The sequence below is a fragment of the Pteropus medius genome, unplaced genomic scaffold, assembly GCF_902729225.1.
Source record: "Pteropus medius unplaced genomic scaffold, Ma_sr-lr_union100, whole genome shotgun sequence".
Lineage (NCBI taxonomy): Eukaryota > Metazoa > Chordata > Mammalia > Chiroptera > Pteropodidae > Pteropus > Pteropus medius.
Window position 1 is genome coordinate 11,795,813 of NW_024346062.1, and position 144,179 is coordinate 11,939,991.

A 144,179-nucleotide genomic window follows, 5' to 3' on the forward strand; every position below is an offset into this window, starting at 1 on the left:
AGTCCTCATGCCCTGGGACTAGCCCCAAAGTCCAGCCTCAGCTCTTACTCTTCCCAACCTCCCTTATTCTTTGTAAATAGATCAAACAATTTTAAATGCCTTAAATATTGACAGACCTACTCACCTGTTCTTCTTTTAAGAATAATGTTCCCTCTTGATAAATGTTCCCTTCTGATAAATTCTTGTCTGACTGTGTTTTTGACCAAATATAACTTCCTCTGGGAATCTTTCTTACTGCTCCCCAAAACTTAGATTTTCTTTATGTTCCCACCATGTGTTACACAAGGTACATTATTAGAATTTACTCATTTTACCATAGTTGTGTGCAAATTTTCCTCCCTGCTGAGCACTTTTTTTTGAGAGCAAGAATATATAATACATTTTTATATTCTTAACATTTATTATAGTGCCTGGCACACTGTGGATAATCAGTAGATTTTTTTAAGATTAAAATGAGGGAGTTAAAATAACAAAATTATGAATTCTGCCTGAAATTTCATAAAAGATGCTTTGAAGTGGGAAATAAAAATGTATATATAAATAGGGCTCTTATGAGTATTTCTAAATAGGGACTTCAAAAGAGCAACTCTAGAAACAATAGGAGTTATCATGAGGCCAAATTCAATATAGGGAGATAATATGCAGATAGAAGGAACAAGGACTCCATACAGACCCATAGGAGTTCTACTTTTTACATATTTTAGTGTAAAGGAGGAAAAAGAGTCAACCACAAAAGAGGTAAGAATGAAGCTAGGTGAGTGTCATGGAAGCCCAGTAGAGTCCTTCATGAGGGGGCAAATGGTTACCCCAATGAAATGCTGCTAAGAAGTAGAGTAAAATTACCACATAAAAGTGTCCCTTGGACTGGACAATGCAGAGGCTTTTGGTGATGTCGACAAGAGCAATTTGTTTTCAGTGGTGGGATGAAAACTAAACTAGGGTAGATTTGAGATTGAATGGAAGGTGAGGAAGTGCAGAGAGCATACACAGTTAAACCATTTGAGAAGTTTGTTTGAGAAAGGGGGGAGAGAAATGGGAAGGGGCCAGCTGAAAGAAATGTGAACCCAAGAAAAAATTGTTTTTAGGATGGACGATATGAATGATCCATTAGAGAGGGAAAGATTGAAATTGCAGAAGTTAGCTCAAAGAGAAGAGTCTATATTTGGAAGAAGATGGGATCCAGAGACCTAGTAGAGGACTTAGCTATTGTTCAGAGCAAGTTCACTCTATCCATTAAAGAGAGAGGAAGTTGGAGATGGATGTGAAAGCAAGTGGGCTCTTAGATATGGTAGCAGGAAGACAAGAGCTAATTTCACTCCAAAGCACAAAGAGTCATAATTAACACTATTTTACTTAGCTCATGCTGAAAGGATACTGTTTAAATCTGTGTCAGTAGGATAGGCTACATTTTGTAGGGGTAATAGACAATCGAAAAATCTCAATAGCTAACAATAGCAAAAGTGTGTTTCTCAGTCACACTATTGTGTATGTCACAAGTCAGCTGCAACTTGGCTCCACTTTGCTTTTTATCTGAAACTTTGCTGATTGTCATGCAGAAGGAAAGGAGACTAGGTAAACTATGCCCTTACAGCTTCTGCCTAGAAGTGAAACACCTCATTTCTGCTCATATTTAATTGGCCAAACCACATCAAAAGGCTATGCCTGCATAAAACAGGGCAAAGATGGATAACCTTCCTAGAAGACACTGGAGAGAAAGCCACAGAATATGGGTCAAGAATGATATAACCTACAACAAGTAGTATAGACATTCCATTCACATCTTTCAGTTAAAAAATCTGAGGCAAAGCTAACATCCCCAGTAGTGGATTTTTTTTTTTTTCCTATAACTACCTGTTCTCCACATCTATACTCACTAGATGAAAATGACTAAAAATGACTAGTGTGTTTTAGAACCTTCATTGGGCTATTGCTACCACCTAAACTGTTGTTTCAGCTTAACTCAAGACTTCCCTTTGGTAGGTGGTCACAAGAGGTTTCTGCCATTCACTCATTCAATAAGTACTTACTATACGCTAGTTATATCAAAGTTATTAAGATGCACACCTAAAGGACATAAAGGAAATTGTCATACTTTCCATATGATAAATGTATAAAACATAGTCTTTATGATAACATTCATGTGGCTGAATATTTCCTAGGTTTAAATAACTATAGGAAAGATTACATGTGAAACCTGGATGTTGGCTCCTAAATGAAATTATGTATACACTATATTTTACGACAATTAAATAGGTTTTCTCTTTCCCGGAGAAGGAAGAAATGCTCATGATAAATTCTATCCTTTGAAATTGTACCTGAATTGTGCCATTTTTATTCAAAACAGCATAACCAGTAGAAAAAAAAATTATCACTTTAGTAATTAATTAGATGATTGTGTAGGATGGATACATTGGGGGAAAATTGTGAGATTAAGACTTGTTCTGCTAAGGTTCAAAATGCAGACAGATAATTTTAAGTTGTAGAATTCAATGACAGAAGAAAGAAGACAAGGTTGAACTAGCTCATCTATAAATGAAGAAATATAAGGCTTCCATAAGCCTTCCATAAATTAAAACACCCTCGTTGGTAACTGACCAGCATAGCAATAAGATAGCAGAAAAATTTCTAGCACATATTGTTTACCCTTTAAACAAAGTTCTTCATGGTATTTTCCTATATTTAAGATGATTCCTGTCCAGGGCATATTGCTACTTTGTATTCCTCTTGATATTTTCATTTAAAAGAGAGCTGCTGTGCAAAATAATGTCCTTGTCTGTCCCTTCCTCACACAAACCTCCAATCAAATTTAATAAAGCTAGTTTGATACAATGCCAGCCTACACTTGGTTTACCCTTGGTCGACTTTAATAGGGTCAAAAATATTTTCGCATTGGCAGTGTACGCATTAATCATTTTTCCAGAGGATTTAGAAAATTGGAAGAGACAAGGCCAAGCAAAATTTTAAATTAATTGGGCCTACCCCAGCCTTCCAGGGTCACCTTGTGGCAGTTGTCCCACATTTTCCAGGTCACGGAGTTCCTGTGTTTCCTACAGCTGCCATGAGGAGAGATCCATGCTGTGGGCATACAAAGGTGAAAGAATTTCTCTCAGAAAGTGCGAATTTTCCTACGGCAACCACAACAATTGCCGTTTCCAGATTGTCGCCAGACACCAACCACTTAAATAATGCATGCTCGGCTGACGCCTCCACTTGTGCATTTTCTAATCGAGTAGTCAGGAAAATTTGCAAACACTCTGTCATTTACCATAAATCTGCTGCCTACTTATAACCACAGAGTAATTAATTTTAGTACTGCTCAGAATTATTAATTTCAGCCAGAAAAATCTGTTTTCACAATTGCTAGATCCCCCATTTTTTTCCTCCACCAATATTCATTGAAGCAGCTTTTTTATATGGGAAAGTTTATTCAGAGTAATGTTATTGAGGGTCTGTGTGATAGCAGTAATAGAATCTGTATTTCTGGTTCTAATCTATAATCACATGCTCACAGATGTCTGACTGACTCTCCAGATGAAGCTGGCAACACACAGTAAAGGCTTTCCTAAAAGTAGGGACACAGTAGTCCTTAGCACCTTGCCATGTGATAGGCGACCATCTCAAGGTTTGGTTCTTCTAATGCAAGGTCGCAATGGGCTGTACCCTCTGTGCAGAAAATACTTTGAGACTTTGGAGAAAATTAGCAAATATTTTTCACTTGTTTAAATGATTTTAGCATTTGACATTAAAGAGATTAAGAATCTTTAACAAGGATAAAAATAACTTGTAGTGGAATACACAATTAAGAACATCTCAGCAATCATGTGTGTATCTAACATACACAGAATGAAAATTAAGCATTAAATATGGTGCATTTTTTTTCCTGGTAAAGCTAAATTTGGCACTCTCTTATTCGATATTAGTTTCCTGGTAAAGCAGCTGCATATTATGTCACAAGACTGTCCATATTATAAATATGTAATGAGCATGAGAAAATTCGTACAGCTTTGTTTGACTAATGGCCAGATCTCCCTATTAATAATAAGAGGAACACATAGCTAGCACAAGTATTGGCACTCTAATTGCCATGGAAGATTTCGTTTCCGCTTTCCACTGCATGAGTGATCAAGAAAAAAAAATGAAGGGAAAGTAAACTAACATCTAGAGATGTAAACATGACTCACTGGGAAATCAGACATGGTTAAGTAAATTCCAGGATGTTTGTGGTTATCTGGGCCTAAACACTGCTGAGAGTTCTGACTACTCTTGTTTTTAACTGTTTTTCCTCTGGGTGGTTCTTAGTGCAAGAGCATTCTTATAAAGGACTTCAACCTTTTATAAGCAGTCTGATTATTGTACATAGCAAGGAAGAGATGTCAGTCAAAATTAATGAAATTACCTAGTAGAGTGCAAAATGCTCTCACAAGACCATGATCTAGTGAAAAACACTAATGATTTAAGAGCAGAGTTGAGAAAACCTGACACTGTTACCATCTTTGTTCTGTACCCCTTCTTTGTAACAAGTATGGTCATTCTGAGATGATGTTAAATTAAAATTTGAAATTCCTAAAAAGAGATCAAGTCACAGACACATAGAAAAGATCATAAAGGTAGGAAAAATACGTCAGAAGGAGAATTTTGTAAATAAGATAGGCTGCTTGAACTTCAGAACCACTTGAGAAACCTCGAGGCATCTGACACACACTCTCCTGGGAAGCTGAGAACAGCCTAGCACCTTATCCCTCAGTGTGTGGTCCAGGCTCAGCAGGATCTGCCTCACCTGGGAATCTGTTAGAAATGCAGATGCTGAAGCCCACCCAGACCTACTGAATCAGAATCTCATGTTAACAAGATTCAGAAGATCGTGTGCACTTTAAAGTCTGAAAAGCACTGGTCTAAAAGCTGTCTAAAAGATAAGAAAATTTCACAGATATTACACGTCATCGCAGAGAATCAGCTTTCCACCTCTCTTTCAAGCTAACTAATCTCATTCCAAGTCTACATTTCTATCCCCCGCCCCAAGTTTTTAATGCACAAAAATAATGTTGCTCTAGACATGGATACAATGAACATATCTCCAATAAACTTACTTGTATTTCACATCAAGGGTGGGCCCACTTGAAAGAAGAGAAGTATTGTATACTTAAAAGTTAAGCAAAGGAAAAGAAAAACTAACATCTCTTTAGTGCTATTAAAGTTTCTGCGTTTGTATTCATGGACTTTCTCATCTCTTCTGATCTGGCTTCTTGTTTAGAGTGGTAGACTTGGCAAACATGCCTTTAGAGCTTTAATCTTTTATCTTCTTGGTTACAGGACAAAGCCCTAAATACTACCAAACTGATGAAACGAAACCCATCTTACTTTTTTTTCAATCTTTAAATTTCCTGGGCTATGATAAAGGTTTATGGAAAAAAAAAAAAAGAAAGAAACCTTTTTTTGATGAATAATTCAGAACTGTATAAACTAATTCAGAAAAAGAACAGAATTCAACTGCCATTAATGAGTCATTACAAATTACTGACTTGTACAATAATATCAGTGGTGTTTCTGGCATAAAATATTAGGGAATTATGCCCAGGATATGGAGTTAGAATTCAAGACTTTTCAAAAGACATGATTCTTTTGCAGGAAATATTGGTTACTAAACTGAGCCACCAATGAGATATTATGTTGTTCACTATTACTCTTCTCTATTAATCACAAACATTTAACTTTAATTCACGATATTTTGTTCATAGCAGCACTATGCTGATCCTCACTGTATTTTGACAGCAAACTGAATTCTTGTTCACAAGTATAGGATTTGTTTAGCTCTAGGCATCTGTGTTTGGATTACAAGAATGCTGATTGGTTCACTGCCAGGGGCACCCAAAGGTCAAGCTGTCCTTTTAAAAATCTCTCTCTCATTCTTTCTCTCTCTCTCTCTCTCTCTCTTCCCCTCCCTCCCTCTCTCTCTCCCCCTCTATACCCACCCCCATCTTTGTCTCATTGATTAAAGTTAAAAGATAGAGGAAAAAGCAATGACCACAAATCATTTAATTCTTTTTCAAGGATATTTTTAAAAGCAGAACTCAATGTTGGTGTGAGGTCGATGTAAGTACAGATCACACTGGCATACTTCTGACAGGTGACCTGAAACCTTTCAAACTGACATCTGTCACAGAGACAGACACAAGTTTTTTAGCCCGGGAGCTTGTTTTCCTGACATTTCATTTTTCATCAGATTTTAAGAGAAAGGAAAAAAGATGAACTTGAAAAAGTCTTGCCAGGGGCAGAAAATAAGATCAGGTTTTCTGCAGCTGCCTGACTCACCTTTAAAGGTTAGAGGTCTAGCAAAAGTGAACAAAAAAGATTTTGGTTTGATGTTTTGGATAAAAAGGACATGTTATTACTTTAAATATATTTCTGAGACTTGCATAACCATTAGACAGCATTACGGGACAAATGGAATCAGAGTGAGATTACATATCCATTTTAAATCCCAATTTTAGAGTTTAGTCATGGAGTAAATCAAATCCAACCTCACCTATTCATCTGGCACAAAAATGAAATCCACAGGTGCATGAATTTTCTCATGAATTGAATAATTTCCTGCTTCTATAGTACTGAAATAGCCAGTGAAATTTAGACAAGGTACTGAAATTCTTATTTTGGACTAAAGGGATTTCTGCATTACAATAGTTACATGGTTTACCACGACCAAAGAATATTAGGAAAACATATGCTACTGAATAATAGAAAGAGAAAAGAACTTGGAGTCTGAAAATACCTGGATTATAGTCTTGGCTCTACTAAAATTGTGATCTTGGGCAAGTGACATTTCCGTTTCAGTTTTATCACCTGTAAAATGGAGAAAATTATATCTATCTTATGGAGTTCCAGTGAGGATGAAAGAGGATGAAAGTGTATTTGCAGGCTGACAAATATAAAATCATATCAGTGAGTGGAAACAGTATTGCACTCATCTTTTTTTAATTTATTTCAGTGCTTAACGCACTACTTGATATGAAATTAGTATTCAATAAGTGGTTCATGATTAGAAATGAAAGGTAATACTTTCCTTATTATCAGATAGCCATTTTTTTAACTGAGTCCAGGAAATTTTTTCTGTGAGAAACAGTATGGTTGAAGGTTGGAAAATATATTTCTACAGATTATCTTCAAATACAGATATAGGAGCAATAACTTTGGAATTCACTAAGAGACAAAGCACATGTTAGACCATATAATTTTCAAGTCCAAGGAACCAGGCACGTCAAACTTATTGGGACAAAACTGTTCAGATTTTCTAAAATAATGGCTCTCATATTGCTAACTGGCCAGTGTTCCCTTGAGTATCAAATGAGTTTTCAGCCGTAATGCTCACTGAAGTATAGAATTTAAGAAGGTACAGAATTTACTAGCTAAGTACGACAAACTAAATATCTGGCCAACTAATTGTGAAAATCAAGCATATCTTGATAAGTACACCATCAAAACAGTCTCAAAGTGCTATTTATATATCCTGCTGACAACACTTCTCCACAAAGACAGAACATTGCAGAATATGTCTTACGCATTTATGATACTTAATATTGGTGCTGCTTATTAAACTGTTCAATAAGTTAAGGGTAAAGTGTGTGACAAGGCTGAGACTCTCAGGCCTGAAAATTTGGGTCTGACATCTATTCTTATAGGTAAATTGGGGTCCAGAGCTTAAAGCTCTATTATTGATAATCCTACCTTTTAATCTCATTTTCAATTCTACTTTTTAGCACATTAATACATATAAGTAGATGAAGTAATGTATTTCATATCAGAAAAATATATAATATGTATTTCAGAATACGAAGCAATGAAATATATAGTATTTGTCTGATCCTGTTTCTCATTGCAGATATTCAGTTTCTGTTTTTCCTTTAAGTAGAATCATAATCATCATGCTACATGTTTCAATTCTTGATTTTGAAAAGAGAGTCCACAAAAATAGTAAAAATAACTTAGATCAATTCTTAAATTTATTTTTCAACCTCCTTGGGTGTCCTATGTCGCTATTTTAGAAAAGTTGTCTACTTCTTATAGTTCTCAGTTACTCTATTATTTTCCTGACAAGCCTGAGAAAAACTTTTTTTACACAAATTTTAGTTTATTTTATGAGATATGTTCTGCATACTTTGGACACTCAATAGTTGTTTTCATGATAATTATTTTAGTACTGATCATAGAAGACTGCATGAAAATGTTAATCTATACCACCTGGAACCATACAATTATAGAACCATCTGAAAAACAAATATACAAAAATTTCTTCCAGTAAACTCTGTAGTACTTTGGAGATCTTACCAGCTTTTCTTGACTTTCTAATTTATTTTTTTTTAGATTATAAATATATTGTCTTGAATCATAATCTGTTTGTATCTTTTAATATCCTTTTTTGCATTTCTTGATGTGATTTCCAATACTAGGATTTTAAAGAGACAAATACATTTTTATTATTTATGAACCTGTGTACAAGCTGAGGTGTATAATCTGTACATTTCTGCTTCCTTAACATTTACTTATTCATAATTACACAACTTTTAGGAACTAGAGTTTACAAGTGCTACTTGATTTCTAAGAACAGGCAAGACCCATTTATGAGACTTTTAAAGCCACTCTTTTTCAAAACAAAAAGTTACATTGTCCTAACATCATGTGATCTAAAGTGCCAGAGTTCAATTTCAGTTCAGAAGTACAAACCCAGAAGATATGAGTGAGTTTCCAATTTAGTGAAATATTTTAGTTTTAGTTTCTGAACTGTAGAAGAAAAATGATACAAACAAAGTAACACTTCAGAGTCTATGAACAAACAGACATTTCATCCACTGGGTGGCTTTGGACAAGCAGAAAGGGCTGTTACAGCTTTAACTTCTATCCTCTGTGCCTTTCTCCTTAAATCAAGAAAAGGGGCTCTATGGACTTGAGAACAGTCTACATCTGATTAGGGAAACAGACTGCAGCATGGCCATTAAAATCTAACCTCTCTGCCAGTCCCCTCAGTCTGTACTGTTCATGTGAAAGAAGTCTTCATCCATTGGTAAGTCTTGCAAAGAAGGAAACTGTTACCTCTATCCCTTCATTTAAGGCAATGCTGCATAAAACCTATCTTTGGCCTTCACTGTGCCTTTTCTTTGCCCCATCTTTGTACTCTGTGCCAATCTCTGACTTTGCCAAGGAAATATCCCATTTCAAATCTTTTCTTCATAAAAAAGACTTTTTTTTTTCTTTTCTGACTACTTAGCTGTATATACATGTTCATTGGAGATAACTTAGAAAATAACATCCAGAAACATATTTGCTTTCAGTCATTTTTTCCTAAGCTTATTTTAAATACACGAGGATATACAAAATATACAATTTTGTATTCAGCTTTTTTCATCATATTATAAGCATTTTCCCATTATAAAAATTATTTTTAAAGATAACTTTACTGGCTGTATAACATCCTCTTGATTTCATCTCAGTGGTGTATTTTATGTCCTTTATATTTTTATCACTGAATTTTTTAGTCATTTTAAAATATATGTCTCTATAGATTAAAAATTAATCACTTGTTTTATTCAAAAATAATTCATGGATTATTAGTTGTCTTTTAAATTACTTAAGATTTTTTTGATGTGTAGAGGTTTTTTATATTTATGTTGGCAATTATATTGATCTTTGATTTTTTTTTTATTTTCTCAGGTGCTCATTTTATTTATTTTTTTCTACTTTCGCTTTTTGCACTGCTTTTTAAGCTTGGAAGTTTTTTCCTACATAGAAAAAGATAACCTGTAATTTCTTCTCATTTTAAAAAAGTGATGTTTAATATTGATTATTGCTAATATGAGTGAAGAGTATATCGAAATTATTATACTATTCAACCTACTGTTCTAATTGTTTAAAATTTTCTGTATTAAAAAAGAAAAATAAAAACTGTCTGGTTTCTTTCCATCCTATAAAGACTTACTTTTTCTGAGTTATCTTTTCTGAGCTCTGATGGAGACAGTATTGACTTAAAGTGTTAATGAATAATAATGGCATTATGTCAGTGTTTCCCAAAGTGTAGTATCTACAAGAATCACCTAGGGTATTTGATATAAGATTTTAATTCAAAAGAGCTGGTGTGAGACTTAGGAATTTACATTTTTAACAGGCACTAGGAATGATTATTCCGAGATAGTCTACGGACCACACTGGAATTATGTGCTCCATATTTTAAAATTAGATGAGCAATTTCAACACATGGTGCTGGAACACTTGGCTATCCATATGCAAAAAAAAAAAAAAAATGAATTTCAATCCATATCTTTCACCATATATAAAAATTAACTTAAAATGGATCATATAAAAAATTAAATGGATGCCTAGACTTAAATGTAAAACCTAAAACTATAAAACTTCTAGAAGAAAACAGGAGAAAATCTTGTGGCCTTAGATTACACAAAGATTTCTTACACCAAAGGCATGATCCATTAAATGTAAAATTGATAAATCAGACCTAATCGAAATTTAAAACTTCTGCTCTTTGAAAGACACTATTATGAGGAGAGAATGAAAAGAGAAGCCACAGACTAGGAGAAAATATTTTCAAAGCACATATCTGATAAAGTACGTGCATACAGAATATATGTTATTTTTAAAAACCCTTACAACTTACTAAAAAAGTAACTCAATAAATAATGAACAAAATATCTGAACAGATACTTTACCAAAGGAGACATATGTATGGCAAGTAGTCACATGAAAAGATGTGCAACATCATTAGTCTTGAGGGAAGTGTAAATTAAAAGCCACAATGAGATACTACTATATACCTATAGAGTGGTTAAAATTTTAAAAGACAAGAATTAGCAAGGTTTGGAGGAACTGGAACTCTCATACCCTGATGATGGGGATCTAAGATGACACATTCACTTTGGAAAAGAATTTGATACTTTCTTAAAAAGTTAACACACACCTACCATATGATCCAGCTGTTTAATTTCTAGGATTTAGCCAAAAGAAATGAAAGCATATGTTTATACAAAGATTTGTACCTAAATGCTCTACTAGTTTTATTTACAATAGGCAAAAACTGGAAACAATCCAAGTGTCCATCAACAAGTGAATGAATAAACAAGTTATTGTATAAGCATACAATGGAAAACTACCCATCAGTAAAAAGGAATGAACTACTGATGTATGCAACTTGTGTGAATTTCAAAATAATTATTCTGAGTGAAATAAGGCAAATCAAAGGAGTGCATATTTTATAATTCTATTTATATAAAATTCAAAACAATGCAGATGAATCTATAGTAGAAAAAAGATCAGTGACGACATGGGAAAGGGGAGAGAGTGGAAGAAAGGAATTACAAAGGGTCATGGAGAAACCTTTGGGGATGAAGGATATTTTCAATATCTTTATCATGGTCATAGTTTCACAAGTATACAGACAATAAAAATAAAATATAAAAAATAAATTTGATTAGAGATTCTAAAAGATAGTGATCTGCCTGCTTTCCTTTCCCTCTTACCCTCTTCTGAGATAACTCAACCCCATAGGTTGACTGTTGGATCTTAGAGCAAAACCTAACAGATGAATTCCCAGAAGAAAAAGTGCAAAAGTGAAGTATAATAAATTTGTTGTGTTCTGTTTTATTTTGTTTTCTGTTGGGCCCATGAAAAATCAGTCTGCTTAGAAGGAGCTTCCTCTTTCATGGTTTGGGTTTCTAGGAAGAAAACTGGAATGGAATTTCCTTTGCAGGATTTTTAGTAGGGAGTGTCTTTGGGATCAACCCCTGTGGAAGAGAAGAAACAGTATTGAGTAGACGGAGAAGTCAAAGATTGGGTGATGCATGCCTGGAAGCTTTAGCTAAACCCACAGAATCTTTGGAGCTGAAAAGGCAGTAATATTTAGAATTAAATCCAAATAGTTGATAATCATGTGACTAAAAGTTGTACCATGTGTACTAGATAGCAATGAGTTCAGGTGAGGCTTGATCCAATGTTCAAAGAATGTCACCAATGGCCCAGTTTCTTGCTATCTGTCTGTTCTGCCTTCTGCACATTCAGCTCCATGCCCAGACTCCATTCAATGTTCTCCTTAGTCCCAGGCTTATAATATAGGAAATGAAGGTTGTGGTCACATAAATCACATTCTCCCACCAACAATTCCAATAGAAAAAAAAAAAAATTTATCCAGCAAAAGTCTCTTTATATCTCTTCAATTGAGCTATGTGCCAATATCCAAACCAATTTCCCTGGTCAGGTGACTGTACTAGACCTATTGGTACAATTGTGACACTCAGGTGGAATCAACTCCACCAAAATAGAGGAGGGGGGATTTTCACAGGGAACTGTGGGAACTTGTAATAAGAAGTAAATGAAATAGATGATAAGCCACAAGTATGACTAGTGCTCTAGTGGAAATACACAATGATTTAAAGCAAATGTGCAAGCAATGGGGGAATTTTAGAGACTAAGGTAATAAAAAGGGTAATTTTTTGAGTACAGGGGCCATTTGATAGCCACTATAATATCATCACGATTAGCCAGCTGACCCTGCTTACTCATACACAATTTGCTTTTACTTTCCCCATGAGTAAATATATCCTCATCCTTTTGAAATAAAAACGACAAGAAATGTCAAAAATGAAAAAAAAACATTTTTAAATTAAACTCTATTAAAGAAATGCTAGTTCAAAAAAGACATAATTGGGCTTTCTAAAACCTGGCAGCTCCCAAACGCCAACAAGTTTTTCTCTTCGCAAGTCTGTTCTCAGCCATTCCAAGAAAGGAACAGAGAAGAACAGAGCTATATCATTTTGATGACAACCCACTTCTAATCCACAGGATCATATGCCTTTGCGCCCTGTTCAAAGGAAACTTGGCCTAGAAAAGAATTAGTTTCATAACAAACCAGCCACTCTGAGAATAGAGGTGAGAAGAGATCGGGAAGAATCTGAGATGTGTTGAGGAGTTGGCGAGTTTTAATTGCCAGTTCATATGCAGCTTCATGATTGTGCACAATGACCGAAGGGACTTGGCTTCCGGTTTCTCGGTTAAACTCTTAATTCAGGAGTAGAAAATAACAAAATCTGGAAGGTATTTGGTCCTTCTTGAGATACAAAAAAAAAAGAGAGAGAGAGAGATTTTTTTGAGTCACTGAGGCAAATACAATCATGTCAAGGAAAATCAATTACTAGGAAAGGTCAGCATCTGCAGCATCATCTTCATTATCTTAATCTAACATTAATTAAGTGCATGGTTTACAAGACATGCCAAAGTCTCTCTTTTTACAAAGCTTGAATCGCAGTACTCAAATGCATGGTCGTATTGGCAAATGAAGTTTAGAGAGATATGAAACAGAGGAAGGTCACTATGAAGCAAAAACAACACAAAACACATTTTAATACAAATAAAAATTCCACCTAAGTCATGATCAAAATAGTACGATAGCTGATTATAAGGAGATTTAAAGATTATGATTTAAGAAGTAATGAAAGGTAAGCCAAATGTCAAAAAAACTTTGAGGAAGATCATGTTAAATAGCCAGAGAGATTACCCAGTCAATCTTCTTTCCTATGAATGTGTTTCGATGGCACTATTCTTAAGTCTCTTCTTTTACTTCTCCTCTCCCACCACTTTCTCTTAGTAGTTACCATTTCAAGCAAGTTTCACACCCAAAATTTACTGCTGTTAATGAAGCAAATGGTAGTAATGAGACTCAAGCTGGAAAAAAAAAAACAAAACTATTTAACTATCTAAATTCTAATAAAGCTTATTACAACTTAAAAACATATAGGTTAAACGTGCACAATGCTTACTTTGTCATGGCACTTTGATGAAATAAGCAAAAAAGGCATGAAAAACTAGTTGCATTCAACCAGTCCTTTCCCCTCATCACCCTGTCACCCAACAGACCACTAAATACACCAGAGAATGATTCTGGGAAACAGAAGACATGCTCCTTTGGTTCTCTTGATTTTCTCTCATTTCTGTGAATTTAATTTTCTGTGCGAGCATGTGTCTGAGCTGGGGCAGACAGATTGGTGCAGGGTTTCTTAAAAACAATTTTTTGCTCCATCAGACACAATATATTCTGCTGAAAGAGAAGAAAGCACTATACCCTAGGGGGAAAAAAGTTTCCCCAAAAGTTTGTTCCCTTAAAACTTTACAACGAAAGAAGGCATCCCTCTTGGGTGATTTAATTTAATTGTTATGTTTTTTAACTTTGTTCTGGGGAAAATTAAGCAACCATCAGCTGCACTTCATAGACAAATACCACTTTTTGGTAGATAGAACACAAAACTAGGAATCAGAAAACCAAAAAAAGAATCCTGGCACAGTGCTGGGTGATTTCATCTCCACATGCCTAAATTTCCTGTTTGCAAAATGAGATAGAGCTTCCCACTCGTCACTTCTTTCTTGGAGATGCTATGAGGACTAATAGTCTTCACTCTGATTTTTTTCTTCCAAGAAGCAGATTTTTAACGGTGCAAAAGACGCATCTTGATAAGTACGGAAAGGGCAAGGAGATATGATTCTGTGAGAGAGTCATGGATACAGAGGTAAAGCATGTTCTGTGCTCTTGAGATGCTCATAACTTAAAGGGGCATTAGACATGAAAATACATGATTAAATGCAGCAAATGTCAAGATACACATGAAACACGGAAACAGACCAAATTGAGCTGAGTTTTAAGAGATAGAAGATCCCGGAGGTTAAACTCACATACTCCAGATCCTGATTCTGAAACCAGACTTCTGGCTGAATAAATTTGGACAAGTTACTTAACTTCACAGTGCCCCAGTTTCTTTATCTGTAAGAAGGAGATAATAATAGTACCTCCCTCATAGAGGTAATATATATAGTGTTTAGAATAGACAATGCCTGGCATATAATAAGTGGTATTGCTATTGTCATTGTTAGGATGAGTAAGATTATCCAGGCAAGGAAAGGTGGGAGGGTCTCGCTCTCCAGGCAGAAGGAACAGCATGAACTACAGAGGCCAGAAACAGCACAACTGGTCTCTTGGAACTATGAGAAATGTTCTATTTCTAAAGCATAAAAGACCAGACAGATAAGGCCAATGTGAGAAGTTCATGGAGATCTTTGCCATGAGCTTGAACATTTTCTTACTTATTTAATATGGGTTGGCTTTGGACTTGCTTTGTCCCATAAAATGCAACCAAGTATACTATACCAGTTTCCAAGCCCAAACTTCAAGAGGTCCTGTGTTCTTGTTTACTCTCATGAAACCCTGCTTCCACAAGCCCACACTAACCCTCTGGAGAATAAGAGGGTACATGGCACAAGGACAACCTGTCCAGCTGAAACCATCCTAGACCAACCAGCCCCCAACTGACCTTGACAGCTGGCCGCAAAACCCCATCAAGCCCAACCAACCAGCTGAACCCAACCCGAACAGCTGACATGCAGAATCATGAATAAGTAGTTGTTTTTTATTCCATTAGGTTTTTGGAAAGAGTTGTTACAAGCCATAGCTAACTGAAACACATAGTACAGAATTTTTAAATGACTAAATTTAAATACTACACCTAACATAGTTAATATACACACGTACATGCTGATAAAAACATGACAAACGTGATAATAATGACACATTTTTATTAGTAAGGAATTGTACATTTTACAGTAAGCTTTCATATGAATGATCTCACTATTATTAAAAACAATTCTTGAAGTAATGTGAGACAGGCATTATTATTCCATTTCACACAGAGTTTTGTGACATCATAATCATGCAATGGGAAGTGAAACTAGAATATGGGACTTCTGATATACAGTAGATATTTTAACCATATCACTCTGCTTCCCCAGGAAAATAAACAAAGATGTCATTTATTTTATTCATGCATTTATTCAACAAATGCTTGAGAGTGTTTTAGGTGGGCGGCACTGTGCTGAGTATTGGGAATAGAGTGGTGAACACACCAGTCATAATTCCTGCCCTTGTGGAGTGCTAGTGAGGGATACAGGTGGGTAAATAGACAAGTACTAAACAATGTGGTGAGTGTTATGATAGCAGAAGTACAGGGTGTTCTCAGAACTTAGGAAATCAGGGGAAGCTTTCCAAAAGAAGCAACATCTAAACTGAAATCCAAAGAATGACTGGGAATTGGCCAGGGAAAGAGAGAGAGTAAAGTGATCCAAATGAGGAGGAATAGCATATGCAAAATCATGAAGGTCCTCATGGCACATTCTTGGAACTGAAAGTAATCACTCAAGTTTCTAAGCTGTTCATACATAGTATGAGTAGGGAAAGGGAGGCAACAGCAGAAATCTGACAGGATAGGAGTCACAGAATTTGGCTAGATTCTTGAAGACAATTGGAAGGCATTGAAAACATTTTAAGCAGAGTCATGACATGGTCATCTTTGCATTTTAGAATGATAATTCTGGCTAGAGTGCAGGGACAGAACTGAGAGAGTTGGAGAATGAGTAAAGGCTGGGAGACAATTTAGGAAGCTGCGGCAATAATTCAGGTAAAAGATAATTACGCTTTGAAACAGGGTGGGTGGCAATGAAGATGAAGAAATAAATAAATAAAATTAAAATATATTTAGGAGATAGAAACAAGGTATTAGTGATTATTGCCTTGAGCAAGTTAGTGAATGGTGGTGGTGGTCATCGGTTCGTTGGGTAGGGGACCCTGGAGAGGAACTGTTTGGGAGGACTAACTATCAACTTGAGTTTTAGGCATACTGAGTATGAGGTTTCTATGAGATGTCCAAAAGGAGATGTCCAGTAGGCAGCTGAGGAAAGCGGGGACAGGAAGAAGGGTGAGGGTAGTCTCTATGGTCTCTTAAAGAATTGTGAATATTTTGGCACAACTAGATTCAACTGCAGCCCAGAAAGACGGTTGAGTAGCAATGGTCCACAGGAATGAGCAACTTGAAGAGCAGCTTCTGGAGGATTTGTACACTAAGGATCAGGGCTGGGTATCTGCAATAAGTGACAGCGAGCTAGTCATTCTAAACCTTCTAATTTGGCAAATGCAGGGAATGAATGGCACACAGAGAGCTGCAGTTTTATATTCTGGTCCCTGAGAGAAGAAAGCAATCTTATTAGATTATCCCTGCCTCTCCTCACCATTTAAGTTGAGAAAATCTACAATTTATACTAACTCAGTTCATCATGAAAACATCTCTGATGTCAGCAAAAACAGATATTACTATTCTTCATCTTACAGGGGAAGGCAGTAAAACTCTTAGTAACTTGCCGGTCCCATAATTAGTCAGTAGAAGAGCTGGGATACTAGAATTTCAGGTTTCTTTTTCTAAATCCAGCATTTGTTTAATTAGGAAGGGAAAAAGAATCAAATGCACATATTAGCTAAAGGGAATTAAAAAGAAGAATTAAGGTAACTTTATAATTTCTAGTTGGGAGACTTGAATATTGGTGATGGCTCCAGCCAAAATTGAAAACTTGAGGATGGAAAAAGTTTGACTGAGAATCTGACTTCAATTTTGAACTGAAATTGCTGGGTAAAAACGACCAAGCAAAGTTTATAACTAGGACAGCTCTTGTCTTTCTGTAGCTATAAATTAAGGCCCATCCTTCAGATAAGTAGGATGGAAGCTAGAGCTTTTCAGGAAATCATGTCTTCAAACACTCCTACACATATAGTCTCTTTATTAAGGGGACAACTAAAAATGGACCATAGAGTATTCTAAGGCAATGTTCAGATTAATAAAATTAAGAAGATAAAAAAAGGATATTATTTAAGAAAGTTAACCTTGACTCTATATATGGCTCTTAAACATAAACAGAATACATTTAATTGCATTCCCAGGTTACCTACAAGGAAAAGAGCAGTATTTCTACTCACTTACCTAGAAGAAGCACATGTGTCTTAACTGATAAATGTGTTCAGATAAAAGGGCCCGAAAAGGTTGTTATTTATTAGAAAATACCATAACGAGAGTAACTCAGGCTGTATTTTTTCTTACTACTTTTCTGACATTTTCTTTGAAGGTCATCGAGATGACCAAGTGCAAAGAGTTTCACAGTATTTGGGGTTATTTATGCAACTTCTGGTAGACATACAATTTAAGCTTGACCAGTCTGATCACTCTGGAATGAGCCCTGGCCAAGTGGTAGGGATTAATCTGCCAGGAGACAGTCTTCAATAAATTATTTGGTTGGATTTTTTTTTCCCTTTCTCTGGTTTAAAACATGTTCCTCCAATAAATAATCGAGTTGTACACTGGAAAACGAAAATGACTGACCTCCTCAGAAAGTAAAAGAAAGTCTAAAAATGGAAACTGGAGAATTTTCCCTTCTAGTGTCCACTGAGTGGGAAAATGTACTTATTTATTTGAAATACCAGCAAATGGGCTCCCATGTAATGAAATATTTATTGAAATTGCTTCTTTGGCCCTCTACGGTTGCTGATAGGGTTTAACGAGTCAGGTAAGGAAGCCAGAGTGAAGGTATGTCTATTTATTTATTTATGGTCCAAGCTGCTTCAACTATAAGGCTTACACTGGGAAATCATACAGGCAGGGCCATACATGACTGACAATAACAGTTGTTTTCCATTTTCACTGAATCGTTTGCCACAGCTCAGGAAAATCAATTTTGAAGGATTTCCATATTTACTTGATTCAGTATTTAGGCCTTTACTCTGTTAAGATACATTTAAGTTAGTTTTGATTAAAGTTCACAGTGTTTAGTATTTATTGAATATTCTTTCAAAATTCTATCAATTATACCTTCATTCTCTTTTTGTTGTCTAGTTTTTGTTCATTTACCTGTTTGTTTTTCTAGTCTTTCTATACTTTGAGAATTAGTTTTATTTCAATAAATTAAGCTCAGGCCATTTTTCATTCTTTCTCACTTTGATCAAGACATGTCTATCCAAATTAAGATCATGTTTATTCAAATTATAACAATGACTCTGCAAAAATAATTTCAAAACAATTCTTAAAACAAACATCTGTATGAGCTATGCTCAGTAAGAATGAGAAGTGTCTAGCATTCTAAAATCTCATTTATACCAAATAAAGACATTTTAGGGAGAAAGTGGGCATCTCTGATCTTCAGAGAACACTGAGTGATACTGGGGCTGTGTGAATTTTTGTGAAGTTCATCACGATTTATTAAGAGAACTTGAGAAAGTCACTAACCGAAGATTGTATGATGTAGTCTCCAGCATTACTTAAAAAGCATTCCAACATGTTTACTTTTGCTATTTTGGGATTTTAAAAGCTAATAAATTAATAGAAACATAGAACTTTACAGTTTAAAGTAGTCTTAGAAACCATCTAATCAGAGCTCCTCAATTTATGAATAAGGAAACGGGGATTCAGAAACATTAAGTGAATTGAACAAAGGCGCATAAGTTGGCAGCAGAGCAGGAACTAGAATCCAGGTCTCTTGACTCCTACTTCAGTGTTTTTCAACACATCAAATAATTACACCATAATCATCACACACACACACACACACACACACACACACACACACACGGAAAACCAACTATATACATGAATCTAATAAAGTTTTGAAAGATCACAGATGATTTGAGGAAGCTGCTAACTCATGACCTCCATGTGTGTTTCAAACAGTATAATAAATGCCATGGTGTGCCATCCAGATCCACCACCCAAGACTAGGCCCTCAATCCCCCAGCTTCTCGGAGTGGTGGCAGTCAACGCTCTCAGCAGAATCTCTCTTCTAGACTTGCCTTGCCTCAAGAGAGCCCAAGTTTAAAGCCTTGCATCGAGTAACTGGGCAATACCAAGATGTAAATGTCCAGCTCAGTTACCCCACTTTGGGAGTCTCCCCATCTCCAGCGCTCCTCCTGATCTCAGCTTAGGCTTTTGTTGCCATTTCATTGCAGCTCAACTTCTCCTTCTCCCTAGTCCTGCTTCCTTCACCCCACCGCCCGACAGGTGTTGATCCTGCAAGCTCTACTCCTCCAAATTTGGCCTGCCTGAAAATCCTCATCTCAGAGTCAGCCTCCCAGAGAAACTGACCAGAGACATACAGTGTTATAGTAAGGAGGGTGGGCTCTAGAATCAGACTGCTTGGGTTTAAATCCTGGGCTACCACTTTCAAGCTGTATTGCCTTGGGCAAGTTACTCTTTAAATCTCGTTTTAATCAAGTTTTTTAAAATAAGAGTTATATTAGAACCTACCACACAGGATGGGTATGTATTACATGAGGTAATCCATGTTGAAGTCGTAGTGTAGTGCTTGGCACAGACTAATTGGCAGTATCAGTCAGGATGCTAAAGGAAACAGATGGCACATTCAAAATAAAGGACTATTTACAGGAGTGTGGGCAGAGCTAAAAGAACCAATAAGGAATGAAGAAGCATGCAGAAACTAGCAACAGTGGAAAGCCAGAACCAGCCCTAGGCCTGACAAGTAGTCAAAATAATGTTACAGATGTACAACGTGATGTATCAGCCTGGAGAGAGCATGAGCTGTGAAAGAGGCAACCTCCGACAGATGCAAAGCAGGAGAGGAACTCATCTCTGCCAGACCATGGCAAGAAGTTAGAGAATGAGGATGAATACAATGGATCCTCCCCCTCCCACCTTCTGATTTCCTGCTGGTCCATCATTGATCAAACATAACCAGAAGAAAGAATGCAAGAGATGCCAAGAGAATCAGTATGTAGAGACAAGCACTCCCACTCTCCTTCCCCTCTCCTATCCATATACCCCAAGGAATAGGGAAGGACAAAGAAAGGCAGAAATGGACCTAGAAGACAAGTTGATAACAGTTTGTCCAATTTTTGCAATTCCTGGTATACCTGTATTTTCAGTCTTGCTGTTTATATTTTAAGCTAACTGAAATTTGATTATAAGATGGAATTTAATTTAAAAAAAGAAAAAAATCAACTTATCCAATCAGTCCAACCAGCCTGTTAGCACAATATCTGGCACATAGTAGGTACTCAATCTATGTAAATTAATCAACTGAATAATTGATTTAACATAAGTTAAATTTTAAAACTTTAATAGGAAAAGTAAAGAAACCCCTTTGGAAGATATGATTTGACTGCTACATTCTCAACATATTTTCATGTTACTAAAGAATTTTAGAATTGTCAGGGGTTATATTCACTGGGTTCCTTAAAAGAAAGTTATCAAATAAATGCAAGTTTGTTATGAAGATTAAAAAATCTTAATAGCTATAAAGTCTCCATTTTACAGATGAGAAAACTGAGGCACAGAGACAGTAATTAAACAACATGCCCAAAGTCACAGTTAGTGGCAGAGGCAGGACTCAAACTTAGGCAGAAACAATGACAGCATCCACAATAAAATTAAGAACACCTATTAGTTATTGAATGCATACTCTGTGCCAGGCATTGGACTAGGTGTTTTCCCTGCATCATCTTATTTAATTATGAATTATTATGAAGGTAGTAATTTTAGCAAAATTGACAAATGAGCAAACAAGCCCAGAAATGTTAAGTAATTTGCCCAGGACCACACAGCTAATAAGGGGAAGAGGCAAGACTCAGTTCAGGTCTGCTGAATCCACAGCCTGGGCTCTTCATTACAATATTATAGAGAACTCAATAAAGAGAGATTGTCAGGCTCTGTCAGGCAAAACAGTATAAAAGTTTGATAAGAGAATAAACATCTCTTCATTCAGTAAACTTCCATTCACTTTTTATACTATGTAACTGAAAAGGCCAATAAGTTTGATTCTTTAGCTTGCACCCTGATTGTAGGCTCCCCTCTCCTTCTACGTGTTCTCCCAAGCATGACATTGTCTTCTAGCTGCCATCCCAGAAGCAGTGCCTCTATCTGAGGGACTTCAGGAAGAGTGTTTAGAGGAATTGAATGTGCTGTGCTCAGATATCCTGTCCATAACCTGTGGGAATCAGAAGAGACAAGAAGTCACAGACACAACCTCCCAGCTCTTTCACAGCAGCTGGCATCCTCTGCCCCCACCTACAAAATCCCTGAGGTCTTCCCTCTGGAGACTGTTGTTAATCTGGTCTCCCAGCCCTGGGGGATGAGAATCTGGGCCAAGGTATATGACAACATAATAGTAGAAGTCAGTAATGCAAATAATAAAAATGCACTTAAAAGGCTTCATGCCTTAGAAAGCTGCTTCACATAAATATTGCTGCATTTGGGTGCTTCCTATGAGGAGTGTTAGAAGCTGAAACTGGTTCAAAGTAATATTTGGTACTTCTGAGTTTGTGTATTTACTTTTGGCTTCATTATCATCATACAGTGTATTTCCTATAATGATTTTAAATTTATATTTGAACTTTTTCTGTTTACTTAACAAGAGACTGCTACTTTCTCAAAGTATATTTAATTCTACCAGGGTATTTTAAAGGACATTATTATCAACTTGTCACAAATATTGATAGTTCTGCCCTCAATTTAAATGGAACCACAGGCTTGGCTTAAATATGGTTACAGGACTAAGCACCTGGGATTATGAGCTTCTCCAAAATATGTACACTAATGTTTGTGTCCCCGTCCTCCAACTTCACATGTTGAAGCCCTAACCTCCAATATGATAGTATTTGGACGTGAGGCCTTTGGGAGGTAATTAGGTTTAGATGAAGTCATGAGAATGGGTCTCCCATGATGGAGTTAGTGCCCTTAAAAGAAGAGACACCAGAGAGTTTGCTCAGTCTCTCTTCACTTCCAAACAAAGAAGAATGAGCACACAGCAAGATGGCAGCTTCTGATAAGCCAGAAAGAGAGCTCTCACCTTAACCCAATTATGCTGGCACCCTGATCATGGACTTCTAGCTTTCAGAACCGTGTGAAAATAAATTTCTGATGTTTAAACCACCAGTCTGATATTTTGTTACGGCAGCCCAATTAATATTTATATAGAGAGAGATATAGACACACACTATAACATATATTATACGTAGAAATACAACATTGATAAGTTTTATATAGATAGATATTGATATTTATATCAGAAAGTAAAGAAAAAATTTTCATTTGCTTAAATATATATATTTAATATATATTTTTATATCTATACAGATAGAGAGAGATCTAGAAGTGTCATTCTAATTCCTGATGGTACTTTAGTAACAGAAATTTAAAAATAAGAAATTTTACCAAGAATATATTGTGAGTTAGGCTCTGAATTCCTTTTGCAATTTCAACAAAAAGAATAAAATACCTAGGAATAAACTTAACATATCATGTAAAGGACCTATACACTGAAAATTACAAGATATTATTAAAAGAAATTGAACACACAAAGAAATGGAAAGATATTCCATGTTCGTGGACTGAAAGAATCAACATATTTCAAATGGCCATAATACCCAAAGCAATATACAGCTCTAATACAATCTCCATCAAAATCCCAAAGTCATTTTTTAAAGAAATAGAACAAATAAATCATCAGATTTGTATGGAATCACAGAAGTTTCCAAATAGCCAAAGCAATTTGAAGAAAAAAGAACACAGCCAGAGGTATTACACTGCCAGGCTTCAAATTATACTACAAAGCAACTTTAATCAAAACAGCATGGTATTGGCAGAAAAACAGACACACAGACTAATGTAACAGAATCAAGAGCCCAAAAATATGCCACATATATATGGACAAATAATTTTCAACAGAGGAGCTAAAAATATACAATGGAGAAAAGAAAGCCTCTTCAAGAAATAGTGTTGGGAAAATTGGAAAGCCACATACAAAAGAATGAAACAAGACTGTTAATCTGTCACCATATACCAAAATGAACTCAAAATGGATCAAAGACCTAAATGTAATATGTGAAACAATAAATTGCATAGAAGAAAACATAGGTACTATATTTGGACCTTCGTTTTTAGATAGGATTTTATGAATTTTACATAGAAGACAAAGAAAATAAAAGTGAAAATAAATGAATGGGACTAAAAAGCTGCACAGCAAAAAATACCATTGACAAAGAGGCAACCAACTGAATGGGAGAAGATATTTGCAAATAATGTCTCTGATAAGAGGCTAATATCCAAAATATATAAAGAACTCATACAACTCAAGAAAAAAAAATCCAATTAAAAAGTGGCAGGAGAACCTGGATACTTCTCCCAAGAAGACATAGCAATAGCCAACAGACATAAAAAGATGCTCAACTTCACTAGCCATTAGGGAAATGCAAACCAAAACTACAATGAGATACCATCTCATACCTGTTAGAAAGGCTATAATCAACAGGACAAGTAATAACAAGTGTTGAAGAGGTTGTGGGGGGAAAGGAACCCTCATATACTGCTGATGGGAATGTAAATTAGTATAGTCACCGTGGAAAACAGTATGGAGGTTCTTTGAAAAACTAAGAATAGAATTATCATATAATCCAGCAATCCCTCTTCTGGGTATTTACCCAAAAAACCTAAAAACATTTACCTTCAAAGATTTATGCACCTCAATGGTGATAGCAGCATAATTCATAGTGGCCAACACATAGAAGCAACCGAAGTGTCCTACAATAGATGATTGGATAAAGATGTGATACTATGTACAATGATATATTTTCAGCCACAAGAAAAAATGAAATACTGCCATTTGTGACAACATGGATGGATCTTGAGATTATCATGCTAAGCAAAATAAGTCAGATAGAAAAAGTTGAGAACCAAATGATTTCACTCATATGTGGGTTATAAAACTGAAAGCAAGAAATGAACAAGACAAACAAACAAAAAGTCATAGACACAGACAACAGTTTAGTGGAAAGGTCAGGGAGGTTGATAAACGTAAAGGGGGTCGAATATATGGTAATGGAAGGAAATTTAACTTTGTGTGGTGAAGACTCAATGCAGTATACAGATGATGTATTATTGAATTATATACTTGAAACCTATATAACTTTATTAACCAATGTCACCCTAATACATTTAATAAAAAATTGATTAATTTTTTAAAAGATACTACAAAAAAAGAATTAAAGTAGAGAGTCTAATTGAAGCAAGCTCAGAAATAAAATGGACAGAGGTGGTAGAAAAGAAAACTGTCCAAAAAGCCATTGATAGTGGCCCCAAAAGGATGGCACAGGTGGTGAGGAGGAGAATGCCATTGCTTAAAGCCTCCACTCCAAAGTTGTGTAAGGTAACATGTGAGTAACAGGAGGCAGGCAGTTTGTGGAGGGGACTTCTGTGTGCTTATGGCTAAAGAAGGAAATCGAAGTTTATTTTTCATGCTCTTAGTGTGACTGTTCTACTGCTAGAATGCATGGTTGGTGTGGAGACCAGAGCCCTGAGCTCTGGTAAGTTAGGTCTATCTACTGAGCCCCTAGTAAGTTAAATGGCTCAGTTAAGAGGTATTGTTGTTACCTTCTGGAAAAATTATCAATGTTAAAAAGATAGAGAACAAACCTCCATGAGTAGTTCCCAGAAAATATTTCTACAAAACCATAGAAAATAATGAAAGGAAAAATTTTCCGAGAACAAAACAGGAGTTTCATTCAATAATTTTGGTGTTAACAATGCTTAAATAGTGAGTTTTTTTTCCAAAGCCTTTTACAAAATTAGTCAGAGATATTCACCTCAACTTTCTACATTAGCCAGGTATGAGCAAGAAAAGTGATGGTTCAAGCAAGGAAAGGCTAGAAAGAAAATCCGTGATGCATGTACTAACTCACTTAACTTTAACAGGGGCAGATACAATTTCAATCTTTAAATTTATGAAAGCTTCCCTACACTTGATCTTTGAGAGGTTTTTTTTATATTTTATCTTAAAGTTTAATATTAAAAATATCAATTCTGTCTCTACCCTATAACTCAAATTTCCGAGACAAATGCAGTCTACTGAATCCATCAAAGCTGAGGAGACTCACAGAACTGCTGATCTTTAGGGTTGCTACATAAGACTGATTGGTTGGGCCAGACTGCAGAAGATGACTTCAGATTTCTGAGTCATTGCCATTGAGTAATTCAAATACAAGGCAAAATTGAAAACTCAGACCAATATTTCTCTAATTTTTTTGCTTTAATATTTAATAAGTTTTCAATATCCAGCATATTAGATGTTTCTGGGTAACAAAGCAGTAGATTTCTACCTACATGGGCTCAAGGGATGATTTGCTAAATTCCCATGTTCATTGATATTTTCTATTGATTTCAAATAATTAGTGCAAAAGATGTGACATTTCTGAACCATAAAAATTAGAGATTGGCTTATATAATGATTTTGGAGCTTTTAATCAAGATCTGGACCCTTCCTTCTTAATGGACTTTCTTATCAAGCTAAATAGAGGATAATGAATTAGTGCCAAATTAGAAGTTTTCAATAGCACACATCAAATGCTTACTCTGTAGCAGACAGTGTTCTAAATGTTTTGCATTATAGGTCTATAAGCCCTACTTATAACTCTAAAATATAAAAACTTTTGAAAACCAGATTTTTTGTAACTCAGTTGGCAGTAAAAGTTAACCAAACTCATTGGGCAGCAAAATCTGATCTGATTTTTAGCTGCAGAGACGTTAATGTTTGATTATTAATTGGTGTCCCAGATTCCATGGGGGTTATTATATAATATATGGTATATTTCATAATATATAAATATAAATCACATGTACTATATTATCTTTCTAAAATCTAAAAAGTCATTAATTTGAAAACTCATGTGGCCTGAGGTATTTCAAATAAGAGAAGTGTTTTCTTTAAGTCTCACAACAATATTCTAAAGTAAGTGCTTTTAACTCTTCTAATTTACAGGTGAGAAAACTGACGTAAAGAGAGTATAAACATATTGTCTAACGTGACACATACAGTAAGTGGTGAATCTGAGATTTGAACCCAAGCAGTCTGGCTCCAGAACCCATGCTCTTAATTGCTATACCAGTATACCACCATAAGTGACCTGCTAATGGGGTATCTTTTCAATAATTTTTCTTGTTTTTATTATATATTATTATTTATTATATAGAGATTTGAGAGAGGGAGAGAAATATTATCTTTTGATATGATTAGCAGCATCTATCTCTTTATCAGACTGGATCCAGCTAGAAAAAGTGTCTATTTAATATGGGGAACCAGTTACAAAGACATAGGAAGAATTGAAAAGCAACAAATTAGCAAGACTCAAAAGGTTACCCTTACCTCTCGTACTGAAATAACAGATGGCAGTACCAAGGGCCAGGAGCCAAGGTCAGCAAGAGTTGTTTAACTCAGGGACTCAGGTACTGCCTTATAAAAGTAGCACTCAATAACCTGGAGATTGATGCTCAAAATGATGAGGAGAAAATATCCTGGCTTCTCTCTTTTTCCTGTACTCTAATCCTGCTTAAGTATTTCTGTTGTCCAAACCTAGCTAGAAGCCAATTAGCAATAATAGAATCTGGAAAACATCATTTTCAGGTATCAACCATCTATGCTATAGAGTGAAGCAAAATGAAAGAGCAAAAAAAATGGATCTGAGAGAACATGATCAAATTATTATTACCCATGAGGTTGAGAGTAAAATTGTTGGACAACAAATTAAGGATTAATTTGAAAAGATTTAACAAGTAATTACAGATTACTTGATTTTTCCACATTTAATTATTGAACAATTATTTATTAAGGACCTTCTATGTGCCAAGTATGATCAGTGAAGATTGTAAGCTTCTAGAGGGCATGAACCATGTTTTGCTTTATTACTTATATCTTCTTTAAAAAAAATAAAGTTCAAGCAACATAAATGAAGAGTCTTGAACTTGAATACAAAGAGCCAGTTGTACATGAGATGAGGGCTATCTTAGCAGCATGCACAAAAAAAAGACTAAGTTTTAGTTAACAGCAAGTTCTATGAGTCAACAAGACATGGTGATGCTTGGGAAAAGCTAATGAATCTTGGACAGCATTAGTTGAAGCGAAGTATTAAAATATGGTAGATGATATTCCTATTATAAATCTCCCTGGTGTAGATAGCCTGGAATGATTTTTGAAATTCCAGCCATCACTATAAGAGGCATATACATCAACTAAACGTAGAAAACTGAGATACTCAAAGCCATGTCCTATAAGCAACAACTAAAAAACCTGAGAGTCTTTATCCTGAAAAGTAAAAGAGTAAGTAGGTATATAATCACTTACTTCAAATAATTTAAGAAATGTGTACGGAAGTGTCAACTATCGCCCACCTACTTCACTTGGAAGAAATACTGCCTCTACCACAGTTCTGCATTGATGGTACCTACACAATGGCCATGCTGGATATCACACAATGCTATTCCAATCAGGAGTGAGTGGACTGGTAGTTGACATATGATTGTGACTCAAAGGAAGCCAGTCCATAAGCAAGCCACTTATGCTAGCACCTGGAGTAAAAAGGTTAGCTGGACCAGACTCTGTCTGAATGGGAATTCGTAGGGAAAAGAAGTTAGAAATAGAGGCAGAAGCTAAAAGGAAACCAGCAAATAGAGTTGGCCCATGGCAAACCAAGCCCATGTATAAAGTAAAATGATTAGCAAGCAAAATACTTTGTAAGAAGAGGAAGTTCAGCAGCAGAGAGAAGAAAACAGAGCAAGCCAGAGTGTAGCCAAGGTACTGGGGGAGAGGGAAATAGGAGAACAAGAGGGAAAGGGACAGGGGCAGGGAAATTCTGGAGAGCTGGTCTGTTCCTGCTATCTTCTCTCTTTTTTTCCCATTCCATGTAAATTCTTACAATAAACTCCCTTTTCCTTAAGGTAACACTTGTGAGTTTTTGCCCTTGCAAATAGTTAAAAACTATGACAAGTTTTGAAAACCATGACTTAAGCAGTTTTCTATAGTCTTGAGAGGTAAACATCAATTGGCAGAAGCTTCAAGAGAAACTGGTTTCTTTCTAGTAGAATATAAATGTGAACTGGCTGCCTCAAGAAACAGAGCTTTGTCTATAGGGAGAAGTACAAGCACAAACGACTGATCACATGGCAGGGGCCCAGCACACAGTGCCTACCTGAACAGCCTGTAAGGCTCTTCATGTCCTGAGACTACATTCTCTGATTCTAGGTGGAAATTTTATATCTCGAGGAAATAGAGATGGCTTTCATAATCTAAGAAAAGCATAACCTTCTAAAACAGAATTTTGTCTTTTGTTCTTCAGTTAGAATGTTTTTCTATCCAAGGCTTTGCCATCTTAAACTTCTTGTCTTTCCAATGGGAAATGGCAAGCCCAGCTACAATTTTAAGTTCAGTAAATAATGTCTTGAGTGTTTTTGGTTTTGAGAAAAGAAACAGGTCATTTTGGCACTGATTTTTTTCCATTAGTTTTTAAATTCACGTGTATTTTTCAGTAAATTTAGTTCATATGATTTTGATTTATTTACATTTAGCTTCCTAAAATGTGTGGTTAGCAATTTGATGACTATGCACCTTCTAATTAGTCTGTCTCAGAACCAGAAAGTCATGGGTTGCCAGCACGACCAAAGTGAAAACCAGCTGACACAAACTTGGATACGAATCAAAAAAGCTATAAAATTCAAGACCATTCTAAACTTGGCGGTAAAAGTTCTCTTGTTCCCAAAAGTTACAGACAAAACAAGTTCCAAGTATAAAGTATTTAACAAATTTTTCTTGCAAACATGTGGCACACAGACAAATGGCAGTAGGACAGCTGCCTCTCCCATTGCTCTGCTACCATAATTACATTGTGATCAACTTGTGTTTATGGTGGGGGGTGTTGCTTCCCATGAGGTTCTGTCTGCATTCCCAAAGAATCTAGGGCCTAGTCAAAAAAGTTGGTCAACCAGTTGTGTAGCAGAGTGTAAACCAAACCATTCACAGTAGATAGAATGTTTTTCGTTCAGAGAATTAGATAATGTTGAGTGTGGTAGGAACCTTAGAAATCATCTTGGCCAATCCTTCACTTTACTAATGTGTTTTAAATGGTTGTTTTGACATACTATGTATATAACCTTTAAAATTCAAATGACATTGGTCCAGGCATGAGCTTAATTAAAAACTCGAGGCACATATGGAGCAAAGAGAACATTTTCTAGGGAAACCTAGAGAATTGTTTTATGGTTTTTTTTTTTTTTTCCACTCACTCTTGAGATCCACAACGTGGAAATAGGTTTCCTCCTTTAAATGTGTTAGAAAAAGTGAAAACACTACCGGGGTATATAAAATGTATATTTTATATACAATTTATGTTGATAAAAATTCTAAACCTGTTTCCACATGTCTATATGTGCCAATTTTCTGCAAGCCAACATTTCATAAATCATATTCAAAACAAATACCAAAAATATATGACTTACATAATTAAACACTTATGCGTTAAATTTACACATGGGCATAATCTTTCCAATTTAAAGATATTTATCCATGCCAGGGTCTATGTATTCAGCAGTGGTTGGGGAAAAAAAACAAATCCTTAAACAAAAATCCTTTCCTTAATGAGTTCAGTGGTTAAAGATTTGAGGCCACTGCTTTTGTGTTGCCTTGGGCACCTGCTTTTTGATCTTTCTCTCTCCCAGAAGTCTCTGATTGTCTCACCCCATTTACAAGCTTTAGTATTTGCTCATTGAGTTCTTTTAACTACTAAGATTGAACATGGCCCATCAGACTTGGACAGCCATTATCCTGACCACCCATCCCCCCAAAAATCACTTTCATTATATATGTCATTCATCATCTTGAGAAATCTGGTTAGTCCTTACCATATAACAAAGAGGAAGTGTAATCTCAAAATATTCAATGGTTCTTAAGAACTTCTTTTCTGTGATTTTAAAATTTATTTCCTATTTAAAATCTTTTTCCTTAGGAAATTCCTCATTCTCCCAATATCACTGATCTTTCTCTCCCTCTATCCAAATTGTACCCTATCCTTCAAACCCCTAGTTAAATCCTATCTACTCCAGGAACCATTCCCTGATCTTCCAGTTCTCTGTGATCTGCCCCTATTTTGAACTTCTAATGTGCATACTCTGTATCAGCTGGTTTAAGCTCATGTTGTATATAAATTAGATTTACTTGAATTGTTTCATAGATTAGTCTTATCTTCCTAACTAGATTACAGACTCCTACAAGAAGAAAACTATGCTTTATACTATTTTCACATTCCTACAGTGATCAAATAGATTGCAGAACTCAAAGTAGGTGTCAAATTCATATTAGTTAATAGACTAACAAACATTACAGTTCATGTCCACTTTACAAATAATAATAAAGGATTATTTTTGCAACTAGCTAGAACAGATTCATTTTCTCTATAATTACCTTATAAAAAGTTATAAATAAATTTTGCAATAAAAATTATTCCTCCTAATAATATATTAGTTAATAAGCATATAAGGTGCTGATCTCAGCCTTCCAGGGCCACACTCTCATGAGAGAGAGAGAGACATGTCAATAAAAATTAAGATGCAATGTGAAAAATGCTCCCAAAGAGGCAAGGTCTACCACATGAAAGGCCAGAGAAAAAGAGCAATTCCCAGAGGTTTCTAATCAAACTTTACAATCTAATGATTAATGTTCCACACAACTTTCTGGATACAAATTCTGAACTAAAACTTTTTTCCCATTTGTCTTTACTATATAAAACCAGAGTACTATAAAACAATAAGATTTATTAGTTGTATTGAAGTTCATAGCAAAATAGGAAGTGGAGTTAAGAATCACTTAGAAAATAAAAAATCATAATGTAAATTATATTTGAAAAATGTAAATTTGAAAAAGTATATAATGTGAAATCATCATTAACGAAAGTATAGTTAGCTTTTTATTCAAAATAAAAGCCACATTCACCTGCAGCATCTGTCTACTTCAATTATGTTATTTACTGTGGTTTTACTCTTTCATTCCTGTGCCATTCCTTGTATGTATGCCTGGGGACTGGTATAGGTTCAGCTGGCTTTTATTCAGGCCTATCTTTTGGTAAAAATTAGGGTAAGATGGAAACACTATCTTTACTTATTTGTAATCTTAATGTTACATGATAGTGTCAAGATCTTGCTGCAGATCAGTGTACACATCAAATGTGTGTCTCAAACTCTTTGAGCTTATTGTGAATGTTCTTTTTTTACATCTCCCTTTCACATTTCGAGATTTTGTTATCCTTGTTTCTTTGTAAAAAAATATAATTAAATTTCACTTTCTTCCAGAAGCAAGTGGAATAGAGCTCTGATATAACTTGCTTTGCAACAAGTTTAGCAGATAAGTTGTGGCTGGTAGCATGGGAAAGTGGTAAGACCTACAGATCTGGGGGAAAAACTTTAGCATAGTATCTTTCATAAAGAGGGGCTCAAAGTGGATATAGGAACAAGTATGAGATCTAGAAGGAAAAAAATAGGTGTCATCTCTTCATGAGTTTTCCAAATTGTGGATAATATTTGAAGCAAAAATTATAAGGCCATCTGATGTGTTATAATTTATGTAGAGGAAATATTTAAGACACTCATATTATAAAGGAAAATAGAAGTGCCCACTAAATATCAGATAAAATAGACTTCAAAGAAAATTACCAGAAACAATGAGGGACATTATATAATGATAAAAGTGTCGATCTACCAAAAAGCTATAGTAATCCTAAATGTATATTCAACAAACAAGAGTGCTACAAAAACTGTGAAGCAAAAACTGGTAGAGCTAAAAGTAGAAGTAGACCAATCAACAAATATAGTTGGATATCCCAACACCCTAAGACAGAAAATCAACAAGGATATAGAACTCAATTGATTTAATTGATACGTATTGAATACTACCCAATAACAACTGAATACACATTCTTTTCAAGTGCCTGTAGTTTATATACCAAGATAGATCATATCCTGGCCTATAAAACAAACTTCAAGTAGAAAAGAATTAAATCATTTTTAATGTGTTCTCTCACCATAATGGACTCAAACTGGAAATCAATAAAAAAGATAACAGGAAAATCTCCAACCACTTTGAAAACTAAACAACACAGTTCCAAATAATCCATGGGTCAAAGAGAAAGTTTAATGGGAAAATTTTAATGAACTAAATGACAATGAAAATACAACATATCAATATTTGTGGGACACAGCTAAAGCAGTGCTGAGAGGGAAATTTATAGCACTAAAGTCACATATTAGAAAAGGGTAAAAGTCTCAAATAATAATCAAAGCTACCATCCCAAGAACTTAGAAAAACAGAAGAAAATAAACTCAAATCAAACAGAAGGAAGAAACATTTTTTAAAAAACAAGAGCAGGTGAATGAAATTGGAAAACAGAAAAATAAAGAAAACCAATGAAACAAAGAGCTGTTTCTCAGAAAATATCAATAAAATTGACAGCCTTCTAGCAAGACTGACAAAAAAGAAAGACACTAATTACCAATATCAAGAATGAAGACTGGGAGCAAGATGGTGTATAGCACAAAAGCTTTCTACATCTCCTCTTGTAACCACACATTAGAGGGAATCAACAAAGTAGAGGAAGCAAAGGATCAAATCACCAACATAGAGGATGAGGTAGCAAAGGACACCCAGTCAGAATGGCAACAAGAAAAAAGAATCCAAAATAATGGAGATGCTATAAGGGGCCTATGAGATAAAAAAAAAAAAGTAAACATAACAACATTCACCTTATAGGAGTATCAGAAGAAGAAGAACAGGAAGTTGGAAACCTATTTGAAAAAATAACGATGGAAAACTTCCCTAACCTGGCAAAGAAAATAGACATACAACCTCAAGAATCTCAGAGAGCCTCAGAAAAGATGAACCCAAAGAGGCCCACGCCAAGACACATCATAATTAAAATGGCAAAGGTTAAATACAAAGAGAGAATCTTAAAAGCAGCAAGAGAAAAGCAGCTAGTTACCTACAGGGGAGCACCCATAAGACTGGCAGTTGATTTCTCAAAAGAAACTTTGTAAGACAGAAGGGCTTGGCACAAAATATTCAAACTGATGAAAATCGGGGATCTACAACCAAGATTATTTATCCAGCAAAGCTGTTATTTAGAGTCAAAGGACAAATAAAGCCCTTTCCAGCCAAGAAAACAAGAAAAAGCTAAAGGAGTTCATCACCACCAAGCCAGTATTCAGGAAATGTTGGAGAGACTTCTTTAAGAAGAAAAAATATGTATCGAAAATATGAATAAAGAATGGCAATAACTACATATCTATTAATAAGTTCTTCAAATAATAAAGAATTAAATGCTCCAATCGATAAAGAGGGTGGCTGAATGGATAAGAAAATAAGACCTTTACATATGCTGCCTACAAGAGACTCGCTTCAGATTAAAAGACACACACAGACTAAAAGGAAGGGGATGGGAAAATATATTACAGGACGGACCTAGAGGATTTTGTGCTGAATGGAATAAGTCAGATAGAGAAAGACAAATGCCATATGATTTCGCATACATGTGGAAACTAAAGAACAAAATAAACAATACTAAAAAACAGAAACAAACTCATAGATACAGAGGGTTACTAAATGGGAGGAGGCTTTGGGGGGTTAGTAAAAAAGGGAAAAGAGATTAAGAAGTACAAATGGATAATTACAAAATAGTCATTGAGATATAAAGTATAGCATAAGTAACATAATATAGTCAATAATATCATAATAAATATGTAAGGGGCAGAGGGGTATAAAATTTATTGGGACCATTCTGTGAATTATATAGATCTCTAATCACTAACCAGCTGTATAACTGAAACATATATTATTGTATACAAACTATAATTGAAAAACATTGAATTGTACACTGTAAATATGAGCAACTAATTGGCTGTTTTAATAAAAAATACTGGAATAGGAGTATTCAAAAAAAAGAATGAAATGGGAATATCACTATAGACTCTGAAGACATCAAAAGGATAATAAAGAAATACTATAAACAATTTTACACACATAAATTTTGCTGCATAGTTAATCAGATCAATTCTTCAAAAAATCACAACTACAACAGCTCATCTTATAAGAAATAGATAAATTTAATAGATAATATAAACAGTCCTATAATTATTAAGGAAATTGAATTTGTAATTTAAAAAACTAACTTCACCCCACCCAGTTTTTCCAGGCCCAAATCCTTTCAATGGAGAATTCTACCAATCTTCTGAAGAACAAATACCGATTCTATGCAATCTCTTCCAGAAAATAAAGAGAAGGGAACACTTCCTGATTCATTGTATGACATTAGTATTGCCCAATACCAAAACCATGTAAAGATGACCACCAAAAACTGGAAACAACCTAAATGTCCTTCAATGGGTGAATGTTTAAACAATGTGTTACATATCTGTGTCGTGGAATACTACTCAGCAATAAAAAAAGGAACCATCTGTTGATGTAAGCAATAATTTGAATGACTCTCTAGAGAATTATACTGAGTGGGGGGAAGGGGGAAAGCCAATCACAAAAGTTTACATACCATAGGATTTTATTTATATAGTATTTTTGAAATGAAAAAATTATAGAAATGGAGAATCTTTTAGTAAAGGACAAGAAGGGAGAAGGGACAGAAAGGGGCAAAATGGCTGTAAAGGGGCAATATGAGGACTCCTCGTAGTGACAGATCTATACCTTGACTATATCAAAGTCAATATCCTGGTTGTCATACACTGTGGTTTAGTGGGATGTTACCACTAGGAGTACACAGGATCTTTCTGTACTATTTCTTACAACTGCATGTCAATCTACAATTACCTCTAAATAAAAAGTTTAATTAAAAAAAGAGCTCAGTGTAACTTCTGATATCTTTTAAAAAATAAAACACAAGGAAAGGATACATCGAAAAACCAAGAAGAAGGAAACTATGCTTCTTCCTTCAGAAGTATCTGCCAAACATCACAAAACAAGAAGGGAATTGGGAGTATTAAAGAAGTGACATTCATGAGCAATAAGTAATCTCAAACATTATATTTTGCTACATGTTAAATTTCAAAGATAGATTAATTTTATAGTGATGGAATAAATATAAAAAGTAAAGAGTATAATGAATGAGTACAGATATTTACATTGAAAAATGTATAAAAATATAAATGAATTTTGAATTTTATGTAGCCCCAAATTGAGGGTTAATTCAGGATAGCAACTGTTTTAAGTAGACGTATTTTGTTTCCATTAAATTTTACAGCAATTTAAAGTAGGAAAGATGAAAAATGAAGTAAAAATGAATTGAGTCTAATATGCCTTGCATTTCTAAAATAATGTCAGAGTTAGAGTTCAAATACTCATGATAAATACCATGTACATCACACATCATGTCTGCACTTATAAGGAATAGCTCTTTCAACTGAGGTCATATTGTACAAGACCTGCCTCAAGACAAGACCAAGTCACTACAAAAGTAGATCAGGAAATGAATAACTTTACATTGGTCCTGTTGACTAGATAGATAGATAGATAGATAGATAATAGACAGACAGACAGATGGACATTAATACTGCAAAGTTGGTTTAAATGTTTTGACTAAATTGAGTTATTGTTTTTAACTGGCCATTTTAATTCAAAATGTGAACACACTTAGTAGACTGAGAAGAGTTATGCAGAGGGCAGATACTAACTGGCTTGTTTTTTAGTGAAATGATTGAGTTAGGATTTAAGTAGCCTAATCCATTCAGTTCAAACAGTCATTCTGGTCCTGTTGTGTAGGCTATGTGTTTAGAATCATAGACATTGTATATAATGGCATTAATTTTTTAAAAAAGATAATAAATATTTCTGTTTATGCTGAGTTGTTCTCTTATTATTTATTCGTCTACTCTAAAGAAATATATTGAGCATTTATTTAGGTGTAAGGTACTTTGTTCATTATAGTAAATCTTTTCACATCCCTTAGTTTTTATTCTATAATTACATATTTGGCAAATAAAGTAGATCATGCCTTGTCTTCCTTTCCAGACTCCTCAGTACCCAGAAGTACCGTTGGTATATCATCATCACCACTAACATCACTAACATCAAACATTAATTGAGCTGCTTCTGCTTCTAGTCAGTACATGCCTCAGTTGTGGAAGCTCTAAGGTGTCAGAAATGGCCCTGCAATCACTGTTCAGGACAGGAGGAAAATGCCAAATGGATGGCATGCACTATAATGTTAGAAGAACTAAGAAGCAGGAGCAAGTACTGAGAGAACACAGCAGGGCTCTTAGTGTCCTATGTCTTTGAAGTGGATCCTGTGGTGCTCTAGCCAGATCTCCTCTTTAGGACTGATGCACTTATTTCAGGCTGTTGGGAAAATCCATATCAACTACTGCATCCCTCACTAGGGATTGCCTTCAGCTGCAGGGCACTAACCTGCCCAAAGTTATAGTCCCAATGGGCAACCTGCAGCCAGTGGCTGGCTTATTTGAGGAAACAAATATTCTGGCTCCTTTGAGTCAATTCTGAAGGGTCACCCAGACTCAGAGTGCCTGTGATGATCAGATAGAGCCTCACTCATATCTGTACAGCTATTCAGCTTCTCACTCTGCCCGGTATTGCTTTGCTTACTTCTTAGAGGCATGTTTCCCAAGACTGTTCTCCAATAAAACTTCGGCATGCAACTCCCTATCTCACAGTCTGGTTCCTGGGAACCCAATCTCTCTTCATGCTGTTCAAGTAAGAGTATGGGTATTCATGTAGTTCTAAGCTGAAATAAATCCTTGTTCAGAACACTAACGAACAGATGCTTTATCCCATCTTAAACTCCCCAAAGTTCCTGGAATAAGCAAGAGTTGTTATTTCCATCTCTCACAAATGAAGACCCTAAAGAGTAGAAAGGAAATGTCCAAGATCACACGACTAGGAAATAGTGATCCAGGACTCAAACCTTGACTGTCTCAATCTTACCCATTGCTCTTCTGCCTACATCAAAGAGTTTGAAAAGGTGGCCTGGTTTAAAACAAAACAAAACAAAAACAATAGGACATAAAAATAGGCAAGCTTGGGTTTTCCTTTCTACCAGTTATTAACCATGTGACTTTGGACAAATTACTTAGCCTTTCAGGACTTTAATTTTCTATTTGGCTCTGTGTCTATAAAATTGACATAAGAATACCTCCTTGTAGCATTATTATAAGGATTAATTGAAAAATGGAGGCACTATCTCCTATTCTCATGGAGGAGTGATGGCATATAAGATCAAAGAAGTTTATAGTATTCAGATTGTAGAGAAGTTGGAATGTTTTTCTGATCATCTCATGAAAAGGAACCTCTCCCTTTGATCATCTGTACTGAAAGTAATCTCTTATTTCTCTGGAATTCCATAGTCTGTGTTTCTTAGAAACATACATATTTTCTATACTTATAGGCCTTATTTTATATTATTAGCTTTAATTTGCCAATTAGTGTGGAATGTCCTTGAGGACCACAATGGTCCTAGACATCTATACACTCCCTTCGGACCCTAGATCAGTAAGTTTCTCAGAGTAAATGCTACATTATGTGAATGGACTTTGTTGCCATATGTTGAATAAACAGTAAGTTGTTGCATGAAATGGAGAATACATTCACCCTGAGGAGAGGCTACTCTGGAAGACATAGAAGAAGGGTAAGCAAAGGGAGCAGGGAATTGAAATATCCAACCTTCTCAATAAAAGAATGTAGACCTTTGGATGTTGGACTCTACTTGTACCAACAATCAACTAAATCACTTATTCTCATGGATAAGGGTAAGGAGTGAAGGAGGAAACAGGAAGTGTTGCTCTACTACTATTAACTCCTGGGAACTACGGAAACAAGAGGACCAAGAAGGAAGTTCCCCAACAGAACACACTTCCAAACCTTAAACTCAGTGAAGCCAGAAGTAAGGGCTTTCACTGAGATGGAGGATGGGGTAGAAATGCTGCTGTAGGAAATGTAAAAGGGAGTCAGCAAAAGAATTGTGAGCAGGCATAAAATTAGAAAGCATGACTCTGTACAGATCCAGTCAGAACAGTGTTGTGATTTTCTATAGCAACATTCACAGCCCAGCTGTGTGATGAGAGAAATAATATCGTAAAGATGACCCTGGGTGGAGAAATTCTCTTCTCTTGACTGAGTCCTTGTTCATGTTCATAGATTTAAATATATATGATAAAATATCAGCTAATTATAAATATTAGCAAATTGGATCCTAGATCTTGTCCCCCAATCAGAAAGGTGATGTAGCAAAGCCATTAAGGGAAAAGGCCCTACTGACTAATAGCTCTGGGATTAAATTCATTCCCTATTCCAATCAGCAATATGTCTTGAGAATGTTACTTAACTGTACTGTATATATACAGTAGTACATACCCCCTTAACTTGTGATAATTAAATAAGATAATGCAGAAAGCACTTAACGCAATGCCCATAAGAGATAAATAAACATTATAAGATATTAAATGGGGAGGAAAACTTGAAACACAAGAATAAGCACTACTTGTTTCAAAGGTTATGAGAATTAAATCAAAGGTCACAAAATTAGCACTTATCACAATCTATAATTAAATATAATTTACTTGTTTATTGTTTGTGCCCTTACTGAATCATAGATTTCATAAAGGCAGAGACCTTCTCTGTTTTGGCCAATCATTACCCAAATACAGTATCCAGTAAGTACATAGTAATATTAATTAATTAATCAGCTAATTAATTAAAATGAGCATAATATTAAGGTAGGATAGTGGTCACAGAAATACTTTATTAGGAACTTCACCTTGTGTATCCAGATCACTCTATCAGTCACCACACTGATTAAAAAATAACATCAGCATAAGTTTTCCACTGTCAACCAGAGCTGTCCCTTTTTCCTATTTACATTTCCCATTCTTATCCCTGATTACTCTCCATAATCACTACTTTTATTTCTCCCTACAATTTGAACTTTTTATTAAATTTTTGAATCCTCCCATAACTCACCAGTGGACACAGTAACAGGAAAAAGTGTTTATCTTTTTTTTTTTTTGAAATTGTGATTAGGGCATGTAGACCAATATTTGTTTGGGGAAGTTATCGCTATTAAAGCAAAATTCCTAAAGAGTCTTTTAATGTAAAATTGTGACGGGATACTGGATGACAGGTAGGCAAAAGTAGCTGAGATGGGAAGTTGCTACATTCTCTGCTGATTGACATGTTAGAGCCTTCGGCTTTTAGGGGCTCATTTTTTGCTTTTTGAGTACATGAGAAACAATAGAGGCTTCACAACTGCTTTTGGAATCTGTTGTTTACTGGAAAGAGTCTCTTTAATTTAACATTGGTTTGCTGCAAACAATATTTTCTCATTGCTCTTTCTATTAAATAATAGATCTTATCTAAAATTAACTAAGGCAACCCTAAAGTTTTATAATTAAAACACTAAATGACAATCTGCCATCGCCACAGCATACAGGGAACCATTCTACTGGATCTTCAAAAATAACTCTCTAATCTACACAGTTTTGAAAATATTCAGTTGGTGGAATTTAGATCACATTTGCTGTGTGTGTCTAGCTATTTTTCTTTCCAGCTTGTTCTTGAATTTACTCTTAGGATGCATCTTGATCTACAGTGTTTTCTGTTCACAAATTAAGTACTATGAATGTTAAGGATAATATTAAAGAAATCCTTTTTTAAAAAAATAAAGAAGCAATTAAAAAATAAAGAAATTTCAAAAGTGTGATTTTAAAAATTCTCTTGCCTGAACTAAATGTTTTGTTTATCTTATTAATTTTTGTAAGTCTTTGATGATATAAAAGATTCAGTAAATTCTAAACTATTGATTTACTTCACCTTCAGTCAATTTTTAAAGTATTTGGAAATTTTTATTAAACCCACATAGCCACATGAGTAATGTGATTTGACCACTGACTGATAGGAAAGGAAACAAAAGCCACCACTTCGTAGGGTCACAATCAGTGAAAACAAGGGTGTTCTCCTCAAATGAAGGCTCCCTTGAAGAATTAAGTCAATGAATCCAGTCTCACACAGCAATAGACCATTCAAAGGAAAGTTAATTCAAAGATACAGGATAAACACATATTCCTTAGAGAAACAACCATATACACAGAAAAAATTATCAGCATCAATATGTCAGTGAAAAACCACAATGTGGTCAGATCCCCAGAAAAAATTCAAGTTTGTGTTCTTTGTCGAGAAGATTCAGATTGTCAAAATGACCATGAAGGACTTGCCAAGCTAGCTTTTTTGTTTTTGAAGAACAATTATAAACTTTAAAATTGAAGCTATGATTCTGTCATTATTTCATGTCATTACAGTGCTTATTACTTATGTACTATAGATCTTGCCATAACTAAGTAAAATCATTTTCTAAGAGACTGCTAGAGTAGTATTAATTCAATTGGAGCGATAATTGACTCAGTAGAATGCTGGTGGTCTCAAAGAGTTAAAGTTACCTTCCAGTGTTATATATTTCAGAGACAGATTTTTTTTTAAGAAACCATAAATATTCTGAAAATAGTTAAGCATTCATGTAAAGTCTACTATGTACAAAGCACCATATTAGATATTTGGGGAGACATCCAGGAACATTACATTTTCAAAAGGAAAGAAATGAATACAAGTAACTTTAAAACAAGGCAGAACATAAAAATGCTATATTGAAGCTTTAAACAATGCACCATAGAACAAAACAAGAAAGATGTGTTTAGTTTCAGAGTAGTTTGGAGGTTGGGGGTGGTCTTCAGCTGGAGAAAGGGCTTATTTACTATTAGTTATTACTCTAAAGAGTTTCCTTTTTAAAAAATAAAAATGTCATCCAGAAGATATAGTGGACATGAATAAATGATCAAATACAACCAAAGCCTTAGGCAAGCAACTTTGTTTTGGCTTAGAGCCTCCGAGCTCCCAGACAGACTTGGAGCTAACCCAGACCTGCCCATCCAGTCATGGGTGGTGGTGCCTAAGTCATTGCCAATTGGGCTCAAACCAGCTTTTGGTGGACTGATCTGGATCTCCTGAGGTAGCCCCAAATTCCCACGACCAGTACTGGTAGACTCACTTATGGGTCCTCAACTCACAAGTCTCTGAGTCCATACACAGCGATTAACACTGGAGCCACACATGTGCTCTTTGTTAAGGCTGAATCCTTCACCTACCTGCATTTTGAAATATTTAGCACATTTTAAAAATGTATTTTACCCAGGATTTTTTAAATCACACAAAATTTACATGAAAAACCACTATTATAAACATTTAAGAAAAATGCAGTGTTCAAAATTTTAGTTTTGTCCCACTATCATCTCTAATTGTACTGTTATGTCCTCATTTTTCCCTTCATTTTTTCCTACAGTCATAATAGTTTGCAGAAGACTCGCTTGTGCACAAGTTTTGAAAAGAGGGTCTAAACTGAAAAAAATTGAATTTGAGAGATTCAATCACCTAAATGCCAATAAAAACCAACAACTAAATTTCAACAAAAGTCCAACAGCCTTCTACTGGTCTTTTCCTAAATGCTTAGTGTGCAGTTCTGACTGTAATCTAATAATTGCTTTTCTGATCCAAATACCAATACTTAATGTTTAGCACCAGAATGTCAAGTTAGATGGCCTGGCCACATCCTCCTAATAAGAAAAAAATGACCTAAGCATCAGCCAGGCTTTGATGAAGCAGGGAGTAAACTGAAGGGAGCCTCCTTCTGCCAACACAGCAGCAATGTGTTTTCTGTCTCAACTGAACTTCCACAAATTTGTAATTTATTTGGAAGAATATGTTGCAGATAAGCAAAAAAAAGGGCATCTGGAAACTGTCTTGCCAAATGGTAACTTTCTGGAAGGTTCCTCATTTAGAAGTAATTTCTGGAAAATTTCTTGATTAATACAAATCCGTGAACAAACTTAAAAATGATGGCTTTGTTATTGCTTTGGCACAATATGTTAACAACACTGTGAGCGCTGCCAAAACTCTGAGCATTCTTTCATGCGGATTATGGTCTTGTTTACAGATCCAGCTGTACTGAGGCCTTGTCCATGGTGGTAACCTAACAATGTTCCCAGTGGGGGTTCCCATTAGGGGAGGGGAGACTAACTGAAGTTTAGTTTGTTTAAATTGAGCAAGAATGCACAGCGGCACTCAGATCTTTGGGGAATGTGTTGGAAGCATACCCTTTCTGGGATATGTTTTCATTTATTTAAGGGGGATGTTTGCATTGCTCAAAATTGCAATACACAAACTTGCCATACAAAATACCTTCCAAATGTTTACTGTAGTCTATACAGAAGTGAGTAGAAAGCATAAATAATACTAGATTGAAGTAAAATGCTAAATAAAAGAAGTAATTTCTGGCCTCTGAAATTTGTATTAATTAAAAACTCAAACTACATTGTGTTATGTATGTTTGCATATATGTATAAAATATATATTCTCAAGTATGACCACTTAAATTGGATAGGAAAGAAACAAAACTCATTGAAGAATATAAATTTGGAATTGTGGGAAACTGGTATCCATTAATAGGATATTTATGCAAGTATTTTCTTTTTATTGGTTTTCATAGATTTGTATACATGAATTTTATTGGGATTTTATTTTACAGTTTCTAATGACAAAATCATAATTGCTTTTTTCTCAAAAGAAATAAATGTAAGAAACAATAGAATTACGTTTTCTCACTTTTGACAAAAAATTTTAACAAGATTTTAGTTGCTGCATGTTAATACCAAAAAAGAATCAGGAATATTAACTGCCTCGAGGCCAACTTTCTGACATTTATGGTCTGGAAATGAAAATAATCTTTTCAAAAGGATGTTGAAAAAAGTATTTTACTTTTTCTGCTTTCTATCCTTTCCAGAGCTAGAGAATTGGTAGTAGACCTTAGAGACCTTGGCTACCTTGCTCCCTTAGCCGAACCCTGGTTGATAAGGGTTCCTCACAGTATTTCCTCTCTGACACCAGCTGAGAAGCCACCATGATTCTGCTGTGTGAAAAATGTATCAAAGTTTAAGTTGATCTCTCAAACATCATTTAGGTCAAAATAAAATTCTTCCTGGAAGAATTCTTTCATATTTTAATCAAAAAGTGAAAATCCAGTGACTATTTTTTTAAAAGTCATGATTTTTATTTCTCAAGAAATAAATTTTAATATGTGATTGCGGTATATGACATTCCTGATGTCAGTGGGTCAATATTTTAATTAACTATAACAGGTTCTCTTGTCATGATGCAGAAATCTTACGAATACGCAAGAGAAAAGATATAAAGTTGCCTTCATATTTAGCATTCTCCCAACAAATGGCATACTGTGCAGCTCTGTTCGTGAAGATGCAGTATATTCCCCACACTGCTACCAAGCTCCAGGATCAGTGATGGACGACAGAAGGTTGATGCTATGAGCACTGGGTTACAGAGCCATCTTCCTATCAATTAGTTTTACACTCCTACATTAAAAAAAAAAAGTCTCATGTCTTAAAAAAACTTTTTTAATCAATATTAACTAGTATAAGTCAATAAAAGAAAATATAATGGCAAAGAATATAGCATCAAGCTATCTAGGGTTTTATGCAAACTCTTCTATTTATTAACCCTGTGCCTTTGGACAAGTTACATACCCTATCTGTGCCTCATTTTTCTCATCAATAAAAGCGGACTTTAAAATGATGACTTATTCATTGGATTGTTTTAAGGATTAAATGAAATAATATACGTATGGCACTGAAAAAAAGTGCCAGGAACATAGTAAGCCCTCAATAAACGCTACATGGAGAACTGGTACTGGTTGGATAGGCCATTAATCTATAGTTCTAACAATATCAAACAGCCAAATCTAGAAATATTTAGAAACTACTAAGTTATGAAAGACAGACCTAACTAAACGACTTAGAAGCAAATTTTTTGATATACTATTTTTTAAATTTCCACAGAGATAATATTGTGAGGTTAAAATAGAATAAGGAATAGATTGTGATGTATTTCTGTGGACCTGTAACTATCAATGAAGATAAGTTTAATATCCAAATATTTTTCAGAATATTATATTCAGTACATAATTGTTCTTTACTGTGAACTATTTTCTTGCCTTCAAAGTTTAGCATGTATCCTCTACTGAAAATTTTACAATACAGTATTAAATACATTCTTTTTAAGAAAACTTTTACTATCTTGAAGAAACTGCCAAATGTGTCCATACTCTGAAAACTGAGTTTCCTCAAAACGTTGTAAATTAACACCACAGATGCCCATTCTGTGCCCATTCTCCATATTTTCAGTGCTACCTTGGTTGAGACACAGCCAGTTTCCTAAACAGGAAAGTGGTGGGGAAAGATAGGGACACTTCACTGCCATCTCAGGGTTATAGAGTTAAACATAAAATTTTTCCTAATCCTGTTCATTATTCTTATTTGCTTCCAAGGACGTGGATGATATAGGGTACTAGGAAAACAATTACCTTTTCAAAAACATTTTGATGTTTATAATTTAATGACTAGAAAATAAAATCAATGTTTCAATTTTCTAGAACTGAACTATAAAACCTCTTTATTAACTCATTGGATTAAACTGGTTAATGAGCCACACAAAATATTTTAAAGTACCTGTCAGATATAGTCACATAAACTTTTAAATAATTTACTCACTTGGTCCAAACTGGCACCAATATTAGTGATGAAACTGATAAGATTGTGATATCTTCTGATGGAAGCTGAGTAATTTGGGAGCAGTAAGTTACAGTGGCATGTTGGGTATAAACGTTCCTCCTGAAATTACAAGTTCATCTTAAACACTGCCAAACCTTTCTATATAGTAATTTTGTAAGTGTTAATCAAAATCAGTTTTTTTAAAAAAATAATTCATTTTCTATGCTGTTCTTTCACTTTTATTTTCTGAGTATGGAAGTCTAATCATTGAATCTTAAGATTTCTAAGTCATTTTGGAGGAAAAAAGAAAGTATTCTTTACTATAGTAGTGAATCATTCATAGCTGAAGGTGGCCTTTGTTCTCAGTCACGGGTTAGACTGCACTTTCATAGCCTAGTGCCTTCTACCAGAGCCCCTTGATATATTCACGTAAATGATGGAAGATGCATGAGACGTGAAGGTGACATGTGCAGTCTCCAGGAGGAAACTGATGTCCTGGTTGCTTGCTAAGGAGCCATCCTGGCTTTAGCTGCACATGCAACCATCCGGCTGCCCTCCCGCTGGAAGGAAGATGTTAAGCAGCAGCTGTCAGAGGAAAGAGACAGGGAAGAGACAAAGTCTCTCCCATTCGCAGAAATAAAAATTGTTAATGAAAATTTCTAGTACCGTACGTTAATAGCTGCCTTCTCTGCAAGACTCCTGACTTACTTCCTTGAAACTTCTTTATCCTTCTGGCTTATCAGTTTTGGGGCAATGTATTACTCAGCCTCTGCTTGTGACTTGAACCAGAACAATTTGAGGTTAATTCACCTCTCCCAGCAATCATAAAAGTTTGTTTGTTCATAGATTCAACAATGAAATTATTCCTTATTAGTCCAAGTCAAAAAAAAACTGTACTTTTGTCATTTCAAAACAATTTAATTACCTTTTTCTCATGCAGTATATATGCCTCATTTGCCAAGACAAAAGAGCTATTATTCAAGATGAAAAAAATATTGCTGTAGCAAGCACAGGAACTTTTAATGTTTTCACTGTTGAACTGTCAAGATGTGAACATTCCCACCCCCTGAAAAAAAAATGAAAGTATAAAACTACAGTATAACCTTCACTTTTATAATAAGAGGTTTCTAGAAATGAGACAAAAAAAAAAAAAAACATGCATAATTTCAATGGTCATAATTTTAGTATAAAATAAAACAAGACATTTAAACCCAAGGAGGAAAAAAAAATTCTGAGAGTGGTAGAACTATCAAACTATGTGTGCAATTTCCTTGTGCTCAAATTGCATTTTCTCCCTTCAGTGTTATACGGAGCAGGGTCTTGCCCTCTAGATTAGAGACTTTTGCATTAGAGGAAACTAGGTTATGTCTTCCACTGTCAGAGACAGAAATTATGAGCCGGAGTGCATTTTAGCCAGTCACTCTGAAAAATGTTAGCCCAAGGGGGTAATAATTAGAACTGTTTTTGTCAGGTGACTGCATTTTAAGCAGTGATGTGTCTGAGAATCTAGCTGAGGGGTTTAATATAAATATAAATATTTTTTTCAGTCAGCATTGTGGCTTGATTCTTTTTTTTTTTTTTTTTTTTTTTGCTTTGCTTTTTATTTCAAAAGTAAGCACTTTTCAGGAATTATCAGCTAAAATGTCCTACAGTTTAGTATTATGGTGACCCAATAATATAACAGCCAGCACAAAATGATACTCAAGCAGCCTGAGAAGTTAATGCATAAAACTATAAACTAACTCATTATGAGACTATCATGCATTTATGGACACAAATAACTAGTGTGTATAGATTGCATATAGGAGTCTAAACATAAACATATAACAATTTTACTTCTAAAATATTTTACTTATTTAAGTAGTAATCTAATACAATTTAATATTGTAGTTGCTACAAGCATAAATAAAAATATAAGAATGTAAATTTATGGGCTTTTGGATTATTTCAAAGTGGTGTAGCATCTCAAGGGTCAACAACCCATAGCTAAGTGGATATCCTGGAAGTTCTGTTATTATTTATTAAGTTGCCCAAATCTGAATATACCCATTTTGACAAGAATGGATCATTTTAATATTTGTTCCCATTACAAAAGCATTATGGAAAGATAGGGATAAATGGAAACAATCTCCTCTCCTTTAGCTTATAAACCTTAATAAAGACTATCCTTTTCTTCTTACAATAACACTATCCTTACAAATAAATGAATCATTTTACATTATGAGCTTCTCAAAACAAAAGATTATGTTTTCTATAGGTTCTTAAAAATACCACATAGATCTTCCCATTGTAGTATAAATAATGAATAATTACAAAATAAAAACTTCTGATTCACTACTATAGTAATTTTCTGGGACAATTTTACTTCATATATCATGAAGAGATTGAAATTTAAATGTTCTATCTAAAAAAGGTTCAATTAGAAAAATCTTGTCATCATTTATTATAACCAATTATGAGTATTATGTCTTCCATAATATCAGAAACATGACATTCCAAAGAATAAGCTTATGTGGTATGGATGCATTTCTCCACTGCGTAACTCATCTCATCTTCCTCCGTAGCACCCATATTGGTATCTTCCAGTCTGAACCTTAAAGAACTGCTGACAAGACTGCTTTTAAACTACGAAGGCCAATTCTCTCCTCAAAAGGGATCTCACCTCCTTCTTTCTCCCAATATGCTCTCCGGGTATAAGAAGATGATCTCTTGTCCTCACTGTGACAAGGGAAGGACTTCAGGCTGGTGCACTAGCAACTGTGTCTTTGCTGGCCTCTGCTGATCTGCTCCCCATTATATCAAGTTAACAGACTATCCTGTGTTATCATCCAATATGCTGTGTTGTATACTACCTGGTGCTTTGGGGATTTGGAGATGGGGGAGTAATGGTGGCACCATTCTCACAGACCTTGGATCCTACTACAGTTTTCTGTAGCAAAGTCCCTCTGTAGCATTCTTGCTCTGATCCCAGGTTTCTTACATTCCACTGATTCTCTTAGTAATAGGAGATTCAAGAGCTCATGGAATCCCTAGGTACCCCCATGGGTCATAGGAAGCCAGAAGCATTATTGAGCTCTCTTGTCTAGGTGCTTCCTCCAATCATTCCTAATTTACCAATCATGTGGCACCATATTGGTATTGTACCATGATAAACGTGGAACTTAAAGAAATTTGACATTTTCCTAGAATAAATCCTTAAATACATGTAATTCCACAATTTTAGTTTTAATTTTTTCTGCTAGCCCTCACTTTACTCCAACCCAAAGGCTGTGAACTCCATGTCCTGAATTCAAGGACACTCGCATCTGACCTCGCCATTCACATTCCTTTTGTCTTCCCTCTTCTTCAATCTGTTAATTTTCTTTCCCTTCTGTCAAGAACAATCACCATGTTATATTCTCCTCCTTCCCTTCACTAACTCAATAGCGGAAAAGAAGCTTCAAGAAAATAAACCAGATTATCAAGAAGAGAAATGACAATGGGAAGTATGTTGGAGAGTATGTTGTTTCTCAGCTTTTTTCTTTTTTACTCTCTTCTGTATCTCAGGGGCAGGAAGCCTGCAAAACTATATTTCCCAGACTCCTTTGCCAGTTGGCTTTCTATTAAGTCTTGCCTGTGGGAACCACAGCAGGAAGCTGGAGAAAACAAGAAGTCATTTTTTTCCAGATTCTAATGGCAGTTTCAGCAGCAACAATAGTGACAGGTAAATGTGGATCCAAGTTGTGCTCAGGTAATTCAGTTCTATCACCAGCCACATCAGTAGCACATGAACTCTAGGTAATATCATTTTCTCCTTTGGGCTTCCAGGCCTAGGGGTGATAATGCTTTTATATAGATACTACTGTCTATGTAACCTTACCCCATCAGTGCCTCCAGCCCTTCCAATGCTTTGCAACTATATCAATTAACTCTGGTTGAAATTCCTCAAGTGGATTCTGTTTGTCTGATTAAACACTGACTTTTACCAGAAATATATTAATCATATGATCCCTATTACACTTAAAGTCTACCTATTGAAGAATTACTAGTTGCCTTTTTTTTAAAACCATTGTTGAAAATAATTTGAGGTAGACTTTTAGAGTGATATTCAGTAACCATCATGACCACCTAAAGAGTTTTACTCATACAAGGAAATAATAATTCCATCAGGGCCTAACTGGTGTCTATAGCGGAGAACCAGAAACAGTTAATTTGACTCAGTTTCTGCCATGTATTTTCATAAATTATGGGTTGCCTATACCCTTTATAAATTGTATTTGGGTTTAGGAAGGAATACCAAATACATTTCTGAAGTCTTGTTGCTTTCTCGTCTCTCTGATAATTCACCTTGCTTCTCTGACCACATATGGAAATGAGAATTACAAAATTGTGTCTCTTTCCCTCCTCCATCTAGCATCACATGTGTTGCCAGTCACTTCTAAATTTCTCTTATTTTGAACAAATTGTAGTCCAGTGTGCCCAGATGCCATTAATCACCTGCAATAAGAGGGGAATGCTGTGGTCCAAGAACTCAAAGAGCAAGTAAGGTACACACACATTCAATTACTCATCCATTTTCCTTTCAAGTCAGGAGCCTATTAAGTGGAGGAAACATACTTTTTATCTTTATATCTCTAGGCCGTTTTATCCCAAAGTCAAAACCATGTGAACAACTTTTAGGATTTTTATAGACTTAGAACCATAGAATTATAGAAGTAAAAAGAGCATTAGAAATTATATTTATAGATGATTATCTCTAACACTCATCATTCCTATCATAAATTTTTTATTTTCCCAACTGGCCTATGAACTCTTTAAGAGAAGTATCTGTGATTTTTATCTTAACATCCTCTGTGTCTAACACAGTGCCTAAAACACAGGAAACATTCTTTAAATGCTTGTTGGAAAGAAGTAGATGAATGAGTGAATGGATTAATGAATGAATGATTTCTTAAGAGGTTTAATATCTTGTCTAAGAATACTCAATTACAAGCAGCCCAGTGAGGATTAAAGAACATACAATCTTATGTTTTCTAACTCTAAGTGTAATATTCTTTTCACTGACTCTCTTCTGATTTAATATTTTTAATGTTTTCTCATAAAACAAGGTTTAGTCATTTTGCCTTGAGAGCAATGTACAGATGTGGGTGAAACAAAGACAGATGCTGTTCCACCTGTCAGACAGGAAAAGAAAGGAAAGGGCTCAGTACCTAGCACAAGGTTCAGAAGCAACAGTAAAGTCCCCATGACCAATTGAAAAGTAAAATCAGGCAAGCATGATAGGGAATTAATACTAGACACAGCTACACCACAAGCTCAATTTTCACTGTGGTCGCTCTGTGCCCATTTGTGGAAAATGTACCACATATAAATAGCTGGATGCTCTAAATTTTCACCAGAGTAGAGATAAGTTCAATGTCTGTCTACATCATCACTATTTCCCCACCAGGAACAGTACATCCCACTTATACAAACTGAAAGAGAACAAAAAACAGTAAGATATGAAGCTGCTCTTTCAGAATCCTAATGCTCTAGAAGCATCAGATTTTAATGTATAATATTTAGGAAAAATATATTCAATTGGTTGCCCTCTCAACATGTATAATTTATAAACCAAAAAAAACAAGTGAAAACGGAAAATAAGGATAAACAAATGCCCTGAAAGATAAACACTATTAAAATTCTGTTACAAAAACACTTCAGTTCCTTGGTGTTTCTTTTTTATAAATCTAACTGCAAATCACAAACCACATCATCTAAGACCCAAAACAAAATTGTATACACATACTTACGCCCAGTAATTTTGGTATAAAATTAACACACCATAATGCATCGAAGAGCCTGGTATGCCACCATTTGGCTACACATTTCAGTTTCTCCCAATATGTGATGAAGTGGAAATGTGACATTTGATATTATCACTACCAGTTAATTCTGTGAACATTTTAATATTTTTCAGACATCTCGAGATTTATATTTTTCCCTCCTCAAATGAAAGTGAGAATTTAAATACCAAGTCTTTTTTCTTTTGAAAAAATAAATGCTGTAATATACCTCCCAAGGTTAACCTGTGTCCTTGCACCTCCAATGAATCCATGGCAAGAATGTTTTTTATTGCTCTGCCATATCTAAAATTGCTTAGTCCATACTCTCGTAGACACATCATTTTTCAAACTCAAGCTTCTAAGTTTCATCAGAAAAGAGCACATTATACTAGATGCAAAGTGAATAACCACTAACTCTTGTTCTTGTGATATGTGCCATTATTCACCAAATTAGCAAACCCATATGTTTTTGGTTAAAGAAATAATCTTGCAGGAAGCACTGTTAAGATATCATAGACTTTGAATGATTCTTTGGCAAACTGCTAAGTAGTTTGTTCTGGAAACTATATCTCCATGGAGCCCTAGGCTCACCATTTGACTTGTAATGGATACAGTTCCAAACAAATAGTCTATATTCATAGCCTATGTTTTCTTATCTCCCCTTAATTCTCAGCCTGGTGTTGTCTTGCTTCTTTCTCATGACTCTAAGACATGCTAGGAGGAGAGGGTAGAAGAAGTCTATTATGGGTTGAATTTTGTTTTCCCAAAACTCTGAGGTTGGAGTCCTAACCACCAGTATGCCAGAATATGACCTTACTTAGAAACAAGGTCTTGGCAGATGATAAAGTTAAGAATTTCAGCCTTCCCACAGCCTCCACCATCACCTTGAGACTATCATCTGAGTATTAGCAAATATACATGTCTAGTCGTATCTCTCATCTTTGATCTAAATTTGTATTTCTAACTGTTTGGTCAATATTGCAAGTGATTTTCCTGCAAGTACCACGATCAAGTTTGCCCCAACCTGTTATTACATCTGAATAAATAATATCTTGTCAGTTAATAGCGTCACCATCCACCCATTCAACCAAGCTAGATGTGAATTATATTTTATGCTTCCTTTCTCGCTCAGTTTCTACATCAAGTAATTCCAGTTAAATCTACCTATGAAAATCTCTTGAATCCATCTCATCCTATTCAGTCACGCTGCTACTGCTTTGGTTCGAACTCTCATTACTTGCCCCAACTTCTCCCAGGAGTCTTGCAAAGGTTCTCTCTGCCTCCAAGCCACTCTTCATACTTTGTCCAAAGTTACCCTTCTACATGTAATCTATCTTGTCTAAACTGTAGTTATCATAAGCCACTGAGATATATTGGAAGTTTGCCGCTGGTGCATAAACTAGCTTATACTGACTTAAAACCATCAATGAATTCTATACTCCTCTATGTTTAGTCTGATTCACGTTAAGGTGTGTTGGTTTGATATCAAATTGCCATTCGAAAACATGTAAACATGTATATCATGGCATTTCAACTTAGTGAGATAGTATGGACTTTGAGAAAATTTAAAATAAAAATTAAATATTATGTATGCCATAAGGCTCTGTTCAATTGCTTCTCCTTGAAGATCATCCTAAATTCTGCCTCCTCCCTGATCTCACACTCCTTTGTCTACCTTTTCATAGAGGTTTATTTGTATCTTTTGCATATCTCCCTATCTTATAGTTATTTGTTTGTCTCTTTCCCCTCCAGTCACACATTCCAACTAAACTATAATCTGCTTAAGGTCAAGACCTGATGCACTTTGTTAGTCCTCCTAAGCACCTCACACAAAGTACAAGGCCATTATCTATGCTCAGTAAATGTGGATTGAATGAGCTCAGTCACAGAAAGTAATAAATGGATTTTTTTTTATCATAAATGCACCATCTCTCCAGAAATCCACAGAGCTCACATTTTGTGTTATGAGCTCATTTTAGAGTGATTGGATGCCTTTTATTGGCTAATGTCTGCCATGTGGTAATGTCTTCATTTGCTGAGTTGATGTTCCAAATCTTACAATTCTTAGTCATAATTATTAGTTTTTCCCCTGAATTTTGTGCTTCATTGAGGTTTTAAAGGGTAAAATTAACCTCCCAGCTTTTCCTCCATAAATTTATAATTTCATTGTGATTTCATTGCTGTATTGGCTTGCATTTCAGAGGTTTGTCCAAAGTTTAGGTGATTATGTGTCTGTTGTTTTTCTCCTCTCACAAATGCCATCATTTCCTTACAATCTAACTTGCTCAACTGTATAGCAATAGACACAGCAACATAAAGAGGAATTCTAGATATTATTTACTTAGAAAAGATCTGCCTTAAGGGGAAATGGAAATTTTTTTTTACCTGTGTTAAAATTATATCAGAATTTATGAAAATACTCATTCACCTAATATTCTTCCCTGCTTTGGCTCCTGTTTATCTGGGCATAAGTCAATACTTTCTGCAGAACACAACACTGTAAAAAGTACATTAACAAGTTCTTAAGGGATATCTTAAGCACAAAATTTGTTTAGCTATTCAACAATATGGAAATTTGATTATTTAACATGAACTGGAAATATATATAACTCAATATAACTTAAATTTCACTGAAGTTATACGTGATTATATAGATTAAGAAATGTATTTGGGGATTTATCATTTCTCAATATTGGGCAAAGCTGTCATAAACATTAGACTCATAAACTACTCTACATAATTGCTTGTAAATAGATAAATAAGTACTTTAGGTGAAAAAAAACACTCATCTAGAGGGTCAGCAAAGCTACTTCAGTCTGGATGCAAAACTAAACTTCGATGAATCACAGAACTTCTTAAGATGCTCTGGAGAAAACATTGAAATACTAATTTTTACCTTACCTCAGTTTTTCCTTTGTAAAATTAACATAAAAAACCTGCCTTGCTATCTGCTCTTGAATACCTCCAATCCCAACACCTGGACCTACCCAGCTATCACCCCTATGTGTTATCCTTTCCTCAAACCCTCAAGCCAGTTACAGCCCTATCAGAAGGAGACAAAAAACCTGGGCCAGTAACTCAGTAGCTCGGCATCAAGTAGGCCTTGTTTCATATCTAATAACCAGACTTGCTTTTTTCCTTTAATAAAAACAGCAACTCGTTCCTTGGTTTTAGTAATAGCATTCCATTGCTCTCAAGTCTCTGCTCTGATTTGTTCCCCATTAAGCTAGCTAGTTCAGTGGTTCTCAATGTTCCACAGACAAGAAGCATCAGCCATCACTTGGGAAATTATTAGAAATCCAAGTTCTTGGGCCCCAGACCCTCTCAATCAGAAACCCTGGAGGTAGAAATCAGTAATTGATGTTTTAACAAACTCTCCAGGTGATTCTGCTGAACGCTGAAGTTTGAGGACTTCCAGGCTAGTTCCTTAGCTTCAGTTCCTCCTACTTTTATGTGCTCTGCCGCTTGCTTCCAGTCCTTCCTCTCCAACAGAACAAACTTTTTTTGGAAAATAGAGGGGTAGCAGGAGAGATTTTTTACGGCAGTTTCAAGTATATGACTTTGGCAAAAAGGAATGAGGTCGAAAAAGGAATGGTAGTATGCTTTTCTGTACACTATATTGTGGAAAATCTGTAGTAAACACAGATATAATAAGTGAAAAAAAAGTCGACGAGAGGCATCAAAAATAAAATTTAAGAAATATTATTCAAAGTTAGGACTGTATTCCCCCTGACCCAGGTATTTTTAGAGGAACACCAATAAAAATGTAGTTTAGTTTTTTGGTAGCTGGGCTATGTTTGTTTGTTTAAATCAATGCCACAGAGACTGCACCATATGGAAACAAAATTAATGCTTAGGTTTTACAAAGAAGTGAGCTGCCTGGCTCAGTGTGTTACAGGATAGGAACAGCACTGACAAGCAGACAAAAATCAGTAATCTCATTTCAGCCCACTCTCCCTCTTCTGAGATATTTTTCACTCAATTATCTCCACTCCTTTCATCTTTTAGCCTCCCTTCTCCATTAGTTCCTTCTCCCTTGGTTTGTAAACCTATGAACACCAACTGCATATCTTTTTAAAATCTCTTTTAACCATGCAACCCCGTTAAGCACTACCCTTAATATGCTCTTCTATTCACATACAAATTTCTATAGAAAGAAATCACTATCAAAATCTCAATTTAGGACCTCTCGTTTAATTCCTTATAACACAGCTCCATTCCCTCCATGGAAAGAAACTTCTACCACCTTGTCGAACAATGACCCACTTATCAAATCCAATAGACAGTTTTCAGCCTTTGCTTTACTTGATCTTTCTAGAGTATAATATGTTAATCAATTCTTCCTTGAAACACTTTCTTCTCATAATTTCTATGATGCGAAACACTCTACTTCTTCCTCCCGTCTCTCTATGGCTATTTCTTTTCAGCATCCTTTTAAGCTCATCTTCTTCAGCCCTCCTTTTAAGTCTCAAGCTTAAAATGCTACACTTGTCTCTCTTCTCTTCTCACTCTGCACACTTCCCAAGCAGTGTTATCTTAATTTCCATCTTCTGTGTCCCCCCACCTAATTTGCCCACAGCATTATTCTGTCTTCAAACTCTTAAATCAAAATTTCTGGTAGATTATATTCATCTGAAAATGCCATGGGATGGTGACTCATCATCTTTCCCCCAAAGCTGCATTTGATCTACATGTTCTATGTCTCACTCTGCAAAACTAGTAACTTAGGCTTTATTTACATTTTGCCTACATTTATCCTTCTGCTTTAACTTCATATCAGTTAATAAAAATTTCATCCTCTCTATCGTCACTATTACTGCCAGTTCTGATATGCATTCTCTTGCCCGAATTTTTGCAATAGTCTCATAACTTGTGCCTGTACCCTTTACACTGTTGAAAGTGATATAATATGTAAATGACAGCAAATTCAACTGCATTAAAATTTTCAACAGTTTCCCATCAAAGACAAGATAGAATCTACTGCCTATTAAGTGCATTCAAAGTTCTTCATACTTCGGTATATTCATACTCAACGAGGCTGACTTCTACCTGACTTTGCACCATTCTTGTAGTTTCAATTATACTTCTAATTCTCTGAACATGCAATGTTCTTTCTACCTTTCATGTTTATCACCACAAAACCTTGTGTATAACTCTATTATGTCATTCACAAACTTATAATTATCTATTTCTACCTTTCTCCACAAGCAACTCCTTGATATCTAAGACTATAGCTTCATTTTTTTTAATCCCCAACAACTATCGCAATGTCTGGCATTTAGAATATAGTCAACAAATGATTATTCAATAAACTATGGTGAGTAACTGAATCAATGCCACTCACTCAGTTTAAGATTTCATACTTCTACTTGTACATGTAGAAAATATCTTATTCTCAACATTCAACTGAAATTTGTGAAGAAATTTTCTGATTCCCCAAGCAAAACTTCGGGATCCTGTCCATGTGATCATTATATACATCTCAACTATAGAAGATATCACTTTTTATTGAAATGTTTGCTTACATATTTGACTCTGTCAACAACTTAATACAGCTGAGCATAAAAAAGAAAATAAACTCATACCATTAAGAAAAAAAAAATTAAACTACATCTTAGTAAAGGGTACCAATTCCTTGTGGAAAAAAATTAAAAGTTAATCTCAAAAATTCAGAATATATATAAATACATAGTTTTGTATAGTCTATTTTATTCAATTAAGCCTTTCAACTCTATAAATGTGCAATTCAATAGCCCTTTCAAATATTGTTATTGATATACTGATGGATACAAATGGCTACTAAAATCAAGGTTCTGATGCTCAAAATGGCAAAAGAAAAGAGAACCCTAAAGAATTGACTAGTCAGCTCTTATTTCTGACTACATGTGTTCCATGTTACACAGCACAGCTGGTTGTATATATTTATTTCCAATGAACAGCTATAAAGGGAAATTATGACAATGTACCTCTCCAGCCGCTATTTCTACTTCTATGTCCTGTGGGAAGGGACAGGAAAGGAATTACAGAATATATGGTTCGGACATACTATGTATGGTTATTTCGCTTTTTATTTAATATGGAGCATAACATGTTGCCTAGTTAGTGAGTCAAGTATTTCTAAAGTGAATAAATCATTTTATAATGCCAATTGCATATTAGTAGTTCTTTATTTATTACTCTTGGCATTGATACTTTGAAAACATGATCATACAATCTGCCATTGATTGGAATTTAACTCTAGATGGCTAACTACAAAGTCTTGAAAGAGACATGGTAAAAACTTATTTAACCAGGAAAGATACAATATGTACAGCTTGTTGGCTCATGAATGATACTGTGTTGTCCCAGTCACTGTAATACCTGTCTACCTTGAAGGAGCTTACAATTTAAAAGAGAAAGTAAGTTGAGGGAGAGAACCAACTAAATAGCTCAGCCATGGTGGTCAGGGGAGGCTTCATGGCTTTGCTGCAGGACCAGTGTTGGTTCGCAAACTGGCCCCCCATGCACAGAGGGCAAGGAGAAGACTGAAGGCAGACTCCGGGCTGGTAGATCACAGGTTTGATAAGCAAAGGAACTTACTTGCAAGGCTTGTCCTGGGCTATGCAAGACGAGTAGATCTCTACACGCACCCGCCAAAACCTTAAAAATTGACATAGAGGCCTTAACTGAATATGTCAGTCACATATTAAATCCAGCACCTTACTCTCTCAAGGCTGCATCCTTGAAAATGGCTCCCACTGTGGAATAAATATGGTGCATGTATGGTGGCCGGAAAGTACATTCCAACGGTGGGACTTCCAATTGCCCAGGTAGCGCTCACGAGTTAACTAACTGCCAGGTGCTCTCCATGACCTCCTCCAACAACTTTGAGACCAAGAGACCACCTAGGAAGACCAGGTGCAGTAGGCATAAAAAAAAAATAACTAAATAAATTAAAAAACAAAGGATTGTAAGCTGACAAGTTCCTTGCAATCTGTGAGGTCAACCAAGGGTTGCCTCACCTAAAAAGAAAAAAAAAAGAATATAAAAAAAAAGAAGTGGCCAATTTCAGAATTTTAAAAGCAGAAGAGCACTCCATGTGAAGTCAGTCACTTGAAGAAGGGCACGAAGGCTGAAATTCTGAGTTTCTGGCTAAAGAAAAATCAGGTTTCTTTCTGGCCCTGTATTTACTGACCATAATATTGAAAAAGAAATCTTAGTTTCCGTTTAACTCAGTTACTTGCACAATGACCCAGATGATTAGCTGCTGCAGATATGGAGAGAAGAGGTGGGAGACAGTGTGAGTGAAAATCAGTGAAAGCTAAGCAAAGTACAAAACTGGAGGCCAGGAGCTTGGGACTTTGTTCAGCTGCAATACTCACCAGCTGTGTGCCATCAGGACACTTAGTATCTCAAAACCCCAGTTTCCTAAACTTTAAGACAAGGGAAGTAAACCAGAGGAGCCTCTAAGGTCCCTTTCAGCTCTAAACATCCACAACAGACTGATTACCTGGGTTCTTGCCTCTCCTTGTGTATTATTATTCATTAGCATCTCCCTGGGAGCAATAAAAGGAAGTAAGATTTAAACCAGCCAATTTTGCTGCTCATCAGCTCTGGGAAAAGGTTTGATGAACCAGGAAGCTGAGGGCTATCTGTTGACTTTAATTATTGACACATTCCCTGCCCGCCATTATACTACAGATAATCAAAATTTTACTTTATTATTCTATTGGAGTTTCTTTTTTAGTATCTATAATATTACGTTCATAATCCTCTTTGACATCTCTTTATAGGTCTGCAGGGTCCTGGCGGCTATCATAAACATCTAAATATTAAACACTAGTAATGTTTACTAGTAGTAAATAGTAACATGCTAGAATTATGTTTTAGACTTGTGTTCTGCTCACACAAATCAAATGTTATTTCCCATCCAAGCTATTGAAACGTGGCTGTTAAAATGGACAGACAATACTGCTTATAACATTTGGGTCACAGATAATGACCACAGTCTTTTCATGTTCAATAATTATATCAATATCCAATGTTCATGTTACATTTATGGTCCAGGCACTGTTATAAATGCTTTATATGCTAAGGGTTTACGTTATTGTCCCTCATACACTGGAAAGAAAGCTCCATGAGGGCAGGGATGTCTGTTTTGTTCACGGCTGATTTCCACAGGACCTAAGAACAGTGCTCTGCACTTTTGGGCACTCAAATTCTGGTGGTTTGTCTCCAGAACCCATACTAGTCACCACCATATTGTGTCTGATTAGTGGGTGTTATAATCTCTGTGAGAAGCTGCACTTTGAGGAACACAGAATCTGCCCCCATCATTTACCACCTTGACGAACTTGACAAGTTATTTAATTATTGGATGCCTCTATTTCTTTCTCTATAAAATGAACATAATATTATCACTACCTCATAAAGTGGTGAAGATTAATATCTATTACAGTAAAACAAACCACCAAAAACAATGACTTCAAACAATAGTGGCCATTTATTTTTGCTCACGAATCTGCAATTTGAGCAGGGCTCAGCAAGGAAAGCCCATTTCTGCCCCACACAGCATCAGGAGAGGCAGCCCAACTGAGGGCAGGATGGTCAAGTTACAAGATGGCTTACTCACATGACTGCCATGTTGGTGCTGACTGTTGGCTGAGAGGGGCCTCGGTTCTTCTCCATGTAGCCTGTACTTCCTCACAGCATACCAGCTGGGTTCTAATAGGGAGCATCCTCAGAGAGGGAGCCTCGCAGAAACTGTATCCCCTCTCTGACTTAGCTTTGGAACTCCCATATCATCACTTTGCCATACTCTATTAGTCTGGAAACAGTCACAAAAGCCCACCCAGCTTTATGAGAAAGAGACACAGACCCTGCCTCTTATTGAGGGAGTGGCAAAGTTCTGGAAGAGCATTCAGGAAAAGAAAAATTGTTGTGGTCATTTTGAGAATATACAATTTGCCACAACCTGTGTCCCCAAATCTGGTTTTCCTTAAAGGAAATTTGTACTTAACTAAGGAATGACTGGAATGCACAGCTACTCTGTGATTAGGTAAAACTGCCCTGTCTAATGACATGGGATAGCAGGGTGCTGTTCACTCATCAGCCACCATAATGTGTGAAGGTTGATAATGATGTTTTCCCATGTTCCTTGGGAGATAGATAGGAAATTCCCAGGCACTGGACCATGGAAGCTAGAAGGAAACCAATCCACGTATCAAACTGAAAAGGGGAAGTAGAGATAAGACCAGAGAATGGACACCGATCAGCAATGAAGAAAGCAAGCAAATATTTATTGAACTGTGCTGTAATGGGTACTTTATTTAGGTTATAAAAATCTTTCTACGACCTTGCCTTTTTACTGACCAAAAGTCTTTAAGTCATCATAAAGCTTGAAAACTTCACAATGTACTGTCTCGGTGTTTAATCCTCACAGTAAACCCATCAGTATCATTATCCTAAGAGTATCCATAAGACTATTCTAAAGCCAGCTCTCCTTGAGGTAGTAGGAGGACTTCAACTGCAAAAGAGGTGCTAACTTCCTGAGAAAAAGTGTAGCCCAGTATTCAAAGTACTCTGATTGGGCTGGCTCAGGGCACATGCTACCCCACACATGCCAATGACAGTGCCAAAGGAAGATAACGCGCTGATTGGTGCAAGGAAATAACAGTACAAGGTTTGAATATTTCTGCCATTTAAGCTTCACCAGGCAGTTTATATAGAGGAAAAATAAAATAGGCTCAAAATAGCCTATCCTTTACCTTTTTATGCCCCAAGAAATGTTCATTTGTTTTTAATCTTTGTTTTCTTCTCCAAATCAATTCCTTGTCTACAACAAAGTATCTCTTCTCATCCAATTCTGTGAAATCCTGAAGCATCAGAAGGATGTTTTCATAAAATGGTTCCATTTACAAGTAATTCTATAGCAAAGCCCCTGAGGGTCATGATGCAGCAAAGTTTTAGTACAATATTCTCTTGGATGTAATAAGTCAGCCATTGTAGCTCATATTATGGGATCCTTGGTTTAATGAGAGTTTTGCTGCAAGGCATCCAAAATCCATCCAGCACACTTAAGAAAATCAGGTAAAACAGGTGTTTCCTCAATTAACAATTTAGAGTTTTGTTACATGAAAAATAAGCAAACCAAAATAGAAGATAATGTTCCTAGCAAAACATACCAGTACTCTACATTTCCTGTTTTCCCAAAGATCTTGAATGTATCATTTCACGTATACATTTTTAAAGTAATTAACTTAATGCATGCTTTACTAAGAAAAATACTCCAAAAATCATTATTATTCACAGCAACCTCACATTAATCAGCATGTGTTTAACCAAAAACAAAAACAAAAAAACAAAAAAACCGCCAAGCAATGAAGTATAAATTTTAACTTCTAAAGAATTAACATAAGTAATAAGATTAATTGAAATTCCTAATTTTATGAAAAATTTTGCTTAAATGTTTAAAAATAAATAGCGTCCATGTTTACAAATATTTTTAAACATGTTTCTTAAGTTAACTCACTGGCAGTTTCTTTAAACTTTGGCAGAATCAGAACTTCTACATCATACAAAATTTGAATCCTTTGGTCATATCCTACTTATAATTCATTGTTGATTGCTCTCAGAAGGCTAGCATCTATTCTTAAACACTAACCAAGATAATTTTCACAATGGAATAAAGTGAAATTTGATTCCGTTCCCAACTCCCTAATTAATTTAAACAAGTCATATGAAATCCAGTTCCTCACTTTTTTTCTAAGTTTTACAACTATAAAAGAAAATCTGAAATTATTTGAGATCCTAAATTGTTTATCTGAAAACATTTCAAAATATCCTCAGAGAAGGCCTAGCGAAGAAAGACAAAAGACATAATGACAACAGTTGGAGGGAAGATGCAAGTGTATTGTCGTCTAGGTTTCGTTTGCCCTGGTTTCCATGTCCCCTGCCTGCTCACTCCATCACTTCAGGAAACCAGAACTGAAAACTAAAACAAAACATTTTTACTTTCATCCTTCATACAAATCTATTAGCTTTAAAGAGAGCTTTGTTTATGGTTAGGGTGACCATATAATTTGTCTCCCAAGCCAGGACACTTTTAAGAATAAAAAGGTCTATTATTTATCACTAAACCATCTCAACAGATATAAACTGGGGCTGTTCTGGGCAAACTGGGACATAGGCTCACCCTATTTACAGACATTGATAATTTGGTCTAAGATAAATTAAGTTCAGAAAGAGCAGTTGTTCATATTCTACACCATATTGACTTTTTTCCTTTTATTTAAAATTCTAAACTCTTGTTGACATAAGATCTCAATCCTTGCACTTGCTGTCTTTAGCCTCTTCACTAACCTGCTATAGATTCTCCCCGATTTCTTATATACTTACCAGAGCCCTGACAAAAAAAAATAAATGACAAGTATAATCAAGTAGACACAAACTCTGAACAGACAACAATCGTGACCAAGCCATTTCTAAGAGTGCATTAAAATACCATCTCCTAAAAGCATGGTGATTTAAATGAGTCTGTCCAGAATGGAGTGTTTGGAATTTAAGTGACATTTCCCTGAGCTAAATTTTCTCCCCCATCATTGCTCAAAGTTACCTACTTTTCTCTTGGCCCCTGTGGATCCAGAGTTTCCTCCTCTGCGAGGCTTATAGTTGGCTATATACTTACCCCAGAGTTCTCTGATGACTGGGTTGTTGTTAAATTACATGAACACTCCAAAGGAATCAGATCTTGGGATTGCTCCAAAGGCAGGTTATTTTCCTTTCATTCCCAATTGAGTCAGAAAAATTTATTCATTTACTAGTCAGAAAATAAACTTGATGCACGTTCCTCAGGAGATCCATGTGCTGTACCTTTTTATGGCAAAATGCCACATGTACATCAGAAAGGAATACTTTGTCATGTGGCCCACAGCCACAGCTGCTTGGGCCACAATTCACTCAGAGCTTGTAAGGTAGGCAAGGCTGAGTCCAGAAATGACTGCCGGAAAACAGGCACAGAGGGAAGTTGCGCTGTTTCAGGTCATGCCTTTCCTTCCAGCTTTATTGAAGGAGTACCTTCCTGTACGCCGGGGGGCGCTAGGCTGCTGAGACTTGCTTTCCAAGGCAAGAATTTGGAGAACCATAGGTGTAGACAAATCTTTCATGACATTTTCCCTGCCTATATACTCCAAAACCACAATCCCTGGCTCCTCTGCCGCTGCTCCTACCGATTTACCCTACTTTCTCCCAGTGTTTCCTAATGGTTTTAACTGTGGACAACATAGTCCTCTTTTGATTAAAACTGGGTGAGGAAACGCTATTCTTTGCTGAGCCATGACCATTTTCACTGAAGAAATGGTTGAATTTCTTCAGTGGATGATGAGCCTTCTATTGTCAAAAATAAGCAAAACAAAACAAACAAACAAACAAAAACACCTCATTAAACTGCTTTAGCAGAGTGGAAATTTTCCCCTCAGTGCAAATGGTTATCAAAATCAAGCATGAACCTAAGTTCTTTTTAAGTTTTAAAGAAGTTCCAAATATCCAATGTCCCCAATGTACTTTTATGCCTTGACTCGTTGATGGTCTAGGAATTAGTTAAATGATAACTAAAAGAAAAACCTGGCAACTGAAATATTAGGGGAATTAAGATTTCATTCCTCTTACTGGAAAAAATATCACTATTATTTGAAGCTTACCAAAAAAAAAAAAAAAAATTTTTTATGGGCATATTTTAGCCTACCATACTGTAATCAAGCATTTTTATGGGACCCATTTATATTAATAAGGCAGTAAAGGAGGAAGCTTCAGTTAAAAAACATAAGTAGCAGAAGCCTTAGGAGCCAATGACAAGACGAAAGAGGAACCAGCGTCTCTTGATCCTGCCAGCTTCACTGCATTCATCCTGCTTCCAAATTCCATTTGCTTTTTCTGTGGTCGATGTGGGAACACCCTGACCAGTCTCAAAAAGAAGGACTTGATGGCCTATCATGTGAAAAGCTATTAACATATCCACAGTTGGCCCTGAGATATGCTTTCAAGAATTTAGAAGATTTGCCAACCCCCATTTGAATTTTTCTTCAGAGAAGTGCACTTTTATTAGCACCCTCCTCCCTATTATGGATAAAAATGGTCTCAATATTCTCATGGGGAAAAAAAAAAAAAACATTCTCAAGAGTCTCTGTAGATAGAGAAATAGAGTTTCTGGCCAAGAATAAAAACGGGGAAAGTCTGAAATGTTTAACGTTTCTGATTAAACCTTCAGTGGTATATTTCTCTCAGACAAAGCATTTGTCATAAGTAGCTTGACTGCCTGAGTATGATTTATGTGGCTGGACTGAAATTGGCTGAATAATTTATGCTATTTATTGTTTGGGAAAGTTTCTTTCTTTCTTTCTTTCTTTTTTTTTTAATAAATAAATAATGCTGTGTTCAGAGAAGGGGGAAATAGTGGCAAGTGTCAGTAGTGTGAGGAGGGAAAAAGTTATTTTTTTCCATGTTGAAAGCTAATAAAGTGTATCTAAGAGGAATGCTCTTCATATAGAAGGGCAGGACTCTAATAGGTGAATGTTGTCAGCATTTTCAATGAAACCAATTGGCTAAGAGAAGTTGTCAAATAGGTGTGAAATGAGGTAAAATTACTAGCGATACACTTTCTTTTAAGGTACTTTGCTTTGTTCCTTACAGTGCCTTGCAGCAAAAATTTTAATTTAAATACTGAAAATGGAATGCAGTTATATTGATTTAAATTTGCTAAGAAAGGCTTGGACTCTATTTCCTGTTTCCTGCATCAGTACAGAATGTGCGTGTCTGTGTATGTGCTTGCATGTGAGTGCCGTCAGCTTTTCTGCTATTTATGAGTGAGTCACAGTTTATTAGACCCTACCACAACATATATTAGCATAAAACACATAACCCGAATTGTCAGTTTATAAAATTTTCAGAATGTATGATTATAGTTCTGTTCTTACTGTAAATTTTTACATAGCTCCGATGATTTATCCTACCTGCCAAAACACTGGGCTCATATTAGACCTTGGTTGTTTTTGTCGGGCTTTTTTTCTTTCTTTCTTTTTGGTTACCATTTTATCACATAAATTTTATTCCTGGAACCTATTCCAAAGACAGAGTTATAGACAAAAGAATGGATGGATGAGTGTGCAGAAATGCATGTGGCTCAGTTCAACTGAAACAGTTTCATAGATAACTTACTGTAAGCTATGACTAAAAATATTTGAAATGTTTACAGGCTGTATAATATATATGTTTGACATATTAAAGGAGACTTCTATCAGCTGTTCAGTAACCATTCCAGAAAAACGCCTTAAAAGAACTCAAGCAAAATCGCAGCCCCTCATCTGCAGTGCTGTTTCTAATTTGAAGGCAAATTCATCTCTGACATACAGCAGATTCTGTGCAGGTGGAAGCAAGCCCCTCTCTGCTCCTCTCTCTGCCAGTCAAATTATGTCATCAGTGAAGGATCACTGGTTTTTAATGATACGGTGGCCTCCATACTGAGAAGCAGTCCTAGCAGAGCAGTATGCATAGCCAATAAAATGGCTGTCACCAAATTACAATTGACACTTAACATCACTAAATCTGCAGTGTAATTCCTTGTGACAGTTGTGTAGGTATATTAGAAGAAAATAATTTACTTCAAACCCAGCATGTTAGACACATTTTCCTGAGCGTAATTCATGTCACATTTACAGTAGCCAAGGCAAGCAGTCTCGAGGCAACCTTAATCTGGGAAGAGATCATAGATACTAACATGTTCATTGAAGTATGATTATTTATGCATGCAATAAACAAAGCTCGAGCAGTTGTTCATTGTAGGTTTTAATTGTTATTGGGGGTTTTAATTGTTATTGGGCTTTAAATGAATATTAGCCTCTTTTGCTGTAGGGAATAAGAAAAACTATAAAAAAGCAAAGCCACATTTTATATGGAAAACAGGCATCAACTAAAAAGTCTAAATTTTTTTTCCAGAGATTAAACGGACATTCGTGTGACCCTCAACCCGCTTCAGGTCTAGATTGTGTTTGGACTTGAAACTCTATGCCAGTTGCCATATAATAAAAGCATTACAAGTGCAACTTCCAAAATGCAAGGAAACTAAAACACCACCAACAGTATTTCTCTTATCTCAGGGTAATAACTTTGGAGAACAAAGGTTTGGGGAGCAGACAGTTTCTTCTGGAATACTATTTTGATACATTCATCCTGAGCAGATCTGTAGAAAGATCCTTCCCTGGCCTTATAAGCATACATAAATATGTGACAGAGTTAAAGGTCTCCACTCTTCAGAATGAAGTGGTTTGAATGTCTGGCGAAATGGGACTGCAAAAAATTCATTCCAACTTTGTCTCTAGGCAATTCACCTTTGGCCCAGTGATGATATGAGTCTTTCTGCTGATGGGGAAGATATAATAAGTCAGGCCAGGCAGTCTCAAGAAGGCAGGGGCCTATTTGTTAGCAGAATGAGGCAGGTGTACTATTCTAGGGGAGATTAGCTCATCCCGGCATGATAATTACCTCACAGGAAATCCTCAAGGTGACACGTCAAATGCAGGAGCTGCACATCCAGTCCTGGAAATGGGCATGCCTGTATCATTAAGTAGTCTTAATTTAGAAACTCCAAATTTAAAAACACAAATCAGTGAGTGATAATTTCCCTGTCCTTTCATTAAGACATTAAAACATCTCCAGCAAGTGCATGCTCACTAAAGAATGATACCTAGATAACAGATCAGATGCACGCAGAGGAATTATCCTTCATCCATGTTTGCTAGGTGATTTTCTTATCTGAGTAGGAAACTGCAAACAAGAAGAGAGCTCACTTTCAGCTCGCTGAAGTCCTTTTGATGGTTTGTGCCATTTGCTGAATCTTACCTTTTGGAAAATAATTTGAGTGAGTTGTATATTTTCCAAAACAGAATCACAGCTTTACAGATATGCCACCAAAGAGCAAAAAGAGAAAATAGCACTTGGGGTTATTTGGATATTTTAACATAAAGTTTGAGAACACAGATTGCTCTCACTTACCCATCCTGACTTTGGGGTGGCAGCCTTAACAATGTCTCAGCCTGCCGAATGCTTTAGCCATGCTAAGCAGAGCTGTACCACTGTACAAGCCGCAGGCAAAAGTTAGAACTTCTTTGGTTTTCTAGGTCAGTGAAGATGACCTGAGAAATTCTTCAGCGTCACTTGTCCCTTAAGCACACTCCTGAGAGCAAGGGGCCAACTGCATGACCACAGCTGCCAGACTTATCATGTGGGCACCAGGCTGTGGGGGGTGCACCAAGAGAAGTGGCAAAAATAGCAGCAGGAAGGAGGATAATATGATTAGAAGCCATGGAGTTTCACCATTTCAGTTATAGGTATAGCAAGCAAAAAAGGATTACGTTTTTAAGGATTTCTTAGAAGCAGGAACTTATCAGAGCTTTATCGGAAATCAAAGTTTTGAGCAGGCATTCTTAAGGATGCATAATGAGAAAGTATTTTGTGGATAAAATCAGAATTGGGAACACAAATATTAACGTAACAGCCTTGATAAAGATCAAGATTAAAAGGTATTTATCAGTAATAAATGATTTGCGTTTTATATTTAGTGTCTTTCCATGGGAAGAATCAATCTATTTTATACTCTGAAGCAGCATTAAATCTATTGTTCATTGAGGCCAGAAGAAATCTTGTTACTCTCTCATATTGTTTAAGGTCTATTCCATGGTGTAGATAAACAACGTGATAACCCTCAGAATGGTGTTTTACATAGAGTGATTTTGGACCACCTGCATGGTGGATCCTTGTTTAAAAACACCCACTCTCCAAAGACTCATGCTAGCTTAGGATCCCCTGCCAAGACAATTAGGATTGCTCCAGTCCTATCACTGTGCCTCACACTACCCAGAGCAAGAAAAGAAATCAAATAAATACAATACCTCCTTCTGTAGGAGACGCCATCTATAGAAATTGTGCATGAACTATTCTCTCATTGATGATGGCAGAAAGCAGCATGAAATCCTGGACATACTTATCAGAAAGTCACTAAATCTTTATTTTGAAAACATTACAATTGTGTTATTATTAGATGATCCTGACATAGAAAAATACCTTCACACAGAAGGAGTAAGTTAACTGAGGGCAGGTGGTGGTATCTAATCTCTTAGTGTTCTGATCCTTCCAAACTAGGTCATACGACTCCCATTGCCAAAACAAGTCCAATTTGTCATAGAACATATGGCCAGTTGCCTCTTTATTAGGAACAGCTGACTGCAAGAAATTATTTTCCAAAATATCAAAGTTAGAATAATTTTGTTAAAAAAGACTTTAAAGATTTCTTTCGGAAATAGTATGCTTTAAAGAAAGTTTTTGTCCTCTATAGGAAAGAGTTGAATATAAACACACACCCATGCACAGGCACACACACACACACACACACACCCCACAATCACACACACAAATACACCCTCAGCCATTTTATTCTTTACCCAACACATTTCCCCCACACACAGACACCCTCTTAGAAATTATGGTTCTATTCCCAGGCCTTGTTAAGACTGTTCTATCACACTAACCGTCTCAATTTTTAAAACGAACACGTCTTTCTGAAATTACATGTCGAATATCAAACAAAGACCATTTTAATGTTTTCAAGGCCAGACCAATATCATGGATAAGTCTGAAAAGGATGAAAGTCAAATTATGAACTGTGTATGGCTTTGATAACCAAATAATTTCAGTGATTAAGACAGAAGTACGCTCTGGAATCACATTTGCACAATGATAAGGAGCAGCACTTATTTTGGGGGTTCTTTTCCATTGACATAGACATCAGAAAAAGAAAAGAGAAAATGCTTATTATAGAAACAATTCTTCATTAGCTCCTACACACATAAGAATAATTTTTCAAATGGGAAGAATAGAGGGAAGTTCTAATTCCACATGAAAATGCTATTCTGTATTTTTCAAGGTCTCAATTATATTATAAATTAAATCTTAATTTATACCACTGATAGAAACATAAGGCATCAATTAATCTTTAACACATTATGTTTCTGTTTCAATAGAGAAAAGACATAAAAATTATTTTCTCTACATGTCTGGATATTTTAACTTTATAAAATGATCATATAAATAATAGATAAAATATCCCCTTTCATGCCAAAGCTCTATTAGTAAAGTAGGCAATATTTCATTAACATCTACATTTTCCTGTTTATCCTATATTATATAATATATAATTTTTATTCAAACAAATTACAGAATGAAGAGATCTGTATTTGTAGCATTGTTACATTTAATTTTACTGAAAAATGTAATATCTGAAAACAATTTAATTTATTTTTTTAAAGAGAGCAAAAATACATTTAGAAAACCACAAACTCCACATCATATGTCATCAGGGAAACGAAAATCAAAACAATGAGGTACCACTACACACCTATTAGAATGGCCAAAATCCAGAACTGTGACAGCACCAAATACTGGTGAGGATATGGAGCAACAAAAGCTCTCATTCAATGCCGGTGGGAATACAAAATGGTACAGCCACTATGGAAGACAGTTTGGTGGTTTCCTACACAACTAAACATACTCTTAACATACAATCAAAAAATCACACTTCTTGATATTTAGCCAAAGGAGTTGAAAACTTATGTTTACACAAAAACCTACAAGCAGATGTTCATAGAAGCTTTATTCATACTTGTCAAAACTTAGAAGTAACAAAGATGTCCTTCAGTAGGTGAATAAATAAATAAATTGTGGTGCATCCAGATAATGTACTATTATTATTCAGCACTAAAAAGAAATAAGCTATTAAGCCATGAAAAGATATTGAGCAAACTTAAGTGCATATTACTAAGTGAAAGAAGCCAATCTTAAAAGTCTTCATACTATGTGATTCCAACTATGTGACATTCTGGAAAAGGCAAAACTATGGACACAGTAAAAAGATCAATGCTTCTCTGGGATTGAGGAAGGGTTAAGATAAAGAGGCAAAACAAAGAAGATTTTTAGGGCACTGAAAATATTCTATATGATACTATAATGATAAATACTTGTTATACATTTATCTAAACCCATAAAATGTACAAAACCAAGAGAGAACCTTAATGTAAACCATGGACTTTGGGTGGTTATGTGTCCATGTAGGTTCATGAATTGTAATAAATGTACCACCTAATGGGGGATACTGATAATGGGGGAGGCCGTGCATGTGTGGGGATGGGAGGGGCTATGGGAAATCTCTGTACCTTCTACTCAGTTTTGCTGTGAACCTAAAACTGCTTTTAAAAAGTCTTTTTCAAAAACCATTCAACATTTATTCTTGATATAAGCATACAGATACAGTTTCTTGAATAGTTAAAAATACTCAACAGAAGATTAAATTTGTCCAAGTCAGTCAAGTTAGAAAATTCTAGATTTTGCCAGAAATTAACTTTACATGATTATAAATAAGCATTTTTGAAGTTTACATCATCCTTACATAAGCTTTTAAGATTAAAGTTTTGGTTGTCTACTGCTATATAAAACTTTCTCTAAAACTTGCTTATTATTTTATAATTTTTCATTATTTTATGAGTCAGAAATTAGAGCAGGACTCAAGCTGCGCAGTTCTTCTGCTTCACATGGTATCAACTGGTGATTTGGTAATATTCAGCTAAAGGTTTCCCCAATGTTGTTTCCTCACTCACATACTTAGAGCCTGGGGTAGGATAGCTGACACAGGATTGGCCAACATTGATCTCTCTCCCTGCTGCCTATCCACATGGCTAGCTGTGCTTCCACTCAGCAAGGCAATCCTGAGGTAGTCATATTTCTTACATAGTCAGTCAGGGCTCTAAGAGTGAGTGTTCCAAGAGACAGTCGGTAGACCCTTCTAGCCTCTTCAGACCTAGACCCAGAAACAGGCAGAGCATCATTTCCATTATGATCCAACGGTCAAAACAGTCATAGAGCTCACCCAGACGCAGGACTAGGAAACACAGAGTTATCTCTTAATAGGAAACATGTCTACGATTTTTGTGGCCATCCTCAATCTGCTACAAAAGAATGTTTTATTTTAGAATTGTATTGTTAAAAAAAATTCCTACAAAAAACATATACTTCACTCAATTTCCTTACTGGGAACCTCCAGTTTTCAGGACCAATTTCAGTGTTCCCAGTTAAACAGAATACCGAACAAAGAAAGTCGAAGGAAAGCCTAACTATAGGAACAAGCTATGTGTCAAATGGAGTATATAACTTCCTATGCCCAATCTAAGAGTAAGTCCAACAGAAAAAGGTAAGACTCTTCTACCTAGTGTGAGTTAGCATTAGTCACCCTAATGAAAAAAACCTATTGCAAATGTCCATAACCAACCCTTCATAATAGTTCAGAGTCCGTTGCCATTTATAGGTGAGGCAATGTTCTTCAGAATATGGGCAGTTCTTAATAGGTTTCAGAAGATATCACTAGCCATGGCATCTCCATCTACAGGCACATGCCCTCAAAATGTTAATAAGCCATTGAGTTTTCTACCCCAGTTACTAAGAATGACCTCTCCTTACTTTACAGCAACAACTATTTTGCGAAGCCTGTTCTGTTACCTACAATTTGCACTCCTGATGCCCAACTGAGAAATATGGACATTATCTGAATAGGCAACGGAGAGACAATAAAGAATTTTGCATGGGGGTGAAGAAGGACCAAAGTTAATCCACTCCCAGGGGATTCTGATGGACAGGTTCAGTTAGTCATTTTTGCTGAGGAAAGAAGAAAGAAGGGTTAGAATCCCAAATCCTGTACTCTGAATCTCATAATCCCACCTAATGTTGAACTAAATTTAAGAGCAAAAAACATTACAGATCAATGTCCACTTTATTGGGTTTTTGTCCCAAATTCCAATCTGACCTCATATCCTGGTAAACTAGGCTTAGTCATATATAAACTGGGAGGATTCCTTTTGTTCCTTATCAAAAGGCTTGTTATGGGGCCTAGTGCGGGCCTTCCAAACCACCTTCCACTGGGCCTGGAGCTAGGTCTCCAACCTCTGAGGGTATGAGTCCTCTGACTCAAAGAGGAGGCACAAAAATGAGAGAATGCTTTTTCCATGAACCTAGTGAAGAACCTGCTCCAATTAAGAATTCACTCTGTGTACCCTGTGTCTAACAGGACTTCTCAGGGTAAAGGTATTGCCCTGGACCGATAGGAACTTACGTATCACACCAGCCAGAAGAAAGAAAGTAATAGCAACACACATACACAAACAATGGGCAAATGGAGGCATTCCCTAGAGTAAGATCCTCCTGTATTTTCTAAATCCTGAATCCTTTTCCTAGGATTATTTAATCTCTTAAACACACTTAAAGATATTTTAAATAATTTTTGTGTGCCATTTAATAAAAAGTTATGTAAGTTATGTGTTATATAGTTCATTTAATAAGTTATTTAAAGATATTTTATATTAAGAATTTTAATTTGTTTTATATTTAACAAGAAATTCATGTTATTTAAGTAAATCAATTTATGTAATAAAGCGTACGCTATTCTTGTCTTACACAATTTAAAAGTAGCATGTTTTTGTTTAAGTATATTAAAAAGTAGATGTAAATTAAACTATACTGTGACAGCCTGTTGTAGATGCAGTCAACTGGAAAGTTATTATTTTCTCTTTTTAACGTTAATTTTTGAAATATGAGACTCATTTTGGTTCCTATACAAGAATCTGATCAGATGAATGCAGCATACACAACTGCTGAAGAGTGTGGAGGAAATTTTGAAGAATTGTTATATCTATGCTCCTCCTTAAACTTATTGCCTCTCGGTATCACTCTTGTGAATTTCTAACCCTTATACAACAGTCCATTATAGGTATAAATTAAATAATGTATGACTGAGAAAATAAAACTGGATAGTGTCTAACCTCTGCAGCAGTTAGCAATATCGAGCTGAGATAAATCCCCTGAGTAGCTAGCTGAGTCATGAGAGATGAGAATACTCATCTCTACATCCTCACCCAAATTAAATTAAATCAGAGATGCCATGACTACCTAGAACATTGGTTCTCAAGTTTGTCTCCTAGACCAGGAGCATTAGCACCCTCTGTGAACTTAGAAATGCAAATCCTTAGGCATCACTCCAGACTTACTGAATCAGGGACTCTGCGATGAGGCCCAGCAATCTGTGTTCCAACAAGCCTTCTGACTTTTGGATGCACATTGAAGTTTAACTCTGACCTAGAACAAGTTGAAACACCACGCACTCCTCCACGCAGCATCCTTCGGGAAAATCTGCCCTGCAAGAATGAGAAGCGCAAACCTCTCAGGCAGGCAGGCAGGCAGGCAGCCCACAGAAGCCCAGGCAAAAGATATCATCCAAGTCAGGTTGCATTATTAATAAGGCAGAAACATTCTAAGGGTGGAAATGCTCTCTTCGGAAAGAGAAGAATTGAAAGAAAACTTTGGTTACATCTCACACTTGCTGCATAATTTCGAGAGAAAATCGACTTTGGAGTCTGACCAGGCTGAATTGAAATGTTGGCCCTGCTACTTGCCGGCAGCATGACTGGCTGTAGGAGGGAAACTGAACAACTCTACATCTGTAAAATGGAAAGAATAAATCTGTCCTCATGGGATTGTGGTGGGATTTTATGACACGTCATATGTAGAGGTAAGCCCAACACAGGAGAATTTCTTTATTTAAATAGCAGGATGGTAGGATAATTAACCAAGAAATTATTTTGGTTTTGTTCTCCTTTTATTTTTCCCTACTCCTCCCTCCTGCCAGTTCTAGCCAGGGGCCAGGGTTTGTGCTCTCCTAGCTCTGGGATGGTTTGCAAAGGAGCAGAAAGCTCAAGCTGTAAAAGACAGTTGCTGTCATCAAAGAGATTGTGCCAGGTGTCCCTGAGGGTGAGGAGAGAGAAGGGAGTAGCTTTGAGATTTCCCTATGTCCTGAGAGAAGGGCAGAGCCTGTGGGACTCCCGTGGGGAGTGGGCTCCATACACTGCTCCATGGCAGTGGGAACAGAAGATGATCAGGGAGGGAGGACTCTGTGAGGCTTGTAGGACTGGACTACAAATACTGGGCTTCACAAAGGTTCCTGGCACAGAAGCAAAGCAGCAAAACATCCTGACCAGAAATAAACATCCAGACTAAGAGAATGAGTATCCAAATGTAATTATTATCTCAGCGGATCCAAGATGGGCAGAGAGTATGCAGTGCTTCTCTGTAAGTCCCCTGGGCCTTTGCACAAGGCAGGAGGGGGAGATGATCCTAAATCTAACTGAACCTCCTATTAGGCCCACAAGATGGTTTGGGCATGGGTTGTAGTTGGCTCAAAGCAATATTTAAATGTGATGTTTCTAGTACATCTGAGTTTGTGGACTGATAATCACACCCTCTGCTATGTTTGTTATTAATAGCCACTTTACCTTCAGATTTACACAGATACATTCTATTTAGTTAACAAATGCAAAGGCCTTTTCATGGACAGGAGGATGGGAGGGTGCCAGTATTTCTCTTTTATCCTTAGGAAGGAAGGTGACAATGTGGGTATCTACAGAAAATCTACCGAATTCTTATATATGTAGGTTTTAGTCAGTGTAAAGTAGTGACTTTTCAAACCTTGTTTGAATCTACATTTGTAAAACAACCTTCTGAGGCTTAAAATTCCTTCTTACAATTAAATTATTTCTCTTTTCTTATAAAATTCTTTGTATACAAAAATGACTCATCGAACTAGGTTCTCTCATGATATATGAATGTGACTACAAAGACTAATAAGGAATTAGTAGGCCCTCCTCCATGAGAGTCCCAGACCAACCGGGCTGGGGTAAGAAACATGTTCCACCATAACATCATCAGAAGAAAGCAGAAGTTCTCTGAGAACATGTGAAGAATTGCTTGTGGCAGTGAAACATCCCGGCATACCAAAGGGATGGGAGGTCGACTTTCATGTTCATTACATTAAGGTATTTGTTCTTATGCTTTTTGTGTTTCCTTGCAAGGAATATTTCCACCAGGGTTTGACGGCCAACTTCAATACTGACGAATCGAGGCATCATTTTATGATTAATATTTGGTACTGGGGAGTTTTAGCTATCGGGAACTGAAAGGTGGTAAACGGGATAAAGTGTGAAAGCATACAAAGGTTCAAAGATCACCACTTTAATATTTGGTTTTATGGTAAGAGACTCTGAAGCCAATGCCTGCCTTGCTTATGTTTTGTGACTTCACCTAGTGGAGGTAAGTTAGGGCTGCTTTAGGATGGCTATTTTCTTTACTTTACAGCAGCATATGTAATTCATAAGAAAATGAGATAAACTCTATTAAATGATATCTTCTATTTATGTCAGTTCCAAGAGTTCATATAAGTTACCAAAACGATTTGTCAAGGGAACTGTAGGTAAGGTTTCCTCCATACAAAGGCTTTATTTTGTTTCTCTTGGTATTTTCGAAATCGAGATTAGACGCTTTATCATACCTTGTTAGAAAACTTTAGGCCAAGTTCCAGAGTGAAAGTTTTGATATCAATTTGTTGGCCATGCAATTTTTATCTGGCAATGTCCAAGGGGTTTGGAAGGCTGGATATAAAATGCAATGCTATATGACCAAATTAGTCGTGGATGGGAGACCACTAGATTGGAAGGGTGCTGCAAGTAAATAATAATAAAAGTAAAAAAAAAAAAAAAAAAAGGATCTGATTCCATGCCAGTACTTTCACATTTGCTATCATTTTCCATCTCATTTATTAATTTCCCCGTTTTCTAAAAAAGGCAATAAAGACTCCAAGGTAAAATGACTTATTCCAGGTCCAAAGCTGATACATATTGAAACCTGTTCTGGAACCAAATTGATCTGACTCCAATCTAAGGTTGTTTCCATTCTGCCAAAGCTGCCAAGATGATCATCTAATCTAAAGACAAGATGTTCAGGAGTTCAAAGGAAAGGGGATTGAAATCGATAAAAATGAGCAAAAAAAAAAATTCTCACAGGGAAAAGGCTGAAAGTTATTAGGATTTGGGGAGGTGAATAGGAAGAGGAAGGGCCACAGTGGAAAGCTGAGAAGTGCAACCACGGAGAATGTGAAGACAGACCAAACTGAGCCACGAGGAGCTGTGGGAGTGATGGTAAAGATGATTCCGGAATTAAGATGCAGGTAGACACTCAGGCGGCAGAGTCGAGATACAATATTGAGAGATCAGGAGCCTTTCCAGGCTTTTGAGTAGGGGAATGGCTGCGTTACAATTATTTGTGTAGTGGCAGAATTAGAGAAAAGGAAGAAGTAGCCAGGATCGCTGCTAGAAGGCTACTTACTGCATTAATTCAGGCAAGGTGTGACAAGTGTCTGCAGTTGTCTGATGACTATGGAATAGAAAAGAGATAACATCACAGTACTTAGCTGAGGAAAAATTTTAAGAACTTAATGATTGTGAAGCATGAAGGAGAGCAGTAAGTTAGAAATGCCTTAGGGCTCTGAACCTGGAGAATTTCAACAGTGTCATACTGTTAATAATGGGAGCACTGAGCCAGGGAGGAGGAGAGGCACCCAGGTCTGCGAAAGACAAGGGCAAAGCCTTTCAGTTAGAAGGAAACAAACCCCGCAAACAGGAGACACTGGGAAACCAAACTGAGTTTAATTCTAAGTCTGTTGAGTTCCATGTGACACTGGGACATACAAACACCAATGTGCTGTGCAAAGTTGTGCATAGGACTCAAACTCTGATCAGCAATTAGGATGAAAATATAAATGTAAAAGTCATCAACACACACAAAAAAGAGTGTGGAAAGTGAGTAATTTGGCTAAGTAGCATAAATGACCACTGAGATGTTCTACCTTGTCCATGAGCACCAAGAGGAATTTCTATTTATTCATCTCTTGTTCTATTTCTTAGTAAATACCACAAAATGTTCAGGATCTGACTTCTGAAGAGCAGGCAGGACATAAGGGGCATTCTCACTATCCATGAATTTGCTTTCCATTTTCTGGGGGAAGTAGCCACTATTTATTTACCTGTTGAAACCCCTGGAAAAGGAACACATGAGAGAATTTAAATGTGCTAAGAAATTTGAAATGCTAAAAATGGCACTTTAGCATTGGCTGGATAAGAATTACAATGTTCCTGCTAGCTCAGATACAGGCAATTTTAGTTACTAAAATAAATAAAATTTGAAATTTTTTCTTTCATACCTAAAGTCAGAAAATAAACTGCTCTCTTAAGTATTATAAAATGTCTTTTTCTAAATTGGACAAATTATAGTATCACAGAACCATAAGTGCTGACAGGGAGTATCAAAGAGACCTAGGCCAGTCCCTTGGATGACAATATTAGGAGGTGTTCACTAAGCCACTGATGGATGACAGCTGGGCTACATGATTACTTAGACATACATCTTGTCATCAGTCCTCAAACATCACCCAAGAACCTTTTTCAGTCTGCAAAGTGACCACATTCAGTATTTTGGATTATTATAGATGACAACAGTGTCCAGTTCTAACATTAACCTAAACTAGGACAAAAATGGAATTCTGGAAAGTTCTATCTCACTGGGAAAGTTTGCTCTAGAAAATGCAAATCTGTGCTTCTAGGTTCACAGGAGAATCATCAGAAGTAGTCAGAAAAACTGAACTATCAGGAATCCCGTTCCTCTTTCTCTCACATCTGGTATGGATTTATAATGATGCAAAAAAAAAAAAAGGAATCATTTAAATTAGGCATGTGGATTTGTGCCTTGACCTTGTTAAGTGAAAAGTAGGTGTTACTCCCATGAATTTCTATGAAGTGGTGATCCATCTTAAAAGTCTTATAGAATATTAAGAAATCATATATTTGAAAAGGTAGGAAAAAAGCCCAATTCTAGTACACTAGGCATGAACATACAGAACTTAGATGATTTATTACAGATTTAAGATGAACTTGGGCTTTTTTTTTTTTTGATATAGTAAAAACACAAGAAAAAAGGTAGAAAATAAGTGAGGGTACGATTAAGGGAGAGCTTCATTGTTAAATATTCAATGACCAGATCCCCTAGTTACAGATTTCCAAGACTAGACTTTATAAATTATAAATTATGAATGCAGCATAAAGGAGATGAGATATTAAGAATAAACGCTTTCCTTAAGAAGTTTGCCATGAAGTTTGAGAAATTTTGTAATCTTTTTCTCCTAGAAAAAAATTGTTTCATTCACTCAAACTTTAAAATTTCATCAAACTGTTAGACTTTTTAAAATAAAGTTTCTTGCCATCCTCTTTAGCTCAGTAATTTAATATTTTGCCCCATTCCCATTTTTGGCCAATCTAGCCCTTTGTTTCCACCTTGGATCAGGACTTTGTATGATATAGAGAGTGCCTGGAATAGTTTGGTCTTTGACCTCCAGCTCCAGATAGTTTTATGCAGAAAAACCCCATGATTATTGCCTTCACCTTCTGCAGCCTCCCTTTTTCTCCTTAAAGAGTACAGGTTCACAGCCAGGGCTTGGCTCTTATTACAGGTTTTAAGTTGAAGTCTATACAGTGAAAAGAACTCTGTTTTTATTTCTTTGGAATTATTGGCTTTCAAAGCTTTTGAATTCCCTGCAGATAATTACTGTTTTGGCCCATGATTTCTCTGATATTTGATGCCTCTGGGTGGAATAAATTACCTATCTAACAAGGAGGGTTAATTGGTGGTTGTGAGCCAATGTATGTGCCCCTTGTATTCTTTTTTTAAGTGCCCTGCATACTCTGACCATCTGAAACAACTTTTTGTTCTAACCCATCTCCTTCAGTACAACTTGTGGTTGAAATTGTCGGCTACTGGAAACTAAAGAAATGAGGAACATTTTGGTAGTTTCATATGTTACAATGCCGAAGGTTCTCCTGGTTCTGTGACATTTGTACCCCACGTTTCTAATATTATGCATAAGAATTGTGTAAGCCTAAAATGCCTATGCCCAGATCCAATCTCATAAAACTTACCAGAATTCAAACTTAAAGTTTCCATAAAGTTAACTCTATGAGCATTCAGCCTCCCTTAGCTATTTCACAAATTCCTCTTAGAGAAATTATGCTTTTTTGTGTGTTAGTATTTGTCTTATTAAATCCATGAAGCTAAAAATGCCTCAACGAAGTAAAACGTTATCACCAACTTTCACAGTAAATTGTTTTGTGTGAATGAAAGCTTTTTAAAAGTGTAACTCTCGGCAAAATTACCCAAAAGTAAGTTTAGTAAACGCCATGAAACATAACATCTGCATCTCCAAAATGCATTCTGTATGCTGCAGGAAAATTGCAGTAGCGAAGCAATTTTCTAATATTTACATATTTATAACAAGTGCCTGTCATGCGAAGGCTAAGCTAACCTGTAATACTTTCATGTTACATAAAATGAAAAATGCCTCATGCTTGGGTGTTCTAATAACCGTGATATTATTTTAACAATTACACTATTTAATACCTTGGATTAGTCCCTCTGATAGTGCTATTAGCTGTCACTATCCTCGATAATAGGTGGCTTCATCTTTGTTATGACATGATCTTTCCTACTGTTTGTTGACCTTTCAATACAAGGGGGAGGGGACGCTCCCAGCCCCCCAAACCTTTAAGCAGCTACTGTAAAGCTGCAGTTTAATTCTCAGCTGGAATGTTTAGAAACCCATGGTGCTAAATACCTCAGTGGACTGCTTAAACACCAACAACAGCCTTATGGGGCCTTAGCAGAACTTAAACACATCTTTTTTTGTTGAGAATATTGCATTCTGCCACAATTCTGTGGGCTAACCCTGGGCTCACATTAAATATACCAGCCTCATTGAAGCTTACTGAATTGAGTTGAGTTGCTCTTTGTTTTATTCTCTCATGGCTTCACCCCCAACCGGGACTGGGCAGCCTTTCTTCCAGTGGAGCGTGCTTTAAAGTAACCCAAAGAAGAGAAGGAGGGGGTTGCGGGGTGAAAAACCAAAAGGTGCAGCTAAGGCCCATAATTAGTCTTGATCCTCCAAGTCTAAAATATTTTAACGCCAGGTTTCTGATTGCAGTACAGGCAAAGTGGATTTGGGAATGCAGAAAAGTAATTAGGTCTGTGCATTGAAGTGTGGAGAACATTTAAAAGTGAATGGGTGGTTACTACATTCTTGGCAGGCTGTTTTTTATCTTTTCATGCTCTGCTGTTGTTAGAGGTGATGGGTTTATTGCAGTTTTTGCACTCTGGAGGTGGCTGTGTTTTTCTTAACCTAGCCTTTTGCTCTCCATCTCAAAAATGAATCTTCATGGTGTGAGGAAGAATGAGGGAGATTTTTAAAAAGTAAGAACAAGGTACCTTGGCCAAACATTATGCAATGAAGCAGAATAAGTTGAGAATAAACCTCAATGCCGCAACAGGTCACTTATAAAAATTCTGGGTTTAATTAATGACTCACTGAGCCTAGGACCAACTGGAGACAATGGTCACCCCAAGGAGAAGGAAAACAAAACATGTTATTCTCTAACCATGTTCACAGAGCCATCAAAACTATCTGGGGAGAGGCTGACATCATTATGTCGCTCTTAGTCCCGGTATAGAAGACACAGACCATAAGTGTCTGAGTAGGCAAAAATACATGTTTTTGATTACTTCAATTTGCTCAGATCACATGTCCCTTCAGCCTAGACCTTCATGCTGTCAAGTTATCATCAGTGCTGGCTCAAAAGTCATAGAAAATGTATGTGCTTTTTTTTTTTTAATAGCAGCGTTTGGGAGATGTTGCAGTAAGAATTAATAAAATGTAAATGGGCTCCTTTTAATTTCTACAGAAATTTTTTTCTTTCTTTTTTCTTTTTCTTTCTTTTTTCTTTTTTCTTTTCTTTTTTTTTTTTTTCTTTTTTTAGCTTACAGAGCTGGCTTGTTTCTTTAACAATATAGACCTACACATGGAAAAATTGTATGAGGCAACTCGGTCTTTCTGAAAGCACTTAATAAGATCTACTGAATTTGAAAAACCAGCATCAAATCTAGCTAATGGAGAAACAAATGAAACGAAAGGTAGGTTTTGGGGTTTTGTTGCTGTTGCTGTTGTTGTTATTAATGTTTGGAGTTTTCTATTTGTTTTGTGTTTGTTTTTATTTTAGAAATGTGCCTTAGAAAGGCCTGCATTGAAGACCTCTGATCAGTATGTTTATGTCCTCCGCAACTACTTCAGCACACTTAAAGTTTAGACAAATGAGTTCCTTCCTTTCTAACACTTTTTTAGTGTTGTATTCAGTATCTTAATTGCTATTCTACATTATCTAGCCCGTTGTATGAGAAGTATATTTTCTTAGCCACATACAGCTCTTAACTTACTGCGTTTATCTCTCTTTCTAGTGAACAAGAATGAGCACTTTACTGTTTGACATATTATCACTTTCACCCTGGCTAGACTCAAAGAAGTTCTCTCATCTCAAGTTTTCCCATTAAAAGAATAATATGGCAGTGATATTGCTTAGCAATTTTACGTTTTAGGTTTTCCAGAAGACACAAATAAAATATATGCTCTGATGCCATTATAAATAAGATTAACATCTTTATCGTATCCTGTGTATAACAGAGAAAACTTGGAAACAGCATAAGTGCCTAGCAATCAGGGATGAGTGAAATACATGATGATACATCTATCCAATGAAATGCTATGCAACCATCAGGAATGATGCTGGGGAAGACTATTTAATGACCAGAGAAGGTTTTCAAAATAGGTTTACATTTAAAAAGCAGATTTCAAGGCAATGTGCATAGTATAATTCTGTGTGTGTGTGTATAAAACATGTAGTAATTATATAATTAAATATATAATCATTGTAAAAAAAAAAAAAGCTCACTTTTAAGAAAAAAAATACACCAAAATGTTAATAAAGGTTACCCCTAAGTAGTGACATTCAGAGTGGTTTTATTTTCTTCTCCCTTCTTATCTGTATTTTCTAAAGTTTATTTAATGAACTTATAATAGGACAAGATAGTTTTGTAACAAAGAAACTATTAACAAATTTATTTAAATAGAAATAGCTTACCAAACTATGATATTTAATTCTTCAGGCGTACTTTCTAAAGTACTCTTTACGATCTGTCTCTCGGAGTGCCAAAGGCAAAAGGCAAAAAAATTAAAAAGTTTTTCTCCTCACCCACATCCCATATTTATCGTTGTCTGTGAGCCTCACACAGGATTTCCTGAGGACCTCTCTCTAGTTGCCTAACAGGCAGGAAAAGATTCCAGCATTCCACAATTAAACTGTGTTCTACATTTAGAAAAACCAGTGAGAAAATATGCCCCCCACCCACCCAGTCTTTCTGCCTTAAGGCAGCAACTAATCAGGGCCAGACCTCACTCTGACCAGGCTATACCCAGAAGGCAAACTTCAGGTCCCTGAGCACTGGCCAGGGGCATCCTCCTCTTCCCTGAGACTAGAAAGCCAGGTTCACATTAAGACTCCGCTACTTGTATTAAGGAAATATTCCTTTTGGATGCCTGATGTATTCCTCATTATGCAAATGGGAAATAAGCACTAGCTTATCCAGGTCAGATACATAATGTGTATAAATAATTGCTGGGGAAAATATGAGGCTCAGTGAGCTCATCTAAAGCTAACAGCTTAAGAAGTTTGTGTCCAGCATAGACTCTGACTTGCTGGGAGTCCCTAGGAAAATCACTTAAACTCTTTGTGTTTCATCTTAAAATAGAGAGGATAGGAATGTTGACCCAGGCCCCAGGGAGTAGCGAAAGATTGTGAAGCACTTCAAAAATTCTTGTATCAAAGTAATAGGTGCTATTTAGGGAAAAGGTTGTGAAATAATCAAAGACCTCCTGCAATCTCAATAATAACACTGTGATTTGACAAACTGTCATCTAGGCATAGCTGAGAAGGCATAACTAAATTCACAGAAGCCCAAATTTACAGACATTGACAATAGTTAGTTTAGGAACTTCATGATCTTTTTTTGCAGAAGACTTGTTGTTCTCTTGAAGAAGAATATACCAATCAGGGTTTTGTGCGGATTCTCTGGTTTCACACAGTTTAGAAAAGAATCTTACCCAAAAATGAGTGGCTGAGAAAGTTCTTGAAAGCTTTACTTACTACAAACCAAATTATATTCAGCAGGTAGAAATTAACACATGGGCTAGATACAACCTATGATCACAAAACACACATGGAAGCCACAAGAGGCTGGAATATAGTGCTGCCCTATAATTATGTGGCTTTTTTCAACAGTCACTGTAAGCTTCTGTGGCTTCCATTAAAAATACCACTAAGGGTAATTGGCAGCAGGATTTTTCTGGTCTCTACCCATTCTCCCTCTCCCATTCCTGCTGGGCACTACACTCTCCTACAATCTTTGATCTGAGACTAGACAATGCCCCATAGTCTGTCATAGTATTTTCTAGATGGTTAACCAAATTTTCTATATGGTAAAAGAGAAAGGACTGATGGTGACTTGATATCTCCCACGATTTGAGTCACAGATTTCAGTCATCATCTTTAGGTCTGGTGTGTGCCCACATAAGGGAGATAGTAGAGGAAATTCTGAGAAAACCAGAGTAGGAACTAGAGCTGTCTTTATGCCTCCTGCAATTTCTAGCCTTAAATAAAACAATTCAAAACAAACAAAAGAATGACTTCTTCCTGTACGTCTGATAACTCTGTGTTGAATTATGTAATCATCATTTTTACCTGGCGTAGTGGTTCAAAGAACTGGCTTTGGAATCGGACAGCTCTACTTCTCAGCTAAGTGGCTTTGAGTAAGTAATTTAATATTTTCTTACTTCAGTCTCCTCATCCATAAAACATGGATAATAATGGCTAATATTGTAAAGGGGCTCGAAATGAGGCATGTACGTATTTAACAGAATGCTTGTTATATATTAATTATTCGATTGATGTTATCAGCATTGTTAGCAATGTTGTTATAGCAATTTCAGTAGCTAGTTTCCTTATTTGGTAATAGAGAATATTGACACTGGGGAAGATTAAGTGGCTGGCAAGCCAGAATTCCAACCCAGAAACTCTGCCTGCAAAACACATGCTGTTTCCACTACCCTTCACTATTTCCCACTTCGGGAAATAGAGTCAGAGCAGTTCAGAAGGACATGCTCACAAATCTACTAAGGTAGTCTAACCACCCACACGCAAAGATCTCAAAACACGTGTCCAGGCATAGAAATATATTCTTTTATCCTCAGCAACTATTACAGCTTCTCTCGTGGTGAGTAGTCCTGTGTTTGTCTCAATCCCACAGTAATAATGCTCACCGGGACACTTTCAAATGAATTTCTCAGCACCAAGGGCAGAAGAGAGCAAAAGTGATCATTCCTTTTTCCTTTCTTTCTTTCAGTGGAAAATCCATGACCTCTGTGACCCTCAACCCAAAGCCATAGCCCAAGGCTTGGTATAGCTAAGGGTGGAGGGGTGTGGGGAGGGCTGATAATGTTAGAGAAAGCCAACTAAGAACAGAAACAAAAGCCAGTAAACAGTGAAAGAAGCTTAGAAGGGGGAAGAAGGAGGGGGGCCTGGAAGCAGAGAACAAGACACAGAAAAAGGACTTGGAGAAAGACTGAATAAATTGTTTGCTTGTGCTGTTTAGCAAAATCAGCTAAACTTGGCTTTCAAAAAGTTTCACACAAAATCATTTTCACTGATTATTTTTTGGCACAAGAAATTTTGTAAAATTTGGAAATTCACAAAGTGACACAATTTGCTAAAAATGCCATTCAACATAATTTGATATAAACCACAGAAATCTTATTATAATTCATTAGAAAAACTTAAAAATGTGATAGTGTCCTGAAAACTTGGATTGTTTCCACAAGAATCACTGGCAGCTAAAAACCAGCATAAGAACCAAAATGCTCAGTCTATCTATTCACAGGCAAATGTCATGTGTCTTTTATGTGGTTAGCTTCACTTTAATATCCTGGAGCTATTTTGTAGCCATTTTTAGTCTTTCATTTTATTTTTTCCCCAGAAGTCAAATCCTTCAGTCCTTATACACGTAGGCAATTCTATATAAAATCTATATGACCCATTTATCAGCAAGGAAGCTATGCTTACTGTTACAACTGAATTCTTAAGATCTGGGTCTAGATTCTACTGCCCCATTGTTAAAACTGGCTTAGGCCCTGTGTGTGTGTGTGTGTGTGTGTGTGTGTGTGTGTGTATTGTAGCGTGCTGCATTGTATTCTGAATCTGAATAGGATAAAAGTGGTTAGCTTCCTAACAGAATCCAGCGCTCCTAATATAAATCTGGGAGGCACATGCTATACAATGAAAACAATCCTAAACGAACATCAGACAGACTAGAAAGCTACTGTCTCATTGAAGGAGAGGATTTTGTCTTGACCACCTAAGCAAATATCTTAGCAGATACTAAGTGCTCAGTAAGTTACAGGAAAGAACAGAGGAGAGTAGGAGGGAGAGAGAGAATGAAAGGGATGAAGAAAGGAAGATTCAGTTTAAATTTGAAGATACAGTAAAGTGAACTTGGACAAATCACAAACTTTTTAAAACCCGTTTCCTTGCGTATGAATGTGAGTAACACCTAACACCAATATTATTTATAGTCAGGGCATTGTGGTTTATCAGAGGTTTTTGAATACATTGTTATTAAATCATCGTATTATTTTTTTTATTGTTATTCCTATCATCATTGTATAAGACCATATAATAATAAAAAACAATTTATCTTTTCTCGACATTCCCCAAGCACTCTTTTGATAGCTCTCCCAGGCATATCCATGCTTTGTAGCTCCATGTTCTCAATCTTCCCACTCCCACCTACCAGTTTTCCTGCCAGGTGGGCTCCTTTCTAAATCCCATTTTCTAGAATCCTCTTAGACTTCTTCTCACTTAGATAAAAAATACTGATTTAAGGTATCTATTCTTTAGTCACCTGATTTACACTTGATAACCTGATAAATTCATATCAAGGTGACTGAAAATGAGTATTAGCTCTTGATATCCATTGCCACTCCCTGAATTACCAGACTGGAAAGAATAAAACTACATTTCTTAGGCTCCCTTGCAATTGGAGTTCCAAGTGCATTCTGGACTTGGCCAAAAGGGTGTATTTGTGACAAATTTGAAACACAGTAGAGGCTATCTTCCTGTGGCAGTTGCACTTGACAAACAAGCTCTAATAGTCACACATGCTGGCAGTGGCTGGGGTCCGATTTCTCCTCACTGCTCATCAGGGTCTGGGGTGAGAGGCCCAGGGCGGAAGCCATGGTAGCTTGGGCTTCAGTGTCTCTCTAACTGCTTGACTGCGGTGGCAATGGGACAACCAGAAAGCAGAACTCAGGGCAGCTCCCTGACTTCCAGCTCTCCCACTGGTTTTGTGAACTCATAATCCCCTGTATTAAATTCCTTTCTGCTTACATCCAGAGCAGCTTCTTTTTCAGCACTGACCTCTGCTGATACAGCAGTTAATGATTAATACAGGTTCCAGTTAATCATTCCATCCTCCCTACTCCCTTATTATTGTATTATTTATAATTATATACACATTTCACTTGCTGTGTTTTAATGCTTTATTTACCTATTTATGTCTTCTACTCTATTATTTTTCTTCATTCGAATACCGAACTTTACCCTATGACCAAACTGAATTTTTAGTAAAGATTCAATGTCTGCCGTGTTTCTATACCTAGTGCCAGTGTAAATGCATAGTGCTTAGTAGGCAACTCAATAACACAAGAACATGGGTGCACTCTCCACCTACAGGAAGGGCTGGTCCCGCATATAAATGCTTGAGTTGTTTGTATCACATCCATCATTAATGCTCTAAGAAGAAAAGAGAGCCTTTAAAAAAATCTATTTCTCTATCTAATCTATCTATCCTCACCCATGGATGTGTGTGCAGGCAAAATAACATGAAACACCAGTGTAATTATTTATATTATTCAGTGTTTAAAACAACCCTCTTAAGTAAAAAGACTAACAAACTGGGAGGAAATTTTTGCTATTTATTGTATTTACAATACAGGGAAAGAACTAAACTTTCTAATCTATATAGAAACCATAGAATTCAAAAAGAAGAAAAAAAACCCTATTAGAAAAATGAGTAATAGTTCACAGAAAAGGAAATACAAGTGACTCATAAACATATGAAAAGATGTTCAAATCACTCCTACATAGAAAAAATGCAAATTAAAACTACATCAAGATACCATATTTCACTATCAGGTTGGTAAAAATCCAAAAATTTGACAACCCCTAGGGTTGGCAAGATATAGAGAAACGGGAACAGTGATTCATTGCTGGTGGGAGTGTAAATAGGTATAATCATTCTGGAAGGCAATTTGGCAATATTTATTGAAATTACAAATGCATATACTCTTTGACTCAGCAGTTCCAATTCTGGGATTTTATTCTACAGATAAATTCACACATGGGCAAAATCATGAATGTACATGGTTATTTACTGCAGTAGTTCTTGTAATAGCAAAAGACTGGAATAATCTAAAAGTTCATCAATAGAGAACTGTTTAAATAAGTCATGGCACATCTAAATAACGGGATACTATTCTGCCAAAATTTCATACGGCAAAGTTCCATAGTACCAACATGTATATGTAAGATACATTAAGCAAGGGCGGGGGGAGGATTCAAATGGAATAGTATGCTACATTTGTTTAAAAAGTGGGGAAAGAAGTGGGTGTTAGCATTTTCTTATATAAACAATTTTTTAAATATTTGGATGTCTACACAAGAAACTAATAACAGAAATTATCTATTCTGTTGTAGGGGTAGAAAGCAGCAGATGGGGGACTGGGGAGAGGGAAGCTTTTGCTATGTTCAATTTTAATCTTATTAAATTTTAAACCAAATGCAGCTATTACTTAGTCAAAAAATAAATATTAAAATATTACTATTAAGAAAAAGGAGGTTATTTCAGTCTTATTTATCTGGCTTGGTCAAATCCTAGTATTTGGAGGTGCAACTCTCTGCCGTCTCCAGAAGTTTGTAAGCCAGGAAAGGGAGTCTACAAAGTTTTAAGAATAAAGTGATTGCCTACTGAGCACTATTTTTTTAATTTATTGGAAATACATTGACATCGCAGTAGGTTAGAGTCAGGGAAAATACCAGGAAGTCTTTTCCTATTTAGAAACATTCCCATATTAATTTTGTATTGATTTGATTTAATAATCTGCTTTTTCAAAATGCAAATACAGGAGACATTTCATACAACTATCTTGAAACTCGGTGAGCATTATTTAATTCGATAATCTCTTAAAGAATAATCCATATCTGCTGGGTGGGGGCTGTTTTCAACTAAAGGAAAGAGAACGGGGTTGGGGTGAAGATCCAAGCCTGTAGAAAGGGAAGGACTGTGTGAAAGTAGCAGTGGGCAGACAGCCCAGCAGACAGAGCACAGAGGAGAACGGGTAGAACTGGGAGAGAGAACGGCCTAGAGAAAGAGAGGTGAGAGGATGACTAATCAAAAGCCTTTTTCACTTTTGCTTGGAAACTTGCTGCTGGTGTCAACCACCTGGTTTCCAAAGATAATCAGTGTTCCTGGTGTCTCTGATACATAAATCCTACTTTGCAAATGCTCAAGATCATTGCAGAACCTTTGCTTTGTTGATCCAACAGGGAGCTAGTGCCTATTTAGCTTCATGGGTTTTTCTTTCCCTTTTTTTAAATACAAAAATCTGTACATATTTAATGTATATAACTTGATGAATTTGGAGATAAGTATATGTTTGTTAAATTATCACCACAATCTATGCCATAAACTTAGTCATCACTTCCAAAAGTTTCCTCCTGTCTTACCCTTTTTCTTTTTTCTTTCTTTCTTTTTTTTTTTTTAGATAAGAACATTTAACATAAGATCTCCTCTCTTAGAAAATTTTTACATAAACAGAACAGTGTTGTTAACTACATGCACTATACTATACAGTAGCTCTCCAGGACTAATTCATTTGCATAACTGAAACTTTGTACCCTTTGATTAGCATCTCCTCCACATCTAGCCCCTGGCAACCACCATTCTACACTCTGCTTCTTTGAGTTTGACTATTTTGGATGCTTCATATAAGCAGGCTCATAGGTTTCTAATATATATACTATATTTCATAATAGGAGCTAGAATAAGAATTATTTTGTGGTTTTCCCCCCTTAAACTCTACAGTAAAATTGATAGCTATTTAAAGAGTAGAGAATTAGGTGAGATTTTTACATTGTGAAAAACATGTATTTTGGGTTAGGTTTGTTATCACATAGGATATATGTGTACATAAACATCATTTCTGAACCAGCTGGTTCACTTGAAAGTCCAGTTTCAAACTGTTCGATACTCTCATTAATAGAAATTGCTTACATTGCGACATCTGCTAAATAAAACCAATGATAGTAAATAAAATGAGTTAAATCAACTATACTACAATCATCTAAGAACATCATGTCTTTCCCTTATATTCTAAAAAAGTCACTGTGCCTATGTTACCCAAACCAATAGCCATGCGGGATTAAACTTTCATTTAAATGCTTTAAGAATAAATTGTCAACTGTGGTGAATAGCACAGGTTCCTTTATACTGCTCCAGCAGGTGGATGTTCAGCCTGGTAGTAAAGAATATACAGTACTGGCAGGGTTGCGGCTCCACTTGGAGCAGTCACCAAAGTTCTTCATGTCTGTTTCAACACAAATTTTATCATAACTTTGAAGTGTTTTATATTATTGAAACTCTGTAGTGCATGTGCTATGCATATAGAAATACTTTTCCCACTGGTTAAGATGATATGATGCAGTCATGTGGGAAATGCTTTTACATTCATTTTTGCCGGCTTCCCATAATACTGTTGTTATACAAATATATGTGGTACAGACTACAGGGGGGCTGGTTGGCTGCCTGGCTGAGAAACAGGAGGCGTGTTTGAAAACAGAGAGCTCTGATTCATAGACTCCTAACATGTTAGAGACGGAAGGGACCTCGAGATTATAGAGACTAAACCCAATTTTTGCCTACGAGGAAAGTTAATAATTATATTCACGAATGCTATTTATCTTTAAAACACTATCTTTAATCAAATCACCCAGCTAAGCAGGGCCCGTTAAAAAAATAAAATAAAAAATTTTTAAAAACCGTAGCTATAGGGAAATTAAAAAAGCAAACAAGAAATGGGTATTCCACAAGAGGGGAGGAATAAAGGGTTTTGGCAACAGGGAGATATCCACCATTTTATAGATTTGGGAGTGAGCACACGTCACCTATTTTCAGGAACAGAGAAACTATGGAACAGCCGTTGCACTGTTTCGTGGAGGCGGGCAATGAACGGGTAAAGCTGCCTCTGTAACGGAAGTCACGTGGTCCCACTTAGGCCAGGAGTTTCACTCAGGGATACTAACACCGATCTCCTCTGTGGGCCACCCACCCCCAGTGTTTACCTCCATGCAGGCTTCAGCCAGGCTGCCTTGTCCTTACCATATTCCGCGTAGGATGGTCATGATGAATGGCTGCTTCCTCTGCTGATTCTTGAATAGATGTGTATGACTGAGAATTCTCACCTTAGGTCCTCAAAGCAATAACTTTCTTCCTTGCAAGATTTTTCTAAAAATAAAAGTTTTATAAAGAAAAACTTTTAGCATAAAATATTACCCTCAAAATTTATGTGTATTAAAACCAGCCTATCAATGAGGAGTTTTAATAGATCTGAATATATTATTTGGATGCAAGCCCTCTATATGAAATGATGTTCTTCCATTTCAGTTCACCTAAGGAATTTTTTCCGTACTGTTATACTATGACCACATTGTTACTTTATAGCTACTTTTTTCTTTTTTGGGCTAATATGTTAAAAAGAGCAAATCACTCAGACTGTGTGTATCATGATGTGTTGTAGAGAAGAAAGGATCCTATTTTCCAGACTGGACTCTGCTTTTAACTTGCTTTGTGATGTTGGGCAAATAAACTCACCTCTCTGAACCTTAAATGTCTAAAATATAAAATAAAGGCTAGGTTAAATGATCTCTAATACCGTCTGTAGTTTAAAGACTCTGATGTACTTTGGAGCCAATTCTATAAACATTTTATAAAGTTATCGCTGTGATTACTATTTTCATTATTTCAGGTTGAAATCTGAAACCTAGATGTAGGGATCACACTCAAACATTTCAACTTGGCAGCGTTCAGCTAGCCTTTAGCGGTTTATCTGGATGGGCGCACATGATGGTTAAGATGTCTGAAGAAGTACACAAAGTATTCTGTGGTTGACTTTGATAAGACAAAACGCTTTCTGCAGGGTGTGATTCAGATGAGCACACCAGGACACTCAGCCAAACTCATCTGAACTATCCAAACCCCTTGATTCTGCAAACTGGGTTGCAGATCTTTCAAGAACAGGCTTTCTCACAAAATTGCTGGCACTTTCTCTTCCAATCCCAGCCAGAAAAACAGTAAGCACAGCCTTTCTCATATCATTTTGGCATTTCTGGTCTTGGTCCAGGCTGGAAAATAGAAGTGCAAAAGCACTTAACTGAACATTTTAGAAGGTAAAGAAATGTTCAGTTCAAGTTTAGCTCTCAAATGGACAACGGGTTATTCTTTTATTCACTTCATCAGAACCCTCAATGGCAAAGAAATGTCATGATTTTCCCTCTGCTTTCAAAGTCATCTACTCTAAGTTCCATGTTAGAATCAGACAAAGCTCCTTATGTGCCTCTGTAAAGAGCTGTGCCAGGCTATTGGCTTGCGTTAGAATGTTGACTGGTATTCTTAATTCAGGTATCTCTACTTCAAGCCTGGAGTGAATAAATCATTGAACTTTCATTAGGAAAACATAAATGATTAGTGTTTTGAAATAAAATATATTTAACTCACTAAAGTTAACATAATAAATATATGCAACTTATTAATAATATATGCTTGCTTTTAACTATCCTTTGTCACTCCCATATTAGCAGAACTCTTAGTCAGATTTGTGTCATGTCTGCCTTGATTCTAGTTTTGGTCTGCCTCTATTCTCATTTTGTTCTCTGCCATGCACGTATGCAACTCTCACAAGTGTGGCACCAGTGATGGCCCCCACTGTTCGATAACAGGCTAGAAATTTCGTTTTATAGAGGTGATATGCTAATTTGGAAAACATCTGTTTCCAATAATGACATTGTTCAAATCATTATCTTCAACATAAAACCATTAACCATAATTTGACATCTAGCAATTTATTTTGCTATTTATTAATTTTCGAGTTTACATGACTCTGCTCCAGAGTAAATGCCCATTATAAAATACCTGCTTCAATATTTCTAAGATAGAAAGAAACTTCGTGACTTTAGGATAGGCAATGATTTCTCTAATGGATGCAAAAATCAATAATCATAAAAGAAAAAAATTAATAAACTAGACTCTTCAAAAGATTCCATTAAGAAAATGGAGAGGCAAACCACAGACTGGGGAAAAAAAATTCACAAAACGCGTATCTGACAAAATATTTCTATCCAGAGTACATACATAATTTTTACTACTTAGAGTCACAATTAAAAATGGACAAAGAATTTTGACAGACACTTCTCAAAAGAAGATATGTAAATGGCTAATAAGCATGTGAATATGTTTTCAACGTCATTAATCACCAGCAAAAGGCAAATTAAAATCACAGTGAGAAACCACTATATCCCCACTAGAATGGCTAAAATTAAAATGACCAACAATACCAAATGCTGGTGACAATATGGAGAAACTGGAACTCATATATTGGTAATGAGACTGCATAATGGTGCCTCTTTGGAAAATAGTTTGACAGTTTCTTATAAGGTTAAACATGTACCTACACCTCAATAATCCTACTCTAAGGTAATTATCCAGGAGCAATGAAAACATATGCCCATGTAAACAATTGTACTTGAAAGTTCATAGCTATTTTACCCATAATAGCCAAAAACTATTGGTTAAACAACTCATCTATACTAATAGAATGCAAAGTAGAACTTTCCTGGAGCCTGGGGTTGGGGGTGAAGAAGCCAGGAGAGTGCAGGAGGGAGTCTGACTAATAAAATACATTTGGAAATTTGGGGGTGATGAAAAAGTTCTATGTCTTGATTTTGATGGCTTATAGGTATATATATCAAAGCACATTAAATTCTATGCTTAAAATGGGTACATTTATCATACGTCAATTATACTTCAATAACATGATTTAAAAGATTGCTGTGAACAGTCTATGGCCATGCCACCCTGAACAAGACTGATCCCATCTGATCTCGGAAGCTAAGCAAGGTCGGGCCTGGTTTGTACTTGAATGAGAGACCACCTAGGAAGACCAAGTGCTGTAGGCGTAAAAAAATTAAACAAACAAACAAACAAACAAACAAATAAATAAATAAGGGATTGTAAACTGACAAATTCCTTGCAATCTGTGAGATCAAACAAGGGTTGCCTTGCCTTAAAAAAAAAAAAAAAAAAGATTTCTGTGAACAAACCCAAAAGTCTACCACATGTCAATTTCAAAAGGTTTTAGGGATCACCTCACTTCCTACTTTCAGTAAGAATAATAAGACTTCCAATACATGCTACAGAGAATATTTTCTTCCTATTTCTTTAAAGTCCTTTGCCACATAATTGTTTACTGTTAGATATCTTTTCTCAGACACTGCAGCAGCTAAAGTTAAAAACTATATATATTTTACCCTGCTTCAAATCCAGTTACATGTGAATTATGTGTGTTATGAGGTATAGGAACTTAAGCAACTTAACATCTTTGATCCTTAATTTCTTCATCTGTAAAATTGGAATAATAATACTTAGCTTATATGATCAATGTCTATCCTTCTAACACTATACCAAGCACAGAGAAGTTTATTAAAAAATTTAACAATTGTCATGATTATTTGATACTTGCACTATTGATAAGTTTCAGGTACCCACATTGCCCCTCCAAGAGCTTCCTTCCAAGCAGTGATCACATTAGATAAGGCAAGTAAGGCTCACAAACATTTAATTTATAATTTACACTGACCTCAAACTCAGAAGCCTATACTACATGTCTCCAGTTCTCAAGATGTGTCTAAACACATAGTCAAATCTTTTTATAAAAAATACAAATTCTTTACAATCTCGTCATTTATTGCTTCACAAACTTTCCTCTAGACTTCCTTCCAAGATAAAGCTGGCTAGACCATTGTTTTGCACATATTTTTTTAAATTGTGATAAAAATACACATAACATAAAATTTACCATCTGTATTAGTTTGCTAGGGCTGCCGTAACAAATACCATAGACTGGGTGGCTTAAACAACAGAAATTTATTTTCTCACAGTTGTGGAGGTGGGGGAGTCCAAGATCAAGAAGTCAGCAGATTCGGGCTCTCCTGAGGCCTCTCCCTTGGCTTGCCGATGGCTGCTTCCACACTGTTTCTTCACATAGTCTTTTTTCCAGGAGAACTATAAGACCCTGGGCTTAAAGTGGGTGGGGGGATGAGAGTTAGTTATAAAGAGCCAGGAAAAGCCTCTCCAATATAAGTCAGATTCCCCTTATTTCTCTCTTGCTCCTTAAAGACTAACGCCTGAGCTCTGACATTCTATCAGTCTGATATTCAACCTCTTACTGAATTTTAAAGGCTATTCATTGAAATGTGATGGCTGCAAGATCATTTCTGCTATAGATCTACTTTAAAACTGTAAGATAAAAATGTTCTTGGAGAAGCAACAGTAAACAAAATAAAACTCTCACTTTAAGAAATGTATAACCATTCAGGGAAGAGAGGCAAATAGAAAGGCAGTGACCATACAGTGTGATACCTACCACCAGAAAGGTACATGCAGGTTGCTGCAGAAAAACATAAAAGTGGCACCTAATCAGATACAGAGGTTTGGGGAAGGATTCGCAGAAAAAAAGAAAAAAAAAAGCCTAATCAGGTGAGAAGTAATAGTCATGGTCATTAATACTGATGTTTACTACAGGACCCAGGCATCACTCCAAGTCCTACTCATTTAATCTTCACAATAACCCTGAAAAGTACACACTATTACTAACATTATCATCATCATCATCATCACCACCACCACCACCACCATTAAGGCCCAGAAAAGTTAAGGACTAGGAAGTGAGAAGCCAGAATTCTGATCCAGGTAGAGCCTGTGTTCTTAACCAGAGCACCAAAAAAAGCCTCCCTGAAGAGGAGGAAAGGGAATCACAGGAGCAAAGACCCAGAGAGAGGAGAGAAAGCATGTTCTATTTGAGGATTTGAAATCAGAAGTTCCATAAGTCTCAGCAAAGAGCACAAATGTAATAGGAAGGAGGAATGAGGAGACTGGAGAAGCAGTCAGGGGTCAAACAGTGAAGGGCCTTGCAAACCTCATTAAGGAGACTGGACTTAACCTGAGGGCACTGGGGAGCCATTAAAGAGATTCACTGGGGAATGATAAGGCCATATTCACACTCTGGAAAATCACTCTAAGTGGTTTGAAAAATGGATTGAAGGAAAGTTAGACCTGAGGCAGGAAGATCCATTAGGACATTTTTGCATTAATCTGTAAGAAAGATAACAGTCCCCCAAATAAGGGGTGATGGTGATGGGAGGTGGGCAGAATGGAGAGATGTTTAAGAAGGAGAACTGATAGAAAAGGGTGGTTAATTGGCTGCAGGCACTGAGAGAGAAGGCAGAATTAGGACGAGTCTGCTCTATCTCTTGGCCACAGGATGAATGATGGTGCCATCTGAGGAGAACATAAACAGGGCGGAGTGGAGGGACTGCAGCTCCAGAGTTCAGTTAGCAGCATGCTGATTCTGAGTGGCCCTAGGACCAAGAGCAGCAGAGCCCAATAGATCTTCAGATCCGAACATCAGGAGTGAGAGCTATACTAGAGATGTTGATATGAGATTATCGATCTGCATGATTCTTCATGGAAACAAAAGTTGTGAGTGAGCACACCCAAGGAGAGTGAGTGTGGTGAGAGAAGTGGACCTAAAGCTGGACACAGGTAGCTTCATCATTTAAAGGCAATAGAGAGACGAGAGCTCACAAAAAATGCTGAGAAGCCACTGCCAGCTAGAGGTAGCTAGAAAAGTCACAGAACGTCGTAGCTAGAAAAGTCACAGAACGTCGTAGTCCCAGAAGCCCAGGGAAGAGAGCTCGGGGGAAAGATCTGAGACACGTTTTTGTGGGAACCATCACAATGAGCTGTAATCTCCTTCCATTTCAGTAAAGAAACTTTCTCATGCTCAGAATTCATAGGGATCCACAGGCTTAAAATGTTTTAAGTTATTATGTGAATTACATGTGTGGGGCAACTTAAGAGAGTATTTGGCTCTAGGAAGAATCTTCTGTTTCCTTAGGGTGTACATGTCAGTCTTTGTTAATAAGAACTTTAACTCTTCTGTGCTGCCAGAGGAGTTAAACTAAAAAAATCATAAATCAGTTTTAGACTTTCTATTTTCATGGTCACTTTTAATTTCAATAACATGAGAGAAAGGATCTGTTGCATATTTCAAATAGATATAGTGTTAACCATATGAGACTAAAGAAAAAATATTGATGTTTTATATGGATTTTAGACTTTTTCATTTTATCATCAGTGTTTTTGTATGTTTCAGTCCCAAAGGATGACTAATTAGGTTTAGTTATGTACATCAAATCTTCGATGCTTTCAGATCTTTTTGAAAATGGAGCAGAGGCACTGTAGAATCTGGTTGACAATTCTGCCATTCAGTTACTGAACATTAAGACATTCTGTTGAGGTGTATTCTACACTAAAAATAGAAATATCGAACTCCATCAACTACACACACTCATTCACAACTACCATTGAATAACCCTGATGATTTTCATGGAGAAGGAAGAGAGATAATAAGTACCTCATCTTTTAATTATTAGAAAGATTTTTTATTATTTAAAAAAACAATACTTATATTTTATAAGTTACAGAGATAAAAATAATTTTATCCAGATAGAGTATATCAAGAGAGTTCAGTATAAACTTATTAATCTGTCAAAATATGTTGAAAACTTGGAAATGGGTTGTGAGAGAAGCATTTTCAATAGTTTATGGCAATTTGCTGTTACATCCCAAGCTGTCTTTACAGGAATCAAGAAGGGATGTGGGAAAACAGAGGAAAGCTAGAAGATGTGGCTGACCTCTTTTCTTCTTCTACTATTATTTATACCCTAACTCACTCTTCTCTGTCAAAGGTATATATTTTGGCTGACTTAACTGCCATCCTTTTCAATTATATCTAATCTATTGTCATGAACAGTAAGCAATTCCAAGCAGCAAAATGGGAAAGTTGAGATGGACCAGAGACTGTGCAACTCAGTGAAACCACAGGGATGTCTTATGAAACAGGCAATTTTCATGCAACAAAGAAAAAATACTATAAGAAGGTGGAATATTACTTAGTCAAGTTATAAGGAACAATTGTGTTTGCTATAAACTTAAACCTCTTTCAGTTGAATGTTTAAATTTATGAAACTTTTTGTAACAAAATCACAACACTTTTCCTTTAGTCCTCTACTTCTTGATCTTCCTTCACTCTGACTTTTCTCTTTCAAACTATGCCTTCTTTTAGCCCTAATCTTCCTGCGACAGCAGCTTATAAATTTCAAGCTCTCTCCATTCAGATTTGCCACCCACCCTGCCATGGACACCTCACTCACTGATCCTTGGGATTGCAGATTTGACCTGGCATAACCTTGAGGCAACCTTCCATGATTGACAGCAGTTGTATTCACAGTATTGTTTTTCAGAGACAGTAAAAGACCACAAGATTTGCAGTGGCAACTGCCAAGGAATTTTATGTAAAGAATCGTGGGTCAGAGAATATTTCTTGACTTTTACAAGAACCAAAATTCAGGTCATTCCTAATACAGATAAGCCACACAGCATTCTGTGACCTTTCTGGGTTTTGTGGTTTTGGTTTGTTTTGTTTTCTTTTCTTTTCTTTTCTGCCTCTTCCCATTTGACTGGTATTATTTACCAGCGGTTAGAAGGTTGTGGAGGTACGGACAGTCTTAATCCCACTCCCTTCTCTCCTCTATCCAAACTTTCTGTTCCCTCTTCTCTCCTTTTCCCTTCATCTTTCCAAATCTTTCTTTTATCCTAGTTTTCTTTTACCACCTCCCACCTCTACCCAGATATTGAAAGGCAGGGGACAAGGTCAGAGCAAGAAGATTCGATTAAACTTGTTGGGGACACTATTTTAGTTTCTACACACATAGAGACACATACCTTAATTTGAAAAGCTTAAATCATAATTTCACATAGAAAAAAAATTTACCTCTTTCTGGCATTTTAGTCAGAACAATCACTGAAATACAACCTTTTTCAAACTCAATTTATCATTAACATTACCAGCAATATCAATTCAGCTTTAAATATGACCAAACATTACAACAAATCCCACGTGTTTTCAAATATCCTGTTGACAGAATACTACTGGCCTTTTTGGTAATGCAAAGAGCAGAGACTACATCTGGGTAGGTACAAGTATTTTAGGTTATTCTCTTTTGAAATAAACCTTTGATTGAAAGCTCTAATTCTGATTGCATATATGCCTTAAACTCTAATGTTGACATAAATTTTTAGACTGCTGTTTGACTAAACTCATAGACTCCTACAGGTTTTTTTTTTTCCTTTGAAATTCAAGGGATCTTATAGAGTCTACAAAAAATGTCCTTCTCTATAAAATCAGGAATAGCAATGATCTCATCCTTAAACTGAAAGAATGGCTCCTGCCCAGTGACTAATGGAACTCTGAATTAGGAACTAGGTTCTCCGAGGGGTGCTGGTTTGTATTAACGAGGCAAAATGCCAAAGTGAGAGAGAACACTGTATTTTCTCAGCACCGAAATGTATTTCTGCTTTGTTCCTATCACAATCAAGAAAAACAAAATTATTTTTTATTTTTGTATATGTCTTAAGATTTTTCTCTTCAAATTCTAGGTGCTCTCTTTCAGGTATTTGTTGTTTTATCTACCAAGTAAAAATGAAAGAAAGAGAACAGAGACACCTATCAAGACAAAAATCTTTCTGGAGGGGTGCAAAATCAGCTCACTTGATTTCAAAAATTTCTTCCATTTTCTTTTCTCCTTCTCAGCATCACATTAGGATCCTCCATGTTGTCCTTCTTATTGGTAAAGCACAAGTGTGGCTTGGAAAGAGGGGACTGTGTGGTTGCCAAGGTGACCCTAAGGACCAGTTATTGCACATACGGTTCTGCAAATGGAAGTTCCTAAATCGGACCCAATGGCAGGAAAGAAAATTTGCAAACTCGCCCAGGGCAAAGCTGGTGTAAAACCGCAGATAAATGTTCAGAATTAACCACCTCCTGTTACTCTTAAGGCCCAAAAATAACTCCATGAAAAGAATTTTCAATTTTTGTATAATCGTGTTCAGTGATCTTTCTCTTCCCCTTAAAGAAAAGAACACGCTCATAGCTAAAAAGGAAAGAACATTCTTTGCTTTAAGGGGCATTCATAACAGATTTGATTAATATATGCAGGAGACTATGTAGATGCTTTACTACAAGAGGGTTTAAAAGTTCCCATTTTAATTATTGAAGGATTAGAATCAGCAACAGGTTAGCCTGGGGCTCAAGACTTGCCACTTTACATCGGTGAGTCCAAGACTGACTTGCAATATCTTCTATTAATATTTTGACTGTTTCTACAACTTTAAGTATCCACAGATACCAGATTTTTAAGCCTCCATTGGGACAAAACACTAGCCGGAAATACCAGAGCAAAAGAAATGTGAGATTACTACCATGCGATGGGCAATCTGGGCCCCATGTTCCCTTGGAAGAACAACATTTTGCTTAGTGCTTTTTCTGGAATTTTGTGCAGTCTTGTTCTGATTCTATATTTCACTAAAGCAGAAACAAAAATAAATAAATAAAGCATTTACCAATTAGGATATTTGGGGTTTTTTTCACTTTTTATATTTGCCAAGTAGTTTTTCAACTTAAGTTGAATGACTGTTTTAATATTACATGGATTAAAAATCATTACATTTTTTAAACTCAACAAGTTTATTAAGCATATCACAATATGAAAAAAAACAGTATGTTCAATTGTTATCCAAAGTGGTAAGCATTTTATATTAAATATAAATTGATTATCAAACGTGTGTTTTCAAGGTGTTGCTAGTTACCATTTCTAATTTGACAGCTGCACTTAAGACTAAATAGAAGAGATACTACAATTTACCAAGTACTGTCAGATATAATTTGCTTAGTAAATATATTTCAAGGTCCACTTGATAAACTTCGTTTACTATAACAACCATAAAAATATTATGAAGACAGTTTAGAATGTTTAGAGAAAGATTACTACCTGGAACTCCCAAATCATATCTGAACCAAAAAATAGTTGATTCCAAGCCCTCTAGCAACTTCAAAAAGTCCAAAAATTCCTTGTGTTATATCAAGAATTTTCTTATTGACATTCTGTCACATTGTATTCAGAAAAACTAAAACAGAAGAAAATAGCATTAAAGAGTAGAATGAAAATCATTTGACAGATGTTTCTAGTTTTAGTTTGGACAGTTGGCACTAGAAATAAACATTCGTAATCTATCTCCTCTTGTTTGACAAATATCAAGATATGTTACTTTAAACATCAAATCCTGGTATGTAGGAATTTTCACAAGTGTGACTAGATCTTTTAGTTTGCACGGGACTGGAAACACATTTGTTCATTTTGTCCACTTCATAGGCAAAATATTGGTAGGCATTGGGTTTACTATCAGGTTTATCCCCATTTAATATCGGTTTTGTCGTTGTCTTCTTTGTAATACATTTCCCCATGGACTGTATCATCTATCTACACCCGGGTATCTTAGTTGGTAGAAACTACTACCACTTCCCCTCCAGATAACTCCCCAGTGTTTAGTGTATAAACATCTCCCTAAGGTGTCCAGATCCTGAAACCCTCCACACCAGTGTGATGAATTACTTGCAATAGAAATGCCTGTCAAATCCTGCTCCCCCCACCCCGGGATCTCTCTAAATTGTAACTTTACACTTATGTTTTAATAAATATCTTTATTTCAATATTGAAATTATCTTCAAGAGACATGAGGTACACTGGTTATGTTTCTCATCCAAGTTGATCACATTTTAATGTTCCATCTGAATATGTCTGATGTCTTTACATCTACATCTGGGCAGTAACCCCTCAAGAGCCTATTTCCAATGCTACTTAATGCCTTCTATATTCGTTTGGGCTATACAGTATAAAGAAAAATGTACACAGTACCATACTGCCACAGTTTAAGTATTTTCATTATCAATGAAAATTATTTCCAGACAGGGATTAAATATAAAACAGGGTTTTCTGGGAGGAAGCACTAACAAATGAAAGATTAGGCCCTCAAGAACATAAAAAATGGTATGTACATATTTGTCAACATAAAATATAATTATTTTGCACAGATCTCAATCATCTGGACTCTAAAATATGTTTTTAAAAATGATTATTAGTGTTACTTTAAGAATAATGGCCAATTCTCTTAATAACCCATTATTCAGAACTATTGATTTGGAGTTCTTAAATTTTTTAAAATTACTTCCTTCTATACCCATGAGAAATGGCTATTCTTATAACGTCTCCAGTACTTCCTAGTTGGCTAAATTCCTATTCTTTATTTTTCTTGTTAGAGACAATTTTTTTTATTTGATTAATTTTATTGGGATGACATTGGTTAATAAAATTAGATAGGTTTCAAGTGTGCAATTCAATAATAGGTCATATGTATTTTGCATTGTGTGTTCACCATCCAAAGTTAAATTGTTTTCTGTCACCATATAGTTGACCCCTTTACTCTCATCTGTCTCCCCCTCCCTCCTTACCCTCTGGTAACCACTAAGCTGTTGTCCATGTCCATGAGTCTGTCTGCTGAAACAAATTTTTTAAAGGAATTATTTCATTCATTTTGTCTCTTTCATTTATAAAGGGATTTATTTTTCTCTATAGTATCTCTCAAATTGATACATTTACCTTGTATGGATCTACCGTTTCCCTCTAGCCCTTTTTCTGGAAGCCACTCATTTTTCCATGCTTTTATCTGTATGTCTTAAACAAATACATATATGAAATTTTATCCTTTACAATTCTCATGTACTTTTCTCTTGGACGTAGTTATATAAACTTTCTTTTATGAGAACATATTGAATGTTTTATTTTTATAGTTTGACCAAAAAAAAAAAGAGGTCCATAGATGGGCTTCGAGAAGTCCAGGAACCCTCCATACGTTTATGCAAAACCTGTATATGTTCATTTGTGGAGCAAATCCATCCATTTTGAAAATTCTCAAGGGATTTGAGGAGACAAAAGAACATGAGCTCACAGTGTGAACAGTACACAGTGTACAAGTACCCCATGGACACCGGCACACTCAGCTACACCGGCCCTGGCTGTTCTGTCCTCTCCAGCTGACAACTACATTTCCCTCAACTAAGAACTGGGAGAAGGCTGACCCAGAAAGACATCTTCTCTCATACAAACATTGAGGCTTACCAAGCTGCTATTTCCGAGGTGTATCTAATTCACCCAAGTCCTACAGGAACGTGGTCTTTTCATGAACTACAACCAGCCCCAGTTTTGCAGCCAGGACAAGGGGAGATAGTTTTCTCACTCTAAAAATTACAAATAAAAAGTTATAGAGAGTCGTTTCTATGCTGTGACTAGCCTAAGAATTTACCCATGGTTATATCCCAGGAGTATGCACTACAAGTTCCAACCTGATTTCCACTTGGGTCCTGTCTATGTAGGTCATTCTAAGAAAAGGCAAGGAAACATCTTACTCTGTTGCTTTTTAGCTTTTCCTCTTAAAGATCATCATTTAGTTATGCTAGCACTATAACTTTGGGCCAAATCTTTCTTCTGCCTCCCAAACTCATATATTCAACTCTACGGTCTTTCTCTGTCTGGATGACCACAGGCATCCCTCCTTCTACCCCTACATCCCTGCATAGCCCCCACTCCACAAGGATAAGGACTCTCGTTCATGTTTGTCTCACATGTGACTGGTCCATAGTAAAGGTCTATAAATATTTGCTAATGCACAAATAAATGTAACTAATTTAAAACCAGTTTTCTTTATTTAGCCATTATTAACTATTAGGTATTATTTTAAAATACGTAACCTAAACTATTGATAGAGTAATACATACAAATACAATCTTGGGGCATTCTGTTTAATTTCTTGTTCTGTTAATTGTTTTTAATGCTTCTTAATACAATTTTTACTAAATCCACATATGAGAAGAAAATAAGAATATGACCATAGTTTCTTAAATTTCTTACCTTGGATCTACTTTATATACTAGGATGCTAAAAGTGAACCATTTGTATCTTAGTTTTAGATATGGATCAGAGAATATTGATAGCAGATATTCCCAGTTTCCAAAGTATTGTGTTGTACTACTTATGCAGAATAGCAATATGCATTTTGACTTGCAAAAAAGAGGTGACTAAAATCAAGTTTGAGATTAAAGAGACCATTAAAGAAAATTTTTGGAGAAAGGTGTTGGAGTGCTATGGCATTTCCTTCCCATCACCTGGGGTGGGAGGGAGGAGGCTGCTTTCCCTTCCCCTCCCCTCAAGTCAGTTGAGAGAAACTTGGAGTGTTTCCCTGGGAGTTTTGGGACACAGCAAACTGGTAATTGAATCACCCAGAAAAATAGTCTAGAAGGGAAGAATTGGCTGAAGTGGCTGGTAACAGCCAAGAAAGAAAGCTTTATTGGAAGTAAATTGAGATAATAAACATGAAAGTAGAAGCAAGGATGTGTAAGTATTTTTCATGAACCAGATGTTGGCCACAAAGGAGAGGATCAGGCTGGAACTATTTTAAATTTTGTCTAAGAGGAATACACGTAGGGCTGATATGACTCTCCCTCGGTGAAGGAGACAGACTACTACATGCTGGAGAAAAAAATTTTAAATAGCCAGCTGGAGGAAAAGACTCATTGCCTATATCACAGGAAATTTACTCTGGTGTGCCCAATGGGGTGATTTTTCAAAGACACCTGTAAAAATGCCACTTTAAGAAAGAATCAGTTTCTAACAACCAAAAAGACCAGAGAACCTCAATGCCAGACCAAGCTATTTCATGACTATTCCCTCTCTTTCTTCCCCCTCGCAACCCCTATGAACCAGAGGCAGCTAAATGGGGTGGGTAGGGAGAGAAAAATAAAATACAAGAATGTAGAGTTGTTCTCCATACCTGCCTGTCACTGCAGACGTCCAGCCAGAACAGGTTTAAGCTGGGGGAAGGGAGAAGCCTTAATTGGATACGAAATGTAAAATTTTGCTATGACTTGGGACGTGAAACAAGAATTGGTCTTATGACAAAATGAACTTGAGGCTTTTGAATTTCTGGGAGTGACTGGAAAAGTCATGAGACCTGCCAATATTCTATCGGAAGGGCAGATAAGATCTATTCCAAGCAGGTTTGAATGAACAAAGAAATAAGGGAGCACTTTTTAGTTTTACCATGCATCCTATGGGCTCCTATAATTTACACAAATTATTGCCATTGCGATCCAAATATGCTTTGAAGTTCAAAATGGTAACATCAGTAATTTGGTAATGTCAGGATGCTTCAAATATTTTCTCTGAAAAATGGTGATTCACTTACATTATCCAAGGTTCTACTTCTAAATTCTACATCTTACATTTATGGAGGCAACTGATGACAGCATCTCCATATTCATCTACAAAAGCTTTTTCCTCATTTTAAAGAATATTTTTGCAACAATATAAATAAATGCCCCTTCAAAACTATTTTTTCACTAAAACATTTTATCATGTAACTACGTTGAAAAAGTCTCATTTAAATTTTTTTATTATTTTAATAGTCTACATTAAATTTACCAGTAGGCACAGAAACAAAACTACATTATAAAATATCTTCCATAAACAGGTATATAATTCAGCAGGATAAATTAGATTTTCAACATATTGTAATAAGCAATTAATAAACATTTTAGATGATAATGATGGTTGTCCTATAAACCATTATCTAGTACATGCTGAAAATACAACGATCCCCTAAAGAATAATTTTAAAATGGTATTTAAGAAGCATTGTTTGCTCATACTGTGACTAAACTTAGTCTCAACATCCACCTGGTAGAAAGCAGACAGCCAGATGTAAAATCTGAGAAATTTTTCGAAATCATCCTAAAAAAAAGAATAGAGTGCTGAATACAAAGGGTCCTTCTATTTACAAAGGTGTTTCTGAATCACATTTATGGCATCGAGTATGTCTACATGACAGAAACCAGGTAGATGAGGAAGGAGAAACTCTTGATTTGGTCAATCGATCAATAATATTGTCTTTCTAATCACACTGCACTGATTATTTGCTATTCCCAATTTCCTCACACTCCAATACTTCTGTGCATTGGTCCTGATGGAGCCTTTGTTCTTTCTGATCGATGGGCCTTTAGAAGTTCTTCTTTTTCTTTGAGTCTCTAAGAAGATTTAAATGTCTACTGTTGAGGTGATGCAGAACACATGCCAAACTAAGAAACCAGTCATTTGAAATGAGTGGAAAACAGACTATGTAAGAATATGCTCTACACTGCTGTCCACTAAGACTTTGAGAAGTGCTGTGGGGCTGCCCTCATATTTGTTTGGATTCTCCTGGCTACATCTTCTCAGGCTAATGCCACAGGTCACCTTCCTGGCCAACTTTACCCAAGGACCTCATCTCAGTACAGCCATCTGTCAACTACATGTTCCTTCTAGGTTTATGCAAAGACATTGCACCCAGAACCTTTGGCCCTTACACTGGAATTTCCTTTGCCCCCATTGAAACATCTAAAGGCTTCTCAGCTCTGAAAGGATTTGGATTCTTCCTTCGAGCTCTGTAACAACCTCTTTTACAGAGACAACCTGCCATCTACTTTCACATTTACTCATAGTCCTAGTTTATAGGCCCCCACTGGGAAATCATATCCATGTATATCCTTGAATTTATCACTTGCACAAGCAAATATCCACATCCAAACACACACTCTATTCACAAGTGTACTAGTAACAAAACCAATTTAAATACCACCCCAAATTCTGCCTTCTTGCTCCAGCCACCATCCTTCAGCCCTTGCCTTTGCTACTTCTCTTGCTTTCTGCTTGGGCATAGGCCAATCCTGTGGTGAAAAGCCAAGGGAATATCCATGCTCATCACCAATTGACAAGGAAAATCTTAGCTTTCCCAGCAGCTGTCTAGAAGTTTCCAGGACTTAATTCCTTTGATTTAGACCAATAAAATACAGGAGATGGGAAAGAGCTATGCCCATATCTCTGCAGGAGACTCAAGATTCAATGTTCCCTACAGCCTCTCTAGAGACATTCTACATGACCTAACAACCAAATACATTTCTTTTGCTGCAGTTCTACAATGCACCATGTTGGATTTGCTCTTTTTCTTCCCAGCCTCCCAAATATTTTTCCTCTTACTCTTGCTTCCCTGAAAATGCACCTGCCAATATATCATTAGCAGTTATCGTTGGTTTTCTATGGAATCTCTGTGAAGGGAGTATAAACTAAACTATTTATCTTGGTCAGACTTTTTAATTATTTGACAGTTTTTCGTAATGTTTAATGTCTCTTTTTAACCACTAAATAGAGGGTGATTTTAGCTTTTTATGTGGTTCACTTCAGTTATAAATATATGTTCCGAAGATTGCAAGATACGATCATATTTTATCAATGTAGGACATATTTTTAATGATTGATAATTATTTTCCCAAGATGACTTAGTATTCTTGAATCTGACTAAATAAGGAAGTTAGTTAGAAGGTCAAAAGGAGGGTCTTCTGAAATAATCAGAATCAAATCAAGATTGAATTTTCTAGACCCGATGTCACTTCATACTGTTGGATTTAAAAGCATAAGAATTGAGCTGGACATTTCTTCTTTTTATGTTACATTGAGTTGTTCTTTAAATTACAGAATTAAATGCTCAAAGAAGAAATCTTTTGAGTTACAATGTCCCTGAATCGAATGCTGTAAAGATGAAGTAGCTTTGCTGTTATGTCTGTCAAAGCCTTCTAGCTATACTTCACATTTGGTGCCTTTATATTTGTTCTTCTATTTCTATTTTGTTAAATAAAATGTTGGAACATATACCAAGAAACACAGATTGTCCATAGCAGCATGAGACTTGGACTGTGGTTGGAAATAATTTAAATGAAACATTACATGAAAACTGAAGAAGTTTCCAACTTCCCAATTTAACTTGTGTATAAATTATACCCCTCCTCAAGAAAAATGTAATACAAGAATATTATATTAAGACATGTAGGTATCTAAATATATAATAGATAGATAGACTATATTTATGTATAAATTATATTTTAAAAAATAAAAATTAAAAATATCCTCATTTTTAACAGAAAGATTACTAAATCCCACTAGAATAAAGTACCAAACATAGAAAAGTCCCTAGAACATAATTCTTGCTTGAAAAAATTTTTACCTAAAATATAAATTATGCTTTTAAAGAGAATCCTTACCCAAAATATATATCCTATGATCAGATAAAGGGCATTCAATGATAAGGATGTAAATAATCATGCAAATGCTTTTCCAGTTGGGCATCTAGAAGTATTCATTTTATTCCACAGTTCTCCAAAATGCTGTGTTGCTTATCAAGTTTTAAAATAACTGTTTCCGTGTCCACATTTTGGCAGCCACAAACTGTGGCGTGACTAGAACTTTGCTCATGTTACTTTAGATTCACAGGCTGTGTCTAAATGCAGCCTCTGGGTTGGATTGCTTCAGACAGAATCTAGCCAAATTGGTTGCAGAGATCTTCATCAAATGTTAAGATATCAAAAAGATCCAATTATTAAAGACATCTTAAATTTATAGACTCAGACAAAGTGTGGGCCGAGGCCCAACATGTGCCACAGAATGACAGAAGACATTTGGAAGCTGATGCAACTCTTAGAGTTAGTAACAGATGACCCTGATTGGAGAGTGGCAGAAAGTACATTTTCTATAAACCAGTCCTGACATAATCTCATGTTAGACTACCAGAGAAGTTTCCTAAAGAAAATTATCTCTGGCCCAATTATGATCCTCTCTACAGGGCTAAGACACCAACAGAGAAAACAGTGGATTCACCATTAGGAAAATGTAATGAATAATTTTTGCCCACACATTTGTAGACTTAGACTAAATGAACAAATTTCTAGGAGACAATAACTTACCAAAAAATACTCAAGAAGATAGTAACCCAAGTAGTCCCATAAGTATAAAGAATATTGGAGTAGAGTTGAAAACCTTCCACAAAGAAAACAATGGGCCCAGATAATTTTATAGGGCAATATCTGCAAAACTTTCAGGGAACAAACAATTCTAATTTTATACAAACTATTCCAGATTATAGAAAAAGCAGGGGAGAGAGGACGACTCATTTTATGTGATTTTATAAAACCAGAAAACTAAAACCAAATGAGGACAGTAAGAAAAAGGAAAATTACAGGCTAATTTTACATTGATTCAAAAATCACAAGCAAAATATTAGTAAACTTAATTACTATTCCATTTCTATCAAGAACACAAAATTAAGATTCGTGGTTTCAACTCCAAGATATAAGGATCTTGGAAGTTGTCACTCCCATTCTCACAACAAGAAAAAGCGGGACGAACTGAAAAATCAAAACTTTTCTTGGATCTATCGGATAACTGAAGTGAAGACAAATTGCCACCCAAACCTAGAGAGGGGCATATCCAGATACAGCAACCAAGGCTCTTCAGAGCATAAACTGCTGGAGCCACAATCTGAGAGGTACAATTAAATGGTAATTTTGACAATTGCTGAAGGCTAAACGTGGACTAAAAGAAGAGTAAAACTCCTGGGGCTGCAGTCTTATAATGGCCCCAAAATTTTCACAGTTTTTTTCCCAGGGACTCCAACAGTTTCTCCAACAGGTTCTCGCTTGAGGATCTAAGGATTGGAGAAAGATTCCCTTGTGGCTCTAGCATGGGAAAGGGGAGAGTAATCCTTGTGAAGTATATCCAGAGACATCTCCATTAAAAGCACTCTCCAGGCTTTAGGGCATTTCTGAAACCTGATCCCAGCTAGGGGAAAGGAATTCCTCCCTGTTTTAGTTTCCCCCAGCATTCCTGTCTCACTCAAGGGCAAAAACCCAGAACCGTAGTGAATTGGGAGGGGACAGGGCTTCAAGGAAATAGATTCGAAATGCTACAGCCTAGGAAGAGAGTGGGGGGGCGGGGTGGAATTAAAGCAAACCACTGGAGGAGGGACAGAAACATTTGTGAAGCCCCAGCCCTAGACACAGGCTCACTGAAAGACTAAGAGTTCATCAGAATATTACAGAATGCTCCTCATCTCCTGCCCCTACCACCACACCAACAGAGTTTCAGTATAATAATAGTGGATTACAACAGCAAGAACCAGGCTCTCTCTAAGGACCAGTACTTAGAGAAGCCCCAGGACAAAGAGAGGAGACAAAAACAAGGATGCTAGAAGAATGCGAAGCCTCTAGAACCATAGATACAAAAAAGCCAAACTCCCGGGAATATTATCATAAATCCTCACACTTAAAAGTCTATTAAATTAGGTCCTATTACCTGATATGATATGTCCAGCTTATCACAAAAAAAAAAAAAAATACAAGAATGCCAAAAGCCAAAAACAAAAACAAAACCCCATAATCTGAGGAAATCATTAGAACTAGATTCGGATGTGAGGAGGAGAAGGAATAGGAGGCGAGGATGTCTCTCAGGCTTCCATCCAGAATGAGTAACTAAATAGATCATGATATAAACTAATATATAGAAAGAGGAACCAATTTGGCGCCAGGGGGTGGAGTAAGATAAGCTCAGTTTTGAACAAATTGAGTTTGGATGCTGTAGTCATATCAAGGTGGAGATGCTCAATAGGCATAGAAGGCAACAGAGATAGTAAAAGAACAAAAACAATAGTTTCCATAGTGAAGGAACAAATCAGAATGCACTCTGATATTGGTAGAAAAGATTTGGTGTCAATAATTATGATGGTCAGAGATACTTCTGGGAAAATGTGCTGTCTGGGAAAAAAAAGTATGAAAAACTACTGCTTAAATTAGTCTTATATTAAATATATAGTTAATAATAGTGTATTATATGTGTAAAAAGTTGCTAAGAGTTAATCCTAAAAGTTCTCATCACAAGAAAAAAAAATTATAACTATGTATGGTGATGGATGTGAACTAGATTTATTGTGATCATTTCACAATATATACAAATATTAAATCATTATACACCTGAAACTAACATAATGTTATATGTCAATTATATCTCAATTTAAAAACAAATAATAACTACTGGTGTTAAAATAATGAAGTCTAAATGAGCTTGGGAACCCAAATTTGGAAAGATACTCTTTTAAAATTTAAATGACCATGCCTACCCTTTCCAACTCCAACGAATGTTTCTCTTTTTCACTATTTGTAAATAGAATACATAGAAAACAAATCGTTAGAGTGAATAATCTAGGGTCTCCCAGTATACAAGTTCTTCCTTCAGAACCAGAGCTAGCCAAACAATAGCAACAGCAACACCAGGTCTAATGGAAATGTGTGGTCTAATATGCCAGGGCAGATTAAACAGCCCTATGATGTTGCCCCCCGCATTTCAGACTTCTCCACAAACTCCTCATGAGCTACAGGAACAAAGATCAAATGAACATTGGAAGCTGCCCTACCTTTTCAGACTTCGGAGGATCATATAAAAAACCATTGCCTCAGCAACCGGGAAAAGTTCATATATTTCTAAAGATGCACGAAGAGATTTAGCTCAATAAATATGACAAAGAGCAGAGAAAACTACCCATTTCAAAAATGGGCTTTTAAATAAAACAATTATAGAACTGATATAGTAGGATTTTTGGTTTTCTTGCTTTGATTTTTTCTGTCTCCAAATAGCAACATTTTTAAATGTCCTAGGCAATTTCCTTGGCACCTTTTGACATTAGCTATTGTCTTTTCTAATTCCCTAAATTCTCTGTCCTTTCAAAGTATACACTTGTCTTCTCTCTACTGTTTCCTCTGAAAGGTGTGCAGAAGTGAAGAGACTCCAAAAGCAGAAGGACCTAAACATGTGTCTGTGTCACTAAACACAGTACATCGATTCTATTTTCCTTTAGTTACAATCTAAAAAATGCTCAAAACAATTATGCTTCCTTTTATCCAATAAAAATAGCTTTCTGTATTAAGCTGATGAACATGATGGTAAAAGGTGTTGGGTTTTTTTACTATTTTTCTTGAACATACATCTCTGACAGAAACTCTGAACTTTACTCCCAAGATATTAAAAATCAGTTCTTTTTACTTTTCTCATTTGCTTTCCTAAACAATATCAAATTTCCAGTTGCTAAAAGGTCTAGAATTTAGGAAACAAGGTGCTGCTATTTCATTTCTTATGCTCCTCTAAAAGCTTAAGGTTCAAAAGCATAATAACGGCCTTGGCTAATGGAAGCTGTCCTTTGACTCAAACATCTACTTTAGCACTTTCAATTAACAAGCAGCGTATTTATACTGTTAGGATACAGATACCTAGATTAGGAACAAACTGTACCCTATGATGGGGACATTCAAATTAGATATTCAAATTAGTAGTTTTATAGTTTTGCCTACTTTGCCAGGTATAATTTTAAATGACATAACAATGCTTAAACGGTTATGTTCAAAGGTTAAGCTACCACATGAAAATCCCTTTATTTGTCATAGTCTCATAATTATTGACTGATTCTAATCGTATTCCATGTAGTAATCTTTATTGGAATAATCCTAAACCCTGATTTTTGTTTTCCATAATATTTTAGTAATTCTCAAAATGTCACACTTTTGTGAATGAGTATACATAAAGATCACACCCTGCCATGAAAGGCTTGTGGTTCACTTTCAATTGAGAAAGGATAAAGAGGAAATTTGGGGATGGGGGGACGGGGTGGTCAGAAAAAGAGCTTTATTTGCAGCAAAATGATAGGAGCTGCAATGCTGTTGCTTCAGGTCCCTAACACTTCTTGTCCACTCTTGAGGTCTTGTTCAGATCTCTTCCCAAAATTTACTATTGGATAATTACCCATCTCTGAGCAGACTGGGTCTGAGAACTGTCTCCGAATACCAACAACCAACTCTGTTAATTATTAAGGCAATGTATTTGAATGCTTTCTATGGCAATTATAACAAATTACTGACTTAACAGGAATGTGTTATCTCATAGTTCTAGAAGTCAGAAGTCCAAATGAGTCTCACTGGGCTAAAATTAAGATGTCAGCAGAGCTGTGTTCCTTCTGTAGGCTGTAGGGAAAAAAATCCATTTATGTCTACGGCCATGCCACCCTGAATGCGCCCTATCCCATCTGATCTCGGAAGCTAAGCGGGGTCGGGCCTGGTTAGTACTCGGATAGGAGACCACCTAGGAAGACCGGGTGCTGTAGGCGGCCAAAAAAAAAAAAAATCAATTTATTTTCCTTTCCCAGTTCTGTCTTAGTCCATTTGGGCTGTTATAACAAACTACCACAGACTAGATACCTTATAAAAATAGGAACTTAATTCTCACAGTTCTGAAACCTGGTAGTCCAAAGTCAGGGTGCCAGCATGGTCAGATGAGGGTTCCCTTCTGGGTCATAGACTTCTCGTATTCTCACATGGTGAAAGGGCTGAGGGAGCTCTGTGGGATCTCTTGAATGAGGGCACTAATTCCATTCATGGGGGCTCCACCTTCATGCTCTAAGCACCTCCCAAAGGCCCCACTTCCTAACACCATCACCTTGGGCATTAAGATTTCAACATATGAATTTTGAGGGGACACGTTCAGACCATAGCAAGCTCCTAGAGGACACTCACTTTCCTTGGTTCATGGCCTCCGTCTTCCATCTTCAAAGCCAGCAACTTCGGGTTCTTCTCATGCTGTTACCACTCTGCTTCTCTCTTCCCATTCCCAATTCCTCTCTTAAAAAGATATGTGATTATATTGGGCCCACCTGGATAACCAAGAATTATCCCTCTACCTTAATGTCAGCTAATCAGCAACATCGATTCTACCTGCAACCCCAATTTCCCTTTGTAATTTAACCTCACACATTCATAGGGTCTTTGAATTAGGACCTAAACATTTTTCTACCTACCACGGATAGTAAACTATTAGCTAGCATTATTTTGACAACAAGAGCTTTGATGATACCCCAAAAGCAATATAAGTCCCAAGGAAGACCCAACACTAGCACCCCTCTTAAGCATCAACAATCCCACAGAGATATGCACTCTGAGGAGGGCCCTGTAGCACCACTGCAACACTGAGCCAGACTCTCCTACTCACAGCTTTGCGATGGAACTGCCCCCATAAGTACCTCAGCAACATGAGCCGGCACTGGCTCACTGAGAAGAGAAGGATGTGGGGAGGGAGAAGCTGTATCATGAAAGCTTGAAGGCCAAGGCAGAGGATTTTTAGGAAGAGGCAGAGGTCAGTACCTGTGTCTCCCAGTAGCTCGTGTCTCAGAATTCTGGTTCTGGACATCCTCAACTCTTATTTTCAGAAGCTGCTTGGAAACTGGTGACTATCTCAATTTAAAAAAAAATGTCTAAAATCTCACTATATTAGTTATAGATTCTTTCTAAAAATAAGAAAGAAGTTTAGATCTCTCGGACATAACAGGCAACCCATCTCAGCTGATGGGGTAGCTCTGACCACAATACCATCCTTCAGCCCAGATTCCTTCTATCCTAAAGTTTCTGTACCATCATTGTCCTCATCAGCGCAGCCAACATGGGATTACTCCATTAGGCCAACAGATGTGTGCTCACTGACTGTCTAGGTCCCACTGAATCAGAGGGCCTCCAGACCTGGGTTTTCCTCTAAGGTGCTTAAAACAGTAGGTGCTACCACCACCCCACTAGGCCAATTACAGTGCATGTTCTTATAAGCCTAAAGTACTTTTTCTCAAGGCTGCATATCTTGTCAAAATTGTTTGCCCACATCACTACAATCTGTGTTCAGGGAAGCCTGAAACAAGTCCATGTTTGGAAAGCAATGGAAAGTACAGGAGGTTCTGAAATTCATAAGAATTCATAGGAATAAGAAAAGAGAAAGTTTAGGGTGAATCATTTTTTTCAGCAAGGGGGGCCATGATTATGCTAATCACTTCTTCTCATATTCAGAATTTAATCACATGGACATACCTAGCTGCAAGGGAGGCTAGGCAATGTAGTCTCCAGCTAGGCAGTTTTTAGCATTTATTTAGGGCCTGCCTTATGCCAAATTCTTTATGCACAGTATTCTTATTGCTTATTTATACCAAATGAAGCAACTGGAGCTGGAAGTAGCTAAGTCACTTGCTGAGGATTACCCAGAACACCTGGAACTGAAACCCCCATCTCTCTGGCCCCAGACCTGTGGTCTTCCCACAGCACTGTGCCCTCTCAGAGCCACACATACTGCCTTGCTTTGCAGAATGTGTTTTTCAGGATTTTGAAAAACATCATTGTTGGATCTGCCTCTTCTGATTTCTTCATTTCCATATCTAAACATTTTCTTTATACTCTCTTTCCTTTCTGGAAAAACACTGGTCAATAGTCTCAAAATTTATTTTATCACTTGTCATATACATTTAATAAAGTGCTGTGTACCTTTATAAAGTAAATATCTTAATTTTAAAATTAAAATCATTCTATTATTCTCCTATTTTCAAAGAGCTCAATTAAAATTCATTTCACTTTTTTTTTTGCTGCTTTTAAAGACATTTGATTTCTTTCCCCACAGTGGATCACCAGAATGGAAGGAGTTACTTTCTGAAGGCAATAAGCATGGAGGCTGAGAGTTAATGATTAGACCCACATCCTTGCACAAAAGGAAACTAAATCAAAACAAGATTAACCAGAGGAAGCTAAAGAAAATTAATAGGTGGCAGAAACTTTATTTTTTTTAAAAAAAAAAAAGAAGAAGAAGTTTGCTGCAGAACCACAGCCTCTTTGAACGTCTGAATGGAAAGAGGCAGAATATCCTGTCCATCCCCTCCTTTACTGAAGTATTCATTTATCCTCTCTCTACTGTTTCATAGCCATTTATATCCACTTTCACAAGCTTTCAGTTCCAATTTAGAAGGTAGCTCCTCAAAGACAGAGTGACAATCTACAATTTCTTCCTCACCCTTTACAGTACTCTGCATGCAGCTGGAGTTTAAAAATGTTTTTGGAACTCAAATGTAAGAGGTATGAGTAAAAAACTTTGAATGATGCATGTTTTATGTTTCTTTTTTCTTTTTCCTAGAGCCCAAACAGAAAATGACCATCTGTTGGTTACAAATCTGAGGATAAGCTCTACTAAGGACACCAGATGTGTGCTCACTGACTGTCTGGTCCCACTGAATCAGAGGGCCTCCAGACCTGGGTTTTCCTCTCAGGTGCTTAAAACAGTAGGTGCTACCACCACCCCACTAGGCCAATGACAGTGCATGTTCTTATAAGCCTAAAGTGCTTTTTCTCAAGGCTGCATATCTTGTCAAAATTGTTTGCCCACATCACTGCAATCTGTGTACAGGGAAGCCTGAAACAAGTCCATGTTTGGAAAGCAATGGAAAAGTACAGGAAGTTCTGAAATTCATAAGCATGGGAGAGCAATGATTCAGAGAGAAGCTGCTCTTCTTGGTTCTTCTAAACTGAAAAGCATTCGAGGTAATAGAGCAGCTACTGCTTGCCTAGGCTGGTTCCTGACCTTCCTTGACCTTGTACCTCATGTTTGAATTGGACCTCAAACTAGATCAAGAAACCACAGTCCCCTCCCAGGACCAAGTTTGCCCTATACGTCTCTCCTCCTCCCTACAGAAGTATAGCAGAGAGACAGCCAAAAAATAGGTCAAAAGAGTTGCTTCATTAAAGGGTTAATAGTGAAACAGTTATCACAGCCTTCCTTTCTCCCCTTTCCGCTAATTTGCTCACTTCTCATCCTTTACATTTTACAGGTTTCAGTTCCTATTACAGGTGATTAATAATTAAGTGATTGTTAATTCTTTTCTGCCTCCTAGAAGTCACAATAATCTGAGCAATGATGACCCAGTCAAAGCCTGAGAGGGAAACAGACATGGGCAGAAGTGAAATTACAGTGTTTCCTTTCCTGTATAAAAATGAAAACATTCACAAATGAAACGGGTTGTAGTTCATGGTCTTCAACATATAAACAAACATTTTATTCTATTTTGAATTATGTTTTTCTTTCTTATTTCCCAAGTAATCTCTATGTTCTCAAGACATGGGAAGGAGAAAAAAAGGAACATTACTATTCAGAGATTACGAGCTTCCTTGGCTCCAGCTATTCAACTTTAAATATTTACTTGGAAGCTGACTCAAATTTAAATAAACTTGCAGTTATTGGGTAAAATAAAGTATTCCCCATAACTCAAACCACTCATAATGTGGAGAAATTTCTCAACTGACCTAATTTATGTTGCCAGTTTGATCCAGAGTAGGTTGAGTTACTCATTACCGGATGACATGCAGTTAAGGCCAACCCAAAAGACCTCAGTCAAAAAATGTTCTTCTTTGATGTTGCTCTTGACTTCCCTGAGTTTGTAAAACTAAATCCTTCCTGAAAAACAGTGAATCTGCATGGCGCGCGCGCGAGCGCGCGCGCGTGTGTGTGTGTGTGTGTGTGTGTGTGTGTGTGTGTGAGAGAGAGAGAGAGAACAGCTAGGTGATGAATGCTAATTATCTTAAAGCAATTCAAAAAAACTGGCAACTAGAGAAAGCTTCACCAACCACCTCCACCTCGTACCAATTATCTTATTTGCACTCCCTTAAAGTGATTTGAACTGTTATCCCTGCTCTCCTTGCATTCCCCATTTTCCCTGTAATAGATTTTATATCTATAGAAGTTGGATTTTAATCTCTTTAAAGAGAGAAGCCCTTTATTTACAGTAGATGCTCAATAGATTTTTGGGAACAGATAAATGAAAAAAATGGATGAATAAATAAATGCCTCATTTAGTCACAGTCTCCTTCACTAATGACACTTTGTTACCCGCCTACTTCCTTCTCTCTTACCCACAATGTTCCTTGGAACTCCAGGGTTCTGCAAGCATAGGAGAGCATTCGGGTTTGGGAAGACATCCTAAGTATACTACCCACAACAAGGATCAGGCAAACCTGCACGGCACCTCCCCTTCATGGCAAATTTACTAGTTGTCAGTGATAAATGAATGCCAGGCATGTATCCATATCATAGATACCCTTAGGACTTGTGTAAAGTTTGCAGCACTTCTGATGTGACATGTTGACGGTGAGGTTCATGAGCAAATAGATATTGTACTGTTAATGATTCAACTTTGGAACAAACATTCTCTATTAGCTCTCTCAAGTTCCCAAATCGGTTTCATTGAGGAGTATTCTGAGATTGCAAGGCAAACTACTTCTGTGTGAACCAATATTTTCTTGAAACAGTATTAGGCCAAAAAAATAGAAGACAGAAATAAATTGAATTTGAGGCTGCTATGTAACTGCAGCTGTCATTCAGATTTCTGGATTTCAAATTTTTAGTTTGTCACATAACAGCTTCATTGTTATCATTGACTAGCTGCAAAATAAGGGAAAGTTACATATTTAAACTTAGCAATTAAAAATACTTCATTTATATATTCAAGTTTTATATGACTTTTCATTTTTAAAAAAGTATAAAACCATAAAATAAAGCATCAAGAGTGAAGGCAATGAGGTCTGTCAGGAACTCACAAGGTTTTTAAGCAATCTACACATTTTATTCATTCACAGTCATTCAACAGATATTTCCCAGTACCAATGCCTGGTGCTGCTCTACGTGCTTGGAAAATAGCTGTGAATAAGGGAATCAAATTCCTGCCTGTGTTCTAGAAAATTGGTATAGACTTATAGTATTTGCTTTTTAACTTCTTAAAGTAACTGTATTAGGAGTGCTTTGTCCCATACTTCAAATATGCCATGGAATAACAGCAAAATGAATTTTGTGAAGCAAAATATTCCATAAATTAATTTTCTCATTCATAAAAGATGACACAAATTACAATATTACTAGTACAGATTAAACCTTCTCTTTCTGAAGTAAATATTCTCAGGACCTTCCACTATTCTGGAGGTTACTAGACTTTCAAAGGCCTGGTTCCCATCTCATTCCTGCTCTGTAACTTGTGGGTGCTGTATATGATGTCTGACAGTGTGGGGAGAGGAAAAAGATTCCAGAACTGGTTTCACCACTGGTTATAGCACTGGCAGGAGTCACAGGCAACTATATCTCAATTTAAACAAATCCTTCTCCTTACCCTGTCCGGATTAGCTGTATGCTGACTGAATTCTGGAATCTGTTGCTCTCCAGCTGGCGAGGGGAGCACGGCACAGCCCACGTTCGTGCTGTTCACTCTGGGAGAAAGCTGGCCTTCTCAACTTCTTCCCTGGAGTGCACACTGCAGAGAGGCCATACCATTCAATTCCATTCAATTATCCAGCAAGTATAAAATTAGTTCTTTTAACCAAACCTGGATCCTCTTCTCCAGAAAAGTAAACCTAACAAGAGAGTTTACAGAGCCTGCTGAAATGTCAATCTTGACCTTATGTAATAAAAATCAGTAGGCAAAGGCCAAGGCCAGACTGAGTGCTACTGAACAGCAAGATAGCATAGTGGTACCCAACAAGAACTCTGGACCAAAAATGCCTGGGTTCATGACCTTCCACCTTGGCACATTCCTTAACCTTTTAGGGTATCCATCTGAAAATACGGAAGATAAAACAGTGCTTCCTCACAGGGATACTGTGAGAATGAAATGAGTTAGGGATGCAAGGTATACTGAGCCTGGTGCAAAGTCGTGTCTAAGTGGTAGCTACGATTCTAGGACACATCTCACAAGTGACTGGGCACTCTGGGCTCAGAACATTGGCCCACCACTGTTTGCTTATTTCTGTTCAGGTGACTTTCCCCAAACAAACATTAAGAAACACATTAAACAGTGGGAGAGACACTAAAAATATTTACAAATGATACCAGACACTAGGTTCATACTCAAATTTTGACATTTAATTTATTTTCCAAAGTAACCAGTACTAGTATATCAATCAAGGGGAGAAACTCATTCAGTTCATTGGACTGTCTCAGGGCACATGTGGCCTTTGTCTGTTTTACAAATTCTCTCAAAATTCTTTTCTAAAAGGAATAAGACTATAATTCATTTTTAATGTGCAGAATTGTAAGAAATGCAAAAGTCTCTTAGGTGATATAAAAATTGAAAATGCTCCATAAAAAGGATCCACTTAAATGTCTGACTTGTAAAAGTAAATGTCGTTTTAAAATTTTTCATTTGTCACACTCCATGAGGTCTCTCCTGCTTGCCATGCCTGTGAAAGCTCCCCACTGCGCTCTCTGGAGTGAAGGAGAACATGACCAACCGTGCTTCTGCTGGTGTGCTCTGGATTTGTGCAAATCTGTCTCGCCCCTGGCCTCCATTTTCACTACTCCAAACCAGCCACTCTAAGAATCTTTCCCCCGTCTGCTGCGTTTTACAACTACTCTGGAAGGAACATGACCAAGGTCCAATGTCCTGGTGGCTGCCAAACAAACATCAGAGGACTCCCAGTGCTCATTCCACACAACCAGACTCGCATTGAGATGCACCAGAGAGAATGCCCCAGTGCTGCCTTTCAGCCATAAAGTCTTAGATCAGAATCTTGAAAAGCCTCTGGGTGTAAGATACAATTTTGGCCCCAGCACCTCTGGGATCTTTGTGGGACTATCCTTCACTCTGTAACTCTAGCAAGCCTCAGCCCAGGACTCTTAAAATACTGCCAAGCCCACATAGCCACAATATCTCTGAGAACCAGTGCTGCTCCTGATGGGACAGGATGGCTTCTCGCTCAGCCAGACCAACCAGTTCTCTTGAAATTTCAATAACCACCAGCCTTGGAGGAATGGAGCAGACTGCAGACACTATGGGCTGGATAGCTGCTCTGAAGTTCATGTCACACACTGAGCTGCCTGCACTCAAGTGCTGTTAAAGTTCTTCAAAGGATTTGAATGAAAATCTTCATAGAGCAAACATGGAAATCCATTACCAGCAGTCATCAAATTCTGGTGCCTTGACCGGGAGGTGGGGGTGGGGAGGGGATGGCCAACCCATCAGCTTCCCAGAAATGTACTGTGCTGACAAGTGACTCTAGCAAAGGAGCCCTTTACTTAAATGAGGTGTGTATCCACCACGGCAGAACATGTGGGGAAGTTTGAGGATCAACAAGCTTCTAATTAAAGCAGAACATCAATCCCCTGTGTTTAGAATACATTTGGAGAACCAGCTCTGCCAGCTTACTCAAGCTCTCTGGATCCATGATTATAAAAATGTGTCAAGTTGCGCTGTGGACAGGCTGACTCGGGCCCCCGAGCTGAGGCAGGGGCAGCCTACATCGGCCAGGGAGATGTGCCCTGGACTCTCATGGCCCTGCACCTCGCCCAGCCAGGCACTCACACAGTGACTCCCCTAAAATGCAAGGGAGGACAGTTCACGAGTGTCAGAATGCCTGCATAAAAAGTGAATTCTCCCGCTAAAATGAAGGTGTGGAATTTGAAGCTATTGCCTAAGCAGATTAGGATGAGGAGTCTCCCTAATAATAAAAATCTTTGGCAATTTGGGCTGAAATTCTGCAGAAATGCTCAAGTAGATTTTAAGAAGAAAAGATTTTTAATTATCATTTTTAATTAAAGCTACATTCACTTTCCCCTGCCGAATCTACCTCTTCACAAAACAGTCAAAGTAATACTGTAGCAAATTTTAATATTTTTTTGTATTTCTCCTATTTTTTACATTTTTAGTTTAATGTTTTTATTGAAACAAAGAGTAGTCAGCTAACCTTTTGTTTCTAGGATAATTTAAAAACAAACCTTTGTATATGTATATACATATATATATTCTATATATTATATATTATATACATTATACATTATATTATAGATTATATATTTATATAAAATGTATATAAAATGTATTCTATTTATACATAAATATATGTATTATATTTATATAAAATGTATTCGATTTATACATAAATATGTTATATATAATTTATAAATATATTACATATAAAGTATATGACTATATTATGCATAATTATATGTAATAGAATATGTAATTTTATGTATTATATGTTATATAATATAATTATATGTAATAAATAATTTTATAATATACCATACAAAATTTTATTATGTATTTATATATAATATATGTGTGCACATATAATTTTTCACATAATATTTACATGTATTTTTATATATGTATATTCCAATGTCTTTACTGTACAAGGACACCTATATTTTTATCATCTTTGAAGAAATATCAAGGCCAGAAGAATATTAATATTCATCTTAGTAGATGGGTTTGAGTAGTTAAGAGTTTGCCAAACATAAACCTACAAATCCCCACGTGGTCCTGCGGGCAAAAGTGTACTCAGGTCCCAGGCACAGGCCTCCCTCTGTGGGAGAAGAGGTGTTTTATACCATGTTGATGACTAATATTTCAAGCACATTTTGCAGACTCATTTTACCAGCATTCTGTTGTTTCAGCTGAACTATTCATACCACAATATTTTTATAGGCTCTGAGGCTGAAAAATGTTCTCATCCAGGCAGGATATATGAACCCCTTAGCTTTTTGATGCAAAAGTAGCATTTCAGGTTATCCTCTTTCAAAAGAAAACCATACTCTTTATGCTGGCAGGTGAATGGGCGAGTGGAGATTTGAACAAGGATATGAAATATAGGTAATACTTCTGAAGTGCCTTATGTTGCAGCATATGTGCAACAGCTGCTTTTACACTATGCTGAGATTAAATCAGTGTTTCCGACATGTAGGTGGGGCCTGGGAAGGCTTCTGGGAGAATTACAGGCCACACACCAGGAGCCCAATACCCCCATTAGGTGCTCACGGTCTTGTAAGGATCATATTTCATTCTAAACATGGTCGATAAGAAGAGTTGGAGGTCTAGAATAAGAGACCTGAGCTTGAATCCCAATTCCACACCTGTACAGCCGTCGGCAAGTTACTTAAGCTCAAGTAGCCACAATTTTCTTAACAAATAGAATTGGGATGATAACAGTTTTGAATCCTGGGTCTGCCACTTAGCAATTATACAACCTCTCTGTGCCTCAATAGCCTGTCTTATAAAATGAGAGTATTAAGAGTGCTTACCTTATAGGTGAGGATTGAAAGTTTAAGAGAAATAAAGCTCTTAGACTAGTACTAGAACATAAAAAGCTGTTTCAGTTGATTCAGAAAATCTACGCTTAAGCAAGTCCTTCAGGAAAAAATGAAAAGAGGAAAGAAAGAGGCGAAGGATTGGGACAAATTGAGAAAACGATGAACACTGTTCCCCTGCCTTTGAAATGCTTGGCCATGCTGATCCTGGAGTTTGATCTTGGTGCTTCTGCTTCTGAAGGGAAGCTGTCAGGCAGGGTGACTGGGTCCCCAGGAACTGACAACTGCCGTGATTACACAGTTAATTCTTCAATTGTGTCACCCTACAACTACTCGAGAGCCTCCAAACAGAGAACTTTTTCTGTAGACATTAATATGGAAAAAAGGAGGAAAGAGAATGGCTGAGATTGAATGCTAACAAAAAATAATTTTTAAACACTTAAGATTAATCAGTGGTAACAGAAAGAATGTTCTGATTTTTATTACCTTCCAGAAAGTTCTCCTGTAAGAACCGTCCAGGAACTAGTCATTGCATATAAATGCCATATTAGCGTGTGACTGTGGAAATTATTTAAGCTCGGAGGCTGCGTGCTTCTTTTAAACATCTAAAATTGTCTATCTTGCTAAGTTTTGAAAGTAAGGGAAGACCAAAGAAAACCAAACCACCCCCATCTCATTAATATTCTCTGATCTCATCAATGATATGGGGACACACGGCTTACAGTCAAGTCTGCCAAAGGGATGGGTGTCCAGGGCAGCGACCAAAGGTTCCAACCTAAAAAGGACACTAAATCTCCCTGACATTTGCAACTCTCTGAAAATAGAGTTGAAGGAGAAACATAGATGTAGAACTCATTCCATAAAGAATATGACATTTAGTCGAAATACATTATTTGATAATCTTTTAATAGGGAATAAATAGTTGATGTATAATATCCATTCTCCCCTTTCTTCATGAGACCAGTCCGGGAATGCTGCAGTTTCTCAATGTAGTCATTTGACTAGGTTTTGGCCAATGGGGTGTGAGTAGAAATGATGTGATATCTGCAGCTCCTAAATCATGCCCATAAAGAGAAGGGAGTGGCCTCTTCTTCCCCTTGTCCCTTTTCTCTTTCCCACTGGATGGAATTTGGACATGCTAGAAAGCCATCTTGGACCGTGAATATGAAAATCTTGCTGTAGGAATGGCATAGCAACAAGCTAAAGGTAACAAAATCCCTAATACCATACCCTGGACTGCTTACATGCTGTACTGTTATGTGACAAACTTCCATCTTGCTATTTTTGGTCTCTGTGACACTAGTTTTATCTATGTTCTAATGCAGTTCCACTAGGGGTGGGAAGTTAGGGTGAGATTGCAAGAGGTGTCCTTGAGTTAGAACGAATGAGCATAAACTGCTTTCAAAGGAGAAAAGGTCTAGGTAATGCAGGGTTTTGCTCTGCTTTTTGCAGCAGAACTGAATTGCCATGAACAATAAAAAGGAGGACGAGCCTATGTAATATCCTCTTTCTCAGCTCTCCCCACAGCCAATGCCTGGCCGAGTCTTTATATAAATGTGAACGAATATTTACAGAATACCAACTTGAAGGCAGAGTCCCTAGGTACACGTCTCAGTCTTGTCTTACCTTTTGGGCAGAGTTGTTTTGAGATGCAAGATGTTTCTGAAAGCACTTAGGAGAGTGCTAGCCAAGTATTTTGGGCTCAGTAAATTTATTTTTCTTTATTCTTGATAGCTACCTCCTTTTTCTCATAATGTATATGAGATTTCTAATAGAGAAACTCAGTTGGCATTCGAAAATGCTTTGGAAGTCCCCTATCTATAAATGTGTATCTTATAAAAGAAATAAACAAAGCTCAAATCACCTATCAATTACTGAGAGGCCAAGTAAAAATCTTTTTCCCAATTAACAAAGTATGAGTGAGGCTTTCTGAAAATTGTTGAGGGGAACTAAAGGGTAAAAGTTTAACCTCATGCCAAGAAACAAAGATGCAAACTGGGGAACTCCTAATTTAATTACTTTACATTTTTTGTCTCCAAAAGTTCCTCTCCTTACTGTAGAATTGAAAGAAATGGTCTTGGTCAATGAGCTTCAAAGTCTAAACCGAAACTGGAAAAGAAAGAAAATATGATGTACAAAAGTATCTTTCATTCATTTTGAAAATCATCTTGCTATAGCTTCATTGATTCATCCTTACTCTTCTCAACATTAACTCCCACAATTCATCCAACAGACATTCATGAGCACTTCCTGGGAGCCAGGTCCTGTGCCAGCCTCTGAAAATACCAAGACAAAGCCTTAAAGACTCAGTTCCTGTTCTTGAAAGATCAGGCCAGGAACAAGAACTGCATACAGCACAGGCACAAATGCAGGGTGGCCAATTCCTCCTCCACAGAAAGGGTTTGAACATTTCAGTTGGGTCTGGAAGGACTTTGTGAAGTGCAAAAGGTGTTCCCAACAGAGAATCGACTACAGATCACTTTAGAGTGACATGGACACTGAAGAGGATTGGGGGTATAGAGAAAGTTAGAAGACTATTATAATCAAAACGATGAAAATAAAGGCCTAGATTAAAGGGGTGGTAGTGAAGATGCCAAACACACAGAATTTAATGATTAATGAGATGTGAAAAAAAAAAAAGAGAAAGAAAAGATAACTCCACAGTTCTTGTGTTGCTATATTAGGTAGATGGCATCCAAATAAAACAAGGTAAATAATGGAAAAGACAACATAAATTTAGAAGACACCAAGTCCTGTTCTGAGATAATGAGTTTGTAGCTCTATAGACATATCCAGCATATCTAGAGGAAGATATCAGGGAAGTTGATGAGAGCTGAAAATAGGTCACTAGACTTGGCAACTAGGAAGACACTTGTGGCCTCTGAGAGAAGTTCTGGTGGAGAACCCTGAGTGTAATGAGAGGAGAAGTGAGTGGGAATAGAGGAAGTAAATTTGGCAAGACTAAATTACGCTCTCAAAAAATTTGGTGGTCAATTGAAGGAGAGAAATTCAGTAATAGCATGAAGGGGGGAGGTTGTGCCAAAAGAAAATAAGATTAATGATGGCGAAAAATTTAAACAAGTTTGCAGACTGATCACAGGGGACCAGAACATAAAGAGGGAGTGACGATATAAGAAGACAGTGACTGATGGAACAAGATCTGGAGCAAGTAAGAATGGATAGGTTGTCAGGCCCTCACTTGACTTCTATCTCTATCTTTTATCAGGCACAAGCCTTGTTTTCCAAAGTTCTTCTTTGGGATGACTGTTGTTTATAAAAATAACAACAACAAAAATCTAACCTAGGTTGGATCCTAGGTGCCCAATGTACCAGATTGAAAGGTACTATCCCAGGAAATCTAGAAAATCTAGTTGCCTTCTCACTCTATGATACTATGACTGACTTTACAAGCCAACACTAATTCCCACCTCTAACCAAACTCATCTCCTCTTAGCATCACGTATGACCTTAGCACTGAGCCTCACCCTCCACCTTCATTCTAGTCTAGTAGGTAAAACATAGTCGCTGTTTTAATCCAAGTTTCATCACTTACTTCTTGTGTGATTATAGGCAAGTTATGTAATCTACTGTGCCTCAGTTTCCTCATCTGTAAAACAGAAATGCCTTCATGCTTCACAGCTGGATCTTTTTAGTTTTCATGGCAATTCACTTATAGCTATAAAAACACTTTTATTTACTAAATTCCTACAAGTAAAACAACTGTTTTGTGAATCAAATATTCCCTGTTTCTCCTATTGAAACATTGTTTTTATATTGTAAATTTTCACAAAAGCAAAAAAAATAGTGAGGAGTCTCCTCTAGATACACCACAAATCAGGCCCTACCATTCTTAGAAAAGGCTGAAAGACTGTTGGACTAGGCTGAATAGGGGCCTCTAAAATATCTAGATCTAATCTCTGGAATTTATGACTGTTATTTCATATGCAAACAAAATGGGGAGAGGACTTTTCAAATATCCTTAAATTAAGAATCTTGAGAAGAGGAGATTATCTTGAATTATCTAGGTGAGCCTGAAAAGTAATCACAAGTGTCTTTATATGAAGAAAGCAGGAAATATTAGGACACAGAAGAGAAGAAGGCCATGTGACACAAGCAGAGATAAGCAGTAGGAAGCAGACTCAAGAACAAAGATACCAGTCAGTGGCTTTGAAGATGGAAGAAGGAGCCATGAGCCAAGGAATGCAATTCCAGCAGCTGGAAAAGGCAGGAAAACGGATTCTCCCCTAGAGTGACACCTTAACTTTAGCCCAGTAAAACTGGTTTCAGACTTCTGATCTCCAGAACTTTAAGAGAAGATATTTTTATTATTTTTAAGTCACTAAATTTGTGGTAATTTGCTACAGCTGCAACAGGAAACTAATACAATTGTTTTCTTCCTTCTGATATTTAAAAGGCAAGTTATCAAGTCTTCTACCTTCAAGAGAAGAAGGAAGAAATAAAACTTACTGATCCTCTTTTATTTCTGGGCCACAGAACAGGATCTTCTAAATGGACTAGCCAATAGTTCATCCCAAAGAAATGCTTCTCAGACTGCGAGAGAGGACTGTTCATTCTCCTCCAAACAAGAGCCCAAGAGGAGATTCACATGTGCTAAGAAGAATGGTTTTATGTTGTTGTTTTTTAATCAAATGAAATTAAGATAATCGTTTCAAATATTACATACAATAAAAAGGTAATCAGACTAAGTTAAGATTCTACTTTTTATTTGCCCAAGAAGCAGGGAAATTCAAGCTTATTTTTAAGTACTAATAAAACTTGCAGTGTAAGGAAGTGGTTTCCAAACACAACTCATAAAATAAGGATGTATTTAAAATGCTGTTATTAGATAATTGCCATTCCCACAAACTTCCCCTCATGCATCCTGGCAGCTGATCACACTGAAGGAAAAGGAAGAAATGGTTTTATGAGTAGTTTTTTTTTTTATGACATTTTGTTAAACAATAAGATCCTGACACCAAGTAAAACCTGCTCTCAGAAAGAAAAAAAAATCATTTAAATTTTGTCAGGTGGTTTTCAAGGGAAATATGTATGACTCATGAAATATGCACGACTTCCAGGGGGGGTCTCTGAATGCCTTAAAGATGGGGCCAGAACACGAAGGCCTGGGGATGTCTGTCTTTTACAGTCCACCTTCCTCTTGAGCAATGAGTAAATGGCATTTCTGAGTTGTCACAATGTATGATTCATGTTCCCAGATACATGCTTGTCTCTGTTCCTCTCTGATGCCACTGGGAAGAGAGATACAACTTGGGTTCGATGTATCCTCATTCAACATCCCATAGACTTTTAATGAAAATTCATTTTAAATATGACTTACATAATTCTCTATACTTGAAAAATTACCATGAATAAGGATATTTGCCTCATACAAAACATCTAAATACTATTTTCAGTTGGATATATCAAACAAATACTGAACCCCTACTGTGTGCAAGAAAATAAGCTAGTTGTTGAAATTGCAGATGAAGCTCAATGATGAATGAGCTTTTCTACGACAAAGACAGAAGGAAGCATGTAATCAAGAAAACTCAATTCAAACTTTAACTTTCCACGAGTACATCTGTACATCTGTTGTTTCACTTCACCTTGACTTCCACTCCCCCTTTCTTCAGGTAAGAGTTGAGGTAATGATTTAAGAGTTTCAGGTTTGGGGGCTCGTCCTAGATCCAAAATTCCCAGATATTCCCATACTTTAATTGGTCCAAGTGAACTATTCCAGTACAATAAAAAAATTTAGGGCTAGCCTATATTTTTGAAGGGTGTTGAAAAATAGGTTTTTAATGATCTGAGATGACAGTTCAAAAGTTATGTATATCTAGAAATAAAAATCAAGTGTATAAATGCTCTCCTCTATTGCAACAAGGATAACCCTAAGACCAATATGTCCTTCTTTTCTAAAAAAAATAAAAACTATAGAGTAAACATCCCTTTCCAGAAGGTACCAAACCAGGAAAATCAAATTAGTATCAGTCTGGCCAGTGGTTGAGAACTGCATTCTCAATTCCAAAAATCCAACAGCAATCCTGTTAAGAGTCTTCATAAAAAGCTAGGCTATCCTTTCTGAACACTTAGACAAAGAAATGCAGCTGCATTTTTTTCTGTTTGCTTTAACTGGATTCCAGGTTTTCTTTAGTATTCTTTTCTTCTGGTGGATCTGAATAACCTGCTTCTCCATTCTTAGTATCCTTGTGGGACTTGTTCTTTTTTTGCTCATCTCACCAGCCATGCTAAAGGCAGCCTTTCTTTCTCTCCCTTCTCACTTGGCTCTTCCTTTTGTCATATAGATAGTTTGTGACAAAACCAGATCTAGATTGTATCTCCAGGGCTCCAGTGCACCTGCTTGTCTGATAGCCAAATAGATCTCCTGACTTAAAAAAAAAAAAAAAACCTGTCTATTCAAATGTCATCTTTCTTGGTTCTTTAAATTTTGAGAACATATTGATAATATTACTAAATAAGAAGGCTCCTATGGTGGTGAAAAAGCCACTGTTAATGTTTCTAATTTATTTTGTCACCAGTTGCTTCTGGCAAAAGAGAAAAAATATGTCAAGCTTTTAAGACTTTATGAACTGCTGTGTAAGCAATGCTATGTACCAGTAAAATAACAACTTGTGAAAACGTTTTTATAGAGTCAAATGAAATTAAACTTAACAAAAAGTTAACCCCAAAGAGAGGAAATAAAGGAATGGTTAGTTTGGTTAGTCATGTATCATTCCTAGGGTTTTACATATTTATACACATTTTTGGAATGACATGACCTAGCATTGTAAATCTAGATACACATAAAACAACCTTTGGGAGAATTTTGTTAAAAAGAAGCATTAAAGTAAAATTGGATTTGGTGAATTTTATGACATAGGAAAACATATCTGTATATATATATATTTACTGGTCATTTTTTATATTCTTTCTCAATAAATGAAGTTATATATGAATATTATTTTTGGAAATAATTTAGGAAAGAGACTCCAAAATTGCTTTCATCTGGCCAAATTAAAAGTCTAATTTGGATCTCCTTGCTAAAAAGTATGTTATTTTTATTTGCCTATGATCTTTATAACTCTGTTTATATATACAGTCTTCTGAATAATTTTATTCTAGAAAGAAGGTTGTGGAATGTTCAAGAGCTTAAAAAGAACATGCATTAATGTATGACATACAGAATAAAATGGGATGGAGTAGTATGCAATGTGACATAGAGTGTGGATTAGTATACTATTTCATAAGCTCGATCATCTTTTAAAATAGTTTTTCAAGTACTCCATTTGTTAGCACAAAAAGAGCTTGAGAAAATCTCATGTGTTAAGGAGGTGTATAACTCAGTCTTATAGCCTACTAAATTATAGATATTAACACTGCAAAATAACACAACTGAGAGAAATTAATAAAGTATCCTGGTATTATGGCCTTCTGACAAAGATACGAAATATTCCGAACCAAAAGAGATAAACAATTAAGGTTATAATTGTCACTCCACCCAATGCAATCCACTATAGCTGAGTCAACAGAAAACTGAGTGATAACACATATCTCAAAGGGTGGGATATCTGTGTGTGTCGTGCTGCAGAATGCCTTTCTTTCCTTTTCCTGTTAATGTTGTCAGCTACGAAATGCTGACTTGGAATGTTCTTATATTTAAGACCTGTTCAGCGTTTTCTCTTTTTCCTCACATTTATGTTAGCCCTTTCCTTTAATTATCTTGATGTTGTTATTCTTGGCAAGGCTGCCCTTTCCATTATGGTGTGTTTACCTTCCAAACAGTCCCTACTTCCCCCTTATCTTTGTGAGCTTATTAAAATTTCCAGCTTCAGCTATTCACTTCCGCTCTTCAGCATATCCTCACCTTCACAGCTCACTTCTCTTTCTCTCTTTTCAGCCCTTCTTTCAACTCTCACCCCAACTCTCTCACCCTTTTGGAATAACAAGTTATTTCCTCTTTCATTTCCTGTTAGAGAAGATGTTTTTGGACCCACTCCCAAAATCTTTGGCATGAAACCATACTCATGCCGTTCTGTGTTTCCACTGGGCACATTTCCAGAGGTGTTTCATCGGCCTGGAGCCCTTGGCCTTCACACCAGGTTAGGTCTGGCTCTGTCAATCATGCTCCTCGCCATCCAGCATTCCAGACAAGCTGCAATTGTTGTAACAGGACTGGTGAGTCTTGCTCCCTCTAGCAACCGGCTCTTGTTTTCATATCATTTTCAAAAAGTTTGTTTGGGGTATGAAAGTTTGAACTTCTTTTTTTATTGTAAATGAAAAGGCGATTAGATAAAGAAAGGGAGTGCTGAGTCAGCAATATTTGCCCAGCTGAGACATGTTTCTCAATTTGTGGAATAAGTGTATTATCCGATTACTTTTTATTTATAGGTCAATCCACAAGTAAATTTGTTACACAAAAACTCTACTTAAAATTAAATGTTTTCTATTTTAGTTAAAAAATGAGGGTGGTAGAGTCATATAAATTTATTCTTTAATGAGGAATGGAGTGTTATTGCCTGTAAGGATTATATTAAACAGACTAAAAACTTTACCATTCCTGACTTGATAGTGTGTTGAAGTGAATAGTTTCATAGCACATTTTGATATTTGTTCTTAAATATTTCTGTATCACTATTATGATATATTTAAAAGCTAGAGGGCACTATCTTAAGATAAAGTGTTTTCTCATGTACTAAGACACAAACACAAGAAGCCATAACAGTGTCCAGAGTCATGTAACTCTAAATAGTCTTCTCCGCATTCTGTATCTAGTGTTCTGGCAACCAAGTAAATAAATACGCTTTAAAGCACACATTCGGAGTAATGCATCGGAATCTGGCACCCACAAACAGACACACTGAAAGTGACCCAATAAGTTATTTCCTTCAATTCAAAACATTCTACAGTCAAAATCCAAACCTGGTCTTTTTTGTGAAGTTTGATTGGTGTAGTTTAGTTTGGTTTGGTTCAAAAGGCAAAGGGCAGAGACAGAAGAGAAAAGACTGTGTGAATTTTAACCTAATTTTTAAATGTTGTTTATTAAATAGGCCATTGACTGGGTCAAGTTATAAACATTTGCTAAGTTACTCCAGTACACTGTAGTTAAAACAATTAAAAATGCAAAGTCAAAGAGACTTGCAATTCAAAATGGTATTTGCCAACCAGCTCCAATATCGGTCTTCTTTTAATATGATGAAAATACTACTGATGAGGGCCCAGACAATATCACACTGCTTACAAGACATTAGCTCAGCACACAAACAAGCGGCAGGAGGGGAAGGAGGAAGAGAGAATGTTTGTAGATCAGAGGGAGCTCTTATTTGAAGGAAGATGACTCAGTGCCCATTAACCCATCTCACAGCCTAGAGCTAAGAGGAGATCAGATTCCAAGCAAAGGAACTGAGCGCAGGGCCCAGCACAATCCATTCACTCTCTCCACTAACAATGCCCAATCTGCAGAGCTCACTCCTAGTTTGAGGCTAAATGAAAAGGGGTGAGAAAAATACTGCAGAACAAGGGAAAGAGAGCAGCTTCCACAAGATCCAGAGAGAGAACAAGCAGGGTTTGAGTTTATCACTTGCTGGCCACCTGAACTTGGACAAGGTACCTAAACTTCCTAATCTTCAGTTTTTATGAAAATTAATTAATGTACAAAAAGCTAAAAAAAAAAGTTATCATGCTTAAGATATGGTAAGTACTCAATGAATGTTAGTATAATGATTATGATCACCAGATACTAAGATGGACTATCAAGCTACCATTCATTTATTAGATGAATATTATTAAATGCCTGTTCTATTCTGACATTAAAAAAGACATTATCATGTTCCTTTTCCTATTATCATGCTGTTTGTATTCCATTATAATGATTAATAATTAAAATAGTTCTGTTCCAAGAATGATGAACTAAGTGGAAAGCAAAAAGGTAATATTACCAAATGAGTTCTGGGAGAAAGGGTCATGGGAATCTCAAAATCAGAGTCAAAATCAGAGTTTAACTACTCAATGTCACAAACTGGATTTAATAAAAACTTATGTAATTAGACTTTTACATCCAATATTTAAGAACATAATTACCATTGTATCTAAAATTATAAAAACAGTAAAAATGCAACATTCTCTGAATGTAGATGTCACATTAATTGTTTAATGTGGAATACAGAAAATTGGAAGAACTTAATTTACTAAGACTTATTATAAAAAAGTAAAGCATCAATACAATAATATCAATTCTAAGTTAACAGCAATCCTGAAGTTCTAATAGTCATTATATCAGAATTGCTTTATCTTCTCCCACTCATAACTCTAATTTTACTATCAGAGGTTTTTGCCATTTCATTTAATGTTATCAAATTTGTCTTTTTACAATAATTCTGCTAATATTAACATATATAGAGATTTTTTCTTGAGGGAAATCACAATAACAACACAATTTTAAAACAGACTTTTGTAATATGGTTAAATTGACTGATCTTTTTTGTCCGTGTCAGGGCTGAAGAAGTCCAGTCATCTGACCTGAGATAATGGTGTGTTTGCCTCAAAGTAAACCCGTTCCTGAGGTTGCTTAAAATGTCATATGCTGCTGTTTCTGTTCCTAATTTAACAGAACTAGCTGATTCTTTTTCCAAAAAATCCTTGAAGATGTTTATTTTGTTCCGCACATAGACTAACTCCTCAGACAGATAGCCACCCCAATAAAGTGTAGTGGCATCTTGCAGTCAAAGTGTTCTAGCAGTAAGTCTGCTAAAATAAATGAGTTTCTCTCATTTGACAGAAAAAAATTAAGGATTTTACCTAATTGTGAATGTTGAAACTACATGATTTTATGTCCCCTCAAAAGTGCTAACTAAATAGATATTTATTAAAACAGATCAGAGTACAGAACAATTTCCAAGCCTTACACTGCATCAGATACTGAAATAGAATCTTCTTTTGTTTTCTAAGATGATCTGTCTATCCTTATTTAGAGAAACCAAAAAAGAAAAATAACTTCTTTCTCCACACTAAATACTTTTAAAGTCATGAAATGCAAGGCCCCCTTGGACCATCTCCTATCTTTCTAGCTCTCTCTCTACCAGTAAAGGCTTTTAAAAAATGGAAAGGAATATCTTTATGCTCTTCCTAACTGTTCCCCACTGCCTCTTTCTTTTTGATGGGTAGGTTGGTGCTACTGTCAGCAGTCCAATTCTCTATCAGCACATTTTAAACTACACTGAAAAAAAAGAAAAAGAAAAAGGAGAGAGTAGGTATGTCAAAATCCAGAGAGCTGACCACACTGGCTTCAACTTTGCTAATTGAAATAGGACTCCCTGGAGCCACTGGTCCACAACTTTTATGTCCATAATTGTGTCTGAAAAGTTTAGAGAAAAAAAAAATAGTAGGAGATACCAAATACTCAGATACAAGTAGCTGACCACAAAAGGCTTCCTGATGCCAGGCAACATCTTACTGATTGATGTACACAGTAGTAAGCAAAAATAGTCTTTGAAATCGAAGGGTGCTGAGTTATAATCACATCTCTAGACAAGTTGCTTAACTTCTCTGAGCCTGTTTCCTCATCCATAGAATATGAATGATAATACCTTGCTATTTCTGTTATTATATAGATTAAATTTAAAAATATGTAAAGTACTTAGAATGGTAACTGACCCACAGTAAGTACACAGTATTAACTGTTAATAACATCGTCATCATTTCTTTTACTTATCTCTTTGTTATGCATTTCTCATTTCTCCCAATTATGTCAATCATTTCAATAAACATGTTCAAATACATGCCATGTGCCTGACAAGCACTGTAGGGGGATTTGTGATACAAAGAGTAACTGAAATGTGGAGATTGTGGCTACAGGAGCTCACAATCCAGGAGACGAGACAGAGGTATAAACACAAAAGCATTCTACCTACTAGTGAACACATGGCACTATTTTGCCCTTATTTCTATGTCTGTCTGCATTTGCTAACAGACTACATTCCCCTCAAAGTCAAAGCCCACGTCTCAGTCTTCTCTATATTCCTAGAGCTTCATCTGACCCTTGATTAGTTGTTCAATAAATGCTTGCAGAACAAGGAAAGGAATAAATAAATGCTTTGCATTTGGAACAAAAAACGCTCACTCCAACTGGAGAAGATAGGTTTGCCTCACCCAAGGAGGTCACATTTGAGCTGGGTCTTAAAGAATAAGTTGAAGTTCAATAGGCAAGGTAGAATGTAAAAGGGCTTTCTGTGAAAAAGAAACTGTATAAAAATGCAATTATAAATTCTTTGAAGGTTTGAGTTCTAGTTTTTAATTCTCTTATAACAGTACCCAGGACCTTGAAGAATGCCTGAAAAAGAAAAGCTATCCATAGATCACTGAAAGCCAACAATAACTAACACTTGTTGAGCACTTAAATGTGATGGGCACTGTTCTAAGTATCTTACAGTATTAACTCATTTAATCTTCACAACAATCAATGATGTAGAGTACTTATTTTAGTTGGACACAGAGAGGTTAGGTGATTTGCTCAAGGTCACACAGCCAGAAACTATCAGAGCCAGCTTTCAAACCCAGACAGTCTGGATCGAGAGCCTCTATAGTCTTACTTACAGACTCTCTCACCTCTATATTTATTTGTATCATCATTCAATAAGTATGGATTGCCTATTTTGTGCCAGGCACTGGAGTAGTGCTTACCCTTGTGGAGCCTGCATTCTGGTATGAGAAGACAAACAATAAACAAAATAAATAAGTAAACAATATAAAATATTAGATGGTGATAGTGCTATGGAAAAACATTAAGGAGAGAAGGGGAATGAGTATCAGATAAGAGGGCAAATATCAATTTTAACTACAGGGATCAGGGAAGGCCTCACTGAGAAGACGACATTTGAGCCAATATTTAAGAGGTGAAAGAGTGAGAAAGAGAATTAGCACAGTGCAGAGCAAGTGCAGAGGTCCTGAGTTAAGAGCATGCCTGCCTCGTTGAAGAATCACAGTAAGCCAATGTGGCTTAAGCAGAGTGAGCAAGGAGTATAGAAGAAGAGGTCATAAAGAGATGGCCAGGTCATGTAGAGTCTTCTAAACACTGGCTTTTACCCAGTAGGGAAAATATTATACAGTGGTTGAGTTTCTTTGCATCACTACCTACCCAGCCTTCTTCCCTAGCCTAAGTCAAACAACCAGACAGATTTTACAATGACCTCTGCCCATCCTGTTTTTTGCACCCAATGAGAGTGAGTCTACTTTGTGGTGCTCACAAACCTATTCCACCTTCTTTGGATCCCTTTCTATATACAATAAAACAGAACCATAGACAAAAAGAATCATTACTGACATAGGAAAGGTCCCTGGACCTTCGAATAAAATTTCTGAGTTTAATGGACCAGAAGATTAGAGACAGGGTGGGAAAAGGATGCTTATTTTAAGACAGCTGCTCTGAGCTTGTAACCATTTTTGGATGACGGACTCCACCTCGTCCCCTACATAGTACTTGTGAGTAGTAAGGCTCATATAGTTAAAATGGTTTTTTTCACATATTTTAAAATGTTTCAAATAGATGCTTTTGGGGGGCAGTCCAGAAGTTAGATTATTTTATCTCAATTTTCAATTTACAATTTGATACCAGAGTCCTATTTTGAGTGAAAATATTCTCCAAGGAAGAACTCTATTCATCTCTCAAGCAAAACCAAAAGATTAAATTTGACAGGAAAACTTAATGATAAAAGCAAATGTTAATAACCTAACAATTAATAATCTTTAAAATAGATTATCTTAATAATTATCACTTATAAGAAATCTGAAATCTTTGAATCAATGAAATTCTTAATTGGTTTAATTTAGGTAAAATTTTAATACAATGAAATCCACAGACCTTAAGTGATTAGTTTGGAAAGTAAATGTAAACAACCATGTAAGCGACAACCTTTAAATAAAGATATAGAAAATTTTCATCCTCCCATAAAGTTTTCTCATACATCCTCCTAGTAATCCCCCCAACCCCAAGACAGCCACTGTTCTGATTTCAAAATCTCACCTTACATTAGTTTTAATGAGTCTGTTTTCAGGTGCTTATTGTCCATTTGCCTGTGTTCTCTTTGAAGTGTCTGATCTAGTCTTTTGCCAATTTTTATAGAATTGCTTGCCTTTTTTCATTGGTATGTAGTTCTTTATATCGTCTCAATAAAATCATTGGAAAGATTTTTTTTTTAAATAATTTATTCTAGCCTACTGCAAGCCTTTTTTTTCTTAATGGGGTTTTTTTTTTAATATCAAGTTTTCATTTTGATGAAGTCCAATTTAATCATTTCTAAAATTTTGCGGTTCATACTTTTTGCACTCTAAGAAATCTTTGCCTATCCCAAAGTTCACAGTGATGTTCTAGGTTTTCTTACAGAAGCTTTATACTTTTATCTTTAAGCTTATATTCCACCTCAAATGAGTTTGTATATAATGTGAGGAGGAGGTCAAGATTCCTTTTTCCCCCAAACATTTATGCGTCTGTTTCAGCACCATTAGCTGAAAATATTTTCATTCCCCCATTGAACCGCAGTGACATCTAGTCAAAAATCAATTGACCATATATATATTTATCTATTTCTAGACTCTATTCTATTGATATATTTTTCTATCCTTACGCCTTCATTATGACAGGTTTATAGTAAGTCTTAAAAACAGGTAGTTTGATTCCTCTAACTTTTGGGGGGTTTTTTCAAGATTGTTTTGGCTCTTCTAGGCCCCTTTCACTTCCATAGAAATTATAGAATCAGCTGTTTCCTCCAAAAGGTGAGGCAGCTACTGCAATTTTGATTGAAATTGTGTTGAGTTCATCTCTATATCAATTTGGGCAGAAATGACATCTCAGCAATATTGAGTCTTCCATCCATGAACAAGGTATAATTCTCCTTTGTTTAGGTCTTATTTAATTACTGTCAGCATTGTTTTGAAGTTTTTAGTATAGAAGTCTTGTTTGAGTATAGAAGTCTTGTTTAGTATAGAACAGAAGTCTTTTGCTAAATTTATTTCTATGTATTTTTGGATTTTGATGCTTTAGCAATTTATTGTACTGTTTTCTTAATTTTATTTTCAAGTTCTTTGTTGCTATAATATAGAAATAAAAACAACTTTATCTTTGGACATTGTATACTGTGACTACAAAAATCACTTAGTTCTAGTAGTTTTTATGTTATTTTCTGAAGATTTTTCTGTACGCACTATGTAGAGCACCTGCAAATAGAGACGACTGAACATTTTTCTTTTCAATATTCATGCCTTTCATTCCTTTTAATGTCTTTTCATTTTCTTTATTTTGTCTCTGTTTAGCTTTATTGCACTAGCTAGGACCTCCAATATAATGTTGAATAGAACTTCAGTTTCTTCAAAGTTTTTCTGCCCCATTCTCTTCTTCTTTTCCTTCAGAAACTATAGTTCAATGTGTCATATACCACTTGATATTTTCCCACAGATCACTGAGATTCTGCTCTCACTCTGCCCAGATTTTCTTCCGTTTTTTTTTGTTTTGTTTTGTTTTTGTTTTTTCAGTTTAAGTAATTGCTATTAACTTCTTAAAGTTTACTGACTCTCCTGCATTGTCCAAATATTTGAGGCTAATATCAAAATTCTTTTCTGAGTTTGGGTCAGCTTCTAACATTTTATTCTTTAATGTTATTCTCTAAAACATCATATAGTATCCAAGAGTTTTTTTTTTTTTAATGTGGAGTTTTTTGTTTCTTTTTGTTGTTGTTGTTTTTTGCCAATATCACTTCATCTGGGACATCCTCATCCTTTCTTCACAATCACTTTCCAGTTTCACTTTCAGCGTTACCATTTTTTCTTTCTTTGCTGCACTTTCATCTTTGTTGCCAGTTCCCTGTTTCAATGATCCGTTTTTGTTAAATGTCACATGGGTTTACCACCAGGAGATAAAGAGATAACACCACTCTGCACTTTGCTGTCTGTGCATGAACTGAGTACAGACCCACAGTGACCAATCACCAACAGGCCTTGAATAAAGAGCTATGATTGGTCACTGATCATGACTTACATCTCTTTTTCATGTCATGATTGTGGACTGAAGAGCTAGGAATGAAGTTTGTCTTTTAGACAATTATTCATGGTTAATACACCATGGAAACTGAAATTCGAACCATGTTGCTGGGGGACTGGTGGTGTCTAACTCAACTGTGGTAACTGTGGCAAATCAAGGATTGCCTGTATTTAGAGAATTTGTTTTCCCATTGATTTGATTTGGCCTAAATTTAGTCATTGGGCATTTTCTTTCTGCTTTAGTGGATTTTATAAAACTCCTAAGCAAAGGGCTTGGTGAGCTCTTTGGAATATAGAGGGAACAAATACCAGGCAAAATTTGGTTGTAAGGGAGAGAGAACTATTCTACTTTTTATAGAGCTTAATTTCTATTTCACATCCTTATTTCACCAAGTGGCAAAATTTAATATCAGTCAATACAGAATTCCCCTGAAAGTATACCTATCTGGGGCTTGTGTCTGAATTCAAGAGGCATCATTATATAAACTCAGGGTGTGGTAGGGTACGGGAGAGTTCTGTTCTCTAGTCATCAGCTTCTCTCTACACCAGCATATAATGAGCTATACCGTCTTCCTGCCTAGACTTTGCTCTTATAGAGATCATAATGTCTTCCCTGCCTCATCTTGGCTTTATAGCTCTTTTCAGGTGCCCTGGTTCTTTGTGCAGGTCTAGCAGCTTTTTCTGACTAGGAAAACATTCTGTGGCTCTCCAAGCCAGGTTGGGATGCTTAAGGTCTCTTTAGGAGTCTCATGTTCAGGTTTTCTCCTCTGTCATGAGGTTTTCTTTCCCTGTCATGGGGGAAAAAAAAAACCAGGCAGAATCTTGCTGCTTTTCTGAACTATTCCTGGACAGGCAATGGGATTCTTCTTGGCTCTCCAAACCAATCTGGTATTCTATCAACGACTCTCACCTATATACTAGGATTCAATCCAAGAAGCCCTTCCTCAGAACCCAACATCCCTCCAACTTCAGCCTGATTCTCTTCTCTTTTATACATGGTCCCTCCCTTGCCAGTAAATGTTACAAAAGGCAAGGGATCCTGGCTCTGATAACGAAGTATCCTTAATATTCTTCCAAATCTTAATATTCTTATTATATGCCTGGATCTCTCCAAAACTCGAAAGCCAAGTATTTGATTTATTTCCCATGGTTACCATGAAGGGTTTACTACAAGGATTCTTTCTCAACCAGCAAATGCTACAAGATTCCAACTTGAATAGAAAAGGGGCCATGGGATAAAAAGAAATGGAAAAAAAAGCACATAAGCTAATGTGTTTCCTAAATTGTATCCCACAGCAAGAGAAGAAATACAGTGTAATATGGTGATTATGAGCTTAAACAAAGGTCTGTTTGCTTCTTGATTTCCATACCTCAGTTACCCAATCTATGATATTTTTGTTATAGCAGCCTGAACTGACAGTGTCAAACAGTTCTTAATCTAATATCACACTGCCTTAAGAAAAATACTTGGGCTTTACTCCACATTAAAACAAACAAAAATAATAATAGCAACAACAGAAAACACTGCTCGTCTAGAAATTTATGGCATGTGACAACTTGGTCAACCATTTTGGAGGAGCTGCCACAGCAGTTTCTGACTTGTTCTCATGCACATGAAGGAAAAGCAGGCATTGAGGGTCCCTGAAGCTTGTCTTAGCTTCCTGAACAGATGTCCTTCTGTGCCTCTTTTTGCACATGCACACTTCTTTATTTCTTTCACATAGCTTGACTACCAGCAGTTCCCTTTCAACTGGCCAGTGAACATTGTGAGCCGATCTTCCATCAACCCCCTGCGAGAAGCCCAGGGCACAGAGAAAACCAGATCAGCCTCTCTTTCAAAAAGCAAGACAAGCTCTGGACAATAAGTTTTCAGTCATTCATTCCAGAACTCTTTGAAGCTGTAATAGTTACTATTATTCCCATAATAGTAAAGATTACTAATTAACGTTCCTAGAAATCTCTAAGACTTTTAAAGGGGCTATACCTTTTTTCTAAAATTTAAACAAAATAAGCAAAAGTTGTTTATTTTGTTTTGTTTTTAAAGTTATATAGTGGTTTTCTCACATTTTTCCAAGTTTACTGCCTTTGGATATCAGAACTAATTCTGATATTGAATTAACTCTCAACTTAGTTTCTCTCATCAACATCAAGGACAGTCCATTATTTAATTAACTTTTTGAACTACAAAAAACCCCAAACCCTGCGGGGTGAGAAATAAAGCACTATCCTAACTTACTTCTTTCCTGACATACATAATGCTGTCTTTCTTAATTCACCAACCTCAGATCCTCATTCAGAATTGTTCCCTAGTGATCATTTACAGCAATTTGGAATTCAGCTATCGAATTTCTTATTAAACACCTCCTCTGTGCCTGACACTACTTTAGGCACTCTGGTGCATGTAAAATAGTATAAGGTAATATTTGCTTGTAAACATTGCAGTGATACCACCAAATTTCAAGGCTGGTATCCATTTTCCTGTGAAGACCACATCTTTCTCTTTCTTTGAGCTCAGAACTTCCTTGGGTCATGAGATTTGCAGACTACATTGTCTTCCCATCCTTTGTAAAAGAAACAAGACATACAAATGGCAAAGGCAAAATAATAATAATAATAGTGAATAATGAGCCATGGAGAAAGGAACCACAATGCAGAAGAGTTGACTTGCTGTCCCATGAGATCATAAATTATAATGGCCAAAGGTTTTATTCTGAGACTCACATTTACCTATTTGATTATTTATTTCATTAACCCTTTTAATGATTTCAGTTACTCCCCACTTTTTAGATACAGAAAATCTTGTTGTGTTTCTGAGAAGGGTAGAAGCCCCAAAAAGGACGGGAAGTCCACACAGTCTTGTTATTCAAAGTGTGGTCCAGAACCGGCAGCTTTAGCATTACCTGAGACCAGCTAGAAATGCAGAATTTCAGGTTCCATCCCAGATCTGATAATCAGACCCTGCATTCTAACAAGATCCATTGTGTGATTCCTCCACACATTAAAACTTGAAAAGTTGTGGTTGATAGCACTGATAATTTGAAAGAGCTTTCAAAACTACCTCAAGTTTCTGATTGTAATTTCTAGAATGTGAGAGAGAGAATTTATAATGCATGTACACGTCTTCCCTGCAGTACAGCACGAAGCCCTTCTGATTTGTGACTGAAATAAGAAGACATCTTATAAGATCTGTCTCTACTGATATGAATTGTCCGACAGTGAAATTTTTCATAACATATATGCTTCCACTGAAAGAAAAAAATTTATGTGCTTATCAAATTTTTAATAGTTACACTTATTTTAATAACACTTAACATGAACATGAATTATGCAAACACATTAAGGAAAGAATAAGGAAAATAAAACTAGTTTCTGTAAAATAATTTCGTCCCCTAAAACATGCCCAAAACAAAATCTTGAACAAACATGACTTTTCTTTTTCTCTTTTACAAAATATCTTATTAAATAGATTTACCTCTGTCTTTCAGGCAAACTGCCTTGCCCAAGAATGATTTTGTGATATGCTTACATAAATCCATTGTATTCATTCCAATATAAAATGACCATGAAAAATAAAGGAGAATTCTTTTTTAAAAAAAAAGAATTTACTTGAGGTGACAAAATAGACTAAAATGAAGCTATTGCAAGAGTTAAAGCTTTATTCCTTGTCCTCCAAAAATCTAATGAAATTTAGGCCTTCTGGGAAGGATGGAGAAAAATTTATAGAAAAATGAAAACTCTAAGGAACACGATCTCCATGGGTAGTTCAAAAGGAATGAGAACTTATCTATAGCATTCAGGATTTAGGTTAAAAATGAAGAAAAGTTTTTTGACAATTAAAATTATTAAATACATACTAATGTATGCATTATATGGAAAGTTAAGGGGATACAATGTTTATAGAGCTTGCCTCCTTGAAGTCATGGTGTTGATTTGTTCTTATTGGGATTCTTGTTTTAACAATAATTGTTGTTGTTACTATTATGACAACGATGATGATGATGATGATGATGATGGCAATAGCAATGACAATTGAGCACTAACAGTGTACCAGGCACTGTGCTTTGTACTTTACATGCTTTGTAGGTTTTTTTTTTTTTACATGCAATTACTATACTCATTTCACAGTTGAAAAGAACTGAGTCTATGAGAGGTTCAATGTCTTATCCAAGGTCACAAAGGAAGTCTGTGGTAGGACCAGGATTCATTCCCAGGCAGCTTCCCTCCAGAGATAGCACACTGAACCACTCTATCATACTGTACTGCCTCCTGATACCCGTGCATCATGACAAACCGGACTAAGACCCCAAAGTTGTGTTAATTTGGTTTGCTGTGGCAAACAGACTTAAAGGAAGACTGCAATCAATGTTGGGAAAGGCATTAACATCCAGTTAACCAGGTAATTGAAACATCTAATTTGCTCCTTGTCTGCTCAATGTGTCATCAGTCACCAAGCTGAAATCTGATTTAGGTTGCCTCAGGGTGTCCATATGCCTTCCACATGGCCCTCACCATATCAACACCTAGAAACAAAGCAGTTCTGGAGACATTCTGACCCTCATTCTACACTGCGCAAACCAACCATGATCTGTCAACATGTAGCACAATTAGAACAACAAACAAAGCTCGCCCTCTTTCTCTCAATTACATATAAACCGAATGACAAAACTTTTCATAAGAAGGTACCATCAGAAGAGCCTGCAACTAAACTGATGTTATCATTACAATAATATAAATTCAATGGATTTAATGTTTCTAGTATCTACCTAGATGAAATGAGGGAACATATGGAAGGCCCACCCATCATACAGTATATCAGAGGTACCCAGTAAATGTCAATTCTTTCCTTTGTCTCCTCCTTAATCACATGACTCTCACATATTTTATTTTATTTCTGCATTGGAGAGTAGAAGGCATGCTCCCTTCAGGAAAAGCCAAGTATCTCATTGTGAAGGAAACAGATTGGAGTTAGGAGTGGTAGGGCAGCAGCGGAGCTATCTACAAGGAGCTTCCACTTTATAAAAGGCAGCTCAATTCCACAAGAGAAAAGAAAGGTGTCTTGAGTGCAAATCAAGACAACACAAAATAGCAGAAAAGAGCTGAGAGCTGATGCAGAAATTTGATGCCTGACTATTATAAACTGCCTTGTGCTGGAAGAAACCATAAATCATTTGAAGACGCTGAATGCATGGACTTTACTGGACTAGTACCAGTAGTTATTATAAACAGAAAATACAGCACTGATAAAATGCCATGAAAATGATCCAAGTGTTCAGAGGAAGGTCTAAATAGACTAATGATTAAAGTGGGTTCAGATAACATTTTATCTTAGAAGGTACATCGCTTTTTCATTGAGGTTTCCAAGTGAATTTCTTAGTAATAGAGAAAATTACGAATTTATGTATTAGCTTTTTAAATTACATTTTATTTTATAAAAGAGTTACTGTAATAAGTGAGATACCGTGTTTTTCTTAGTGATTCATCCTAAAAGCAAATCTAACATCTGTCACTGTGCTCTAGTGAATCAGTAGAAGGCAAACAACCCAAAAGGAATGAAAAGTTCTCTCTAGCGAAGCGTTTTCACATTTTTGAAACTCATGTCCTCCTTTGATATGTATCAAAATCTCATGCCTTCCTTTAATATCCTATAAAATTTAAAGTAAAATGAATATTCTTATTTGCATTGAATCAAAGACATTAAACAAAAGGATGCTTTGTCTTCAAACCACACGGTCCCCTGATATCATTATGCTATTGGAGGCGGCAGTAAAAGAGTATAGTGCACCCTTACTCACTTCTGCTTAAAGAATCATTGCTTTCGTACTCATCCAAAAATACTGCTGACTTCTGCATAAAAGATCTATTCTCATTGACTGAACCTCAGAGTTCCAATCTGGTTCATTTTCACTGAATACCCGTGGTCTT

The 144,179-nt window shown here is 36.3% G+C and overlaps 1 long non-coding RNA gene, 1 other non-coding gene and 1 pseudogene across 2 annotated transcripts; 2 read left to right on the top strand and 1 right to left on the bottom strand.

Annotated features, from left to right (window-relative positions):
• Window positions 1-2,990: 2,990 nt before the first annotated feature.
• LOC120612532 (uncharacterized) lies at window positions 2,991-94,470 on the bottom strand. Its single transcript, XR_005655476.1, has 3 exons — window positions 94,340-94,470; window positions 90,509-90,634; window positions 2,991-3,075 (listed from the first exon to the last, which is right to left on the bottom strand). It is a non-coding gene; the product is annotated as an uncharacterized LOC120612532 (long non-coding RNA).
• LOC120612625 (uncharacterized) lies at window positions 93,242-93,360 on the top strand (annotated as a pseudogene).
• Window positions 94,471-112,363: 17,893 nt separating the features above from the next.
• Window positions 112,364-112,482, top strand: LOC120612717 (5S ribosomal RNA). Its single transcript, XR_005655519.1, has one exon. It is a non-coding gene; the product is annotated as a 5S ribosomal RNA (ribosomal RNA).
• Window positions 112,483-144,179: the final 31,697 nt, after the last annotated feature.